A 144,179-nucleotide genomic window follows, 5' to 3' on the forward strand; every position below is an offset into this window, starting at 1 on the left:
AAAAAAAAAAAAACCAGAAAGAAAGAAAGAAAAGAAAAAGAAAATCCAGAAAATGTTGAAGAGATGCTTGGGATTGAATATACAGTCTTTAAAGTCAGATGGACCCTGGGTGTATGTGAGTCTCTTTAGTTCTAAATCCCTGAGCAATTTAATCAAGCTCAGTCCTATTGTCTGTAAACCAGAAATAAAAATATTTCTCTCTAGGGGTCATTGTGAGAATTCAATGAAAATGTGGAAGGTGCTTTGCACAGTGTCTAGCACAGCGTAAATATTCAATAACTATATAGGAACCAATTTGGTTCACTTAGAATATTATACTAATTTAATTTTAATTTCAGCTTTGGTAGTATTATAGCTATAACCATGATGTATCAAGATTTTAGCAGAGTTCTGACAAACATCATCCTTATGCCACAAGCAACCATCCTTATGCTTGTGATGATGATGGGAATTCTAGCTGGTGATTAATCGTCTCGGGGAGGAAGAGTGGGGAATGAACCAAGACCAAGTACAGAGGGGCTTTGTGTATATCTGTGATGTGTTATTATTTAAATAATCCCGAGGAGATTGGCAACGTGTTTACGTGGAGAATGCTCACTTCCCACCAGTGACTTGTTTTTCTTTCAACAATGACTTTTCCCTTGGAAATTCTTTAACAGCCTGCCAGCCGCCTAAATTGCTCTCAGTTGAAACCGCTCCCCGAACAGCACTGAATCTTTTGTGATGGATCATTACAGATTGAACAATGTTTTAAAATTGGAAATGAGGGTGGTTCAGTGCATAACATCACAGAGCCAGCAGTAGAACTGGGATTGGAAGCTAAAAGCGGCACGAAGTGCGACATTTTACAGCACATCTTGTTGGTTCCTTGCGGGAAAATTCTGTTTCCAAGACTCATACTAAGAGCCACAGACACAAGAGTGAAAGCCCTAGCCCTGATTTGCCAATGCTAGCTGAGATGTAGAACGTTACCTTCTCCAAATCACTGCGGGAGAAGTCTTTACTTGAATGCAACCAAGATTTTCCAGAAACCCCTTTTTAAAATTTGACTCTGACATTGTAAAATGGTTATTTTTAAAGTAAAATCAGTTTTTAGTGAGTATTTGTGTTGCCAAACATGTCAGATTGATTATTGGTTTTAGTTTCTTCTTCTTTTTAATGTATAAAATACAGGTTAAGTAGATCTAAGTTATGTGAAATACGACACTCACTAGCTGTTACAAAATCCAGGTATTATTTTATTACAGAGTGAAAAGATAAGTTAAAAATCTAGTCAATTGCTGGTCTGATTTGATATGCTGAGATAATCCTTTTCTTTTTTTTTCAACAGGCCTGATATTAGGGGAAATGAGCTTTGTACAATGCTTTTGGGGTAGAGTGTAGTTACTGTGTAGATAACAGTAACAGCTCACCATTGCTGCGTAACAAGCAACCCCAAAACTCAGTGGCTTAAAAAACATAAACATTTATTCTTATTCATGAGTTTGCAAGTCAGCTGGATGGTTCTCCTGATCTGAGCCAAGCTTTGCTGACTTTGGCCGGACTCCTTCAAGCTTCTTTGCTTGGTGGGCAGGTGGGATGGGGCAGGCCAACTGGTCTAGGATGAGCTTACTTGATGGTGGTTGCCTGGCTGCTGGCTGGGGCACTGGGATATAAGGGTGTCCCGAGTATTTCAGCCAGCAGGTTGTCCTGGCCTTATTATCACAGGTAGGTAAGGGTATGAGAAAGAGGAAGGGGATGAGCAAGACCTCCTGAGAGCTAAGCTTGGTGCCAGCACACCGATTCTACCTCTTTCTGGTGGCCACCGGGTCTCTGAAAAGAGCACAGATACAAAGAGAGAACAATTGCGCCCACTTTTGCAATCAATTGCACCACAGGAACTGTGCCTTGAGGGAGAATATTTTGACTTATTCTTCTTTATTGTTGGGAAAATCTTTTCTAAGTAGCCTGCTAATTTCTCTTCTGGTTACATACCACAGCATATGAAGAGTTTTCTGGGATTTCATCACTCATAGGGTGTTGAATCCCCTCACCTCTAAACATGGTTTTAGTAAAACTGAACTTACAAGTGGAAAATGTCATAAAAATCTCCTGGAAGTGGATTGATTGCTTCCCAGCAAACACATGCTCTATTGTCTTAACCCCCAACTCTGAAACTGTTTAGTCTTTGACCACTGCTCAAAATCAGGTATGATGGGGAAGAGTACCTACTGAAATGCTTTCATCTACTAAAACTTGAGGTTGAACGAATTTTACTAATCCATTCTCATGAGATTTTAAAGTGAAATGAGAGGAAGCCAAGGTATTTGTACGTGTGGACACACAGACATTGGGAAAGAGAGTGGAGGGTGTGTGCACACGAACACATGTGTGCTGAAGGTGGGGTGAGATCAGGAATCACCTCCAGGGTCAAGAGAAACCTGACACAACAGGACTGCAGGAGACTGCCGAGGACAAATACAACTTGCTTTGCGTTTTTGCTCATCATTCTGGTCCCTGTCCTCAGAGTTAAGAGGGCAGATTTTGAAGTTACACAGCTTTGTGTTAAAGCCCAGACTGGGGATAAGATCCCAAACTTTCTGAACCTTAGTTTTCCTTTTTTTTTTTAATAGAGATGTCACCATGTTGGCCTGGCTGGTCTCGAACTCCTGACCTCAGGTGATCCACCCATCTCGGCCTCCCAAAGTGCTGGGATTACAGGTGTGAGCCACCGTGCCCAGCCTGAACCTTAGTTTTCTTATCTCTAAAATGAAGCTGAAACGTTTGTCCCATTGGTGTGGGAGTGAGTGAGCTCTTGTACACAAAGCACTTAGCATGGTCCCTGGCACAACGTGCGTACTTAGCAAGTGAAAATTATCAGAAGATTTTCAACCTTTTAAGGATTTAATTTCTTCCATGATCTAGACTAGGCAGAACTGGGAAATGGCAAAGGCAGTAAAGAGCAATGGAGCAAAAGCTGGAGAGAGACCTCTCCGTCATCCCCTGCTGCAGCCATCCCCTCCCTTGCCGTGTAGATGGGGGTACCTTGGCATGATCCTGAATGCAGCGGGTCTCGTGTTCTGTTCATGCTGTGACTGGCAAAGGGTGGGTTGTGGGATTGCTAGATAAGATACCTCACTCTGATCCCATCTCTGGTCTTTGGATTGGCCCCTCAGAAAGAGGTGGAGAACAGGAATTAGATGTCTCTGCTTGGGGAGATTTCAGACCTAATCTCCTGGTGTTTTTCAGGACAATTTTGGGAAACAGAGATGGATTTATATCTAATGTTGTCCACAAGCTTTGCCTGGTAGATCAGAGCAAACAGTGCTACCAGCATGGTGAGTTTTGCCCACAGGTGTGTGGGACATTTGTCCCAGGGCGATGTCCCTCGGTGTTGTGCTAGTCTGCCCTTGCCTCTCGGCTTGTGGGGAGCCCCTGGCAGAACTCCATTCCTCTGTTTCAGAAGGTGATTCCTAGTTACAGGGAACACTCCCTGGGAGGGGCCACATTTGGTGCAACAGACACAATTATTGTAGGTAAAGGACTGAATAGCTGCCTGTATTAATTTTTTCTCACACTGCTATAAAGAACTACCTGAAACTGGGTAATTTATGAAGAAAAGAGGTTTAATTGACTCACAGTCCCACAGGCTGTACAAGAAGCATGAGTAGGAGGCCTCAGAAAACTTACAGTCATGGTGGAAGGCAAAGGGGAAGCAAGCATGTCTTGACGTGGCAGCAGGAGAGGAGAGCAGAAGGGGAATGCTACACATTTTTAAACCATTAGGTCTTGTGAGAACTCACTCATTATCATGGGAACAGCAAGGGGGAAATCTTCCCGCACAGTCCCCCGCCACCCCCTGCAACATTGGGAATTACAATTCAACATGAGATTTGGGTGGGGACACAGAGCCAAGCTGTATCACTGCTCCAGAATCGCCAGCAAGCTGTGGGGCACAGCTCAACAATTACTGAAAAAGCTCCGCCCCAAGGTTCAGCTGCAAACATTTATGATCCTGTTTGGCAATGTCGCTGGAGCCGCTTCTGGAGGTAACAGCCCCAGGACTCACTGAGGGATCTGCTTGATGTCTACCCAGTGCCACACCCTGGCATCCGTGCCATCCAAGTGAACTTTACTTCCCACAGTGCACTCCCCACTCAGGTCTGGAGCAGTTTCACTGTAGCTGGAAACTGGCACCAGAACTGGTCTAACAGGGGCTGATGATATGCCCTTTGGCAGACATCAGCAGGGTGGACCAGCAGACCAGATGCCAGCATTGTTGTGAGAACAGCCTCCCTCACCTCTGCCCCACCCGGAACCTTCCACATAGCTGTCCTGGTGGCATTGACCCTGCCGCTGAGCTGGCGCAATGAGAGTTGTGAGCGCATGGCAGATTGGGGGTTATTTTTAAACGTCCTTGCTGGGAGGCTGCGGTGACCTTAAAGTAGGTTGTCTCTCTTTTTCTGGCATTTCAGTTTTATTGTAAAAGCATTTGTTTGTAGAAACAGAGGATTCTAAGTGGCAAAAGCACACACATCATGCAAATGACAGTTGTTTGCTATTTCCCCTCTCAGCCAAGGGAAACAGAGGGACCAGCTGTGACACACTCAGGGGTGGAACAGCCAGTCACCCGGTCCTGAGAAGGACTGTCCTCAGGAAGCATTCTCCTCCTCGGACCCAGGGGTCCCAGGGGGACCAGGAGATCCCTGAAGACAGGAAGGGTCCATTCCAGTCCCTGCCGGGAAAAGGTGTGGATTCTGCTGCTGGAGTGGCACCATTCACTCTCCCCCAGAGATTCCCTTGCTTGCTGTGTTGCCAGAGAGAGCTGGTGGTGTTTCCTGCCCTGCCCTGGCTCAAACAAATCCACTTTGCTCTGTCCCATCCAGATGGAGAAGAGTATCATCAAGAGTCCAGTGCTACTCAGAGAGCCAAGGATGATGGATGCCTGAAGGTCTGTAAGGGTTCTCAGCAGTTGGATCTCTGAAGAAGAAGAAGAATCATAAAAATATCATAATATCATAATATCCTAACATATTAATTATACGATATATGGTTTCAATGTATTAAATGAAATAATAAATAAGAGTACATTAATACGATACTATTATTAATATATCATTTCAATGAGCAGTTCTGCAAAAATTTATTACACTCCCATTATGCCAACATTATGTATGCCTGAGATTAGGGGCCGATAAAACAGCAGTGCAGTGATGGGGGTGGGTAGGACTAACCAGGGTGGCCTGCGAAAAACGCCAAAGAAATTTCCTATCACCAGCACTGGCTGGAGGTAATGGGCTAGTGAAAGGAGGAGAAACCCTGTAAATAAAGTAGCTAGCACATGGAGAACCCTCTGAAAGAGTCAGCCTTGGAGACAGACTTGATGTTTTGGCTCCAGCTGGAAAATCTCTGCTTTAAGTCCCCACTTCGTGAGGTGCAGTGGCTCACACCTGTAATCCTAGCCCTTTGAAGAACCAAGGTGGGAGAATTACTTGAGCCCAGGAGTTCGAGACCAGCTTGGGCAACATAGCAAGACCTCCAACTCTACAAAAAAATATATTTTTTAATTAGCTGTGTGCAGTGGGGTACACTTGTAGTCCCAGCTACTCGGGAGGCTGAGGCAGGAGAATCACTTGAGCCTGGGAAGTTGAGGCTGCAGTGAGCTATGATCGTGCCATTGCACTCCAGCCTGGGCAATAGAGTGAGACTCTGTCTCACACACACACACACACACAAAAAAAAAAAAAAAAAAAAAAAAAAAAGAAGAAGACTCCTGTTTGAGAGCCTGCTTGATTCTCCCAGAGATGTGTGTCCACAGCATGTGCCTGGTCCCATGCCAGCACCTGGCACACTGCCACCTAGTTACCTATTTACTCACCAATCTCTCCCACTAGGCCCAGGCAGCATCCTGGCCACCCCTCTGTGTCCCTGGTGTATGTCATAGTGTTGGTCATGTCGTTTTTAATCAATAAATGAGTGAGTGACTAAATGAAACACCTTAGAGAAGGCTGGGTTGCTTTTCTACTCTGTTTACTAAGAAACTGAGTTCTTCTAGTTTGATTAGAGTGAAAACCCAGATCACAGCTTCCTGTGCTTCAGACCTACTGCCAGGCTAGAATTTTATTTTTTCAGGGGCAAAATAAGGAACGTAGGGGTTTAAATGACTTGTAACATGATGATGACAGCTGTACCCTGAAATCCACAGATCAGAAAAACTCAGTCTCATTACGTGACTGCAAACAGCCCAAATACCCGCATCCAGTCCTGAGTTTCCTACAAGCTTTTATGCAGCTTTTTTTGTTCTTTCCAACTTCACAGAGGAAGAGGTGACTCTATCAATATGATGTTTATGAACGTTCATGAAACGAGAGCCCCCTCCCAATTCTTCAGCATTTGAGTTGGAAAAAATAATAATAATCTGCACAGATGACACACTATGGAGAGTTAGTGTTAGTGAGACTTGGTGGCAAAGTCCCTGGGAACATGACGGAGAATTTGCTAGGACAGCTGGCTCCCACTACCATGCTCTTGCGAGCAAGAACCTCTCCTACTGCTTTCCTATTATCAGCCTTTTTTCAGACCCAGAGGTCCTGGATCTGCTTTCTGGAGCCACAACCATAAGGAGGTAATAAAAGCCGAAATGGAAAGCCGATATTTACAGATATAAAGTGGCATCCTTCCTTATTCTGCTGGAATCAAAATGAGCCAGGCACCTGTACAGATACCTACTCTGTCATTAAAACATGAGCCAAAGTGTCCTGGAAATGATCCTTTTCTTTCTTGCAGAGATTTGTTAAATGAAATATCATTCCAGTGACATAATTCACTCAACTCTTATTATTTGAAGATTTCCTGAGCATTATACTAGATACGACGAGGTCATACTATGAATATAGCTATCCAACATGAAATGCTATGCTCTTCCTTCTCCATAAAGAAAACAGAGTAAATGAGACTTTAAAAAATTATTTATATCCATCTACCTATATACGGCTGCTTCCCTTAAAGAGACAAAATGTAAAGATTCTCTGGGGACATCAGTTAAACTTGTGAGGAGCGTGATGAGCTGTGTATACTTCTGATCGGGTCTGGGCAAACTAATGGAAGCCTTATAATAACGTCTATTTCTTCTTGCTTTTTTGACTCTCATGATGAAGGACAAAAGATTTAAATACCAATTTTTACCTTTTTTCACTCCATTATTTTGGGTTTGCTATTATATATAGAAATTGCTCAGAAGTATTTTTCCTCCACTTTTCTAATATTTAGCTGTATTATTTCTGTTTCATGGTATATGGCTTTGAGCAGCCAAAGTTAAATACAGAGGTGCTATCAGGAGAACATGGAGACACAGTTCAGTATGTTGAGTCCCTGGGTCGGGTTCAGCCTTCCTAAGCCACATAGCCACTCAGAGCCTCTGACTCCTCCATGCAAAGTGGAGGTGATAATGCCTTCCTTATAGATTTGCCCTGAGCTGCAGATGCAGTACCTGGCATGCACCAGAGGATGAGCAAATGGCAGCTATCACTGTCAGCGTCCTGATGATCGTCGTATACCTCTCTATTCTGGTGTCCTTTCAACAACTTCTAAGATTTCTCCACTAAGAATGACCTTGTCTGTTTGGGGTTCTGTGTGAGCCTAATCACTCCTCCTCCTTGCCTCTAGATTTCAAGCTAATTGAGAACTGGACACAGATCCCAGAGGAAATTAACATACAACATTCACTTAATTGCTGTTTTGGTGATATTGCAGAATGCCATAGGCACCTGCTGCTGTGGTGCCTTCTCTCTGTCTGCTCTTCCCCTTGCAATCCAGACCTAGGGAGCTGCATGTTGAAGAGTGGGGTTGGCATGCACTCACCCAAACATGGGGGACTTCGGCCTGTCTCACACCCCAAGGAGCCTGAGTGACTAAAATTCAGACAACCAGGACATGGGGCCAAGTATGAGCAGATACATTTAAACATTACAGTTGATCATGAGGGAAACAGAACAAAGAACGTCAGGTTCTCACCCTTCTCTCCTGAGGATGAGAAAATGGGGAGTGGAAAGGGTAACAAACAAACAAGAGTACAAAGGTTTATTCCCCAATTCTTCCCGTCTGAGACAAGGACTATTAGACATTTCCACGTTATGGAGCAGGGCAGGACTATGAGGGAAAAGAGAAAGGTCGCTTTATTGACTATTGATTGGCTTGAGACATTTGTCTCTTCACTTACTTTAGGATGTGGTTCCAAAAGCAGTGAATTCATAAAATTCAGTTCAACACACCTGTATTGAATACTAATTCACTGTAAGACACCATGGCAGAGTTCACTGTATTGAATAGTTACTGTATAGAAGACATTGTGGCAAAACTTTATTGAAATATGGAAATGATGATGCTATGCCATGGTAATCATCATCAGACTTCCCAAAGCTTTAATACAATCCTACATTCCTTAACAGTGGGAATATATTCTGAGAAATACATTGTTAAATGATGTTATCGTTGTGCAAACATGGTAGAATGTACTCACACAAACTTAGATGCCATAGCTTACTACACACCTAGGCCCCATGGTACAGCCCATTGTTCCTAGGCTGCACACCTGTATACAGCATGTTAGTGTACTGAATAGTGTAGGCAATTGTAATGCAATTGTATTTGTGTATCTAAACGTATCTACACATAGAAAAGGTGCATTAATGAATACAGCATAAAACATTTAAAAATGGTACACTGTGGCCGGGTGCAGTGGCTCACACCTGTAATCCCAGCACTGTGGGAGGCTGAGGCAGGTGGATCATGAGGTCAAGAGATCGAGACCATCCTGGCCAACACGGTGAAACCCCGTCTCTACTAAAAATACAAAAATTAGCTGGGTGTGGTGGCTTGCACCTGTAGTCCCAGCTCCTAGGGAGGCTGAGGCAGGAGAATTGCTTGAACCGGGGAGACGGAGGTTGCAGTGAACATAAATCACGCCGCTGCACTCCAGCCTGGCGCCTGGCGACACGGCAAGACTCTGGCTCAAATAAATAAATAAATAAATAAATAAAAATGGTACACTTGTATAGGGCACATATCATGAATGAAGTTTGAAGGACTGGAAGTTGCTCTAGGCAAATCAGTGAATGGGTGATGAGTGAATGTGAAGGCTTAGGACATTACTGTACACTTTTATATGACTGGCGGCCCTATAGGTTTGTACTGGCATCATAACAAACACTATTGAGAGTCATCACACTCTCCTTCTGAGTAATGCATTGCACAAAGACACTACAATGGCAATGCAATAGGAATTTTTAAACTCCATTATAATCTTATATGCAGTTTAGTGTTGACTGAAATGTTGTTACTTGGCACTTCACTGTATTCTAAAGTGCTCTGTGGGGTTCCCATTTCACTAATGTAACATGAGCCCAGTACAGTCCATCCTGTTGTCTGATTACAACAAAAAACTCTGGATGGAAAAAATACAAAAATATAATACCTGAGGCATCTGTTTCTGGAAAGTAAATAAAAGCAGGTGGACTATGGAAGGGAGTCAAAACTTGGAGACGACAACCCACAAGGTGAGTTTCTCTCTCTCCCCTTCAGGGCCTTGTCTTAAGGGTGGCCTCTGGTCATTGAGGAATGTGGCAGGGGGTGGCCATGTAGGTAGCTAAAACTCCCATACAAATTACATCTTTCTGCTCAGAAGAATCAGGAAACAATATCTTTTGAGGGGTGGGGAATGAGGGGAAAATAGCATGAAGAGAGCCAGAAAAACAGGGTTCCCTGATCCTGTATATAACCTTCATCAGCCTCAGCATTACCCCTGAGTGATATTCACAAAAGGTGGACAGAGCTTGTGGTTCCAAATCTAACCGAGCGGATTGCCTACAAAACCAACAACATGAACATTCTCCATAGCATTATACTAGGACTCACTGTCTGCACAACATAACTTATTCACAATGTCCAGGATACAACCCCAAATCACCTGACATACACAAGAAAATGTGACCAATTCTCAAGGGAAAGGGCAACTAACATGTCAACCCCAGATGAACCAGGTGTTGTGATTATTAGAAGATGTTTAAGCATCTGTGAAAACTATACACCATGAGGTAAAGAAAAATAAACTTAAAATGAATGAAAATATAGGCATTCTCATAATAGAAATAACAAAAAAGAAACAAGGGGAAATATTATAATTGAAAAATACAATATATAAAATTAAAATTCACTATGTAGGCTCAATAGTTGACTCGAGATGATGGAATACAGTCAAGAAAATCTTATCCAATATGAAAAAGACGGAAAATACCGAAAATAAATGTGCAGAGATCCAGGGTTCTGTGGGACAATATCAAAAGACCTAACAGACATTTTACTGAAGCCCAAGAAACAGAGAAAAGAATGACAGGGACAAAAAAATGTATACTTGAAAAAACAGGCCGGGCATGGTGGCTCATGCCTGTAATCCCAGCACTTTGGGAGGCCGAAGTGAGTGGATCACTGGAGCTCAGGAGTTTGAGACCAGCCTGGTCAACATGGTGAAACCTTGTCTCTACTAAAAAAAAAAAAAATACAAAAAAGTAGCCAGGTGTGGTGGCAGATGCCTATAATCCCAGCTATTGGGGAGGCTGAGGCAGGAGAATCACTTGAACCCAGGAGGCAAAGATTGCAGTGAGCCAAGATCACGCCACTGCACTCCAGCCTGGAAAACAGAATGAGACCCTTTCTCAAAAAAAAAAAAAAAAAAAAAAAAAGAAAGAAAGAAAAAAAAGAAAGAAAGAAAAGAAAAAGAAAAAAACGATGGCCATAAATTTCCCAAATTTGGTGAAACATCAACTATGTCCCTGTAGGAGAATCCCAACTCAAGAAAAAGCAACAACAAAAAGCAAACAATTGCATAGAGTTAGATTGACAAGGATTACATGCTGTAGGAAGTCTCTCCATCAGCATGAATTTAGTAAATGTTTATGATGAATGGATGTCTCCTATGTGCATCCGCGGGCGGAGCCCACCTAGTGCTGACGTTGGCAGCAGAACCCAAAGTAGATCGAGGCGGCGGGCTGCACCGTCCGGTTGTTGCGTTGCGTTTCCTTCCTCTTTCACCCCGCGCTCCCGGCGGCAGCCACAGCGGCGGCCAGTTCTCTTCCTCCCGCGCACCCGCCTCCCTCGGCCGGTCAGTGGGTGGCCGGCGCCCGGCTCGTGCTCAGCCTCCGCGTTTGCCGCGCCCAGGCCCAGCGGCCGTAGCTAGCGCCAGGCCTGAGAACGTCTGCGCTCCGGCGGCGCGGGCACCTAGGAGCGGAGCCTCACAGCGGCTCAGAGGACGCAGGCGCGCGAGGTAGTCCGAGGGGTGGCCGGGGCGGGTGGTGGCGCCGCGAAGATGGTCGCCAAGCAGAGGATCCGTATGGCCAACGAGAAGCACGGCAAGAACATTGTCCAGCGCGGCAACGTCGCCAAGACCTCGAGAAACGCCCCCGAAGAGAAGGCGTCTGTAGGACCCTGGTTATTGGCTCTCTTCATTTTTGTTGTTTGTGGCTCTGCAATTTTCCAGATTATTCAAAGTATCAGGATGGGCATGTGAAGTGACTGACCTTAAGGTTTCCATTCTCCTGTGAATTTTAACTTGAACTCATTCCTGATGTTTGATACCCTGGTTGAAAACAATTCAGCAAAGCATCCTGCCTCAGAGTGACTTTCCTATCATGCTTCATGTGTCATTCCAAGGTTTCTTCATGAGTCATTCCGAGTTTTCTAGTCCATACCACGGTGCCTTGCAAAAAACACCACATGAATAAAGCAATAAAATTTGATTGAGATACAGTAGTGGACCCTACTTATTCAGTCAATAAAGAGTAAGTTTTTTTAAATGTGGTTATTAAAACAGAATGGACAATTAGGCTAAGTCTGCATACACAGGGTCTAGATTTTGTTAACCCTAATGTATAAATGCAGTTAGCTTAAATTACAGTTTGAAGTCTTGTGGTTTTTGTATAGCTAGGCACTTTATTACTCTCTTGAACTGAAAGCACACTCCCTTATAGGGTCATGTAACTGTCCTGTAATAAGGTGCTTATAAATGGAACAACTTCACAGCCTAGTTTTACCACAACCTTTAGCATCTAAATATTTTTAAAAGCTTCTAAATAAAAAAAAAAAAAAAATGAGGAGGGGGAAGGGGGAGGATGAGGAGGGGGAAGGAGGGGCACAGATCTGTTTCCTGGAGTCATCTTTGGCCCCTCTGGGCTGAGCACAATGGTAACATCTGTGAACCTGAGTTGCTGACAATGGCCCCAACCAGTACTGAGGAAAGGACACGGCCAGGGTGGAACAGCCAGGGTGGAATGGCAAATGCACAGAGTACAGACAGGCACAGGGCCCTTGTCCCCGAGGGACCTGAGAGTGCTGCTAATAAGGACTCAGGCTTTAACAGAAGCCCTAGGGTGGAGCTGGCTACCGGGGACATTGGGAGGCCTGGGGTGCTCCTAGGGGGTGGGGAGCAGGCCTCCCCATGCTCTAGAATCCTGGGGACTACAGGTTGGGAGGCCCAGGGAAGACAAGAAGAGGCTGAAGTGGGACCATGCGGTGGAAGCAGCCACTGCCCAAGGCTGGGCCTAGACTCCCTCCCAGAGCTGAACCCTCGAGCTGTGGTGAGGCTGGCCCTGGGAGGGTGTGACCCCTGGGAAATCCCTCTGCTTCCCCACCTACTGCAGAGGGCAGGGGTCCTCAGGGAAAGCACAGGAACCAGACTTTTGGAGACTTGGATCTTCAGCACACCTCAGGGTCCTTGGCTGGCTTTGGCCTTCCGGGCCTCAATTTCCCCATCAGCAAATGGAGATGAATCCCAGCTTGGCTGCCTCCTGGGATCTGAGGAGAAAATAAGTCATGTGAGGTAACTTCCAGGCTCCCTGCAATGGGCAGGGTGGGGTGTATCAGATTATAAAGTGGGGGTGTCCTCCTCACCCCCAGGCTAGGCCTACACCCCCTCTCCTTCATCAAGTGGCTTATCTGTGTCTGTCCTTTGGGGTGAGGACACTGTAGACCGTGAGAAATGGGGAGTTGGGGGTCAAAGGCCAAGGGTCAGGGAGGCAGAGTGTGGGGAGAGTGAGGGACCCTCAGAGGGGAAGGAAGTTCACAAAACCACATCTTGTGTGGAAATGGAGTCTGGAGGCCCAGCCCTGGGGCTTGGTCTGGGGTTCCTTAAGAAAGAGCTGAGGGTCCAAGGGAGGAGGGACACCCTGGCCTTCTGGCCTTTTCTGGATGGCCCTGCCTTGCTGATTCCAGGACAGGAGAGCAATGTTCTGGAAGGGTGCTGGGAGGCTGCTCAGGAAACTCTTTGCTGCTTCTGTCTCTAGCTATTGTCAGTATAGATGGTGACATCTGGAAAAAAAAATCCACTGTTTTTTATTTATTTTATTATTATATATATATATATATCATTGTATTTTAGGTTTTGGGGTACATGTGAAGAACATGCAAGATTGTTGCATAGGTGCATACATGGCAGTGTGATTTGCTGCCTTCCTCCCCTTCACCTATATCTGGCATTTCTCCCCATGCTATCCCTCCCCAACTCCCCACCCCCCACTGTCCCTCCCCTATTTCCCCCCAACAGACCCCAGTGTGTGATGCTACCCTCCCTGTGTCCATGTGTTCTCATTGTTCAACACCCGCCTATGAGTGAGAACATGTGGTGTTTGATTTTCTGTCCTTGTGTCAGTTTGCTGAGAATGATGGTTTCCAGGTTCATCCATGTCCCTACAAAGGACATGAACTCATCGTTTTTGATGGCTGCATAATATTCCATGGTGTATATGTGCCACATTTTCCCTGTCCAGTCTATCATCGATGGGCATTTGGGTTGGTTCCAGGTCTTTGCTATTGTAAACAGTGCTGCAATGAACATTCGTGTGCATGTGTCCTTATAGTAGAACGATTTATAATCCTTTGGATATATACCCAGTAATGGGATTGCTGGGTCAAATGGAATTTCTATTTCTAGGTCCTTGAGGAATCACCACACTGTCTTCCACAATGGTTGAATTAATTTACACTCCCACCAACAGTGTAAAAGTGTTCCTATTTCTCCATATCCTCTCCAGCATCTGTCGTCTCCAGATTTTTTAATGATCGCCATTCTAACTGGCGTGAGATGGTATCTCAATGTAGTTTTGATTTGCATTTCTCTAATCACCAGTGATGATAAGCATTTTGTCATATGTTTGTTGGCCTCATGTATGTCTTCTTTTGTAAAGTGTCTGTTCATATCCTTTGCCCACTTTTGAATGGGTTTGTTTGTTTTTTTTCTTGTAAATCTGTTTTAGTTCTTTGTAAATTCTGGATATCAGCCCTTTGTCAGATGGGTAAACTGCAAAAATTTTTTCCCATTCTGTTGGTTGCCGATTCACTCTAATGACTGTTTCTTTTGCTGCGCAGAAGCTGTGGAGTTTGATTAGGTCCCATTTGTCTATTTTGGTTTTTTTTTTTTTTTTTTTTGAGACGGAGTTTCGCTCTTGATACCCAGGCTGGAGTGCAATGGCGCGATCTCGGCTCACCGCAACCTCCGCCTCCTGGGTTCAGGCAATTCTCCTGCCTCAGCCTCCTGAGTAGCTGGGATTACAGGCACGTGCCACCGTGCCCAGCTAATTTTTTGTATTAGTAGAGACGGAGTTTCACCATGTTGACCAGGATGGTCTCGATCTCTTGACCTCGTGATCCACCCGCCTCGGCCTCCCAAAGTGCTGGGATTACAGGCTTGAGCCACCGCGCCCGGCCTATTTTGGTTTTTGTTGCCAATGCTTTTGGTGTTTTGGTCATGAAGTCCTTGCCTACGCCTATGTCCTGAATGGTTTTGCCTGGATTTTCTTCTAGGGTTTTTATGGTGTTAGGTCTTATGTTTAAATCTTTAATCCATCTGGAGTTAATTTTAGTGTCAGGTGTCAGGAAGGGGTCCAGTTTCTGCTTTCTGCACATAGCTAGCCAGTTTTCCCAACACCACTTATTAAACAGGGAATCCTTTCCCCACTGTTTGTTTTTGTCAGGTTTGTCAAAGATTGATGGTTGTAGATATGTTGTGTTGCCTCCAAGGCTTCTGTTCTGTTCCATTGGTCTATATCTCTGTTTTGGTACCAGTAGCATGCTGTTTTGACTACTGTAGCCTTGTAGTATAGTTTGAAGTCCGGTAGTGTGATGCCTCCTGCTTTGTTCTTTTTGCTTACAATTGACTTGGCTATGCTGGCTCTCTTTTGGTTCCATATGAAGTTTAAGGTGTTTTTTTCCAGTTCTGTGAAGAAGGTCTTAGGTAGCTTGATGGGGATAGTGTTGAATCTGTAAACTACTTTGGGCAGTATGGCCATTTTCATGATATTAATTCTTTCTAACCATGAACATGGAATGTTTCTCCATCTGCTTGTGTCCTCTCTTGTTTTGTTGAGCAGCGGTTTGTAGTTCACGTGGTGGGTGGAGTGATGGCTCTTGGGAGCGGCTGCCATTCTACATCCCCTCCTCTGAGCTCTGAGTATGGGACTCAGAGCCAGGGGCTGGAAGACAAGGTGTTTCTGCCAAGCTGGGACCTCCAATCAGAGAAAAGGAAGGAAGGTACAGGGTGAGCCAGGAGGCAAGTGAAGTTTGGCCTAAGTCTGGGCCAGAAACTCAGAGGATGTTTCTCCTCCACTGGGAGCCGTAATTTCTTTTCAAAATAGATATTGTCCCACTATCCCCCTCCTTGGCCCTTCAAGTGGGCTGAAGCTCTTGGAAAATGACATAGAAAGTCCCCAGATCTTGCCTTCTCACTCCAGAGGCTAGTGGTCACAGACAGCTGGGAATGGCAGCCACAGAGGGTCCCCTCTGGGAGAAAGAGCTTCGCCCCAGCCTCAGGGCCCTGGGCCATCACTGCAGTGACCATGGAAGGTGAGGAAGAAGCTGGCTAGAGGAGGGGGCTCCTACGTACTTTTTATTTAAGCCAGTATTCTCTGTTCTTGCTTGTAATCAAACTTCAGTTTATAAGAAAAAAAAAAAAAAAAAAGCCTTTCCGGGGGTGACGACCTATCCACGAGAACATGCCTCTCGCAAAGGATCTCCTTCATCCCTCTCCAGAAGAGGAGAAGAGGAAACACAAGAAGAAACGCTTAGTGCAGAGCCCCAGTTCCTACCTCATGGATGTGAAATGCCCAGGATGCTATAAAATCACCACGGTCTGCAGCCATGCACAAACGGTAGTTTTGGGTGTTGGCTGCTCCACTGTCCTCTGCCAGCCTGCAGGAGGAAAAGCAAGGCTTACAGAAGGATGTTCTTTCAGGAGGAAGCAGCACTAAAAGCACTCTGAATCAAGATGAGTGGGAAACCATCTCAATAAACACATTTTGGGGAAAAAAAAAATGATTCCCAGGGAAGACCGCGGAAGGCGAGGTGCTTGGCTCGCCATGTAGGGGCGCGTTCCCAGCCGCAGACCCCACCGCCCTCCCTCTCCCCGGGCCGCATGGCGGTGGCGGTGCCCCCGGGTCGGGCCTCGGGCTGGGCGTGGAGGCAGGTGGCTCGGGACGCGCTTTTGGCTCGGGCCTTCCATTCATGCACCGAACTGCGGGGACAGTTCCATCTCGTAGGTGGTCTCCTAGCAGGAGGAGCGAGAGAGCCCAGCAGCCACACGGTGGTCTTCGACCCGGCTAGGGGCCAGGCCGTACGATTGGGAGCCCAGGGAACCCCCCCCGCGCAGTCACCACGACGCGGCCCCCGTGGGCGGGCGTTGGCTCTGCGTGGTGGGCGGCTGGGACGGGTCGCGCCGCCTGGCACGGGTCGCGCCGCCTGGCAACAGTGACCGCGCTGGACACAGAGCGCGGTGTGTGGGAGGCGTGGACAGCGACCCCTGGCGACTGCCCCCTCGCCTGCCTCAGTAGTCACACCTGAACCCGCCTCTCCGACCGAGAGCTGCGGGTGGCTGGCCCGGAGGGCGGTATCCGCACCCAGCGACGCTATGGAAGCATCTACACGTTAAGGCTGGACCCCAACGCCCGCAGCTATTGCTACAAGGAAGAAGGCTGCCACACAGCCTCACGCTCAGGTCACTGTGCGGCCCTGCTCCAAATTCCTGGGCCCCATCCAGGTCATCAGCTGTTGCTCTTTGGAGGTTGGAACTTAGCTGAATCAGAAGTAGCTGGGCATTGGAGTCATGGGAAAGTCAAGGAGGAACCACATGCTTGCAAGGCTGGTGAGCAGTGGGCAGGGGTCCCAGAAGGGCCCCAAGGACTACGGCACCACTCATGTTCTGTGGTGGGGCCCTTTGCTGTGCTGTTTGGTGGAGAAACTCTGACCAGAGCTAGAGACACCATCTGCAATGATCTCTACATCTATGATACCGCAAGTCTCCTCCTATGTGGTTCCACTTCCCCTGTGCAGACCGCCGGCTGAAACGCGTGGGCCATCGCACCTGCCTTTGGAATGATCATCTTTACCTGGTTGGGGGTTTTGGTGAGGATGGCAGGACGGCCAGTCCACAGGTTTGCATCCTGGACCTCTTTATCTAAATAGTGCCAAGACACGCCACTAAGCTTCGTTTTGTTTTGTTGCAAACCTATAAAACATTATCAACAGAGCTATCTGCTTCACTTCAAAGCTTATTAAATTTCAATCTGACAGTCAAAAAAAAAAAAAAATTTTTTTCTTTAAGTGTGGTGACTGGCTTCAGCCTTTCCTGTGCTCCGAGAAAACGAGTTGCCAGTTTCTTGGTGAAATGCACAGGGTTTTAGACTGGCTTGAGGAGGTGGTGCCTGAGTCACATAGGAGACGAATAATTGGTTGGACCAGATGTGCCATTCACATAGTGTGCAAAGAGGCTGGCCACCCCACTCTAATATGTTATCATGCAGACAGGTTATCTATCTGGCTGGGGCCATGTTGCCTGCTGCTTTACTGTACACGTGACAACAAAGAAAAGGGAGGACGGAGCCTCCATGTTAAGCATGCCTGGCTTCCAAGTAGCCCCTGTCTATTGGCACAGCTGCTGGCACTCACCTGTGCAATCTTCCAGCTTGCTTATCTATATCTGCAGCTCCATTTTTTAGGCTGCTCTTTTTTAGGAAGGACATAATTTGGGGACTGCTTTTTATTAAAAGAAAAATTCTACCGAGGACTCTCTTACCTTCACTATCTGCCTAAATAGTTTCTTTTTAGCTCCTGTATCATAAGGGCGACTTGAACCCAAGCACTACGATACCACAACAGTCGGTCTAATAACCAAGAGGGCTCCAAAGTGACTAGTGGGTGGGGGGTAGAGACAGCGTGGGTCCCCTGTATAAAAGGATTCATGTCCTTGGTGGGGGTGGAGCAGGATGATGCAAAATTTTATCACATTACTCAGAATTGTGTGCAATTTAAAACGCAGACTTTTTTTATTTCTGAAATTTCGTACTCAATATTTTCAGATTACAGTGCTGAAAGCACGGAAAGTGAAGCTGTGGATGACGGGACCGCTGTATTGAGTGTCTGAGTGTTGTCGAACTTGAGGGCTTGACACTTCAAATTTAGAAAGTGCTTTACTGATAGTACCTAACTTGATCCTATACTGTCTATGAGGCTTCATGGTAGGTATTTTATCTCCATGGACTCTGTAGGGTTTTTTTTTTTTCCCCCACATCTTGTAAGTTGCAAAGCCAGGACTCAAAGACCTCCCTGGAGGATCCAGGGCACTCTTCCCCTGACCACAGGCCCTCTTGCCTTTCCAGTGGAGGAGCTCCGATTCATGAAGGCTGTGATTTCCCTGTGAATAATGAGCTTCTAAACAATGGACAGTGGTTTGTTTGGGTTGTTTTCATTCCATCTACTGGAATCAGCCAGGTAGTATTGAAGCCCAGAAGCCTCGCTACTGTGTGCTATCAATCTGTTCAATGATTATTCGAGGAGCAGGTGATTTCCATTAGATTGCCTATTAAATGGGAATGTTTGTTTTTCAAACTGGAAACTCTCAGCAAACAGAGAAGCAGAGCTGCCTGTCTGCCACCCCTCCTCACCCAGGAGCCACTGTCCCCAGGCCCACCTTGGGTGGGAAGGGTAACAATGCAGTTATCTGGGTGTTGTGTGGTTAAGCCGGGGCACTAGACTCTGAACATGGCCACTGCCAACTGTTACCTTACTCCAGCGGTGAGAATGATATGAGATGGGTCAGGGAGGGAAAATGACCACCAGTGTGTGACAGAGAGGTTTAGAGGAAGACTCCAGAAACCAAAATTGCTTCCCAAAGCTTATTTTCTAGCTGGAGAAGGGGTTAGAGAGAACTCACAAAGCCAAGAAAGAAAGTCCTTCTAATGTTAGAAGGATCGTCCTTCTAATGTTAGAAGGATGATCCTTCTAACATCACCATAGTCTTTCTGGGGAAAATGAGTTAATTTCCTTCTGCCTTTCTGTGTTTTGTTTTGTATGGGCACATTAAATGGGGAAAATGGCTAAGACTCTCCCACCTATGTCTTGATTTCTGTTACATCTTAATAATCTATGATTGAGATCATCTTGCAACATGGCCTTTGCTGCAAGAAAAGCCCATGCTCATGAAGACATTTTGAGGGGAGATGCAATAAACGAGTTTATTTTGTAGTTCTTTCACTAAGTTTACTAATCCAAGGATGGTGATCCAGGACAAGGATGAACATTGCAAATCTAAATCCTCTCTGGATTTTCACACATTACCTGTGTTACACGTAACAACCCTGCCTAGTCATACTAATGAGATTCACATGCACAGACCCAAGCATATGTCTTTCCAGCTTCATTCAGGTGAGCACCAAGGTAATTGCCAGGAAAGTCATCAAGGGCTCTCCCGTATCTCATTGTTAATCAGGACTGCATTTCTTTCTCCCCACTCTGATGAGTGACTGCAAAGATGTGATTTCTGAAGGGTTTATTTGGCATACCCCAGGGCAAAAAAAAAAAAAACCTTTTCCTTAAAAAAGGGGTGGAAAGTGGCTGGGGTGGTGGTGGGGGGGTGGGGGGGGGTGTTCCCTAAGAGCAAAAGTTAGACAATGTTGCCCCCTAGTGGCAAAATTTCCCAAGCACAATCTTTGCTTTGGAGAAACTGCAATGACACTGGCTTGTCAAGGACTGGACACAGGGTGCTCCATACACAGCACATGCCTGGAGAGGAAGGAGTCATTTGCTCAGAGATGGCCATTCTATAGAATTTTGCTATCTTGACAAGCAGATAAAATCTTGTCACCAAATTGCTATGCTTTCTTCTTTCACTCTCTCCACGCCACAAAGGATTTGATCTTTACCTTATCTGTAGTACTCTCTTTTCTCCCATCAGTCCAATGCTTGTTAGAAATAAGATTAGAAGATATTTTACAACACACAGGATTTGGCAAATTAACGGTTTTGCCAAGTAAGCTTGCCATTAGTCCTTATGGCTGCTTGCCATCATAGGATTGTCTTTTTTTCTCCAAAATACTATGCGTTTGGATGAATTGGGGTAACTCTGCTTTTGCAGTTTGAAGAACAAATTCTTCTGCCTGGGTCTCAGTTTTCTCCTTTTTAAAAAAGAATGAACAGGACTAAGTGCTAAACAGATTTAATGCCCAATGATTCTCGAACCCCAACACTTATCTATATGGTTTTTGCATTTTATATTCCAAAGACCCATACTTCAAGGACATGCTGAAAAAAGAAGTGTATTAATGCAAACAGCTCCACATCAAGGGCATTGCATAAAAAGGCGGTTTTTAGACAAATGCAATTAAAATCACAATACTGATGAAGAAAGTCTGAAATACCAATAAAGAGAGCAACATTACCCTTTGATGGGTGAAAGAAAAAAGCTGAGTGAATAAGTAAAGCTCTGCATTTGGTTATATAATTATAACCAAATAGAGCACCTTTTGCTGGGGCATGGTGCGACTTATAAACGCTGCTGCTGTGTATCAATCTTATAGCGTTTAAAGACTTTTTCTACGATAAAATCTTGCTGATATAGAACTACTGGTGGAAGCACAAATTCATTTTCAATTTAAGGTGCTCAATTAAACCTTGGTGATGACATATTTGAACAAAGACCTGTCACTTTTTATAATTGACTTATCCATTTTCTTCTTCTTTTTTTTTTTGAGACAGGATCTTGCTTTGTCATGCAAGGTGGAGTGCAGAGGTGCAATCTCAGTTCACTGGAACCTCCGGCCCCTGGGCTAAAGTGATCTTCCTACCTTGGCCTCCTGAGTAGCTAGGATCACAGGCACACACCACCTTGCCCGGCTATTTTTTTTTTTTTTGTAATTTTAATAAAGACAGGGTTTCACCATGTTGCCCAGTCTAGTCTCAAACTCCTGAGCTCAATCGATCTGCTCGTCTTGGCCTCCCAAAGTATTGGGAATACAGGCGCAAGCCACCACACCTAGCCTGGCTTATCCATTTTCAATGAATGAGCATTTCAAAAGTTTGTTCTAACATGTTAAACATGGCCCTACTTTCTTAAATTCTGATAAGGCATGCAAGAGTAATTGTCTTCATTTAACAAGTATGAATTTGATATGAAGACTAAGAGAATTTTTATACATTTTGAAGCAAATGAAAATGAAAGAAAATTCACTATTAAAGTAACCAAGAGTTAATTTATCTACCAGTTTCAATGAATTCATGCTGAGAATTTGTTTAATTGAACTCACTTTTTTAGCATATAAAACAATCTCCTGGACTTGACCTGTTTCTGCAAAGCACAGAATGACTTTATTTGGGACATTAAGCCTTAGGTGCACATCAAGTGCCAATGTAGGTAACACAGGTCTCAAAAGATCACCCAGTTCTTCAGAACATTCCAGCTGTCCAAAGGAAAAATAGATTCTTTAGTGATCCATGAACTGTTTCAGAAATGAGCAGTTGACACTATGTCCACTATAAATAATAACCAGTATAAGATGTACTTCATTAGTTTTACAGAATATATTATAAATATTCAGGAGTTGTGATTGGTAGACTCTTAATCTTATAGTCACAGCAATGTCTCAGTAGAACTCCACAAATCCTACTTAAAGATAAAAAGCCCACTAAGATTGCATTTGGATACATACTATCAACTACCTTGTTGGGAATTTAAGTACTTTAAAGCAGAATCTTGTACTTCTTGTACTTCTAACTACTAAGAATATTCAGATAGTAGACTCACATCACATGGCCCCAATTTTTCAAAATCAAAAAGCAACTTTTAATGTAATGTTATCAAATGAAAATTTGATACTGAAGAAGCCAGATGAGGTTTACCATAAGGATAGTTATTAAACTCAGAGTATAACCTATAACTCTGAAAGATCCAAGTTCCACTATCTTCTTGACTAGGATTTAAGCTTATAGGGCAGGAAGGACACTCTTAAGAATTTTTAGGTAGTGGACAAACAGATACCCTCTTCTGTGTTATTCAATCTGCCTCACTCATTCAGCTGCCCAATTTGGAAATTCATTTCCTAAGAGTTCTGGTTTACATACTCAAGTTGATTTTCTACTCTGGAGACTAGCTCTTATATAAATGATATTTAGCACTGAAAATAAAAAATTGAACTGAACATGCTAACTAATGAATAGTTGATTAATGTCTCTTTTATTAATACCAAAAATGGTCCCTTCTGACTGTTCACAGAAAAGGTTAATGACACCTAAAAAGTTTTCACCCTGTTACATAGGTCAAATCAGTTACCTTGGCTGTTCTCACCCTCCCTTTCCTTTTTTAAAAGTATTATGTATTTATTTAATATGGTCTCGCTGTGTTGTCTAGGCTGGTCTCAAATTCCTGGCATCAAGTGATCCTTTTGCCTCAGCCTCCTAAATTTAGTAGTGGGATTACATGTGTGAGCCACCAAACTCAGCCCTGCCTTATGCTAATCAATTAGGATGGACTTCAAATCCTCGATAGCATGGCTATTCTTCAGCAGAGACTCCTGTCCAAGCACCCCAAATCTGATGTGCTATTCTCTAGTATCTTACAAAATTGCCAAATGCTGGGTCAAGAAACAAGTACTTAGAATTAATAATATAAAAACTGTACTAACATATAATAATGATGAAAGAATAATAACACTAAATGTTATTCACTATTCAGAGTGCTTTAAACAATACTATTTCAGTTCTTGACAATGGCAATTCCACACTACAACTTTGAGGAGAAAGGCCCCTTTTTTTTTATGGTAGTGTGAAAAGAATCAACACTCATGGACAGCTGAAACTTATCTTACAAACTAGCAGCGTTCTTTGTCTTTCTCTGTCACTATTCCACATAAGAAATGAGGCGCTCAGGAAAACATACTACCATTACATGCTCTGTGTAAAGAGAAATATTGAATAAGTACTGAGTGAATATAAAAGGCATCGAGACGACCTACCATAAAGGAAGCTAGTTAACATTTAGAATAGGTTCATAGTTAAATAAACTTCAAGAAACCAAATTAAATATTTTTTCCATGTAACAATAACATTCCGTGAAATCACTGGGAGATGATATCTCATTGCTAATTAGATAGTTGTGCTGCCTTATTAAGATCCAATTTGTTTTTTGTAAGATTAAGTCTCCCTCTATTGCCCAGGCTGGAGTTCAATGGTGTAATCTCAGCTCACTGCAACCTTCACCTCCCGGGATCTAGTGATTCTCCTGCCTCAGCCTCCTGAGTAGCGGGATTACAGGCACTCACCATGATGTCTGGCTCATTTTTGTATTTTTGGTAAAGATGAGGTTTCACCACGTTGGCCAGGTGAGTCTCGAATTCCTGACCTTAAAAGTGTTGCCCCCACCTTGGACCCCAAAGTGCTAGGATTACAGGCGTGAACCACCACACGCAGCCAGATCCAACATTTTATATAACATTTTCCTTGCCTACTCAAACATGTTTACCAGCAGCAAATATGGTAAGTTTGATGATACTTTCGAAATTCTAAAAGAAAACATGAGACTTGTATGGGTAGAGCTACTGTGCATCTCTAATGTGGAATATGGTAGGTAAGAGTATATTCCTATGTCCAAATGAGTCACATATATTGACAAATATGATGGATACTGAGGCAAGTATCTCACAGTGAGCTTTCCAAAAGCAGAAGGACAGCAATTCACTTCCAGGTTGTTTTAAACACCAAGAAAGAATCCTGGATTGCATTTAAAAACCCAAACAAAAGAAAGATATCCAACCTCGATATCCATTAAATACATATGTACTTTCAAAAGGAAATAAGTGAACCAATCTTATGCAATGTATATTTTTGTTCTGTTTCTACAAGCAGTAATGGAGACATTTCTGGTGCAGACTAAATGATTTTAACTTGCTAACATCATATTTAATGCAATTAAAACAAGATTATGTCAACATAATTTAATGTACCTTATCTTCTTTTAACCATTTCTCCAAAAAATGTTTACGCCTATGGCAAAGCATAGGCCTACAAAGCTCTAAGGATTCATATTTGTTGAGCTGTCCCTGGTCCAAAAGTATTCCAAAGTACTTAAGTAGAGGAGAAGTTTGATGTCGCTAGGCTGGAACATTCTGGAACTGACAGATAGCATCTGAAGTATGACGAATTCCCTTTAAGAAGGAGAAATGTTAAACTCTTCAAAAGTGATCCAAACCTCACTCTAATCACCCTGTAGAGATCAATCTGTTAGGTCAGTCTTAATGGAATGAGTCCATCTATTCACATCAAGCTATCACGTTTCAAATCTTCACCATCTGGGGTAAATATTTAGTCACTGTCTTTCATACCCCTTGTTCAATGTTACAAGATTATTCAGAATAAAAAATATATCAACTCAATTACAATGTCAATGTGTAAGAGAATAATTATAATCATAAAATAGTTATAGCTAGGTATTATCCTAAGTTCATATTAAATTAAGTTTTCAGTGTTTTCCTAGTGTTCACCATTTTGGCCAGCTTGGTCTCAAACTCCTGAACTAAGATGATCTGCCCGCCTCGGGCTTCCAAAGTGTTGGGATTACAGGTGTAAGCCACCATGCCTGGCCAAGTGGACATTTTAAATAAACAACAATGACAAAATTATGATGTTAAAATATTATCATATTGGTATTAAGAGTCTCTGCTTCTACAACTGGTTCTTTGCAGCAAAATACATGTTACTCTATTAGATGAAGTGTTTTAGATAAAACTCTTCATGGACAACTTATAAAAGACACAAAAATTTCTTTGTAATACAAATTCTGAGAACATAAATTTAAATTTCTACATTTCCACAGTCTATATTTTTAAATCAGATGCAGTCTTGTTATGTTGCCCAGGATGTTCTCGCACTCCTGGGCTCAAGAAATTTTGCTGCCTGAAACTCTTAAGTAGCTGGGACTACAGGTGTACACCATCACACCCAGCTACATTTCTAAAATGTTCAATATTATATGAGTCTCACTACAGAACCAATAATATAAGCAAAGAAACAAATCTTTCCTAAAAACTATATACTGAAATAATAAGTGTCCGAGAAAAAAAGCTATATGCTATGGGCTGAACTTTATTGCAACTAAAAAATACCAGAAAGATTCTAGGAATACTGCAAATGATTTGATCCACTGAAGATAATACAGGCATAAATATTATTAAAGTCACACTATCATGATTTAAAAGTCAAAGTATTAATATTTATCCAAATATACTTTAATGAAATTTTATATTTCCTCTTGGGGAAAGCATTTCTTATTGTAATTTTCCTGTCACAACGTATTTTCCAGTTTATTTTTTTTAACCCCCACTGGGTGACAGTACTTATCAACCTTTTGTTAGTTACCAAAGTTAATGTTTTTTAATCCACTAGCCATATATCTATGTTTTTCACTGACCAATTTTTCATTACCAACATAAAACAATGACAGGTAACCACCGCTAAATTTTAATAGTAAATACCATGCAAAACCAGATTCAAACTGAAAAAATTAATTTTACAAGAGACCACTTTACCTTGGCAGCTACAGTCAAGCCTTCATTTTCTGATTAAAATGAAGCAACATATAGGTCATAGTCAAGGCTTTAGAGCAAAAACACACAATGAAAATGAGCAAGCTGATTTCTTTAAAAAAATTTTTAACTGCTATTTCCTATCCAGCTTCCCCCTCCAAAAAACAAAAACACAATATGGGGAAAGGTAGCTATGTGTATATTAAATAATGTTTCTTGATATAATTAAAATATGACCTCTGTTCTAAACATAGATTTTATTTCCCTATTTCTGCTTCCACTTGTATAAATGTATAAAATATTCAATGAAAATTGACCTTCAGCTCCATAAAAAATAGTGACAGCCAATATATTGGCAGAGCCTGACAATAATTTCCCCTCATGAATTATCTGTCCGAAAGTTGAACTTAAAATTCAATTAATAAATGATATAACTGTGTTACCTAAACTGGAAGACACGTGATGACCTAAAACAAGGTAGAAATATCCAATGTCTCTTGTCCATGATCTATCTCTGGTTAAAAGACTAATCTGTGTCACTTCAAAATGGCAGTCTTGATTCCTCAGCAGGAAAACCACTGAAGAAGGTCCAATTGCTTTTCTTTCCCCTAAAACAGTACAGGGAATCCCCTGCAATATTTGAAATGTGTGAAAGCTAAATGTACAAAAGTCAAATAAAAAAGGTGTATGTTCTCATTGACAATACTCATCCCAGAAAGATTAAAACATTAACAATTATAAAATCCCATAATTTTCACTCTATAGGTCCTACCTTATTCAGGTCCACATAAACTAGCAAGCTCCTAAAAACATTCATAGACACTCAGACACCCAAGGAGAGAGACTTCTGGAAAAACAGAGTCCTGGTAGTTGTACCTCTATTTCCCTAAGTACTATCTAAATACCTTTCTTCCTATGGGCTCCTACTTCCAGATTTCAGTTCTGCAGGACTCCACAGAAGTCTCCAGTCTTCCAAACTTTTGTCTATGAAAGCACAGATTCCTGAAAAGAATGACCTCAAATGAACAAGAGTAGAAACTCTCTATAACCCTGCTCCTGAAAAACAAGCTAACTGCAGTTTCCATCACCTGCCCCAGCATAGACACAGTATCAATTACTGAACTGAACTCCATGATGGATTTGCCAGCCAATCATGCCCCTGACCCAGCCTATGTGGATATGGGAAAAACAACAGTGAATTGGGAAAAGAGGCAGAGGTGAGGAGACACCTGCCCTGGGCCACAAATCTACGTAGTTCAATCTCCAGCCCCTCTGTACTCAAGAAACTCTAAGCCACCCCTCTGTAACTCAGGATGGAAGTAGATGATACCACATTTCTATTTGCTGTAGACACTTTTCCCAGTGTCTCAAAATGTTTTAGCACCTTTCAATATGAATCTTCAAATTTGTCAGTTCTTGTTAAACAACATCAAGAAAAGAAAAGCAGGAATATGTGTAGATCTCCCTTGAACCTTCCCTTTCATTGTGACTTTGTAGATAATTCCCAACATCTTCTGTTCTTCATCTTTATAATTTATCTTTATGAAACATCATAAATCCCAACATTCTGATCTCTTACTGAAGAGTCCACACTTCTATCCAATCCAGTGTTGTTTCTCTTCAAACTTGGCCTTCCTCTGCTCATTCCATTCTCATCCGCTTCCACGGGGGTCACCAGCTTATTTCATTCTCATTCTATCCACTGGGTGCAGCAGACTCTCTCCCCCTTTGTATTATTAAAACACAAGCAAATGGGATTTTAAAAAAATGAATGAAATATACTGGGTGTTAAAATGAATTCAAATATCATTTCTGCCAATTCCTATGTCTAAAAATTGGAAGTATTCAAATCTCTTTGAGTCTCAAGTTTTCCATCTAGAGTATCAATTGACCAGAATGTTCAACATAGGTAAAATACTAGAGGGTATTTTAATTAGTTCTAAGAGTCCTAAAATTCTGTAATTCTATGTGTTTTAGATTCTGTCTATAGGAAAATTGAGAATACATAGCCAGCAGAATTTCATAAAATAATAGAACAAAATAAACACCAAGAAAAGCAGAGAAGAAAGTTTTAAAAAATCAAAACAAGATTATAGAAATGTCCTGGAATAAGAAACAAGACTAAAAAACCCGAATATTACGAAGGAGGCAGAAATACTAGCCTAAAGGGATAACCAAACTGGGAAGACAGATAATTTCTCTCTAAGACTTGTCCAAATTGACCTTTATAAAACTTACAGTCCTACGGCCAAAGCTAAATAAGATCTGCTCTAAAGCCTTTGATGGTAAAAATACACAATAACCTTAAACGAGAGTTTTAAGATATTTAATCTGATTAAGACATATACCTTGGTCGAAGTGCTGCACAGATCTCTATCCAACTATACTGAGGAGCAAGAGAAGGAATTTGGAAGCGAGGCAGGCAGATGGTCAAACTGTGGGCCAGCTACTTTGTTAACTATGGGATCATGAGCCAATTAATCAACCACTCTAATCCATAGTTGCCTATTTAATAAATAGTAGGATATAGGAATACAGATGTTGTGATGGCTTTATGAGATGATAAATGCATAGCACATAACAGGGTTCTAGCCCAGAATACAATACTCAACAGATATTAGTTTCTTCCATTTATATTTCCTTAATTAACATAATTTTTTAAATCTGTGAAATCCTACCTGTCTGCAGATTCATTATAACTCCTGGCCTCTATTAAAGACAAAGATAAAATGCATTTTAAATCAATAATAAATGTATTGAATATTAAAAGCATACACCAAGAAATGAGTAAAAGACCAAACAGATTTTATGTCTGCAGATTGATTTCTGTGGTTACAGCTACTAATAGTCAAGTGCATTCCAAAAATATTATATTGAAAACTCCTGAAATAAACAAGTCATAAGTTTTAATGTGCCAATCTGAGAAGTGCAATGAAACCTTGAGCTATCCCCCTCTATCCAGCCCAGGATGTGAACCGTCCTGCAGTGCATCCACACTGCATATGCTACCCACCCACTAGTCATCAACTGGGTCCCCTCCTGCACCCAGCCATCAACATCATTAAGGCCTGAAGATCTAGGATCACTCAAAGCTGGTGATCTTCTTTTCTGACTTAGAGTCAGGGGGTGAATAGTGGCCTAACACTGCATTACAAGGACTACGTTACTCACCTCACTTCACCTCATTACATAGGCATTGTATCACTTCACGTCATCACAAGAAAAATGGTGAGAACTATACAATATATTTTAAGATACCACATTCAAATAATTTGTATTACGGCATATTATTATAATTTTATATTTTATTATTATTGCTGTTAATTTTTTTACTGTACCTAATTCAAAAATTAAACTTTATCATAGACACGTATATATAGGAAAAAACAGTGTGTGATTCAGTACTATTTGTGGTTTCAGGCATTCACTGGGGGTCTTGGAATGTATCTCCCACAGTTCAGGGGGAGCTACTGCACTTATTCTGTTGAACACAACACAGCCTCTATAGCTCTTCAGTTAAAACTGTTCAGTTTAGGATAAAACAACCTGTCACCAGAAGCCAGCAAAACACAGGAATCAGGCCAGAAACAGGGATCCTTGCAAAGACTTTCCAGCCGCCAGTGGAGAACAGCTCAAAGAGATCAATGTGTAACTCTGGCTAATACTCTTTGGGGAAGGTGCTGCGTGATCTACTTAGTTGTAGCTATGTGCTCTGCCCTATGTTTAACAAGGCCCAAATTAACCTGCCATTTTACCTCCCACAGAAAGAACCACTGAAGGGTCACTCCTTCAATAGCTTATTCACTCAGAACCACACCTCACATTCAGAAAGAAGCTTAAGAAACACTGGGGAGGTGTGGCAGGCTGCCAGGCGGTATTACTTGATGTGAAAAATATATAGAAAAAAACTATCAATGCCCTCTTGCTACCAGAATGTGTCAATGCTTGCCCCTCTTCCCAGTAGGAGAAAAATAATCTTTTCAACTCATATAAATCAAAACAGTGTGACTCTCTTGCCATCCCTCATGACAAAGAATCTAGTTGTAAGTGAGTCATGTCATCATAATACACACTGTTGTCAAACTCATGCCTGAAAGGAAGAGGATCAGTGAGGACCATAAGTATTTACCTATAGCATTCACTGTCTGGTCTTATTTCCAGCTGAAGGTTAAGTGTGAAAGACTTTGTGATTCCAGTTTTATAAAGTACAACCTTTTGAGCTTGTCCCCTTCCATTGCTAGAGAGTCTATCTGGAACCACCTCATAGAGCAAGATGCTCCAGTTTGTGCTGGGTGGTACTGCACGGTGTCATTTTCCTCAACCCTTTTCATTATGTGGCAAATATCTGTACAAAGCATGTTTCCTAAGTATGTAAAGCATATGTCATCAGATCTTACAATGATAAAAAACAAAAGCAAAAGCAAGGACAAAGAACATCTTAAATGGCTACATTCAATTACAATGGAACTTTAATTTTTTAACTTCAAAAAGATATCCATTGTATTATTCCAACTATATGACTCTTCTGAAAAAACTAAAACTATGCAGACAGAGTAAAGATCGGTGGTTGCCAGGAGTTGTTACAGAGACAGGGAGAGATGAACAGGCATAGTATAGAGAATTTTTAGGGCAGTGAAACTGTTCTGTTGATAATATTACAATAACAGATACATGTCATTATACATTTGTTCAAATTCACAGAATGTACCGCATCAAGAGTGAAGCCTGATGTAAACTATGCACTTTGAGTGATTATAATGTGTCAATGTGGGTCCGTCAGTTGTAACAAATGTACCACTCTGGTGGAAAACACTAATAATGGGGGAGGCTACATGTGTGGGAGGCATGTAACACATGAGAAATCTCTGTACCTCCCTCTCAATTTTGCTGTGAACCTAAAACTGCTCTAAGAAATAAAGTTATTGATTTATAAAAGATATTCATGGCTGGGCATGGTGGCTCACACCTGTAATCCCAGCACTTTGGGAGGCCAAGGTGGGTGGATCACCTGAGGTCAGGAGTTTGAGACCAGCCCGACCAACATGGTGAAACCTTGTGTCTACTAAAAATACAAAAATTATCTGGGCGTGGTGACAGGTGCCTGTAATCCCAGCTACTCGAGAGGCTGAAGCAGGAGAATCATTTGAACTCAGGAGGTGAAGGTTGCAGTGAGCTGAGATTGTGCCACTGCACTCCAGCCTGGGCAACAGAGTAAGATTCTGTTTCAAAATAATAATAATAATAATAAAGAAAGAAAGAAAAAATATATTTACTGTCTATGCGTCCCAGGATCTCCAGAACAAAAATTAAAATATAAGGTATTCACCGAACCCGTTATTGTGATATAGTTACGCAATACACGGTGACCCTAAAAATTAGAGATTATTGAAGATCGAAAGTAACAGCATGTGGGCATTTTTTCTCAAATTGAAGTATATAAAACATATAAAACAAATTAATTGCATGCTTAGCCAAGAAAATATTCATTAAAATGATTGAATATTTTATCTTACTTAATGATTCTAAACAGGGATTTAGCACAATATGAAAACTATTCATGTAATCAAAATAAAAGACAATCTTTATTCTAATTTTAACTCAGAAATTATTATGCTTATTTAATTCGACAATTTTACTGAAAGGTTAATGAGATAAGAAGGACAGATAATAATTACCTAATGGTGCTTTGGTAACTTACATACAAATAGCTGTTAGTCACTAAATGTCAAAAAAGTAACCAGCATTGCAACTTAACATGGATCATATGACAGAAACTAGTACCAAATTACCTTATCTTATAATATTATTTGTTATTAAAATGAAATTTTTAAACAACACCAAAAATTAAGTTGGGGCTGTAACTGTTGTGCAGGAAAAAATTCATATAGCAGGCAAGAGACTGCCAGCCTTGAAAAGGCCTGCATGCAAAGCTGGCCCTTGGCTGGCATTTAGGAAATGACAATTGGCAGGGTTTCCACCATTCCCATAGAAGAGTGGCTCACCGTGTCTAAAGTGTTTATAGAATGTGTGGTTACTCTGAACAGTTGCTTTCCTTCTGGGAGTCTGGAACTGGGTACATGTGAGGGAGAGCCACCTCCATTAAAAAACTTGGGTACTTAGTCTCCAATGAGACTCTGATACTGGTAGATATCACTGCTCATGTGTTGTGAAGACATGAGGCTGGGGGAATTAAGCAGATCCCTAGAACTCCATAGGAGAGAACTCCTGGAGGCTTGTGCCTGGTTTCCTCCAGATTTGACCACATGCACCTTTCCCCTCTACTAATTTTGCTCGTACCCTTTCATTGTAATAAACTAGGGATCTGAATATGATTATCTGCTGAGTCCTGTGAACCACCAAACCTGCAGGGGGAGTCCTGGGAACCCTGGACACAAATTATATGAGATTTTTATTAAGTTGATATGATATACATGACTGTAATCCTATGGTTATTTCACAGAATAACTTTCCCTAATCTGTTTTTCTTTTTTCTTTTTCTTTATGTTTGACTTGGAGATTTTTGTATTTCTGTATCTATCTAATTGAATAAAGTCATAAAAGGAATAAATAAAACAGTGATGTCAGAAAATAATGTGAAATAAGCAGCAATCATATTTTAACCAGAATAGAAAATAGAGAATGTTGATTGACGATATGTTCTACAATATAAATGTTTCTAGAAAAAAAAAAATGAAAAGGTGGTCAATTTTCTGCAACTCAACTGGACTTAATTCCATTTTATAATAGTTGTGCAGGCACAGTTATTATTTTATAATAATTGTGTAAGAATCTGTAACACAACTTGTGCTTCTCATGAAGAAATTGTTTTTCCGTCTTCTGTGCTCAGTAGCTATCTTCAAAAAATAATCTGCTATTTGTATGGGTGCATGCTGGTTCAGTTTTACAGTTCTTATTGCCATTTATTTATGGTACCACAAAGGGATTGCTGAGTTCCTGGTTCTAAAGATGGTTACTTTCTTAGTGACACAAATCAATATGTAATACAGTTCACCCTCAAACAGCAAGGGTTTGAACTGCAGGGGTTCACTTATTGCAGATTTTCTTCTGCCTCTGCAACCCAGAGACAGCAAGGGCTACCTCTCCTCTTCATCCTCAGCCTAATCAACCTGAGGATGATGAAGATGAAGACCTTTGTCAGGATCTACTTATGCTTTATGAAAAGTCAACATATTTTTTCTGATAATTTTCTTTCTAACGGCTTCATTTCTCTAGCTTACTTTATTGTAAGGACACAGTATATAACAATGCAGCCTAACAAAATAGCTGATCAACTGTTTATGTTATCAGGAAGGCTTCCGGCCAATGATGGGCTATCAGTAGCTAAATTGGGGGAATCAAAAGTTATACTCAGATTTTCAACTGCACAGGGATCAGAGTCCCTAACCCCCACATTATTCATGGTCAACTGTAATTACTTGTTTTACTAAATACAATCTATTATAAATTACTTATTTACTAAATACAAACAATTTATTATAAAAACAAAATAGAAGAGCCATTTGTATAACGAGTCCAATTTGTTATTATGTGACTGTAGAGGAAACATACAACATTCTAATATAAAAATCTTTTTCTTATTTATGAAAAAAATATTAGATAGGATTTTAGGGATTGTAATTAAGTGAATGATATTTTTCAGACAATAATGTTTGAGATTATAAATTAGCTACAACTACCTTCTTAAATATATCATAATTCCAAGTTAATGAAGTTAAATTTAAAAAATTAATTTACATGTATGTATATACATATATTCACATGCAATTTACACATATTTTTAAACTGGTCTTTTTAGATAAAAACTACTTTAATCTTACATCTTATCTTTTTATTTTTATTAAGAATAGGACCACCAAGAAAAATGAAAAATTCACTATCAGAAGTCTTACCTGGGTTGTGATTTGCAAGTATCTCCTTTTTACATTCCTTAATTTTCTGTAGAATTCTATGTATAGAAAAGTAATAAATCAAATTGTGATTTTAATAGATAAATAAAACATATTTACCGAACAAATTCCATTTTAGGCAATATCACAGCTAATATCAGAATTTTAATATCCCACACACTATAAATATTTAAAACAATTATTAAGATTCTAATTAAAAAAAATAAAGGTGAAGTACTCATAAATGGAGGAAGCATAGCTCAGTAAATCAACTATAGTCAGCTGGACATAGTGCAAAGTGTCTTGCACTCAGGATAAGTCCTTGCCCTGTAATTAAGAGGTATTTTGGGCCGGGCGCGGTGGCTCACGCCTGTAATCCCAGCACTTTGGGAGGCCGAGGCGGGTGGATCACGAGGTCAAGAGATCGAGACCATCCTGGTCAACATGGTGAAACCCTGTCTCTACTAAAAATACAAAAAATTAGCTGGGCATGGTGGCGCATGCCTGTAATCCCAGCTGCTCAGGAGACTGAGGCAGGAGAATTGCCTGAACCCAGGAGACGGAGGTTGCGGTGAGCCGAGATGGCACCATTGCACTCCAGCCTGGGTAACAAGAGCTCCATGATTTCTTCTAAAAAATAAGGATTTTGCTACCTTACTTCACTAGGTTGTTAGGAAGATGTAATGAGATTACATGTTTAAAAGTTCAGAGAAACAGTAAAGCACTGGAATAATTTATTCTTGAACTTTATTGCTCAAACTATTTTAGAATCCCAAATAAAGCTTGATGTGTGTTTTTCCATAGGGTTGAATATTCAAACGTTTCAGTTTTTGGAAAATGTTATTAAGTGCTAATTTTGGTTATTATATAACCAAATGGAGAGCTTTACTTATTCACCCATATAGAGCACCTTTTGCTGGGGCATGATATTAGAAACCAAGATCTGGGCCAGGTGAGTGGCTCACTCCTAAAATCCCAGCACTTTTGGAGGCTGAGGCAGGAGGATCACTTGAGCCTAGGAGTTTGAAACCAGTCTGGGTGACATAGCAAGCCCCCATCTCTACAAAAAATACATGATTAGCTGGGGAAAGTGCCATGCACTTGGTTCCCAGCTACCCAGAAGGCTGAGGTGGGAGGATCATGAGCCCAGGAGGTCAAGTTTGCAGTGAGCTATGTTTACAACACTGCACTCCAACCTGGACAACAGAGCAAGACTCTCTTTAAAAAATAAATTGAAGATAGAAGAAATCAAGATCTGAGCTTAGGTGTATTTTCTTCTAGGAAATAGTTACATTTATGTATGTATATATGCTGACTTATGTACACATATGTGCATATACGTGTGGAAAAATAAACATAAAAGAACAGCTAGGAAAACACTGAAAACTGTAAAGGTGGACTAGTCCTACCATATGTTGAAGTATATATTACAAAGCTTCTGTAATTTTTTTTTTTTTGGAGACCCAGTTTCACTCTGTTGCCAGGCCAGAATGCAGTGGCACGATCTCGGCTCACTGCAACGTCCACATCCCAGGTTCAAGTGATTCTCCTGCCTCAGCTTCCTGAGCAGTTGGGATTACAGGTGCATGCACCATGCCCAGCTAATTTTTGTATTTCTAGTAGAGACGGGGTTTCACCATGTTGGCAGGGATAGTCTCAATCTCTTGACCTTGTGATCCGCCCACCTTGGCCTCTCAAAGTGCTGGAATTACAGGCATGAGCCACTGTGCCTGGCCCAAAGCCTCTATAATTAAAACAGTGCATTACTAGTACATGAATCAAAGTCCAAAAATCGATCCAATATCAGTAAGACAATAAGCAGAGTTTAAAGGATAAGAAATAACCTTTAAAATGCTATAAAACGTCTTTTACTTTTTACTTTGAAATTAATCTGTCATATCTTTTTTAGGTTTGCAATGAGAATTCCCTCTTCAAAAGTCTTTCTCGCTACCTGACATGTGGAAAGGATCCAGAATTGCGGGGCAGCATGCTACTGGAAAGCAATCCTTATAGGATACCCCTAATTGACCAGGTAACATTGGCAATGTGTTTATGGCCATCAGTAAAAATTACACATTTTTAACAATGGGTGCAATCTTTTCTGATAAACTTCTGTCTGATAAACTTTTCTCTCATCATATGCTCAAATGGATTTTTTAATGTGGTTATTTTTCATGTCTGATAAACTTTCCCTCATCATGTACTCAAATGGATCATATTTAACTATGAGAGAAAGCAATACAAGGTAGAAGAAAATTAAAATTTATATACATTCAGTTTACATTCATTATGTACAATTAAATGTAAATTTGTCAGTATAAATATGTGTTTATATTACATACATTAAGGAAAATAAAATACATCCCAAAAGATATGACTTAATTATATAAAACTCTCTTGGATGCAAACTCATTGTTTTTGATGGCTGCATAATATTCCATGGTGTATATGTGCCACATTTTTCCTGTTTGCGTCCTTTGTATGGACATGGATGAACCTGGAAACCATCATTCTCAGCAAACTGACACAAGAACACAAAATCAAACATCGCATGTTCTCACTTATAGACGGGTGTTGAACAATAGGAACACATGGACACAAGGAGGGGAGCATCACACACTGGGGTCTGTTGGGGGGGAGTGGGGGGACAGCGGGGGGTGGGGAGTTGGGGAGGGATAGCATGGGGAGAAATGCCACATATAGGTGAAGGCGAGGAAGGCAGCAAATCACACTGCCACGTATGCACCTATGCAACAATCTTGCATGTTTTTCACATGTACCCCAAAACCTAAAATGCAATAAAAAAAAAACTCTCTTGGTTCACCATAGTTTACAAGGAAAATAACAAATTAAACATTAAGGATTGCTATTATTACACCTTAGAAGTGGCTAAATTGATTGGAAACTTTCAAGACAATGATAAGTCAGCAAAGGATAAGGATTGCTAAGGGAAAGTACAAAAGAGCATGTGGGTCAGTGTTATATCTTACTAATAAGTATAGAACTACAAATGAGATGTGGTTTTATAGCTAAATAAAATTGAAAACATATTTTAAAAGCTCTAAAAACTGAAGAGTTGTTATAATGATTCTTAAAATTCTCCTGAGATAAGTATAAATAAAACATTTTGGAAAAGAATAGGTTGAAGGCTATTAATATTTCATTCCTTTTCTAGGAAGCATTTCTAAGGAACATTCCCAAGTAGTTACAAAGCTTCCTGGGGGAAGGTTTGGGGTAGGGGAAGGAGGGGGGCAGAAGTCATTGCAGAATCTAGGAAAGCATGCAAATAGACAAAATCAGAAGAATTACTGATACTATAATTCTACATCTGTGTAATTGAATTTTGAATTATGTGTAGCGGTTAAAGTGGTAATGATGATTGCTAACCTGGGTAATGTTTTAATCAGGGAAAAAATGAAATTATATAATTGATTTTTCAACAGAGTAAAATTATACATATTGTGTAGATTTGTGTAGAAAGACCTCTGTGTGTAAATTTAAATGTCTTTTTCCTACTTCATTCTTTTCTTTGCCTATTTCAAGTTGTCTAATGAGGGGCCAACTTACTCTTATTTAAAAATCAACCTGATTCTCAGTACTTATGTCCCATATATGCTCTGTAGGTTGTACAAACAGCTTTGTCTGAGACTCAGGACCCTAAAGAAGTGTCAGTAACTGTCAAGGCTTTCAAGACTGCAGACCTTCCTAATGAACTCATTGAACTGCTGGAGAAAATTGTCCTTGATAACTCTGTATTCAGTGAACACAGGTATGCTTTCAGAGGGATCCATTGGCTATTTATATTCAGCCTTCAATTATGTCCATCAGTTTTGGGAAGGAGCAAAAAGATCAGAGAAAGTTGCCTCAATTCTCCCTCTTCTAATATACCCCCTCCTCTCACCCTACCTCTTGAGACTAAAACCCCTGTATTAGTCACAGTAGTTATTTTTTATGTCCAATAAACTTTTAAAATATTGCATTTTAAATATTCCTTTTTTTCTTAAAGGAATCTGCAAAACCTCCTTATCCTTACTGCAATTAAGGCTGACCGTACATGTGATATGGAGTATATTAACCACTTGGATAATTATGATGCCCCAGATATTGCCAATGTTGCCATCAGCCATGAGCTGTTTGAAGAAGCATTTGCCATTTTCCAGAAATTTGATGTCACTACTTCAGCAGTTCAGGTAAATCTTCAGATTACCTAAATCAAATTACTATATGTAATGTCTTCTATTCATTCAGTATATACACTGTCCTGTGAGGGTGGGCCTAATTGGTTGTGATGGCAATAGAAGAGCAATAAAAATGCTAACAGCTTCAATGTAATTGCTCTGGGTAAGATTGATTTTACTCTAACCCTAATTTCAAACTTGAGTACTTAGGTCTTAATTGAACATACTGGAAACTTGGATCGGGCATATGAGTTTGCTGAATATTGCAATGAACCTGTGGTCTGGAGTCAGCTTGCAAAAGCCCAGTTGCAGAAAGGAATGGTGAAAAAAGCCATTGATTCTTATATCAAAGCAGATGATCCTTCCTCCTACATGGAAGTTGTTCAGGCTGCAAATACTAGTGGTATGACTTCTTACCTTATGTAATGACACCTCATAAAATGATTAAGCTAAGTGTTAAGATACCCATTCTGAATTGTAGAAGAGTTGGATACTGCATGGTTTCTTGTGAAAACTTTTAGTCTTCCATCTCAGTCCAGATAAAAAGAGGCTGTGCTTTGTGAATTTGTAAGTTCACAAAACTTATAAGTAGGGAAGATGAATTTCCTGTTTTTGAAGTCTCATAAAATCCTGATAGTGCTCTAATCTTATAACCTTAAGGAAAAAGAGAATTCATTTATTCATTTGGTCTGTGATAATACAGAGGTGAAATATTGCAGTTTACATTTGTCATTCTCCATAATGTTTCCTTGAAAAGGAAATTAATAGCAATTTTCATTTAGCTGTGTGAAAAGATAAACTAGGATGTTAGTGTTTGGATATATTTTTTCTTTTTCTATACTTAGGAAACTGGGAAGAACTGGTGAAATACTTGCAGATGGCCCGTAAGAAGGCTCAAGAGTCCTGCATGGAGACAGAATTGATATTCGCGCTGGCTAAAACAAACTACCTTGCAGAGTTAGAAGAATTTATCAATGGACCAAATAATGCTCATATCCATCAAGTGGGTTTCCTTTTCAGATTTAAGAAAAAATATTTGACCTACTTGATTAGCTTGGTAGGGTCAAAATATCATAACTGAAGAATTCCAAGGAAAAATCTATAGGAAAACAGATTATTTCTCAGTGAGAAGGTGTGAATTTGCAAAGAGGATTAAGCTCACACTAATGTCTTATTGAACGTGGATTTCCTTTTTTTTTTTTCCAGGTCGGTGATTGTTGTTATGATGAAAAAATGTATGGTGCTGCTAAGCTGTTGTACAATAATGTTTCCAATTTTGGATGTTTGGCATCTACCCTGGTTCACCTGGGTGAGTATCAGGCATCTGTTGATGGAGCTAGAAAAGCTAACAGCACTCAAACATGGAAAGAGGTAATCTAAACCCAAGTTTGAGGGAAGAATTAAATAAATGCTCTTTAAACATTAGTTTAAATAAGTAGCCATGTTTACATTTGAGTTCACAGAAAGGAAATGTTTATTCTAGGTCTGCTTTGCCTGTGTAGATGGGAAAGAATTCCATCTTGCTCAGATGTGTGGATTTCATATTGCTGTACGTGCAGATGAATTAGAAGAACTTATCAACTACTATCAGGTAATTAACAAGAGACTTCTATTTGACCCAGATCTTTTACCACAGATATTTTTATCTTTAACTGCACATTTCTCTTGTTCAAGATCGTGGATATTTTGAAGAGCTGATTACCATGTTGGAAGCAGCATTGGGACTTGAGAGAGCTCACATGGGAATGTTTACTGAACTAGCTATTCTATACTCTAAATTTAAGCCTCAGAAAATGAGGGAGCACCTGGAGCTGTTCTGGTCTAGAGTGAATATTCCCAAGGTAACCAGTCATTATAACACAGTAAAGCAACTGTGTAGTTAAAACTAATACTTCAAAATATCTTATCCTTTTTGAGGCTGTTAGCTAGACTCATATCTAAGGCAATTAAGTCTTTCTTATTATGCAGGTGCTAAGAGCTGCAGAACAAGCTCATCTTTGGGCAGAACTGGTGTTTTTGTATGACAAGTATGAAGAATATGATAATGCCATAATTACCATGATGAATCATCCAACTGATGCCTGGAAAGAAGGGCAATTCAAAGATATCATTACCAAGGCGTGTACTTTCTTCAGAAGATAAAGGATTCAGAAGGAGAAAGCTCAGTAGGAAGTAACTGACTTATGTATGAATTTTTCCATTGTAGGTTGCCAATGTGGAACTATACTACAGAGCAATACAGTTCTACTTAGAATTCAAGCCTCTGTTGTTAAATGATTTGCTGATGGTGCTGTCTCCACGGTTGGATCACACTCATGCAGTCAATTACTTCAGCAAGGTAAAGTAATAATTTTAAACCAAAGCTTCATAGCAAGGATTTAGGACACATTTGGATAACTTTTGTCCCTGGGACTTCAATAACGTGCTACATTTGTAACAAACTCTTTATTTTAAAGGTTGAACAGCTACCACTGGTGAAACCGTACTTGTGTTCAGTTCAGAACCATAACAACAAATCTGTGAATGAATCACTCAACAACCTCTTTATTACAGAAGAAGATTATCAGGTAAAACCTTTTGATTCTTGCACATATTCTCAAGACTCATAAAGTTATATTTTCCCATTTTTAAAAAAGCCATTGTCATTTAGGATTGTAAACAGTAGGTGCTTGCATACCCTAGGATCTAAATTTAGTAAGGTTTCAGGATTGATAAATCTTACTTCTTCATATTAAGTACCAAGTTTTCAGAATTTTGTTCAGGTCTTGCATAAGATACTGCTTTTGAAAAATGGTATGATTATCTCTAACATCTAGATGATAGGTAGAGTCAAAATTGATCACTTAACTAGTTCATAAAACTTATTTGGTAATAACTGTATTTATTCACTTCTTTTCTTGCTTAATGTTTTATTAGTGTATGAACTTTCTCTTTTGAAGGATTTCATATAAGCAAAAGTCAAGTAGAGTTAAGGTTAAGCTGCTTACTCTTTTTTCTCTCAATTTTCTTTGAGGCTCAGTGCATGCAGATCTGTACTGCTGCCATGCTGAGTTTTATCAGAAGTTTCTCTAGAGCATAAATTCTTGCCCTCCAGGTCAGGCATGGTGGCTCACACCTGTAATCCCAACACTTTGGGAGGCTGAGGCAGGTGGATCATGAGGTCAGGACTTCAAGACCAGCCTGACTACCACAGTCAAACCTTGTCTTTATTAAAAATACAGAAAATCAGCCAGGCAAGGTGGTGCGTGCCTGTAGTCCCAGCTACTTGGGAGGCTGAGGCAGGAGAATTGCTTGAACCTGGGAGTCAGAGATTGCAGTAAGCTGAGCTCACTCCACTGCACTCCAGCCTGAGAGTGAGACTCTGTCTCAAAAAAAAAAAAAAAAAAAAAAAAATCTTGCCCTCCAAATTAGAAATATTGTCAATTTCATAGCCATTGTTAGTCCTTGATACTGAAAATCTTGGAGAAAATAGTATCTTTAGGAAATCTTTACCTTTGAGGACTTTATTGTTATAAAATTAGAATTAACTTACCTTTTGATGCTTGAATCTAAGTGTCATATTACATGTTACCATCTAAGGGGCTCATTGATTGAGAACAGAATATAATGTTGAACAAAATCCTGATCTGGCATTTGGATGGCTTTTTTATTTTTAAGGCTCTGCGAACATCAATAGATGCTTATGACAACTTTGACAGTATCTCGCTTGCTCAGTGTTTGGAAAAACATGAACTCATTGAGTTGAGGAGAATTGCTGCTTACCTCTTCAAAGGCAACAATCGCTGGAAACAGTATAGAACTGTGTAAGGTTGATACAGTTGTGGGGCGGGGGCTGTTAAACCAGGCCGAAAATGGTGTTACAAGAGATTATGTTCTATAAATAAAAGTATTGGTTTTGTGAATATGAGAGCTTTTAAGGGCTGTCTTATGTTAAGGCCAAACTTGTTTGGGGGAAAAAAAGCCTTTAGCTTATCTGTTCTTTCAAAATTTTAATTTGAATGATTTAACTAGGAGGCTTTTTCCCCCTTGCAAAACCAGACTTACATTGCAAAGTTTCTACTGTTTTTCTTGGTTTACTAATTGAGTATGTTGGGTCTAATGTTTTTGACTTTCACTATTTTCTTTGAATAGGATGCAATGCAGTATGCTTCTGAATCTAAAGATACTGAGTTGGCTGAAGAACTCCTGCAGTGGTTTTCACAGGAGAAAAAAAGAGCGTGCTTTGGAGCTTGCCTGTTTACCTGCTATGATCTTTTAAGGCCAGATGTCGTCCTAGAAACTGCATGGAGGAACAATATCATGGATTTTGCCATGCCCTATTTTATCCAGGTCATGAAGGACTACTTGACAGAGGTAATCAGTCTTCTAAGTATATTTAGAACTAGTTTTCTTGAAGATATGTAAAATTCTACATGCACGTTGATTAAAAAAATTTTTTTTCCTCTAGTAGAAATAAGTCATTTAGTAGATTATAAAATATTCCTGTTTTTTGAATTTTTTTTTAATAGCTGACAGAAGACACTGATTGGAAGGGGACCTCAAATGTAGCTGTTTACTCTTAGTGTACTTATGAGGATGAAAATAATTTGCATTTTGGGTTTTTTTAAAAGAACTATTTGACACATTTTATTTCAAAATAGCATCTTTTTCAAAATCAGTTCTTGTAACTCAAATATTCATAACTAGTATTATAGATTCCCATTTATTTGGTTGGTTCCTGACTTTAATGGTGTCTATACCTGTTTCCCCGTGGGAAGCTGGATGTATATTCTTACGCCCTGTTAATCTTCACAATTTTTTTTTAATAGTTTAACGCTTGATTTAAAAATATCATAGAAGGTGAACACATTAAATAGCTGGGGATGTAATGGCCTTATAAAATTTGCTGTTCATCTTAGTGTCCCTTTTTGATGTTAGAATATTTTTTACTCACCCTATCTTCAGCCGTAACTAGCTTTCTTAAAATGGTTTTAGAGGATCCTTTTCATCAAGCAAAAAGCATGCTTAAAATCAGAGTCTCACATCTGATCCCTTCAGCCTGCCTAAGAGGGGAAAAAGGCACTACCAACAACCCCTACTATACTGAATTTTTCCTCAGGATACCATCTAATTAGATACCACTGTGTCTGTTTAAAGTTTTTAAAGAATTAACATTTTCTGTATCCTGTGTAAAAGAAAAAACATGTTGCCTTATCTTAGCCATAGATGAGAATAGCTTCTTAAACATAATGCCAACTTGTGAGACCTGTCTCTGAGCTGCTGTTCACCTAAGTGCTGTAAATTTTACCAGCGATTAAGCTGCTTTCTTTCATACTGTTAGCATAAATTTTTCTGCAGTAAGCTTTGAAGTTACAGACAATTCTAAATTTTGCTTCCAATATGCACTTTATTTTCACTTCTCTCATACCTTTTTAGTGGTTAGATGTTTCTTCCCTAAAACTTTGTTGCTGATTCTACCTTTTTATGCTCAATATGGAATTTGATGTTTTTTCTAAGCTGCACCTTCTGAATTCCTTTGCATGTTGATGCAACAAAGGGAAATGTGAAAGTTGATTCTTTTCCATCTTTAAGTCAGGAGGACTAAGTCTAAGGAATTTGCGTGATTTATTTCCTTCCTTTTCTACGCTGCTGCTGCTGCTTTTTTCCCCCAATAAATTTTCACTAAAGCCTCTGCAAGTCCCTTGAAACATAACTTTAATAGAGCTGTAGGACATTAGTAGATGTTTGCTACTAATCAGCTAATAGGCTTTAGGAAGGACAGGAGGCTAATCAGTAGTTGGTTCACAGTCTCTCTTAAGTATATTATTAAAAACTGAGTATGGTGAGTTTCCATGTTAATTCGAAAGTAACAGGAAATTTCTCTCCCCTGTCAGGGTATCTGGACCATAATAGGACTATCATAATACTTAAAGTAAGTTTAAACAGCCTCTGGTTTGACTTTGTGAGCTTGCCTGACAGTTGTTGAATTTATATATGTATTTATAGGCCCTCAAAGGCTTTTTGGGATTTTTTTGTTGTTGTTTTTTTTTTTTTTTTTGGTATTGAAGGAATGTGATCCAGTTTCTGATCTCTTGATTCTTACTAATTTTTTGCTGAAAGTAGACAAAAGAGATACTAGCTGCTTCTGAAGAGACTTTCCTCACACGTTTCTCCAGCTCTTATGGTACTAGTCTATTTTTAAGGAGAATCGAAACCTTTTTAATCATGAGAGTCAAGCTTGCTATAATTGTTGCTAAGCAACGTGAATTATTTCTAACAAAGTATTAACTTCTACTTCCTGTATTAAGGCATACTTCTGAACTACCTAAAATTTGCTCTCCTGTTTATCGGTTGGCTTGTACAAGGAGGTCAAATTCAGGCGCCTTCTGGTTGCTGCTTCCTTCATTGGCTTGTCTCCATCCCAATATAAATGAAACAAACTTACATCTGTTACCAAATTATGGTTAGACAAGGGTGGGAAGGTAAAGGAGAGTTTAAACAAATTTAAAAGAATTTGGGTGGGGGACAATGCCTTGGGATTCTGTTGAACCAAACCGGAGTCACCACTGGAACTTAGGGCAAACCTGAGTAAAATGAACTGTGTGTGAGACCCTTCAGCAGCTAGTAAGCGAGGCAGTTAGAAAGTGTGTGTGTGAAAAATAGGTAACTGAACTGTAGTGTTAGGCATTGCTTTAAATGAAGCATGTACAACAGTCATTGCAATTAAATCATACTATTTTTGAAATTCTTATACCATTGCTGGGGGCTGTGTGTGTTTCTTGAGAGCCTGTATAGCAAGTGTCTTCAGATCTCACTTCTTGCTTCAGTAATTTTGCCTTTTTTTCTTGCACACATACACCAAATTAACGACTGCATGTTACTTTTCCTCTGCAGCATATTTCAGTCTTTGTGGAAAAGCCTTTTACATTTTAGTGAATTTTCAGTAGTGCACATGGAACTTAATTCATTGACATGCTTACCTGTAATTTTTCTTTTTAAATCCAAGGATCAGAAACTTTTGTTACAGCTCTTTTTTTGTTTGGAAGAAAGAAAGAAAGAAAAAAAAGAATGAAGAAGAGGAAGAAAAAGGAAGAGAAAGAGAGAGAGAGAATGGGAGTATTGCTTTCTTGCCCAGGCTAGAATGCAGTTTAGTAATGGGTATTGAAAACCTCTTTTATACCAATAATTATACTTAATGATGTAGACAGGAAGGAATAAGGGAAGAAGATAACAAACAAACAGCCAACCAATATTTAATTTAAAGCTATGAAATGCTATGCGATTACTGAGGAGTGATTTACTTCCACTTATGTAGTCACTTTTGGAATAGGTGTGAGGTGGTAATGTATGTTTTGTGTATTTGAAGTGGAGAGTTCTATAAATGTTTATTAAGTTTACTTGTTCCAGGTCTGAGTTCAAATCCTGGATGTCCTTGTTAATTTTCTGTCTCGTTGATCTATAAAATCGTTAGCTCTTCTTGTTACATTGATCCTTTTGCCATTATGTAATGTTCTTCTTTGCCTCTTTTGATCTTTGTTGCCTTAAAGTCTACTTTATCAGAGGCGAGAATTATATCTCCTGCTTTTTGTTTATTTGTTTATTTTTACTCTCTGTTTGGTTGGTAAATCTTCCTCCTTCTCTTTGTTTTGAGTCTTTGTGTATTGTTGCATGTGAGATGGGTCTGGATGCAGCATACCGATGGGTTTTGGCTTTTTATCCAATTAGAATATATATAAATTTAATACTGGCATTTGATGCTAGCTGACTGTTTTGCCCATTAGTTGGTGTACATTTTTCATTGTGTTAATGCTCTTTGCTTTTTGATATATTTTTGGAAAGGCTGATATTGGTTGTTCCTTTATATGTATAGTGCTTCTTTCAGAAGCTCTTGTAAAGCAGGCCTGGTGGTGGTGAAGTCTCTGAGTACTTGTTTGTTCGCAAAAGATTTAATTTTTCCTTCGCTCATAAAGCTTAGTTTGGCTGGATAGGAAATTCTGGGTTGAAAGTTCTTTTCTTTAAGGATGTTAAATATTGGTCCCCACTCTTTTCTGGCTTGTAGGGTTTCTGCTGAGAGATCTGCTGTAAGTCTGATAGGTTTCCCTTTATAGGTAACTTGACCTTTCTCTCTGGCTGCCCTTAGTATTTTCTCCTTCATTTCAACCCTAATAAATCTGGCAATTATGTGCCTTGGGGTTGGTCTTCTTGAAGAATATCTTTGTGGTGTTCTCTGTATGACCTGGAGTTGAATATTACCCTGCCTTGCCAGGTTGGGAAAGTTTTCCTGAATGGTATCCTGAAGAGTATTTTCCAACTTGTATTCATTCTCTTCGTCACATTCAGGTACACCTATCAAACGTAGATTAGGTCTTTTCACATAGTCCCATATTTCCTGGAGACTTTGCTCATTCCTTTTCATCCTTTTTTCTCTAATCTTGTCTTCTCGTTTCATTTCACTGAGCTGGTCCTCGACTTCTCATATCCTTCCTTCTGCTTGATCAATTTGACTGTTTAAACTTGTGCATGCTTCGCGAAGTTCTCGTGTTGTTTTTCAGCTCCATCAATTCATTTATATTCCTCTCTAAATTGTCCATTCTCGTTAATATTTTGTCAAACCTTTTTTCAAGGTTCTTAGTTTCTTTGCATTGGGTTAGAACAAGTTCTTTTAATTCACAGAAGTTTCTTATCACCTACCTTTTGAAACCTGCTTCTGTTATTGGAACACGCTCGTTCTGCATTAAGCCTTGTTCCGTTACTGATGAGGAATTGCGATCCCCTGTAGAGGGAGAGGCATTCTGAGTATTCTCTGCCTTTTTAGGCTGGTTTCTTCCCTTCATTATATATTTATCCCTCTGTCATCTTTGTAATTACTGACTTTCTAACTAGGTCTCTGAGTGGATGTCCAACTTGTTGATTCCCAGCGCTGAAATTTGAGCAATCCACTGCGCCAGCCAAAACAGCGGTGTTAAGATTGATGGTGCTTTTCTGCCTGGAAATCTCTGGACTTTGCACCAAGAACTGCTGAGCTAAGGCACCAGCAAAACCGCTGCACTGGCCACAAGAGTCGCTCTGGCAACCCATGGGGCTCCTCCGCTGGGAATCTCTTGGTCCATGAGCAACAAATATTCGTCTGAAAGTGTGGCGTCCTCTCGTTCTCTGTGCTTTCACTGGGAGCTACGAGCCCGAGCTGCTAGTGATCAGCCATCTCGGATCTCTCTCTTGTTACAGCTCTTAACAAAAGCTTGTGTTCTTAAAAGCAATCTCTGCTTTTTTTTTGAGCAATCTAAATTGGATCAGTGGAAACAAAAATTGAATGTCCCTGTGCCAGAGGCTGTCCCATTATATAGAAGAATCAAAATTTTTTGCTTAGCTTGATGCTATTCCTTCAGAATTTTCCCCCTATGCCCAAACTTCATATGTCTATGTTGGGGCACTGTGATACTAATAGCTCTTCTAAGTCTTCCATGCATTTCTCTAATAGAACTTCTGTGTTCAATATCTGATTCAGACCTTGACTTTTAAACACATGTTCACTTCAGATTCTTTTCCTTGAAAGTCTGGAAATGTTTTAGGCAGTGGTGGCTTTTTGGTTGTTTTATTTTTCTTCTTTTTCTTTGAAGTTACTAATGTACAGGCATCTATGTATTTTTCTATACAACTTCTGTAGCTCATTCTTGAATACTGGTTAGTTAGCAAAACCCCATCTGACCCTGGATGGCACAGAGCTGTGCTTTAAGTTTTATAACTAGTAATTTTTGTTGAAAGTTTGGATGCCAAAAAATGGGTATTTATGTTGTATGGTACTTACACTACATAATAGTCTTCAATTTGATATTAGGATAATTTGTAGCAGATCATTTAGACTACAAAATAGGATAATAGTGTACAAAGGTAAACTAATCCATCTTCCTAGGCTAGAAAAACCACATTTCATCTGAAGGAGCCTACACCCTACTTAGGCTTACTTTTCTCAAACTTTTAGTTCCTTAACAAATTATGATGTATTAGACTCATATTTATGGTATTTAATATGAAACAATTAAATATAAAACAGTGCCCTAACCATAATGGCCTATATGAAGACTGAAAGATACTTTTTTAAAAGTTTTGAATAGAAATGAGGTGCTGACTTAATCTTTTTAAGACCTGGTTTTTACAAACTTTTCCACTGAAGTCCTCAACTTTTTTTTTTTTTAGTGATTTTTCACTATTTGCCTTTTTGAAGAACATGCAGGGAACATTCATAAAGCGTTCCCCTCTTCTCATCCAGCACATTTATGACCTTGAAAACCACCAGTAATAGATAACAATGAGATTTGAAATTTAGTTTTACTTAGTTATAATGATAGACCAAATAAAAGGGTTTGGTTGAGAGACCAGCTTTTAAATATTCAAAGACAAATATAGTGTAAAAGACAATGGATTTTGAATATTGAAGGACATTTCCTTAATCCCAGGGTTGTAATATCACTTCTAATTCATTACGGAATTACAGAATCAAATCATGTTAGCCCTAGAAGAAACTTTGCAGACCATTTTGTTCAACCTTCTCATTATATAGAGAAGGAAATTTGAGGCCCAGTGCAATGGTTTACCAAGGTCACACAATGGTTAGTGGAAGGATCTAGGCATTCTGACTCCTTTCTTTCACTAATACATTTGGACTGCTCCACAGAATTACTTCTGTCTGATACTATCCACTTTGATTTAGAGCAGCTAGCATATAATGGCCATTTACTTGTTTGGCTTAATTAAAAGCAAACATTTTGGGGACAAAATCAGGCTTTCCTGGTTAGTTCTTAGATAATAGAGCCCACATAGTGTTAAAACTGCAGCCTTTCTTTATACAAAAAGATTGAATATGGAGCCACTTGAATCTTAAATTTCAGTCTGCAGCTATAACCAGTATCAACAGAAGCTGTACACAATTGGCAAAAGAAAAAAAAAAAAAGCTTATTCTGCACAAGTACTTGTCCAGTCACTAGGCTCATTCCACTTTTTTGAATACCATTTCCTTTGGGGAGGGAAGTATTGCCAGACTATGAGTTCATTATTATCTCTGATCAGTTTTAAACTTCATTTGACAAGTGGTTCCTTCTCATTTTCTCCCTCCTTCAGGCTGCATCCTAGCATGCCCAGATTTAGTCTGGCATGAGTTTTTATGGCATTTATAAATCCCTCCTGACTGAGGGTTTATAATGACAGTGCTGAAAATCACCTTGACTGAAGTATGAACATTGCCATTGAATTTGAGGGGGACTGAGAATGTTCTTTTTAGTTTGTTTTATTTTGACAGAATTTAACTAGCTAACACTTTTCCACTTTCTGCCATAAACCTAAGTTAATAATACTTTTAGGGTGCTAATTAACATGATGTGTTTTTCTCCAGGTGGATAAATTAGATGCTTCAGAATCACTGAGAAAAGAAGAGCAAGCTACAGAGACACAACCCATTGTTTATGGTAATTTCTCTGTAACCTCAAAAAATTCATTAGATGAGTATTTAATTCTTTAGAGACTGTACCTCAGGATAGAATACAACAAGCTTAAGTGCAAAAGGCTTGCTAAGAAGTACTGCTCTCTACTGTCTTATTTTTTTTTCTGAGAACAGTTGTAAAGCAGGTGTTGATATTATTTACTAAAATAATCTTAAATACAAGAAAACCCAAAAACAGTCATTTAAGATCATAACCATCATTTATGATCATAACAAGATCATATCATCTGGTCCCTCATTCATTACCTACTCATAAACTACTGAAAAGGAAATATTGATGAATTGCATTTTGGAAAGAGCAAAAGGTAACAGAAAATCCCAAGTCTATCTTTAGTATACTTTACATAAAGAATACATCCTTATTTTAAATTCTAACTGGGGCAGAGAGCTGGGTAGAGTTTCCATTTGAGAACTTTCCAGAGAAAGAGGGTCTTCAAATTCTCAAGTGAACATTTAAGATAATTTCATGTCTACTTAAACCTATATGTCTGAATTACTGCCCCTTTCCATTATATAGTTGACGAACAGATTCATTTGAACAAACACTTTGAACGGTATAGGTAGAAGCACAATAACCAGGTGAGGGAATATAAAAATATGATCATTATCTCTCAGGCTACTGACACAAATAATAATATATATATATTTATTATGGTTTTATCCCCTTTTTACTGTAGACAAAAGGTGCCTTAGGAATTTAGAGGACACAATAGTTTTGGTAAAAGTAAAGTGGGTTCTTAGAGATGGGAGCAAGATGCTTGACATATTTGAGATAGGAAACAATTCAAGTCCTTAAAGGTGAAAAAGAGATAGGAAACACAGTGGGAACAAGAAAGGGTGGGTGTAATACTTGGGAGTTAACTGCTGAATTTGTCTTGCCTTCAGGGTATTTTCATGGGTAGTTAAAAATTGGGTTGGAATTTCAAGTAGATGTCAGTATCAAGATTAGGGATGACTTTTTAAAAACTGGTTTCCAAAATAATTTGTTTGCTACAGACGGCTTTGGTTGTTATCCACAAAAAGGAAAGACATGAAGTCCCCTGTGTTAACAGAATCTTAATCTAGGTTTACACTGTAGTAGGAGGTTAAGAATACTTAGATGTTACTTGGTTTTGCTCTCTAAGCCAGGTTCTCTATAGGTCATGTTTTCTGCATATGGTCAACAACTGCTTAAATTTCATAAGAAAGAGGGTCAATGTATTACTTGATAGAGGGTGTATGTTCTAATGTATTTCATACCTAAAGAATATCTGGAGAGATCCAAGATGGCCGGTTAGGAGGAGCTCAGGATTGCAGGTCCGAGTGAAAGTGCAGAGGGTGAGTGGACGCTGCATTTCCAGACGGATTTTTACTGCCCACAGACCAGGAGATTCACAGGCGGAGGAGCCCCACAGGTCACCAGCGTAGCTGTTTTGGTTGGCATGGCTGTTTTGCCTGTGCCCCAGCACAGTGGTTCCCAGTGTAGAGTAAACGAGACTGTGTCCCCTCTTAGCCAGCAAGGGGAGCTGAAACAGGGAGCCAGGAGATTCCCGGGCAAAAAAGCGCCACGAATCTCAGAGCCTCAGTTTCAGCTGGCACAGTGGGTCGCCGCACAGGAAATCACACAGATCCTGGCGCCTATTCAACAGGCGACCAAGTCACCTGGTAGAGAGCTGACTGTTCAACTAAAAAACAAAAGGCTCTGAGGCAGGGAGCCAGGTGATCAGGCCTGGCTTGTCCCACCCTCACAAAAACAAAAACAAAACCAAAAAAACAGCAATTGGAAATGCCCTGGATTGAGACTTTCATGGCAAGCACAACTGAATCTGGGATGGTCCAGCTCTGTGGGGGAGGGGCGTCCACCATTAGGGAGGCAGCCTGCAGTTGCCGAGGCAACCTGCCATCGCCAAGGCAACCCGCCATTACAGAGAGAATCCGTCACTACAGAGGTGGGCCAACATAGCAGAAGCAGTTCTAATTAAACCCATATAGACAGGACTGCAGGGAAGTTCACACGGCAGCTGGGCAGAGCCCACAGCAACTCAGCGAAGCCTCTGCAGGCTGAGAGTGACTAGGCTGCCTCCTTGTGGGCAGGGAAAACCGCAGCAGCACAGCGGAAACTCATAAAGCCCTAACTCCCTGGGACAGAACACCTGGGGAAAAAAAAAGGGGGTTTATGAGTTCTGCTGCTGCAGACTTAAACTTACCAAAATCAGAAAGTCAACAACTACAAAGTCGACAGGTACATAAATCCACAAAGATGGGAAGAAACGAGCGCAAAAAGGATGAAAACACCCGAAACCAGAACACCTCTCCTCCTACAAGGGATCACAAATCCTCACCAGCAAGGGAACAAGACTGGATGGAGGATGAGTGTGATGAAATGACAGAATCAGCCTTCAGAAAGTGGATAATAAGAAACTTCCGTGAGCTAAAAGAACATGTTCTAACCCAATGAAAAGAAACTAAGAACCTTGAAAAAAGATTTGACGAAATGCTAATGAGAATGGACAACTTAGAGAGGAATATAAGTGAATTGATGGAGCTGAAAAACACAACACGGGAACTTCGTGAAGCATGCACAAGTTTCAACAGTCAAATTGACCAAGCAGAAGAAAGGATATCAGAGGTCGAAGATCAACTCAATGAAATAAAATGAGAAGGCAAGATTAGAGAAAACAAGGTAAAAAGGAATGAACAAAGTCAACAAGAAATATGGGACTATGTGAAAAGACCTAATCAACGTTTGATAGGTGTACCCGAATGTGACGAAGAGAATGAATCCAAGCTGGAAAATATTCTTCAGGATATAATCCAGGAAAACTTCCCCAACCTAGCAAGGCAGGCCAATATTCAAGTCCAGGTAATACAGAGAACACCACAAAGATATTCCTCAAGAAGAGCAACCCCAAGGCACATAATCGTCAGATTCACCAGGGTTGAAATGAAGGAGAAAATGCTAAGGGCAGCCAGAGAGAAAGGTCGGGTTATCCACAAAGGGAAGCCCATCAGACTCACAGCAGATCTCTCAGCAGAAACCCTACAAGCCAGAAGAGAGTGGGGGCTGATATTCAACATCCTTAAAGAAAAGAACTTTCAACCCAGAATTTCATATCCAGCCAAACTAAGCTTCATAAGTGAAGGAAAAATAAATCCTTTGCAAACAAGCAAGTACTCAGAGATTTCATCACCACCATACCTGCTTTAAAAGAGCTCCTGAAAGAGGCACTACACATAGAAAAGAACAACCAGTATCAGCCACTCCAAAAACATACCAAATGGTAAAGAGCATCAACACAATGAAGAATCTGCATCAACCAATGGGCAAAACAGCCAGCTAGCATCAAAATGGCAGTATCAAATTCACATATAACAATATTAACCCTAAACGTAAATGGACTAAATGCCCCAATCAAAAGACACAGACTGGCAAATTGGATAAAAAGCCAAAACCCATCAGTGTGCTGTATCCAGGAAACCCATCTCACATGCAAGGATACACAAAGGCTCAAAATAAAAGGATGGAGGAAGATTTACCAAGCAAATGGAGAGCAAAAAAAAGCAGGAGTTGCAATTCTCACCTCTGATAAAATAGACTTTAAAGCAACAAAGATCAAAAGAGACAAAGAAGGACATTACATAATGGTAAAAGGATCAATGCAGCAAGAAGAGCTAACGATCCTAAATATATATGCACCTAATACAGGAGCACCCAGATACATAAGGCAAGTTCTTAATGACTTACAAAGAGACTTAGACTCTCAGACAATAATAGTGGGAGACTTTAATACAGCATTGTCAATATTAGACAGATCAATGAGACAGAAAATTAATAAGGATATCCAGGACTTGAACTCAGACCTGGAACAAGCAAACCTAATAGACATTTACAGAACTCTCCAGCCCAAATCCACAGAATATACATTCTTCTCAGCACCACATCACACCTACTCTAAAATTGACCACATAATTGGAAGTAAATCACTCCTCAGCAAATGCAAAAGAACAGAAAACATAACAGTCTCTCAGACCACAGTGCAATCAAGTTAGAACTCAGAATTCAGAAACCAACCCAGAACTGCACAGCTTCATGGAAACTGAACAACTTTCTCTCTTGAATGTTGACTGGATAAACAATGAAATGAAGGCAGAAATAAAGATGTTCTTCGAAACCAATGAGAATGAAGACACCACATACCAGAATCTCTGGGACACATTTAAGGCAGTCTCTAGAGGAAAATATATAGCAATAGGTGCCCACATGAGAAGGAAGGAGAGATCTAAAATTGACACCCTATCATCAAAACTGAAAGAGCTAGAGGAGCAAGATCAAAAAAAAAAAACTCAAAACCTAGCAGAAGACAAGAAATAACTAAGATCAGAGCAGAACTGAAGGAGATAGAGACACAAAAAACCCTTCAAAATATCAATAAATCCAAGAGATGGTTTTTTGAAAAGATCAACAAAATAGACCACTAGCCAGATTAATAAAAAAGAAAAGAGAGAATAACCAAATAGATGCAATAAAAAATGATAAAGGAGATATCACCACAGATGCCACAGAAATCCAAACCATCATCAGAGATTATTACAAACAACTCTATGCACATACACTAGAAAACCTGGAAGAAATGGATAAATTCCTGGACAGTTACCTCCTCCCAAGCCTAAAACAGGAAGAAGTCAAAGCTCTGAATAGACCAATAACAAGGTCTGAAGTCGAGGCAGCAATTAAGAGCCTACCACCCAAAAAAAGCCCAGGTCCAGATGGGTTCACAGCTGAATTCTACCAGACATACAAAGAGGAACTGGTACCATTCCTTCTGAAACTATTCCAAATAATCCAAAAAGAGGGAATCCTTCCCAAATCATTTTATGAGACCAACATCATCCTGATACCAAAACACGGCAGAGACTCAACAAGAAAAAAAACTACAGGCCAATATCCATGATGAACATAGATGCAAAAATCTTCAATAAAATACTGGCAAGCCGATTACAATGGAATATCAAAAAGCTTATCCACCATGATCAAGTAGGATTCATCCCGGGGATGCAAGGCTGGTTCAATATACGCAAGTCTATAAATGTAATTCACCACATAAACAGAACCAAAGACAAAAACCACATGATTATCTCAATTGATGCAGAGAAGGCCTTTGCAAAATTCAACAGCCCTTTATGCTTAAAACCCTCAATAAACTAGGTATTGACAGAACGTATCTCAAAATAATAAAAGCTATTTATGACAAACCAACAGCCAATATCATACTGAATAGGCAAAAACTGGAAGCATTCCCTTTGAAATCTGGCACTAGACAAGGATGCCCTCTCTCACCACTCCTATTCAATATAGTACTGGAAGTTCTAGCCAGAGCAATCAGGCAAGAAAAAGAAATAAAGGGTATTCAAATAGGAAAGGAGGAAGTCAAATTGTCTCTATTTGCAGATGACATGATTGTATATTTACAATACCCCATCATCTCAGCCCAAAAGCTCCTGAAACTGATAAGCAACTTCAGCAAAGTCTCAGGATACAAAATCAATGTGCAAAAATCGCAAGCATTCCTATACACCAATAACAGACTTAAAGAGAGCCAAATCAAGAATGAACTGCCATTCACAATTGCTACAAAGAGAATAAAATACCTAGGAATACAACTAACAAGGAACGTAAAGGACCTCTTCAAGGAGAACTACAAACCACTGCTCAACGAAATGAGAGGACACAAACAGATGGAGAAACATTCCATGTTCATGGTTAGGAAGAATCAATATCGTGAAAATGGCCATACTGCCCAAAGTAATTTACAGATTCAACGCTATCCCCATCAAGCTAACAATGACCTTCTTCACAGAACTGGAGAAAACCACCTTAAACTTCATATGGAACCAAAAGAGAGCCCACATAGCCAAGTCAATTCTAAGCAAAAAGAACAAAGCAGGAGGCATCACACTACCGGACATCAAACTATACTACAAGGCTACAGTAATCAAAACAGCATGGTACTGGTACCAAAACAGAGATATAGACCAATGGAACAGAACAGAGGCCTTGGAAGCAACACAACATATCTACAACCATCTGATCTTCGACAAACCTTACAAAAACAAGCAATGGGGAAAGAATTCCCTGTTTAATAAGTGGTGTTGGGAAAACTGGCTAGCCATATGCAGAAAGCAGAAACTGGACCCCTTCCTGGCACCTTACACTAAAATTAACTCCAGATGGATTAAAGACTTAAACAGAAGACCTAACACCATAAAAACCCTAGAAGAAAACCTAGGCAAAACCATTCAGGACATCGGCTTAGGCAAGGACTTCATGACCAAAACACCAAAAGCATTGGCAACAAAAACCAAAATAGACAAATGGGACCTAATCAAACTCCACAGCTTCTGCACAGCAAAAGAAACAGTCATTAGAGTGAATCGGCACCCAACAGAATGTGAAAAAATTTTTGCAGGCTACTCATCTGACAAAGGGCTGATATCCAGAATTTACAACGAACTAAAACAGATTTACCAGAAAAAAACAAACAAGCCCATTCAAAAGTGGGCGAAGGATATGAACAGATACTTTACAAAAGAAGACATACATGAGGCCAACAAGCATATGAAAAAATGCTCATCATCACTGATCATTAGAGAAATGCAAATCAAAACTACATTGAGATACCATCTCACGCCAGTTAGAACGGCAATCATTAAAAAATCTGGAGACAACAGATGCTGGAGAGGATGTGGAGAAATAGGAACACTTTTACACTGTTGGTGGGAGTGTAAATTAGTTCAACCATTGTGGAATACAGTGTGGCGATTCCTCAAGGACCTAGAAATGGAAATTCCATTTGACCCAGCAATCGCATTACTGGGTATATATCCAAAGGATTATAAATCGTTCTACTATAAGGATACATGCACATGGATGTTCATTGCTGCACAGTTTATGATAGCAAAGACCTGGAACCAACCCAAATGCCCATCGATGATAGACTGGACAGGGAAAATGTGGCACATATACACCATGGAATATTATGCAGCCATCAAAAACGATGAGTTCACGTCCTTTGTAGGGACATGGATGAACCTGGAAACCATCATTGTCAGCAAACTGACACAAGAACACAAAATCAAACACCACATTTTCTCACTCATAGGCGGGTGTTGAACAATGGGAACACATGGACACAGGGAGGGCAGCACTATATACTGGGGTCTGCTGCGGGGGAGTGGGGAGGACAGCAGCGGGTGGGGAGTTGGGGAGAGATAGCATGGAGAGAAATGCCTGATATAGGTGAAGGGGAGGAAGGCAGCAAATCACACTGCCACGTATGCACCTATGCAACAACCTTGCATGTTTTTCACATGTACCCCAAAACCTAAAATGCAATTAAAAAAAAAAAGGCTGTAATGTTGTCAGTAAGATATATCACAGTCGTAATATGCGATGACAGTGCTCCTTTGTTACTGATGCAGCAGCTCATGCCTTCGGACATGAGAAGTCATCTGAAGTGTAGCTCTTACACTGTCAATTGTAGAAAATAATCTGACTTAAGCATCTGAATCACTGCGAACAGTGATATGGCTTGTTCCCAAAATATAAAGTGATAGAACTGCTTTAGGTAAAGTTAACCTATGTATTTGAACTTGGTCTTACATCTCTTTCTCAGTAAGGAAACATAATAATTTTCAGTAACACTCATACTGCTTGTCATTCTACATTACAGCAATGCATCTGGCAGCAAAATAATTAACTATGAAAAATAACTCTTAAAACAAAGGTTTACAATGATATTTTCTCTTGGAGAGATGCTTTCAGCACAAGAGATTTTGCTTCATGAAGACCAAGTGTCTTTTTCTTATTCCTTCATACTCAACTTAGTGTTTTCAGAGTTAAAAATTTTGCTTCCTCTGTCAGAGTTAACAGATTTGTGCCAGAGTAAAAAAGCTATACAACATTTCTCTAATAAGATGCAGGGATAGCACAGAAATTAGGAAAAATAATTTATATTTCCTTTTATCTTTTTCTGATTTAAAGATCCGGCATACCCCAGATTCACCTTGCAAATATGAGAATGACCAACTGGTTTTTTGAGAGCTGGGGCTTAAAGGAAATTTCTAAGCATTTCAATAGATGAAGGAATGGGAAGTCTTGTAATTAATGCTAATTTATGGCCTCACTCCTATGAAATTATACATTACATGCACATTAGTTATGATTAGCATTCCTTGAATGAATAGCAAAGAAAATCATAATGATTTGTTACTTATTATACAATGCTGTCACACAATCTTTTGTAAAGATTGGGCTTTACTTGCCCTATGGATAATAAAAGGATGCTAAATTCTAGTATGATGACTCCTTTCATTAGATAGTTCATGAAATAAGCAGGCAGTTAATGATTTAGCTTCAACTCTGATTTTTTTTTTTAAATAATACAATGTGGCAATTTAACTTGTGACTTTGAAAAGAAACCTATCTTTTCTTTAAGTGGAAAATAGAAGGTCATCATCTTTTTATTATTACATATATACTACTTTTGGTCCAAAGACACAACATAAGCTCTCATTCAATCTTGCAATAACTTGAGATTCATGGAGGTAAAAATTTGAAATTTTGTATATGTTTGTATTACAAATATACTTTTGCTCATATGCAATAACATATTAATATTACACTTTAACGTTATCCATAATTGTCTATAAATTCAGATTGGCAAGAAATGTCATATATGCATCTGTACCCACACACATACATTGTATATATCTATACATCTATATATATATACATCTATATACACATATATATATACATCTATATATATACATAAGCAAGATGAGTAAGTAAATTTATTCAGTTAGTTAATGACACATGTTAAGGATAAAAAATATACAAGAAAAGGGCTGAGCTGTTTGGGTCAGTTCATTTCAGATAGTACAGCCAGGGAAGAACTCACTGAAAAAAAATTTTTGAGTAAAAACCTTAAAGATGTGAAAGAGTGGGTCATGTTAATATCTGGGCAAAGAACATTCCAAGAAGAAGTAACAGCAAATGCAAAGGCCCAGAGGCAGGAATTTGTCTGGAGTATTTAAAGCATAACCTGACTTACTTATAGATGCTAGCTATTAGACTTTTGTTGAATGCATAGTTTGAAAATATTTTCTCCCGTTCTATAGATTGTTTACTCTATTGATAGTTTCTTCCACTGTGCAGAATCTCTTAAGTTTAATTAGATCCCATTTGTCAGTTTTTGCTTTTTATGCAATTCCTTTCAGTTTATTTGTCATGAAATGCCAGTTCGTATGTCCAGAATGATATTGCCTAGGTAATAAATGGTTGATGAAATAATCTTTACAACAAACCCCAGTGATATGAGTTTATCTATATAACAAATCTATACATATACTCCAAACCTAAAATAAAAATTTAAAGCAGAAGAATAACATGAAGGCCAGTGTGATAGACTCAGAAAATTGAAGGTAAGATCTGAAAACAAATGGAAGACCAGACCATGTAGCCTTAGAGGTTACAATAAAGTCTTTGGCTTTTATTCTGAGTGAGGCAGGAAGTTGTTAAGAAAGGGTTCTTAGCTAGGTGTGGTGATGTATGCTTGTAGTATCAAGCTAAGGGAAGCTGAGGTGAGAAGATCACTTGCGCTGAGGAGTTTGAGGCTGCAGTGAGCTATAATCACAGTGCTGCACTCCAACTGCATGCCAGCCTGTGTGACAGTGAGATCCTGTCTCTTAAAATGGGGGTCATGGCTTATTAAGAAGTTTTTTTCTTTCTCTAATTAGGAAGTGATATTCAATCAAGGTTAAAACCAAAGGTTTTATTATGAGAATTTAAACAAAAAACTCACAGAATCCTCTATATCTGTCTTAGAGTAAAAGCAAAAGGCGAAAGTGAACATTGAACAGGTTAGTAAAAATGAAAGACCTTTCACCACAGCAATGTGCTGCACACTTTGGGGAAAACGACAGGCACTCTCCTTAAGGATCGTCACATATTACTAGAATTATTTGAATATAAGTGATATAGCAAGAACATTACCATAAGAATATATGCAATATTGGTTTAAAAAACTCTAAATCTGACTTTGAATATAGAATTAAACTTTATTAATAAAGTCATAAACATTATTCTTTAAATTTCCAGTCATGTAATTTTAGGACGTTTTCTTAATGATTGCTTTAGCCTTACAGCAAATCTGTCTTTGCTTGAGAGTAAATTCAAGGTACTTTTAAATATTAAAATGTGGACAGGGAATCTAGTCTTTAGCACTGAAAAACCAGCATGTTAAATCAGGAACACACTATGTCATTATTTTTGAACTCTGCACTTGTATTGAAATACTATAGACCCAAGGGAGAGAAGATAGCAAGCTTTTCTATCTTGAAAATATGGAATTTTTCTAAATTTTTGGTGTCTCTTGGAGATAGTAAGAGAGGAATGATAATAATAAAGGGGCGTGTGTGTGTCTGTCTGTCTGTTTGTCTGTGTGAATGTGTAAAGTCATTTGGGCATTAGATGATCTCTGCACTTGTTGTGTGTCCATATATTCCATGGGCTACATTGCAACCAACTTCACAAAGAAATATTTCAGGATTCTTCAGAAAAATAAGAATTAGTAGACTCACTTTTAAAATATCACATTAACAGTTTTTCTTGACAACATTCTAGCTTAGTGGCACCCAAGTCAGCCTGAATCAATGGTTTATGAAGGTGGTTGCTCACTTTCCTGAAGGTCTGCCCTTGATCTGGACTTTATTTTAAAGTGTTTACATTTTCAAGCATTTTGAATGAGTAACTTACATTCCAGAAACAAATAATAAGAGAAGCCTGTTTCTTTAGCCTTTGTAAGACATATAATATGATAAAGGATACTTGCATTATCTCTTCTCTTATGTTGGAGGGTTTTGCTGTAAGTTAAGTCTAAGCTGAAAGTGACAAGAAGACTTTATCTCTTGCGTCTTATTGAACACTAGATAAGAAATCTCTTTAGTTGTACAGGTATATAGCAGTTTCTTGCATTGTACCCTAAAAGAAAAGAGATCTGAGGTAAACACCCTCTTACAATCAGCCTTAAAAAAATCTGAAAAACCACTTACTTTTCCCTAAATAATTTTGAGGTCTTCCTAGTGATATCTGGAGAATATGGAAGCTTTCATGGTGTCAAAACCAATTAAATAGTTTCTGAAAGAGTGGAATTACTGTCATTTAATCCCCTCCCTACCTGTTTTTGGCTATTTTATCTTTTTTCCCTATTATCCTTTTTATGACTTATCCCTGACCTGTAAAATAATTTTTCTTCTGCTTCTTCAGACATTAGTATTTCCTACAGTGAAAACTTGGGTTTAATTACTCATCTTTTAGTATGATTTTCACTGGAAGCCAGCGAATCTAAAAGATTCTAGCAGGGTTTTAATTATTTCCTGTATTGTTTAAATTTGTTTTTCATTGTATCTCATTTTATTTTGTTTTTGGAGATACTATGGAGATAATAATCACTTTCACCTTCATTATTTTACTTTTTAGCTTCTTTTCTTTTCCTGGGAAGTAAAAGAACAGCATGTTATAAAAAAGCTCCCTCTAAACTAGCTTTTTGTATACAACCTTTAAATAATTAAAACTTCAAAGTCTTTTTATAGAAGTTATCATTACACAAGAAAGTATGATGTCTACATGTTCTTAAGCAAATGAAACTATGCTGTCTGATTATTCTATTCTGGGCAGTATTTATTATTTAAAGTTACTGGAAAGTTGAAATTAAACCTATACTGAACTGATAAGCTGCAAACCCAGACTACATCAGTTTAGTCTTGCATGGAAGTTTCTTTCCCACAAGTACAGTTTACAGTCATGCTTCCCATGACTTTCAGAGAGGCTCATTTAAGAAACAGCCAAATATAAAACATGTCTTCATTTAAAAATAAAGCTTCTGCAAGGGTGTCACTGTTAGTTGATTAGAACTTGTAACATAAAGAAATTTAAGTAAAGCAAATTCCTCTTAGGACCCACATAATTGATATTAATTCAGCAAATGTTAATTGAATGTTTACTATTTGCCTGCCCTTGTTCTAGGCACTTGTTATATGACACTGAAGACTCCATGTGAAGTTATTTTTCTTATGGTGCTTTCATTCATTTGAGTATGATTTCTTCTAGTAAACAATGATTACTATGATTCGGTCTTTGTCTCAGTTTCTATGGAGCTCAGATTGAAGTTTGGGTAGAGTATACCTCACTCAGGAAGCTCCCCATAAAAATATACAAATAAAAAATAATTTTTCTCTACTTTAGAAAGCATCACTAAAAACACAAGTATGAAACTGAAAGGTGAAATGATAAAAGCTTTTTCCCTGAGATCAGAAATTATAGTAAGTTATCTGCTGCTACTGCTGTGTTTAACTTTATGTTTTGTCAGTGCAATAAGGCAAGAAGCATGTATAAATGATTAAAAGCAGGATTCTAAATAGATTAGAAAAGAAGAAACAAATTTTCATTATTGGCAGACATAGGCAGCTATGTGGGGAATCCAAAAAAATCTTTGGAAAAGCTGTCAAAAATAATTATAGTTAGCAAGTTTGCTGATTAAGTAATACAATTATGTTCCTATATACTAACAAAAAAGAGAAAAAAGATTTATAAAAAATGTTAGAATTTAGAATATCATTTACAATATTAACACAAACATTACAGACTTCAGGATAAATGTAATTAAGATATGCAAAACTTCTATGCTGAAAGTCATAAAGGAGAAATAACAGAAATGAGGTATATACCATATTCATGGATTTAAATACTCATTATTTATAATCTGTAAAATATTTTCAATTTTTGTATAAATTTTCTGTAATCTCAATGAAAATCTCAACAGGGTTTTATGTGTGTGTGTGTGTGTGTGTGTGTGTGTGTGTGTGTGTGTAACGGCAAGCTGATTTGTACTACCAGATATCAAAATGTATTATAAAGCTACAAAGTTACAGTGATTAAGATGTTCTGGTGTTGGAATAAAGATAGGAAAAATAGGCCAATTGAATAGAATAGAGTGCTAGAAACAGGTTCAGATATATGTAGTTACCCAAATTAGTAAAAAAGATCCTTTCTTTTTAGCAAATGAGGCTAGATCAATTGGATAACCACATAGGGAAAAAAATGTGTCCTCTTCCTAATGCATACAATAAAGTCAATTCCAATGGAGACTTAAGTGTGAAAGATAAAGAAATAGAGTTTCTATAAGATTACATGAGAATAATTTTTTGACCTCGGATTGAACCAATCTTTCTTAAATCAGATATAAAAGACTAATGCATAGTCAGGTATGGTGGTAGGTGCCTGTAATCCCAGATATTTGGGAGGCTTAGGCAGGAGAATAACTTCAGCCCAGGAGGCAGAGGTTGCAGTGAGCCAAGATGGCACCCCTGCACTCTAGCCTGGTGAACAGAGTGAGACTCCATCTCAAAGAACAAACAGATAACAACAAAAACAAACAAACAAACAAAAGACTAATACAAATTGAATTATATTAAAATTATAAATTTTGTTTGTTAATATGTACTATTGAGATAAAACACAATTCACACAATGGGTAAAAAATAATATATACAAACACATACACACCATATGTATATAACAGCTACACAGCAACGAGAAAAATAAAAATAGTCTATGTGAAACAAAATTTTTTTATCCCAAGGACTTGTACAAGCACCACACTTTAGAGGATGGAAAACAGTCTGTGGGAGGTTAAACATATGGTCTCCAATTTGTTCTTTCCATAGAAGTAGGGTCTATGGCCTTAAATATATTGTGGCAGTAACTGTGTTGACCCACTGAGTGTGGTGAAATAATGCTATGAGATTTCTGAGGCCAGGTTGTGAGAGGCCATGGAAATCTTCCTCATTTGAAGAGGCTCCCTGTTGGTATGCTCCATACTAGAATCAAGTCTTCATGCTGTGAGAGGCCAAACTACATGGCAAGCCCAAGCGTAGGTGCTCCAATCAACTGCCAGGTGAGCCCAGACTTGGACTGATCTCAGCCCAGGACCTAGACATACAAGTGAGGAAGGAGTCTCCAGATGATTCCAGCCTTCAGCCCCAAATGCTCGGTGGCAGAAACACACTCTCATGGCTGAGCTCTGTCTAGTTTCTTGGACCACAAAACTGGTATAAGAAACTGACTGTTGCTTAACACCCTGGGGTGGCCTGTTATGCATCAGTAGTAACTAGAACATGGCCAAATATCAATAAGATAATCAACATTTGAAATCATGAGATATATAAACATTAAAACCAATTAGATGTAAATTTTTGTCTAAGTTATTTATTACTTGATAGCAAGTCATCCCAAAGTTAACAAATTAATATAACAATGATTCTTTATTATTCATGACTCTGTGACTTGACTGGGCCATGGTTCTTCTGCTTCAGGTGACATTGACTATTGCTAAGACAGCTGGAACTTCCAAAATGACCTCACCCATGTGGCCAGCAAGTGTGCTCATGGTTGGCTGGAAGCATAGCTGGGACTATGACCAGAAGTTCTGGTTCTCCTCCCTATCACCTCTCCACGTGGATTACTGGGCTCCTCTCAGTGTAGAAGCTGATTTCCAACAAAGAGCATTCCAAAATTAAGAGTTCCCAGTGTTCATAAGTGGTTGTAAAGTCTTCTCCTGCATTACACTCGCTAAGCACCCACTGGCCAAATCTAATCACATGGCCAAGACCTGAGTCAGTGGGGGTGGGGATACACATGGCAAAATACCAGGAGGCATGCTTCATTAGGGATCAATAGTATAACAAGTAAATACAACTTCATGCACTCACTATTAGAGCTAAACCAAAAATAGGAGAAACTACCAGATCTGAACAAGGATGTGGAACTCTAGAATTCTTATTTATACTATAAGGAGGGGAAATTTTTGCTATACAATCACTTTGAATAACCATTTTACAGTATTCAGTAAAGGTAAATGAATGCATATTTTATGATCCTGCAACAAAACCCTACACATCTGTGTACCAAAATAGATGTATAAAAATGTTCATAGCAGACTAATCAAAATATCAAAATTGGAAACGAACAAAATGCTCACCAAAACAGAACAGAGAAATAAAACTATGGTGTTTTCATAGAAGAAAAATACTATTCACCAGTAAAAATAAATGAACTGTTTCCACATACAAAATATGAATAAATCCCACAAGTAACATGTTTACAAAAAGAGGCCTTAAAGAAAAAGAGTTTATTTTTTTAAATGCATTTACCTAAATGTTTCAAAACAGGCAAAAATAATCTCTGGTAATTAAGGAATAATGGCTACTGTTTAGGAGGGGGATTGTGGATTATGACTCGGTGCAGGCATAAGAGAGAATGTTAAGGTGTTTTCCTGGTGTGTGTTTTTTTTAAATTCATTGAGATTTACACTTATGATTTATGCATATTTATGTATGTGTAAATCCTTCAACTAAGTTTACCTTAAAATACTGAGCTACTGGTTTCAAATACATAGATTACCAGATCCTTGCTTAAAAGTCATTTTGAAAGATTCCAATAGGTGTGTTGTGGTATCTCATTGTTGTGTTAATTTGCAATTCCCTAATAACACATGATGTTGAGCACCTTTTCATGTGTTTATGACTGTTTGCCACCAATCTGTCTTCTTTGGGGAGGTGTCTGTTCAGATCTTTTTCCCATTGCACTTACTTTTTAGCTACCTTTTCTTGGACATTTTTCTCTTTTGATGAAAGTTGTGTTTGTTTAGATTGACCTTCATGTTTCCAAGAATCTTTGCTCACTTTCAGTTTTCAAATTCAGACAGTTTTTCTGGGTGTAATTTTTTTTTCTGGAGTACATCTTTCATTTCATGATATGCCCTCATGACATTTTCAGTTTGTCTGAAGACTATTTATTTCTCTCTTTCTTCAGTGAGAGATTAACTGAATACACATCTCTAGATTTACAGCAGTTCTTTTTGGCACTTGGAAGATGTTATTCTCGTATTTTCTAGCTTATCATTTTTAATAGCCATTTTTATAGGTAATTTGGAGTTTAATTTTGAGGGGAGGGATTTTATAGCTCTGCTAAGATTTGTCTGAAAGGGGAGATGTTTGCACATTTGTTTTGCTTGGAATTTGTTTGGTTTTGAAGCTGAGGATTCATTTATTTCATATGATTTGGAAAACTCTCAGTCATTATGTCTTGAAATATTGCTTGACTCATATTTCTCAGTTGTTCTGTATTAAAGGTCCTGTAAACCATATTCTTGACCTTCTTATATTGTATTTCATGTGTCTTAACCTCTCCTCCATGTTTTCCATCTTTATCTATTCTGTGCATTCCAGTTAATTTCTTGTACATGTTGTTCAACTTCTTGTTTCTATTTTCAACTGTGTCTAATTAAGAAGTCCACTGTTTACTGAGTTTTAAATTTCAGTGGTGATATATTTGACATTGAGATTTAATTTTGTTTCTTCATAAACTTTTGCTGATTTTAAATTGCATTTTCTTTTTCATATTTTCAATTCTAGGTTTTATTTCATAAATATGTCTTCCTTGAAGTTCAAAGAAAAAATGTAAACCTCTCACATTGTAACTCTATTGCACTTTCTGTGTATTAAACTTCTCTCTGTTCATTATTGTTAAATCAATTTATGCCCAACAAAATAGGAGCTACATTATTAAGTTTAATGAAGAGTTAAATTTAAATTTAAATAGTGTGTTTGTCTCAAAATTAATAACTCAAATAGGAATAAAAGCAAGATTCTCCCTGAGACTACTCATTTTTTTTTTCTACAAGCATTTGTAGAGATTTACTGTGTGCCTGGCAGTGCGCTGCATGAGAATATGAAGTAACCAAGCTCCTTGTCCTTAAAGAGTTTATAGTTTACAAAGGAAGTTGTAAAAGGCAATAACAAACCAGGAGAATACAGATCTGGCTGTCTTGTTGATTGACTAGCTAACAATCCCAGATGTATATTCTTTGCAATATTTTATATAGACAAATAAAGGGCTAAGAGAACAGAAACCTACATTTTTAACCTTGCTCAGCAGTGGCAAGCATAATGAAAGTGGCTCATCTCACACCCAGTACAAAGCACATTTCAAAGTATGTCGAGCCTAGCAAAGATATGGAGCAAAAACTCCACTCATCATCTGGGTAGTGAGGAAGTCCTGTTTAAATGTTTTTTCCTGAAACGAGTGTATATGAAATATACCTTTACTTCAAGCACATAAAAATTGTCAAAAAGGAAACACATTTGATTCCATTCCAATAGATACAGCATTTTAAAATAGTATTTATTCAAGATAAAATTGTTAGAACATTTGAAGGGGAAGGGAATTTTCTTAACCTGCTAGAGGATACGCATAATAAACAATAGCAAACGTTACACATGATGGTGAAATAGAAACAACCCTTTAACGTCAAGAACAAAATAGAAAGCTCTCTGCTTTCGCCTCATTGATTCAACCTTGTAGCTGAGGTGTTTTAATGCCTACAAAGGCATTACAAACACAGACAGGAGCATAAGGTTTGGAAAGCAATTTCATACCAAGGTTTTAACCCCAGAGGAAACTCATACACTGTGACATATAAAAGAATATTCTTTGCAGTGCAGTTTATCATATTGAGCAAATGGAATCAACTTTACTGTCCTGTTGAAAGAAACGTATTAATACCACACTGTTGCTAAAAAAAATACTAGAAATACAAATATAAACAGATAAAACTTCAAAACCTACCACTGCGTGAATACCACAAATTGCAAGAGAATATATATGCATACACACACGTATATCTGCCAATATGTATCTCTATAGAATGAGGCCATATGTGTTGTAGACATTTCAAATTATAAGATAATGGTTCACAGTAATTATGAATAATACATATTTACCTAAGAAACAAAACAAGTCAGTAGTTACCTCTGAGAATGGAGAAGTGGGGTAGTATCTGTGTATTTATGAAGATTATTTCTTTAATTTAGAGAAATATATAAAGTAATATGGTAAATTTGGTTACACAAGTGTGTGTTATTATTTCTGTACTTTTTAGTACATTTTAAGTATTTTGTAAGTAAAAAATAATTTAAAAAAATGAATTTCTATATCTCGCCACATGATGGAGCCATAATTCCATTAATATAACTATAATGCCTTACCTATCAGAAAAAATATTTATGACATTCCATTGATTTATAAAGAAGACAATGAAAAGTCTACAGTTCCCTAATCATGGGTACTAATGTGGGCCTGCCCCCGCCTTGGGGAGAGGGAGAAAGAGAGAGACAGAGAGGTAGGCAAGGCAGAGTTTTTCTTAGAAAACTCCTAGCTGGGCCTGGCATGGTGGCTCACGCCTGTAATCCCAGCACTTTGGGAGGCCAAGGCGGGTGGATCACGAGGTCAGAAGATCAAGACCATCCTGGCCAACATGGTGAAACCTGGTCTCCACTAAAAATGCAAAAATTAGCCGGGCGTGGTGGCCTGTGCCTGTAATCCCAGCTACTTAAGAGGTTGAGGCAGGAGAGTTGCTTGAACCCGGGAGGCAGAGGTTGAAGTGAGCCGAGATTGCACCACTGCACTCCAGCCTGGGTGAGAGGAAGACTCCATTGCAAAACAAAAACAAAACTGTCTCCTTAGAATTGTAAAGAAACCCAGGTTGCAATAAGGTAGAATCCCAGTAACAATGAAGTTAAAGCTTATTTTATTTATTTTATTTTATTTTATTTTATTTTATTTTATTTTATTTTATTTTTTATTTATTTATTTTTTTTTGAGACGGAGTTTCGCTTGTTACCCAGGCTGGAGTGCAATGGCACGATCTCGGCTCACCGCAACCTTTGCCTCCTAGGTTCAGGCAATTCTCCTACCTCAGCCTCCCGAGTAGCTGGGATTACAGGCACGCGCCACCATGCCCAGCTAATTTTTTGTATTTTTAGTAGAGACGGGGTTTCACCATGTTGACCGGGATGGTCTCGATCTCTTGACCTCGTGATCCACCCGCCTCGGCCTCCCAAAGTGCTGGGATTACAGGCTTGAGCCACCGCGCCTGGCCTATTTATTTATTTTTGAGACAGAGTCTTGTGTCGCCCAGGCTGGAGTGCAGCAGTGTGGTCTCAGCTCACTGCAACATCTGCCGCCAGGGTTCAAGCAATTCTCCTGCCTCAGTCTTCTGAGTAGCTGGGATTACAGGCGTGTGCCACTAAGTCCCGCTAATTTTTGTTTTTTTTTAGTAGATATGGGATTTCAGCATTTTGGCCAGGCTGGTTCTGAACTCCTGACCTTGTGGTCTGCCCTCCTCGGCCTCCCAAAGTGCCGGGATTACAGTCATGAGCCACTGCGCCTGGCCAAAGCTTATTAATTTAAATCTACTGAATTTAAATTCAGATTATTTAGATAGAAAGTTGTCCTTTGCATTAGTATAGATGGTTTGCTAGACGCTTCTTTCCTGATAACAGAAATAGGGCGATGTGGTTAACTTGGCTATAGATGGCTGCAACTAGCTTTTGGATAACAGCTCCTTTATCTAGAAAATGGGCAAAACGACCCATACCCACAAACTATTGTTTTGAAATGAATTTCTCTTTACTTTGTCATCAATAAACGATGAGATGAAAGGTTGATTAACCTCCCTGTCACCTCTCCCTTTGAAGGAATAGACTATTGTCGTATATGCCGTGAGAATCTCATCCCATTCAATATGACGCTGTCACCAACCACTTACAAAATGGCCACTTCCTATTACCTCTGAAACTCTCATATACAAAAATGCTTAAATAAAAACAGGGTTTTACTCTATTAACTATGTTTTTGGGTAACCAATTAATAATATTTCATTTTTTATAAGAACCTGCTTTGTGCTTGGTGGATGAAAGAGTGAAATATATTGTTTAAAACATATGTTTACAATTTTTATCAAAGTTAAGATTCAGAAGAACATACTTTTTTCTCTTGAATTGCTAATAGGTATGAAGTGGCAATATAGCGTTACTTCATGTCAAGATATTAATTTTTTATAAATTTTGCATTTCACAGCTATAGTAATGATATTAAGAAAAAAAAAAGCGAGAAATGTTGCTTGCAGATATATTCCTTGAACCAACAAAGTGGCCTTATCTAAAAAATATGCACAACATTTTTTCCCAAGTTGGCATGTGATAAAGTTTCAATAACATTTAGATAACAGTATTTAAGACATGCTAATAACACCATTAGTCTGGTGCAGGACTTACCAGGTTGAGCTGCAGATTCTAAGGCTAGAATGGAATGTTTGTTTGTTTGATTAGGTGGTTAGTGGTTTTATGAAAAAAATGAATTTGAAATTGGAAGTTAGAGTGGTATAGTTAGAAAAGGTGAGAATACAAATGCAATAGGTTAATAATCTAATATCGATGGTAGAGAAAGAGGAGTTCACTGTGAAATAGAATCAGATAGGCTTTATGGGCAGGAATTAATAAAACAAGCCACTGTCTAGAAGGATGAAATCTAAAAATGATTTGAGTTGTGGTCTTGTAAATGTGGTTGTATAAGTCATCATGGTTAACACTGAATCACAGTACTGCTTGAAACTGTAAGATGACAGCTTTAGGATAAAGGCGAAAATAATGTTAATGCAGTGTATATTCCAGTCGTGGGGATTTCGGATGTAGAAGGTCTGTAGGAAAGGCTTAAAGATATGGCCAAAACTCATAGGGATTTACCTGCTAATGTCTCACAGATAAAAGCTTCTCCAGATAAAAGCTCAGGACGTTTAGTGGTAAGAAGGGCTGAGATGAGGGAAGGGATTGGGCCACTCCTCCTCACCTTTCTGAGAATTATTTTCAGTTCAACTGCTTGTGGAAACTTTGAGCTGGAGATGATCTTGCAATCTAACCACTATATGAGGAAACTTCCAGACAATGATATCACTTGACTTACTTCAAGCAGGGCTGAAACCTAAAAACTCAAGAGTCTCATATAGACAGAGGAGATTCTTTGAAGTGGCTGAGAGTTGCTGGCGTAATTTGAATCTCAGGGCACTGGGGTGTGGGCTTGCATTGGTGAGTACACACGGGGTGACCTGCCCATCCAGGAACCTCTGAGAATCAGGGGGCAAAGATCAAAGAAAAAGAAAAATGTCAGGACTTGGGAGAGGGTGTATTACTGAAGGTTAGAATATAACATTTGTTTTGCATGGCATGGGGGTTGTACGGTTTCCTGGGGCCGGCACAACAAAGGACCGCAAACTGAGCTGCTGAAACAACACAAATTTATTGACTCACTGTTCTGGAAGCCGGAAGTGTAAGATCCAGCAGTCGGCAGGGCTGTGCTTCCTCTGCAGATGCTGCAGAAGGATCTGTTGCAGGCTCTTCCCCGGCTTCCGCGATTCCTTGGGAGCAGAACTCCAGTCTCCATGCGGCGTTCCCCTTTGTGCCTGCTCCTTCACCTGGCCTTCTTTTTACAGGGACACAGCGGTGCCGGATTAGGGGCCCACCCTACTCCAGTGACGTCATCTTGACCGATTACATCTAAGGAGCCTCTTTCTAAGGGCCCATTTGGAGGTGCTGGGGGTTAGGACTTCAACATAGGACATTTGGTGGGGGGAACAAATTCAACCCAGAATAGGGGTGGCGGAAGCTTTATTAATAATGGCAGATTTTCTGAATGGCCCAGCCCCTCTGGTTATGGTAAAGGGCTTCACCCACACCTGAGCTGGGGCTTTCGGTCTCCATTCCTACTGCTTTTCTCATCCTATACTCTTTTCCTGGAAGCAACCATTCCGAAGACATAAACTGCCACCTCTACGTGGACGACTGGCTAACATAAGTGACCAGGCCATAGCCCTTTCCTGAAATTGAGACCTTCTTAACCCACTGCCTGTCGACTAATCACCAGGTATCACCCAGATACAGAAATCTCGATGGAAGCCAAGCCTGGCCGCTTCTTCCTCAACCCCCACGTAAGGACGGTCCCGCCCCAGGTAAAGGCGCCTCCCCTGGTCCCCAGCTAAGCTTAGCTCCTGCGCAATAATCCTGGGTGCTTCCCTCACTCTCTCCCTCCACATCCCGAGTCCCCGAGCTTCACCGATCGCTCGCCTTTCGTCTTTAGAATGCCATCTCTTCCTCTTCATTCCTCTAGTTTAGGCAAAAGTGCGTTTTCTCTACATGGACAGTCTTACCTTTGTTCTTTTCCAACCCATCTTCAACACGGAGACAAGAGAATTCCTTCTGAAAGTTAAACCCAATGCCTTCACTCTCCTATTTTAATCCTAGGACTTGCAGAATATGTTCCTGTCTCCAGCTTCAGCTTTCCTCCTCGCTTTTGGAGTTCCTGAGTTTTAGAGACATTTGTTGAGAAACTGCTGCATACCTGGCACTAGTCTAGCATGTGTAGGGTAAAAGGAAGGAGTGAATGACACATTCACACACTGTATGTAATTTTTACCATTGAGAATGCTTATGAAGTTTTATGTCCCAAGTCCCTAAGATCGTCTTGTAAAATTGTGCTTCACTAAAAACGAAAAGCAATGGGGACTGAACTATCTGATCAGGAAGAACTTAAACCTTGGGTAAAATGGACTGATGGAACATACCCATTTCTGCTCCCCATGGAGGGACCTCTTTACCTTATTTCTGTGAGTACCCCAGCAAAACAGGCCTGTTTATATTTTCCTGCATACAGTTATTCCTCCCTTGTCTTCCTGACCTTGGAATGCCCTGACCTTAAGGTAGAAATAAGGACAAAGCAGTCATTGGAATGTAATCTTTAAGAAGCATGCAGCCTGCCTTAAGCAACACACACAGGCAGATAGGGCAATGGCTGTGAGAAACGAAGTGAAAATAAGCAAGAAACGAAAAACGTTTAGGCAACTTAAATATCTTCAGAGCTTGCTGACTTGGTGACCTAGTGGGGCACTAAAATTAAGAAGGGAACTGTCTGAAATGAAGAATGTAACTCTGGCTAAAATATCAAAGACAAAGTGCTCTACCACCAAAATGATAATCATAGTAACATGCTTCTTTTAGTTGTTATACTTAATGACACCATTCTACTTAATAATGGCCGATGAGGGCTTTTTCAGAAAATAGAAATTCTACCTTAATGATGCTTCCCTGATGATATTTAAAATCTAAACAAAAACAAGCAAGAGAAAAAACTGTTTGTTCCTCAACAAACTGATAATCTACACCAGGCGATGTTATCACAATATACCTCTCCAAAGCTTCCCGAAACATATTCTGTCACATGGGATGTTTGGTAAGTTGCATATAATTTAGACATATCAAATTTCATATTAGAAATATGTTTGTAAAAGTGGGGTGTAAAATAAATTTTCACTAATATGCATGATGTTGCTATAAACATTCATGTACATGTGTTTATGTGGACTTACATTTTCATTTCTCTTGAACATACACCTGGGAGTGGAGTGGAGGGTGGTGGGGTAACTGAATAGGTAATGTTTTGAAGAACTGCTATACTCTTTTACAAAGAGGTTGCACAATTTTACATTCTTGCCAACAAAGTATGAAGAATCCAGTTTTTCCACATTTTCCCAACACTTGCTATTACCTGTCTTTTTAAATATAGTCATTGAGTGGATATATAGTGTTTTCTCCTGGTTTTGTTTGCTATTCTTCAGTGGCTAAAATTTCCAACTGATGGACGGGTAAACAAATGTGGTATATCCACACAATGAAATAGTATTTGGTAATTGAAAGGAATTAAGTACTCATACATGCTGCAATATGAATGAAACTCAAAGACACTGTGCTAAGGTAAAGAAGCTGTTAGTACAATGTCAGTTGGGTTCAAACAGCATGTGATCTTTTTGAAAAAAGCCCATTTACATGAAATGCTCAAATCTTTAGAGGAAGAAAGCAGATTAGTTGTTGCTGAGGGCTGGAGTCAGGGAGAATGAGGAGTGACTGCCAATTGGTACCTTTCTTTCAGGGACAATAAAAATGTTCTGAAATCAGATTATGGTGATGGTTGCAAAACTTTGTAAATACATTAAAACCCATTAAATTGTACATTTAAATTAGTGAACTTTATGGTACGTAAATTGTATCTCAATAAAGTTGTTAAAAAATAACTATAGTTTGTGACCAAATCTGTGTTTTGTTGCTAAAGTAAATAAACCTGTTTTAAACTTCATCAAATATTCTTTAATATGCCACTTTGAAAAGTATATGTTTGGAAATATTTTCTTAGCATTAATTTTCTTAAATTAGAGTTTTTATCAGCTTTAAAATGCTACCTACTTTAGTTAATAGCTTGTCTGTTTTTGTTTGAAACTGAGACCTTAATTTTAAACTTAAATTACTTAAATGCTAACTAACCTGTTCAAATATATACTTTTGGTCTCAATTAAAAATTATTTCAAATTGAGATCTTCTGGATCAAATGACAGTTTAGGACAGAATGTCCTCAGAAAACAGCTTTTCTACCACGTAGTCCAGTGATTTATTTGTTAAAGAGAAGAAAACTTGAACAGAATGGAGAACAAAACTTTAAATTTACACTCCATATTGGTAAGACACAGTCTCAAATTAACCCAAACGTGAGTTCATTAACGTGTGATCTTACTTTGAAGATTAATCTGAAATCTTCTCCAAACCAATTGACATGCGTTTGTCTTACTTGGTCCTGAAAAAATAAAAAGAACTGTGGCAGACACAGAAGTATTTACTATTAAATTTTCACCTTAGAGATCCTTAATAGCAAGACTTCGTACATAATGTGGTATTGGATTGGGGAGCTGAGACTGGAAATCAAATTCTCTGATAGGCTGGCATTGTCATTGCCCACCATCTGCCTTCAGGTGAGACTTGAGATTACTTGTAGAAACAAAGCAGACCCCTGAAATGGAAACTAATGGTTCACTCTGGGCAGCTCAGGGAAAAGAATTCCTTCCTGGAATCAAAAGGTATTTTAAGAACAAAAAAGCTTTAACCTCATGCTAGTTTGACCAATTAATCATTTTAGGTATTTAAGTCCAACTTTGTTAACACTTAAGATTCCTGTCCCGGCCATGTGGTCTTTGAGAAGTGACTTTCAGAACCCTCAGTTTCTGCTCAGAACAGGACCATTTCCCTTTCTCTGATGAAATCTTATCTGCCTTCCCGGGATACTTAGCTCCAAAGCTGGTGACAGCGGTCTCAGAGATACGCTTTTAATTCACGATTCCACCACACTTTTTTTCAATAAGGAGTGGCCGATTTTAAAGCTTGTAATTTAATAAGTCTAAACTAATAAAATAACTAGAAATACAAGACGGACTTCTCTACTAGGTGCATTGTTCCCTTCTAATCCTTTCTCGTTCTAAGGCCCAGCATGTATAGAGGTCTTTGTGAGGCTTCAGAAATTGCTGAAGATCCATCCCTTCAAAGCAAAACCGATTTTGCAAAACTCTCATCCTGCCCCTCTCCTCTCGCCACACGATCAGGCCATGTACTGAGTCATACAAACAGGTAATCCGCCAAGCTGTCCTCCACGCAGCTAAGTGGCTCTAACACAAACTCTCCCTGCAAGGGAGGCGGGGGGAATGCGAGCTAAAAGCACCGTTTATCTTTTGCGCACTCGCTGAAAATCTACCCATTATACAGTGCAGACCTGGATGAGGGCTGCTGGTGCTCTTTTGATGTGGGAGAATTTGCTTTGTCCCAGAACAGTAGTCAATGGCCCAGCTTTTCTTCTCCCTTGACAGAATGTGGCCATTTAGTTGCTGCGCATTCCAGCACTTTGATAGATCGCTGAGCTGAACTTGGCCTGCGCTGAGCTGAGGAGATCAAGACTTGGACACATTCTTTGTTCTGTCCCCTGGTGTCAGCGACTTGGAGTAGTCAGCCTGTCGACTCAGGGGCCTTTCAATGGGAGGACAGATCCTCGAGTTCACAGATAGAGCAACAAAGGTTTGCTTATGGGGTAGTGGCCTCCCCTGAAAAATAGCTTTTTTGTGTCAGGATATTGATCATACGCTCATGTCATCATTTCAGAGTTTACTGTGGCAGTCTTCGCTCAGACAGAGCATGAAGCTTTTTATCTGTGAATGTGAGTATCGCTTTGAAGCCCAAGCAGGGAATACGTTCTAAGTTTAGTGATAGAGAAGTTCAAATAGTTGAACAAGAAGTGAGAGAGGATGGAGAAAGATATAGGGCTAAGCGGGGGGAGGGGGGAATTAATCTAATCATCCTTTAGTTAAAGAAACAGATCTTTGTTCCTTACCTTACTCAAAAATCTCAGGTATTTAGGGTCATGTAAGTGCGGTTTCATCTTATTCTTCATCTGGGTACCGATTTGCAATAAAGAAAATATTTCAAGGCATTAAACTTAATTAGATTATTTTTATGCTTATAGACTGGTAGAATTAGAGGACCTGGAACAAATGGAGAGATGGTCTTGTCAATACCTGTTTTGTGGAAGATACATCTCCAAACTTGCATTTACATTTTATTTCCATTTTCTTCATTCAGAAAGGCCATGAAACAGATTTTCCTGGAGTTCTATTTTATCAAAATTAAATTTCCTTGAGTTTATTTTTGTTTAGATGTAAAAATAATCTCAGAGAGAAGTGCTTTCACTTCTGATTTACTTTAGTTTGTTATAAAAACAAAACCCCCAAGCAACAATAGATCTTCCATACACGTGGGGAAAACGACTATTGATATTGTTAAAAGCCTCAGGTAGAATTCTAAGTGAAGGTACTTACGAAATCTATGCATTAAGTGGTGGTGGATGAAACTTAGAAAAAGAAAAAAGAGATAGGCTACGTGCCCTTTCATGGCACTACATAACCTTTAAGTCAAAAATCAAATAAAACCTCTTGGACAGAAAACCTGCTAAGATACCATGTGATTTTTGCCACTAAGTATGGTTAAATATTTAGTAATTTTTACCCATGGAAAATTATGACCAAACTTGTTTATATTATATGTTTCATGATTATTGAAGAAGATAAAGCTTGTATTATGGGCACTACATATATTAAAGATAATATGAATGAAGCATGTTCTTAGCTATTTGCTAAAGCATAATTTTAGTAGAGACTCATATTTATCTCGCTTTATAATTTTAATCAATGTAGCTTATTTTGCGAGAATCAGGTGAGAAGCAGGACATGACTTTACTTGAGTTAACACTTACATTTCTTTCTGTTCTGATTATCCCCCTCCTTTGTGTAATAGATTATGGGCTGTCAGGTATGAGTGAGCTACCCTCTCTCAGCTGAAACCCACACCAACTACAAATATTTATTTACATATATATTTATTTTACTTCCTTAAACTGGTTATTTCTCTCTATACAGATTTTGTTGTCTATTTACCCCTCTTACAAATCTTATTGAATATGTGTAAAAAGCTTAATTACTCTTTTGAATAATCTAGTTACACAGACTAATGAATAAACCTTTTTAAAGAGCACTCTGCTTTTAAAAGGAAAAATGCTCTGTCAGTCTTAAGGCATTATATTATGGACAGCTCTTAAAACTATGAGAAAACGTTGTACTTTACCCATATCAATGTGTTTTAGTATGAATTCAAAATTGTATTCATAATAGCATTAACTGTAGTAGAATTAGGGGTAGTGGTTCAGCTGCAGGTAACAAAGAACCAGAAGCAAAACTGCTTGTTATTTATTTAGCACGTGTTCCAGCAGTAGGCCGTGTCAAAGTTTTTCAGCTGTTTGTTCCATTACTCAAAGTATCTTGATTTTTGGTGTTTATAATTAACACTTATTTTCTTTTTGTAATGAAAAAAGTACAAGGAAAGAACCAGTATAATTCCATCGCCCGGATTCAGTGATTCCAAGATTTTGTCCATGTATTCTTTTGCCTTTTCTCATTCTCTGTTTTTTGAAAAATTATCTAAAAAAGCAGGCCTGTCGGGTGTGGTGGCTCACACCTGTAATCTCAACACTTTCATAAGCTGAGGCAGGAGGATCCTTTGAGCCTAGGAGTTCAAGACCAGCCTGGGCAACATAGTGAGATTCCGTCCCTGTAAGCAAGCAAGCAAACAAAGAAACAAACAGCAAACGCCAGTCGTGGCAGTGTGCATCTGTAGTCCCAGCTACTCAGAAGGCTGAAATGGGAGGATCACATAAGCCTGGAAAGCCAAGGCTGTCGTGAACCCTGCTGGTGCCACTGCACTCCAGCCTGAGCAACAGAGTGAGACCCTGTCTACAGACAAAACAAAACACAAAGCAGACTAACATTTCATATGCATCACCAAAAATTACAGACATTTTCTTATACTGAAAAAAATCACAATAATTCATTTGTTCTCATTCAAATTTTCTGAAAGTGAATACGTAGCAGAGAGCACAAATATCTGCCTTTCTCACTCATGCAGGTTTACAGGAGTTACATCTTCTGGTTTAAGGGATCTCCTTTTACAGGTTCTTCTGAACCAAGCCTGCATGTAGGAATTTGTTAAAAACCTGAAAGGTGCTAACAAGTAGCAAAAGGTATTTATGATGATGGTGGACTTACCAGTTCATAATAAATAGGCACTGAATCTATTTTTCATTTGTTTGGTTTTTTTTTTTTTTTGAGATAAAGCCTCACTCTGTCACCCAGTCTGGTGCAGTGGCATGATCTCTACACCAGAGATCAACTTCTGCTGCCTGGGTTCAAGCGATTCTCCTGCCTTAGCCTCCTGAGTGGCTGTCATTACAGGCACCTGCCACGGCACCCAGCTAATTTTTATATTTTTAGTAGAGGCGGTGTTTCACCATGTTGGCCAGGCTGATCTCGAACTCCTGACCTCGTGATCCACCCACGTTGACCTCCCAAAGTGCCGGGATTACAGATGTGAGCCACTGTGCCTGGCCTGTATTTTTATTTTGAAGTAAAAACCATTCTATTATAGATTCTTCCTGGGTTTATTTCAGTTTTACTCTCACACCCAACGAAAAATCGAAGGTAAGAAAAACTTAGAAGATGGTTTCTCTTGAATGGCAGCATCCAAGTTTTGCTTATTCTGACTCAGAAATCTTGGGATCAGCTTTGGGTCCTCCCTTTCCCTTGTCCACCTCTCTAAAATGTTATCAAGTCCATCAATCAGACCTTCAAATGCTTCTCTTATTTGTTCCATACTTTTTATTTCCTTCTCCCGTACTCTAGTTAAGGAACTCACTACCTCTGTTCTAAACCACAACAGTCGCCTGATTGGAGGGCCTGAGCTCTCTCTAGTTTTAACCCACCCTACCAACAATTTCCAGATAGTCTTTATTTTTCTTTTGTTTTTGTAATAACAATGGGCTGATTTTTATTGATGAAATGATTTGTGAAGGCATTGTGCTCTTATAAGCTTTCACATGCTCTACCTCACCAGTCTAATAGTCACAATGCTGTACAATAGATCTCTTGAACTTATTCCTCCTATTTAACTAAAAATTTTTATCCTTTGGCCAACATCTCCCCATCCCACTCTCCAACCATCCCAGGCCCTGGGAACCACCATGCTACTCTCTACTTTTATGAGATCAGGTTCTTATATGACACATGTAAGTGAGATCATGTGGTAATTGTGTTTCTGTGCCTGACTTATTTCACTTAACATAATTTCCTTTAGGTTTATCCATGCTATCACCAATGACAAGTTTTTCCTTTTTTATGGCTGTGTGGCATTTGATTGTGTGTATGTGCCGTATTTTCTTTATCCATTCATCCACTGATGGGCGTTTAGGTTGATTCTACGTCTTTGGTACTATGACTAATGCTGCAATAAATGATGGGAGGGCAGATATCTCTTTCATAACTGATCTTACTTCCTTTGGTTATATGCTTCATAGTGAAATTTCTGGATCAATGGCAATGCTATATTTTTTTTAGTTTTTCCAGAAACTCCCACACTGCTTTCCATAATGGCTGTATTCATTTAGGTTTCCACCAACTGTGTGCAAAGGTTCCCTTTCTTGCACATCCTTGGCAACACTTGCTATCTTTTGTCTTTTTGGCAATAACGATTCTACCAGGTGTAAGGTGATATCTCACTGGGGTTTTGATTCGCATTTTCCTCAGTGATGCTGACTATGGTTTTATATGCCTGTTGGCCATTTTTATGTTTTCTTTTGTGAAATGTCTGCTTAGGTCCTTTGCCCATATTTTTGCTTTTATTTTTCATTGGCATCTAATAATTATACTTTGCCTGTTTTCTTAATCAGGTCATTTGTCTTCTTACTGTTGAATGGTTTGAGTTTGTTATATAATTTGCATATCAACCCCTTATCAGATATATAATTTGCATGTCAGCCTCTTATCAGATATATAATTTGCAAATATTTTCTCCCGCTCTCTACATTTTCTCTTCACTCTGTTGCTTCTTTTTTTTTTGCTGTGCAGTTTTTCATTTTGATGTAATTCTGTTTGTCTATTTTTGCTTTTGCTGCCTGCATTTTTGGGGTCGTATCCAAAAAGTTATTGACCAAAGCAACATTATGGAGCTTTCCTCCTATTTTTTTTCTAGTAGCATCATAGTTGGGGGCCTTACATTTTAGTATTTAATCCATTTTGAGTTGACATTTGTATATGGTATGGAATAAGGATTTAATTTCGGTCTTCTGCATATGGACATCCAGTTTTTCCAACACCATTTATCGAAGAGACTGTCCTTTCTGCATTGTGTGTTCTTGGTGTTTTTGTTAAAAGGTAAAATTTTTATCATTCCATTTTACTTATAAGAAAATTTTAACTATAATTTCTTATAAGTAAAGAAATTTTAATTCATACCTAAGATTTCCAAGCTATTAATGATTTATCATTCTGATCTAGCTCTCCCTGGCTCCCAAATCTATACACTTGGTCAAAACACTAAAAGTGAAAATTAAAATGATGGCTCAGAAAGGGCAAAATTTTCTCAAACTCTTGGGATGTGCCTCTGTGGTTTCCCAGTGTTTTTTGAAGTATTGAGATCACTGAACTACATAAATAGCTTCTTAAGTCCTTGCAAATAAGAACAAAGTAAGTTATCAACATGTTCCCTCCAAATCCAATAAGCACCATACTGTGTAAAAATTTATTGCAACACGATTGAAACATCATATGGTCCATACAACTGTAACAAAAGTATTTGGACAAATTGGATAGAATCTCTAAGAGTCCCCATGTCACGATCTGTTTCTATACTGTGCAGAGACATCAAGGGGAGATCATGAGAACTAAGAGTAAGGGGAAGGGTTCATGTATTTGCACTCTAGCTTGGCCACCAATTGGGACCAACAGTTAGGACAAGAATAAGCCACATGTCCTTGTCTGTAAAAAAAAAAAATAATAATACCAAACTTCATTGAGAGGCTCAAATGGAAAAATACAAATAAGAGTGCAAAATCTATTATATAATGCACTATACAAATGCAATGACTTTTTAAAAGTTGTATTTCAGTGTATATAGTTCAGTGGGTTTTAGTATATTCAGAGTTGTACGTCTATCTCTATAGCCTAATTTCAGAATATTTCATGATCGCAAAAAACAACGCTGTGCCTATGTACTCATTAGCAATTACTCCACACCTTATCCCTCAGTCCAGACCTAGGCAACCACTAATCTACTTTCTGTGTCTATGGATTTGCCTATGTTGAACAGTTCAAGTAAATGGAATTATATGCTATGTGGTCTTTGTGTCTGGCTTCTCTCATCTTGTGTAATTTTTCAAGGTTCATCCACGTTGTGCCATGTATTCGTATTACTTCACTTTTCATGGCCAAATAATATTCCATTGAATGGATCTGCCACATTTGTGTATCCATTCATCAGTTGATGAATAATCGTGTTATTTCTACTTTGAGGCCAATATGAATAATGCAGCTGAGTGTGTACACATTTTCATGTGGAAATGTTTTCATTTGTCTTGTGTATGTACCTAAGAATTGCTGAGTCATATGGTGATTACATGTTTAACATTTTGATAAACTACCAAACTATTTTCCAAAATGACTGTATCATCTTATATTCCCACTGGCAACATATGAGGATTTCAATTATTTCCCCACAACCCACCATTACTTGTCATTGTCTGTCTTTTTTTTATTATAGTCATTTTATTGAGTATGAAGTGGCATCTCATTTGATTTTGATTTGCATTTCCCTAATATCTAAAGATATTGAGCATTTCTTCATATACATATTGGGCATTTGTTTATCTTTCTTTCAGAAAGGTCTATTCAAATAATTTATTTAAATTTTTTCAAAATGTAGTTTGTTTTTTAAAATCAGTTTTAGGTTCACAGAAAATTAAGTAGAAAGTACAGGGAATTGTTATACACCCCCTTTTCCCACCTCCCCCTCACCACACACAGTTTCCCCATTAATAATATTTTAATTAGTGTGGTCCTTTCGGTACTATTGATGAGATAATGTTGATACATTATTATTAAAGTTCAAAGTCTACATCAGGGTTCATACTTTGTGTTGTATATTCTATGAGTTTTTACAAGTGTATAAGGACATGTACCGACCCTATCAGTAACACACAGGATAGTTTCACTGCACAAAATCCTCTATGCCTACCAATTCCCTGTCCCTTTTCTCTTTGAAATCCCTCGGTACGACTAATCTTCTTGATATCTCCATAGTCCTGGCTTTTCCAGAATGACAGATACTTGGATGTAGGAATGACATACAGTATGTAGCCTTTCCAGAGTGCTTTTTTGTAACTTAAGAATATGAATATACTATTCCTCTGTGTCTTCTCATGGCTTAATAGCCAATTTCTTTTAATCACCGAGTAGTATTGTATTGTCTGAATATATTACCATTTGTTTATTCACCTCAGAAGGACATCTTGGTTCCTTGCAAGCCTTGCAATTAAGAATAAAGCTGCTGTAAACATTTGTATGCAAGTTTTTGTGTGGGCATACATTTTCTACTCATTCAGGTCAATAGCAAGGTAGCATAATTTCTGGATTAAGTGGTAAGAGTATGTTTAGTTTTGGGGAAAAAAATACAACTGCTAAGCTGTCTTCTAAGGTGGCTGTATTATTTTGCATTTCCACTGGAAATGAATGAGAATTCCCGTTCCTCCACATCCTCACTAGGATTTGGTGTTGTCAATGTTTGCAATTTTAGTCTAATAGGTAAATAGTAGTACATCAATGTTGTTTTAATTTACACTGCCCCAAGGATATATAATTAGTATCTTATTGTATTAATCTGTTCTCACACTGCTTATAAAGATATACCCCAGACTGAGTAACTTATAAAGGAAAGAATTGACTCACAGTGCAACATGGCTGGGGAGGCCTCAGGAAACGTATAGTCATGGTGGAAGAGGAAGCAAACATGTCCTTCTTCACATGGTGGCATCAAGGAGAATTGGGGAGAAGTCCCTCATAAAACCATTAGATCTCATGAGAACTCACTCACTATCATGAAAACAGCATAAGGGTAACCACGCCCATGATTCCGTTATCTCCCACCTAGTCCCTCCCACTACAAATGGAGATTATGGGGGGAGGGACAATTCAATATGAGATTTGGGTGGGGACACAGTCAAACTATGCCACTTATCATATGCCTGTTTGTCATCTGTATATCTTCTTTGTCAAGCTATCTGTCTAGATCTTTTGCCCACTTTTAAAAATTGGGTTATGTGTTATCTCATTGTTGAGTCTGTATGTTTCAGATACCAGTCCTTTATCAAAGATGTGTTTTACAAAAATGTTCTACAAGTCTGTGACTTGTCATTTTGTTCTACTAAGTGTCTTTTGTATAGCGGGAGTCCTTAAGTTGATTGAAACCTGATTTAATGATTCCTTCTTTCATGGATTGTGCTTTCGGTGTGGTATCTAAAAACATTACCAAACCCAAGGTCACCTAGATTCTCTCCTATGTTATTTTCAAGAGGCACATTTTACATCTAGGTCTATGATGCATTTTGAATCAAATTTTGTGAAAAGTGTAAAGTTTATGCCTAGATTGCTTTTTTCTTTTTTGCATGTGGATGTGTAGGTCTTCCAGCACCATTTGTTATAAAGTCTGTCCTTTCTCCATTGCATTGTCTTTGGTTTTCCTCAAAAGTCAGCTGACTACATCTGTGTGGATCTATTTCTGTGCTCTCTCTCCTGTTCCACTATCTATTTGTTTATACTTTTCCAATACCACGTTGTCCTGGTTGCTGTAGCTTTATTGTAAGTCTTCAGTTGGTCAGTCCTTAACTTTGCTCTTTTCCTTCAGTGTTGTGTTGAATATGCTGGGTAGTTTGTGTTTCCAAATAAACTTTAAAACCAATTTGTCAGTATTTGCAAAACAAATATCTGAGATTTTGATTGTGATTGTGTTCAATTAAAAGTAAACGTGGAAAGAATGGACATCTTAACAATATTGTCTTCCTATCCATGAACATGAAATCTCTTGATTTATTTGGATCTTTGATTTTTATTATCAGAGGTTTGTATTTTTTCTTATATAGATCTTATATATGTATTTTTAAAGATTTATACCCAAGTTTCATTTTTCTGGTGCTAATGTAAATGGCATATGTGGCAGGAAAATGGGTTTTCGCTGGTGTAATTTGGGAGAAGGGTCTTTGCAGATAGAATTAAAGATCTTGAGACAAGCTTATCCTGGATTATCCTGGTGGGTTTTACATCCTATGGTAAGTGTCCTTATAAGAAGACATGAAGCTTCCCAGGGAGAAGGCCAAGTGAAGTTGCAGGCAGAGATTGAAATTATACCGGAGTCTGCAGAAAGCATGGCCATGATGCAATTTCTGGAAAATAATTGTAACCTTTCATTCTTCAGCCAATATTCTAAAGTCCGTATGTGACCTACATGCAAGGGTTTGCTCAAGGCAATAGCACATTTATAAAAATATTTTCTCAATATGAAACTACTAGGAGCCCTTTGTTGGTTCAAAATGAACTCTCCTCTTTCCAATCTAGTTGTGAACATGTCCCATTTTAGACACACGTGCAAACACACCAGGTTTGAGAACTTGAGATATCTAGCCAAACATAAGCTCTTATTTCTTCACTTCCCCTAAAGTAGTAATCCTTAAAGTAGCAATAGGCATTAATGGTTTAGATGGCTTTCAGTGATCTTAGGCTTTAATTCAGTTAACTCTGAATGGGGAGCTCTGCATCCCGACTCAGAGTCATTGATGTCTACAGGAATGTGCATAAGCTCTCCGGACCTTCCCGCACTGTGGTCCCAGAAGAACTGCTCATCATCCCTGATCTGGCAACCAAAGGAGGAGTTTGAGTTCCTTAAATTTACCTTCTCTGCATTCACGGCTGGGCCCAAGGAAAACTCAGTGGTGAGGCAGACATGCATATCTAGGTTAAGATGAGCAGAAAGCCCCAGAAGCACATCTATTTTCCAGATGGAATCTTTCCTATGATATTTCCCCGCACCGTGTTGGCTCTTTGTTAAGTATGTTCGATATTAAAAAGCACTGTCGTCTCTCTGTTTCCAGTAGTCTATTGTTTATTTAAAATGGGAGGAAACAGGAAAACCTGCTGTGAGATATTCAGCATGGGCTTCCCTTATTAAAATTTTGGAGGAACCAGATTATTCAGGTTGGGGCCAAATGAGAATCTTGTTGCCCAATTAAGGGATCACGGTAGAAATCTGCACCCTCATCTACTTTTTCCAAACATGAGCTCACCTAATTGTTGATCTTGATTCAATGCATCAGGGAAATGTGGATTTCTATACACAGCATCATGCTTGCTTTGTGGGTTATGCTTTTGCGTGGAACAGAAAGTGAGATCATGCAGAAGACAGTAGGAAAGTCACGCGGACTTAGAACTGCTTTTCTATTCAACAGAACCAGAAGACCTTTGCCAGAATTTCTTAAGGATTAAAATACGACTACAAAATTGTAGTGTTTGTGGATTTAAATGAGCATTTGTGAAACTGAATGTATCATAAATCTCATTCTTTGCAGGCTTCCCCGAAGTGGAGAAGCAGAAGCTATGTTGGTGATTCTGGCACGTTCTAGCTCATGACCCAAGGCCATCAAATTAGAAAGCCACTTCACAAAAGCAGAACTCATGCAGCAGCTTTGTCGCATCTTGCTTTCTTTTGCCTTTTCTTTTTCTAAGTTTTATGTCACAGATTCGAAAACACATAATTAATGAATTCACAATGTGGAGAATTAATTACAGAGTCCTCAATAATTTAAGAGTGGGCAGACCAAGTGGTATGTGTGTTTGTTTTGTTGATTTGGTTGGTTTGGTGTGCTTCATCCAAACTGATGCTCTCTATTATTTCTGTTCTTCGGGGTGACAGCACAGTAAGTTGTTTTTCCAGAGCTGAGTGTCTCAGTGTTGTGACAGACAATGGAGGCAGTCATGTGCGGCCTCACCAAGCGACCTTGACTAATGGGAGCCTTTCCTGTGTGGAGGCTGCTGAGAGGCTCATGGGACATAAGCCAGAGGCCCTGTGAGAGCCATGTGTCTTTTCGCAGCAAAGAAAATGATCATTTCCAGTGGCTGATGTCACTTGGGATGTGGGAGAATGGCCTAAGAAAGTTACATTTCTTTGCCATGTCTACCTGGAGTCCAGCAGGTAGCTGGATTTGGGATACTAGTTTAACTATGCTAAGAGGTTCTTTTTCTTTGTTTTTCTCATGTTAGTTTTGTTTTTTTCCTTTTTCACATACACAGGAGATAGAAATACCCACAGATGTTTTGTGTAATTGAACGGCAGTGTTAATCAGTCCCACGGTCCATTCCAAGCCTTTGTTTCACTCTGTTCCTCGTTTTTCCTTTAGTGCCTTGTTCAGTCACCTACTGGGATATCGTGGGCTCTCGGTTCTTCTTCCTGACTGGCAGCCACTCATAGATTCCTTTCTGGTTCCTCTGTGTCTCCCATTGCAGAGCCATGGCATATCTTGGGGCTCTAGCCTCGAACTCCTTCTCTTCTTGGCCTGTACCCACCGTCCTGTGATTTCCTTTTATCTTATGGATTTTAAGCTGCTCTATAAGCTGCTCATTCCTAAATGTGCCTTGTCAGCCCAGGCTTCTCCCTGGACTCCAGCCTGTGTATCTAACTGCCTTCTTAACATCTCTATTTGTGTATCCAAGGGGCAGCCATTCGTGTCTTCCACAATCTCTTCTGTTTTTGTAAGTGGCCGCTGAGACCTCTAGTTGCTCAAGCTACAGCTTTCCCTGGGTACCCTTTCCTCTCACCCCTCAACTTGAATTCATCAGCAAATCCCATGAATTCTTCCTTCAAAATATATGTTTAACAGTTTGCATATTTCTCACCACCTGTGACTTCCACATGATCCCCCACTTTCATCTGGATGTATGCAGTGACCTTCTAACTGCCAGCGTGATCCTACTAAGATGGAGTAAATTATGCCATATGTCCGCTCCAACGCCTGCAGTCATTTCGCTCAGTGTGCGAGGGGAGGCCCCCTGCATGGCAGCACTTTCTCCTATGTCCTCACCTCACGGACTGTCCACGCTCCGTCTCATGTCCTGCCTGGGTTCCTGCTCACTGGCTTCACCTCAGGGTTGCTTTTTCCAGCATCACATGGCTCATACCCTTTTCAGAGACACCTTTTCAGACATCCTAAATAAAACATCAGCTGCCACACCACACACTGTCTTCCCCCTCACTCTAATTTAATGTTTATCACTTGTATCTACTTATATTTTTACATATTTATTTATTTATTTGATATTGTCTGTCTTTCCCATCACTAGAAGCTTTATGGGGCTGGGAATTGCTACTTTTTGCTCACTGTAGCCTCCTGGGAGCCTGGAAGTCCTCAATGATTGCTGGTTGAATGTGTTAGAAGCACGAACACTGGGGGAAAATCGTATAAAATAACAGGAGCGTAAAAACATGCATGTTCACACATGAAATGTTGCGCGATGCATCCAGGTGGCCAGGGATGTTTGTTTGCTTTGTTTCTGTTTTGAGGGAGGAGAGATGTTTTAAGTCAATACAGTTTCGACACCGCCGAGGGGCCTCCTATGCAAGCCCACTCATGTGAAGTCTATGTTCAGGAGTGTGTGGGGGCTACTGGCCCCTCCCTAACCCTCCTGGTGGAGGTCCTGGCATGTTCTTCTTCTACGACCAGCTAGGGTGGGAATTGCAGTTTTCGTGTCCAGGAGATCAACCTGAACAAGTTTAAAACATTAATTGTTGGCTAAACGTGGAAGTACGTATGACCATATCATTAAATTCTCAAGTCAAATCATAACTTCTACTGGGTCCAGCATTAAAAACATAGAATTGATGAAAAGTATTTCCTTTGCATTTTCCCAGAAATTCACTTTTATTTTGGAGATTTGGAGATTTTTTGGGCTCATGTTATATCCAAATTAGTCATAATAATTTAGATTAATTTGATTAGACAAGATGAATTATCTTCACAATTATCTCAAAGAAGAAATAACATAATAAAATTATTTTAATAAATGTATAATAAAATACCTAACATAATATTAATATAATAAACTATAATGTAATTTATAATATAATAATATACAATAATACATATATGGAATATATATATTTTTTTTTTTTGCAGAGACAAGTAAACATTTATTTTTGTACCTTTCCTCCTATGTGTATTTCAAGTCTTTCTCACAAGGCCCCAGGAATCACCAGATTCAATTATGTCTCTGGGCTTGTCCACTGCTGCAGGAGTCTTAGGGAGCCTTGTACAAATGCTAGAGTTACTCAATTACCAACATTAAACCCAAGGATAAGAGATGCAGCAAAGCAGGACTCCTTCCTCCGTGGAATGTGCTAATTTCAGACGAGGCAGCAGCCAATGTAGAAAATGCTGGAATTTTTCCCTGGAACTGGATTGTGATGAGAGGTGCTTGCCATGAACATAAGCTACTGTTTTTTTCTTTTCTTTTTTCTTTTGAGACAATTTCGCTCGTTGCCTAGGCTAGAGTGCAATGGCGTGATCTTGGCTCACCGCAACCTCTGCCTCCCAGATTCAAGCGATTCTCCTGCCTCAGCCTCCTGAGTAGCTGGGATTACAGGTATGGGCCACCATGCTCCGCTAATTTTTGTATTTTCAGTAGAGTCAGGTTTTCGCCATGTTGGTCAGGCTGGTCTCGAACTCCCGACCTTAGGTGATCCACCCTCTTCAGCCTCCCAAAGTACTGGGATTACAGGCATGAGCCACTGCGCCTGGCCAGCTACTGTCTTTTCTTTGACCCCTCCTTTCCAGTTTTGAAAGATAAAGCAGGAAATAATATTCTCTGAGGATACTTGATACCAATTCTCCAAATCCAAAAACACATGCTTCCACTTTGTTGATAAAAATTTATTGCAGTTTGGCACCTGGTTCTAGTTCAGCTGGCGGATGAGCTGATTGATGCGTTCACCCCGATAGCCAGGTGTGCCCATCTCCTTGAGAAAGCCCACTCTATTTTTGGTAGCATGACGGGCCACTGAGAGGTGGAAAGGGTGCAAGAACCATGAGATCTCCTGGAAATGCTTCCCCAGGAAGGCAATTTCGTGAATGAGGTCTTCCAAGCAAATGACACCAAACTTCCCCAGGTGCTCCTCAATCACAGTGTTGTCTGTCAGAGGGATGGTCTTATTCTTGACCCTGGCTTGTCCACGTTTCAAAATGAGTTCCCGGACAGACTTCAGATTTGGAAATCCCCAGGTCACATAAGGTTCCACTATGCGCAGCATTTTTAGGTTCTGGGGAGTGACTTTTACAGAGACACCACTAAAAATTTTCTTTAGGCGAAGTCTTGCAATGGTTCTCTGCACCAGTAAACTCACACCATCAATCCTTTCAATGCGTATGACAAAGGCCAAAGAATGTTTATCTGGCAATTCCAAGGCGTGAGGCTTCACTTCTAGTCGTCTGACACACACCTTGTCACGCGTCTGCCGCCAGGAATCATGTAGGAATGATTCCAATCGCTTAAACCTGGGCCCTTTTCCTTTCCTCTGCTCCTTCTTTGCCAAAAGTGCCTGCTTTGCCTGAGTGACTTTGAGGGCTTGATAAGCCTTCCTCTTTTTCAGGAGATTTTCTGGAACCAAAGGGATTTTTCTTTGCTCTTGCTCCACCATCTTTACGGTGTAACAGCTACTCGGAAAATATTTTTATGGACCTATGAAACATCCTTTTTTCTTAACTTGCAGGTGAATAAAATATATGCCATGATGCCATTGCATGTGTGTTCCTATATTTAGTTCTATACAAAGATTGACTCACCTTCACAATAGAACAGGTGCTTTTTTGTGAAACTTTCAAAACAGGTAGTTATGTATCCTCATTCAGTCCCAAAAAAGAAATGCATCTAGGTCAAGGATGTGGCAGGAAGGTGCTGCCTCTTTCCACCCCTCCTTCTTTTCTCACTTTTTTCGCCTCACCATTTCTCCTAGCTCTCTTCTTACCTACACACCTGTGAAAATATCAATTTCTCTAATGATAAGCCACAAGTCATTATAACCCCTCATAACTGACTGGGAAGAATGGGAATACAGTTCACACTGGAAAGGCAAGAGGGCTTCCTGATGCTTTCCTTTCCTGTATTAGCTGAAGATGATCAAAATACCCGTTTATTGCCCCTTTCAGCTAAATGGAAGATTATCATTATTATTCAGAAATTTCAGCCAGGAAGAGACTCCCTAACAAGAGAACGGGGAATGTAAATGTCAGAATGTCAAAGTGTGAGGATGATAGAAACTGTATGTTGAATTTAATTAACTGTTGACCACGACTAGACTTCATCAATCTAGACTTGTTTGCTGGATCAGCTGCCTTTTCATTCAGCTATTCTTGGTTTTATAACATTTGTGTTATGGGAAATTAGAGCAATTTCTACAATGCTTTTGATTCCCCCCCCATAAACAAAGTGCAGTTTTCTGAGGAGACAAGGCTTTCTTGTTGGCATCTACTGTTGGCCGCCTTTTCCCGGACCCTTAGCCTGCATCAAGAATCTCTTGGCTTTCTCATCACAACAGCCATTTGTTTCTGTCTCTCTGCTTGTTCCATTGTGTATTGTCCAATATCCTATATGTTCCTTTCAGAGTTTGGGGGCGGGGGCTGGCGGAGGGGATGCCAGCACGCCATACTGAAGACCTTTGGAGAGTCAACTTAGATTAAATGAATATATTAAACTAAACCGGATTTAAGCGGTCTTGAATGGGAAATTGTTTCTCTTTGTAATCAACACTTGAGTTGTAATTGATAAGAGACATCTTTAAGGAATGCTTTTTTTTTTTTTTTAAATTCTAACAGCAGAACTATGTGTTTCCTTCATGTATAGGACTCTCTTTGAAGCTTGCAACTGCTCTGAGACTGCAGAGGTCAGTGTGGAGGTACAAAGCACACAGACAAACCTTTGAGGCAGAGAAACTCAACTTTGTAAGAACCAATCTTGATTAAAAAAAAATCTGAGTTTCTATTCTGGTTATTTTGTTTCTTCTTTGTTTCTGTCTTTGATTAGGCTGATTTTGACTGTTCAAGGGGATCTGAGAGAAGTTCCGGCTTTGGTAAAGGCACAGAGAGAGATATTGTCCTGGTATTAACCTCTCCAATCAAAGTCCAAGATTCTATCAAATCCAGAACCAGAGATTTTGCAGAACTGGTGGGAATATTTATGTGTCTGTTTCTGTGGATGGGCATGTATTACTTTTATAGCCTTAGCCCTGACTTTGTAGTGCATTTTTTATGTTACACCACCCAGTTTATTCCCTAGTTCCTTTCCATCAAGAAATATAAGCTCATGAATTGTTTTTTCACTGAAGCCTTTATGCCACTTATCAATGTTCTGAAAAAGGAAACTGTCATTTACTTAATATATGTTATGTAGAAGCCACAAACTGTGCTACATGTAATTTCCTTTAATCTTCATAGCAAACCAACGAGTGAACTGTGATAGTCACCATTTAAAAATGAGAACATGATGATGTTAGAGGTTTAAGAATATTCCACAGTATCTCACAAATAATATGTAGCAGAGAGGGACTTTAAACAAGGTCTGCCTTCAAAGTGTACTCTCTTGCCATATACCCCATTCATGATAATTTTAATAATGCTTTAATGTTCTGCATATTATACCCTTATTCTTTTTGTGAAAAGACAGCTCATTGCATATTAACCAGTTTGACATATTGTGTTCAATGTATTCATTGAACACCTTCTAGATGCAAGGCACTATAAGAGAAGCATTATTCTGGTCCTTAGGAAGACACCAGAATGTGACTGGAGGTTAAGTCAAACATAGGTGGTAAAGTTGCATGATAATGCATTGTTAATTCTTTTTTTCCATGTAATTTAATTATCTTTAAAGTTTTAATCAAAGTAGTATTGGTACATATTAAAAACTAAATGTAAAACAAAGCAACAGTGTTTCTTCCACCTTTCCCGTGTCCCATTCCTTGCATCCAATCACTTTCCGCTTTATAGCTGCTTTATTTTTATGTTTTAAGTAATATGCTTGACTGGGCTTGCTGGTTCATGCCTGTAATCCCAGCAATTTGGGAGGCAGAGGAGGGAGGTTTGCTTTAGGCCAGGAGTGCAAGACCAGCCTGGGAAACATAGTGAGACTCTGACTTTACAAAAGACAGAGTTAGCTGGGCAGGATGATGTGTCTCTGTGGTCCCAGCTACTCCAGAGGCTGAAGCAGGAGGAATGCTTGAGCCCAGGTCGTTGAGTCTGCAGTGAGCAACAGAGCAAGACCCTGTCTCTAAAACAATAATGATAATAAACATTTAAAAAGAATAGTAGACTTAAATTACTATTTTTAATTACTCATGTATAGATTGTAAGTTTCCCTATATTCTTCATTCTCTTAGCCACCATCCCAAACACACGTATAATACACCTATGCATAGAGTCCATGACTGGAGTAAAAATGTCCTCAATGCCTTTTAGTCAATTGAATGGTGGTTTTACAAGGCCTGCCCATGGACAAATCAGTGCACACACCCCAATTCTGAGCCAATATAAACCCCAGACTCATCCTCACACATGGCTACCCATTTTAGGTTCCCTGTCACACAGAGGACTAAGAACTTTGGGTCCCCTCTTGTTCAGAGCTTTTCTGTCATTCATTAAAAATCTTCTTTGCCTTGCTTACTCTTGGTGTCTGGTACCTTATTCCTCTTGGTCATGGGACAAGAACCTGGAATCTGCCAAACAGTGAATATGAAAACAGCTGTAACACTCTCCTGCTGGCTGAGCTACAGGAGCGAAAAAACTGCTGGGTGTGACATGCCCCCATTCACCAAGCTCTGGGTAGTGGGACCAAATGAGCTGTGATGCACTCCCATTAGCAGACTGTGGGTGGCAAGAATGAGAGAGAGGTGTAACACTTCCTAGGGGCTCAGACCTTGAGACTCCCTGAGCAAAAGCTCTAACAACTCTTGGGGCTCTCCGGTTGGTAGCACTTCTGTTTTCAGGTGCTGCTGCGTCCCCCTTGTTCAGATGCCAGAACTCAAGGTGGAAGCTGGTGTGGCATGCCCGTGCCCACTGTGGGCTGGGCATAGAGCAGCAGCAGGTATGGGATCCAGGCCCATAGCAGGCACCAAGCTTGCCTGCTGGGCCGCATGGGCAGAGTGAGCCCAGAGGCCCAGGTGAAGCCAGGGCAGAGGCGCCTCTGGCTATGGAGATTTCCGGCTGGGGAAGCGGCAGGGAAAGGATCCTCTGTCTTAATGACATGTGCATCATTATAGCATCATGTAGAATAGTTTTACTGTCCTGGAGTCCTCCATGCTTTGCCTATTCATTACTTTCTCTTCGTTTTTCACTCCTAGATGAAGTTAGGTCTAAACTTCCTCCACTGTTCAGTCTGTTGTTCCTTGTTAATTGGATTTTAGTGTTTCATGGTTTTGGTGATGTCTCATCTGGTGATATCTCTGCTCCCATTTGCTTTTTCTGCCAGTGGAAACAAATTAGAAGTCAGTGTCTGTCCAGGAAATGGATTTCTTGGTGAGGGGCACATGAGGACTTTTTGGGGTGATGGAAATATTCTCTATCTTGTTTGGGATTGTAGATACACAGGTGTAAATGTTTGTAAAAACACATCAAACTTTAAATGGGTGCATTTTTAATGTAAATAAAACATCAGTAAAGTTAATTTAAAGATAGAACATTTGCTTGGAAGATGAAAGCAACACCTTACTCCTACATAAAAAAGAGAGCTAAGTTTTGGTTCTGCTTTGTCCTACACTAATGATATCTTGAGGAACCTTTATGAAGCAGAATGATCATTTCTTTGTTAAGATTTAAAAACTAAGGCCCAGACAGATTAAGTATGGTCAAGGTGAATCAGAACCGGAGTGGTTAAGCGACTTACTGGCTGGATGTATAAAAGAAAGAAAGAAAAACAGAACTCAGGCCTCTTGCTTTGGTAAATTCAGAATTCAAGCAGGGGAGAATGCTTATAGCCCAGGAAATTGTGACTAAAACACACATAACTTTGAATCTTAACAAATAACACAGCTATTCATATTAGAAAAGTGTTAAGAAGCTGAAAATAAATTCTATGACTCAAAAATTGTGGTTTTATTATCTGACCACCATGATAAAAATTCATAAAAATTAACATGAAGTTTTACACTAAATTATTTTAAAAATTCAAAAGAAACAAACAAAACCAAATATCTGTTGGGTCAAGAAAAGGAAATAAAAATTAAAGTTATAGACTATTTTGAAATGATGTGAGAAACAGCATCTTACAACAAGATATGAAATTTAGACAAGCCATCCTTAGGAAAAGTCATACTGTTAAATGCTTTGCTTTATATATGAAAAAAACATAAGACTGAAATATTCACTCAGAAAGTCTGATAAGAAAACCTGAAATAAAACTAAGAATATTAAATGGAAGAATATAATAAATGGGAAAAAAGTAAGTTAGAAAAAAAAAACCCTAATAAAATATGTTAGGAAATGCAAGAATGCTTTGCTTTCCTTTTCATAAAGGAAGAACTTCAGAAACAAAATAGGTAAACTGATAGAACACTCAAGGTAGACAAATGAAAATTCAATGGCAACTATACATAATTATCTAGATACAAATTAATTTCATAAATGTACATATTATTACTCTATACTAAAACAATGAAGTTTTTTTTTGAAATGGCCATTTTTAAGAAACCAATAAAAAAAACTGAAGAAAGTTTCTGAAGATTTCTCTCTACTAAAATTTCCAAGGTCAGGATCTAGAAATGCAGTTCCCCAGATTTAATAAGCACATCATTCTCACGTATATACTATATATATGTATATATATAAAATATATATAATTTAGTGTGGAGAATGATTAATTTTAAAAACTTAAGAATCAAATAAAATTATCTAAAACATGAATAAGTATGTGCCATATGAGATCTAAAATCTAAATGAAGATAACGCTTTCTAAAAAAGGTATGGAGATATTTAACTTTTCATCAACATTATGTAAGAAACTATATAATTCCAACCACTCACAATATTTATTTTTACTTATTTGTGGTTTTTGTCAGGCACTGAATTAAGCAATATAATGGACTAGATAATATTAGTCCCATTTTACAGATCAAGAGACTGAGTGTCATATGGTTTAAATAACTTCCATCACGGTCACATCACTAATGAATTTCAGAACTTGAATAGAAATCTTTTGAGTACAAAGTCATACTCTACTCCACTTTACTATATTGCCTACTTATATAAGAGTTTTCTAAAAACTAATTAAGATGTCAGAAATTAAATATAACAATAAGTTAGAAAAGTTAGCCACTATAACCAAATAGTTTATATTAGGAATGGCATGTTAGTGTACAATACCCATTGTTAATTTCAAAATAAAGATGTACCAGAAAATAGGACAAAGAGGAAACTCTTAATTAAATCTGTCTCAAAAAAGCATACGCACAGATAACAGTGAGATATCATTAGAATATATATTTACAAATGTACCACATGACCTATCAACAGTGTTGTTGAAATTTTGGTCAATGCAATAAGTAAGACATGAAACAGAAAAAGGAGACGTAAGTTATTGCTCAATAGACAACTTTGCATTACTTAAATTTGTGTAAATAATAAATGTAGGAGAATCAATTAGAAAAGAAATTAGAAATAAATGAGTATTCAATAAAGTAAATGAATGCTAATAGAGAAATAAAATGTTCTCATATATTATCCATAATGTTTGATGACACAGGGATGAGAAAATACTTGAAATATGATACTAACTAAAAACTAGAGGAAAAAAAAATCAAATAAAATTCAAATCACTGCTAGGAATCTTCCTAGAGAAAAACATACTAGGAAACTTAAAAGTGAATTTTAACAATAAGGAAATGTGCCATGATCTTTTGAGGGAGTACTGAACTGTGTAACAGGTGCACATTCTTCCCCAATTAATTTTTGGTTATAATAAAATTATTGGCCATGGAATGAAAGAAATAAGGTTTGGTAAGGATGCCGAGTGAGGGTTTAATACAAGTTACAAAAGATCATTTAGAAACAAATGAGAATGAATGCAGAGAATAAAGAAGAATAAGAATGTGGGTAGTTTGACCATAGCGGATAGACAATGATATTTCCTTGTAAACATTGTGGTTCTATTGCTAGCTTTGACAGATGGAAGAATTGAAGAAAGCATCACTTGCTTCTCTTTCTAGTGTGTTTGTCTATGTGTGCATACGTGTGTGTGTGTGTGTGTGTGTGTGATAAAGAGAAACTATCAAACCAATGGGGTAATGGATTTTTTGATTAATGGTATTGGGAAGATCTTCTCATTATCTAGAGTATTTGGAGAAACTCTATATTGTATATTTGTTCATATCTTATATCATATGCCAAAACAAAATATGCAAAGTAAAACACTAGATCATAATGTATTGAAAATAATTGAGATTGCAGAGAAAATTATCAACAGCACATTTAGTATTCTTAATTCAAAAGGTCAAAATCGTTAGAGCTAAGAAAATAATTTGCAATGTAAATGCCAGATAAAGTATTAATTATTGTAATATCATGATAGGTTTTTATAAATGACAAAAAGTTTCTAAACAAAAGCACCAATAAAAATGAACTAAGGTCAATTCACAAATTACCTACAAATGGCAGATCAACACAAAATCTAATAATATGCAACTGATTTGTAATAAACAGAATGCAAACTATATGCATGAAATGTTTTAATATAGGAAATAAGAAACAAAATATAACGAAGTTATGGTCACTGGAGTATGGAGTTAACATCATTGATAATTTGATAAAAGCTTTCCAGAGAAACACATTGGCAGTGTGTGTTAAAATATTTTAATGTTGGCCAGGCACAGTGGCTCATGCCTATAATCCCAGCACTTTGGGAGGCCAAGGTGGTTGTATCACCAGGTCAGGAGATGAAGACCATCCTTGCTAACATGGTGAAACCCCATCTCTATTAAAAATGCAAAAAGTTATCTTGGCACGGTGGCACATGCCTGTAGTCTTAGGGACTCAGGAGGTTGAGGCAGGAGAATCGCTTGAATCCGGGAGGTGAAGGTTGCAGTGAGCCGAGATCGTGCCACTGCACTCCAGCCTGGGTGACAGAGCGAGACTCCATCTCAAAAAAAAAATAAAGTTTGTTATTTGGGGTAGTTTCCACTGTTTGCAATTACAAACAATGTTTCTCATAAACATTTCTTAAGTTTGGCACCCTTATTTTCTTGAAAATTTCTAGAAGTAGATTTGCATTCAAAATGTCAACATATTTTTAAAGCATATGATAGTTAATACAAAATTCTCCCTACCACCAAATTGTGTTACTTTTCTTGCAGCATGAGAGTTCTGTTTTGGCTAGGCACAATGGCTCACTCCTGTAATCTCAGCACTTTGGGAGGCTGAGGTGTGTAGATTACCTGAGGTCAGGAGTTCGAGACCAGCCTGACCAACATGATGAAACCCGGTCTCTACTGAAAATACAAAAAATTAGCCTGGCATGGTGGCACATGCCTGTAGTCTTAGGGACTCAGGAGGTTGAGGCAGGAGAATCACTTGAACCCAGGAGGTGGAAGTTGCAGTGAGCCGAGTTAGCACCACTGCACTCCAGCCTCGGTGACAGAGCAAGCCTCCATCTTAAAAAAAAAATTTAATGTCTTTAGTTTTCAGCCCAATAATGTCATGTCCTAGAATTCAAGGTAATAATGGGAGATTTGGTCTAGAATCCAAGTTCAAGAATGGCAATGTCAATGAAAGATATAATAGTATTAACATTTGGAAGTATACAAGTTTTTTCAAAGGCATGAACAATTAACTGGCAGTATTTCCAAAAGATGATTTATTATACAACATTAAGAACCACTTGATAAATTAGGAAAATGCTCATGATATAATATAGAAAGCACTCAGATAAAACTTTTGTGCATTATACATATGGCAATTTTCTGTACGCAACAGAAATATATAGACTTTATACAGTTATGATATATGTATAGATAATTGGCATGTTATCAAATACAGTTTCTACTATTTTCTCTTCACTTATTACATGCATAATTATCTACTCCATCAGTTGTGAATATTATCAGTTTGATGGTTAAACAATATATCATAAACTGCCTACATGCTTATATAGGTATGAATAAATAGAGAAAAATCAAAGAATTACTATTCCAAATGTAATAGTTGCTATCTCTGGATACTAATATGTTGACTTTAATTATTTAATCAGTTTAATGATTTTTTTATTTTCTCCAAGCTTAATCCAATTTAGTTAAATTTCATTTTAAATGACATCCAAATTAAGGGAGTGTAAGTGTGTATAGTTAGCTTTGATAACATTCACAAAATGTGAAAAATCAGATTTCATCTGCAGTAGATTTGGTAAACAAAACAAATCAAGACAAAACAAGAAACAAGAAAACAAAGACATAATGTTAAGAGGGAGAAAATCTGGAAATACGATCTCAGAAAGGTAATAAATTCAGGCAGTGAGACTTTCACTTCTAGTTGCAACGTTGTTTATCTGATTTTGTTGAATTATTTCTCAAGACCTTGGTGGATTAAACAGAATCAGTGAGTTGCCTGGGTCATGGCAGGTCAGTAGTGAGTCAGGAGCACATCTCCAGGAGTCTGCTACTGAAACTGGACTGGTGAAGGGAAAGGAGAGTTTGCTTCTAAAAACGGGGTGTGGGGCAAATAAAAAGATGCTGCAGCTATCAGCTGCTTTGCAGTATCCTAGCTGGGTATTGATTAGGCTGATTAGGAGGATTCAGAAGAGTTTGAAGAAAACATTTTACTGCAGATGAACAAATATATTGTCAGTTTTGTCTAAATGGATGTCAATTGTGATGTAGGCAATACGCTATAAAGTTCTAAGAAAGGTCTGTGTTTCTTGAAAGTCAAATAATAAAATAAGTCTGGTGAGTAATTATTTATTCTTTGAATTTTGTGTTTAAGTCAGCTCTTGGAAACCACCTTTATGAGTTTCTGCTATGCTCTTTATCCTGAGAGAATGTGAAAGAAGCCAGTAGCAGCAGCATTGATGCGTGAAACCTGGGGAGGGGACAGTGCATGGGTTGTGTGTGAGGCACACAGCATGATTCACAAATAATTAAAATGAAAAGGTATATATTCTGGCCGGGCTCGGTGGCTTATACCTGTAATCCCTGAACTTTGGGAGGCCAAGGCGGGTGGGTCACCTGAGGCCAGGAGTTTGAGACCAGCCTGGCCAATATGGAGAAACCCTGTCTGTACTAGAAATACAAAAATTAGCCGGGCATGATGGTAGGCACCTGTAATCCGAGCTACTTGGGAGGCTGAGACAGGAGAATTACTTGAACCTGGCAGGTGGAGGTTGCAGTGAGCTGAGACTGTGCCACTGCACTCCAGACTGGGCGACAGAGACAGACTCTGTCTCAAAATAAAAAATAAATACATGAAAACTAAAAAATAAAAAAAGGTGTATATTCTATATTTGTATAGATTAGGTAAATTCTGCTCAATTCTCTTCATGAAAAGGGCACAAATTCCCTTTGGTTTAGTTTATCTCTAAGGCTCAAATATTTTAGCAATTAAATATTACAATTTGAAATACAGCATAATTTGCTTTCTGCAACTTAAAAGTTTTCTTTTATGTCGCAACAATCATTTGCAAATGTAAGGGGGAACTTCCCATAAACTTTACTTTCTTTTTTTTTAATTAATAATTTTTTTTGTTAAACACAAATACATGCAAAATTATAAAGAAAAACATTACATAATAATCAAATAAATAAAAGATTATAAAGAAAATATAAGCAAACACCATTGTTATCACTGGGATCCCTACCTAGCAAGATCTGGTCATAACTTGTAGATTTCTTCCTTAATAGAAACTCAATATCACATTTTATTCTTATTTGTGGCCTACAGATGCCACAGTTTTTTGAGGGAAATGCAATTTTATGTTTTAAAGACGATGGATTTTGAATGTATACTTTCTCTGCAAAGTACAAAGAACAGAATAGTATGAGACATTAACCAACAATATTTCAGATAAATTATGTGTGTCATTTATAATATAGATTTGAAAGAATTAATGTTTGAATTTTTCAAGTTAATTTCACCCAGTTCTTGTTTGTTATTCTGATAATCTAGAAAGATTGTGCTTTCTAGATGCACTTTCCATTAACACCAGAGTACTACCAGCTCATTAAAGAAAGAAATAACGAGTCTTATCAGTACCTTGGTTCATAGTTACGGGCCAAGTAAGAGACTTAGTTTTGGATCCTCATTCCCTTCTTTTCTTTTTTACTTTTTTTTTTTTTTTTTTTTAAGGAAAAAAGGAAAAAAAAAAAATGAAGGAGAGGAAGGAAAAGGAAGAAGCAGAAGCAGTCCCGGCCCCGGGGCCCCACGTCACAGGACACCATCCGAAACCAGGTGAGAAAGCAACTTCAAGCCGAAGCCACCGTCAGCAGGAGTCCTGAGTCCCCAGGTACCAACGTGGTATGTCAGCCCAGAGAGGAAGGCTCTGCCCACCTGGCCGTGCCTGGCATCTACTTCACCTGTCCGCTCACCGGGCAACCCTGAGGAAGGACCAGCGGGATGCCTGCATCAAGGAGGCCATTCTCTCACGCTTCTCCACAGACCCAGTGGCCGCCTCCATCATGAAGATCCACACGTTCAACAAAGACCAGGACCGGTGAAGCTGGGCTTGGACACCATCGCTAAGTACCTGGACAACATCCACCTGCACCCCGAGGAGGAGAAGTACTGGAAGATCACGCTGCAGAACAAAGTGTTCCGGGAGCGCATTACCTGGAAGGGACCCACGAGTTTTTTGAGGCCATTGGGTTGCAAAAAGTGTTGCTTCCCATCCCAGATCAGGAGGACCCCGAGGAGTTCTGCGTGCTGAGCGAGGCCACCCTGGCCCAGTCCCAGAGCCTGGAGAGGCACAAGGAGCAGCTGCTGGCCGCAGAGCCCGTGCGTGCCAAGCTGGACCGGCAGCGCCAGGTCTTCCAGCCCTCGCCCCTGGCCTCGCAGTTCGACTCGCCTGGGGACTTATTCAAGCTCACGGCCGAGGAGATCAAACGGGAGCAGAGGCTCAGGTCTGACGCGGTGGAGCGGCTGAGTGTGCTGCGGACCGAGGCCATGCGGGAGAAGGAGGAGCAGCGGGGGCTGCGGAAGTACACCTACACGCCGCTGAGCGTGCGCCTCCCCGATGGCTGCCTCCTGCGGGGGACCCTCTACGCCCGAGCGCGTGCGCCTCCCCGATGGCTGCCTCCTGCGGGGGACCCTCTACGCCCGAGCGCGTGCGCCTCCCTGATGGCTGCCTCCTGCAGGGGACCCTCTACGCCGCTGCGCGTGCGCACCCCAAATGGCTGCCTCCTGCGGGGCACCCTCTACGCCTGAGAGCGGCTGGGGGCAGTGTACGGGTTCGTCCCAGAGGCCCTGCAGCACGACTGGCTGCCTTTTGAGCTGCTGGCCTTGGGAGGGCAGAAGCTGTTAGAGGATGAGAACCTGGCCTTGAATGAGTGCGGGCTGGTGCCCTCTGCCCTCCTGACCTTCTCGTGGGATATGGCCGTGCTGGAGGACATCAAGGCCGCAGGGGCCGAGCCGGACTCCATCCTGACACCTGAGCTCCTGTCAGCTATCGAGAAGCTCTCGTGAAATAAAAGCAGGGTTGGCCTCAGCCCTGTGGGTCTGTCTCATGCTCTCCCTGTCCCTGTCCGTAACGCCCCAGGGCCTCCAAGCCACCTCTGGAAAGACTTGCTCTTCCCCATGGGCAAAGGAAAGGTGTCAGCAGCTGTGGAGCCATGAAACCGGGCCCCGTGGCAGAGCCCCCAGCTCCCAAGGGAGAGGCCTGGGGACACCACCAAATCGAAGCCCTCCCTAGCTGCGGTAACTGTGTCATGAAGCCCCTGGGCAGACATACGAGCGTCTCCCTGGACAGGAGAGCAGGCCCATGGCAGAAGTCCTGTTCCCATGTGCCGTGGGTGGCAGCAGCTGCACCTGACACTGGGGCTGGTCTGTGGATGTGGGTGACAACAGCAGGAGGGGACACTGGCCTTCCAGCACAGACTTGCAGTTACTAAATTATGAACCCAAATAAACAGGGTGTTTGAAAAAAAAACAACTTTACTTTCTATGTGGTGCACAGTATTAGTGTGTTGTTGTAGTGTATTTGAAATTTATAGCTTGTGGTGAGTTGTATTCACATATGTTCTTTCTATATTCCTCTTCTTTTATTCTTGTGTGTCTGCACACACCTATGTATGCATATATTCATAGTTCTCTATTAATATTTTTTGTATCCTTCTATGGAAATACAGTATCTCAAAATATTAATAACCCATTCTGAAGAATTTGCAAGGAAGGGATGCTAGAATCCTTTTAAATAAAAATACAATACTGCTTAACGTATCAGGGCAAATATTTCAAAACATTCTTGGGGAAATGGTGAATTAGTGCCTGAATACCATAACATATTAAGTACAAGTCAATAAAGTTTGTTTAAAAAAGGTTATCTCCACCAAATTTAAATGTAATTCTCAGATAAGATAACAACCCCAGTAGATACCAAGACTGTGGTGGGTTAAGGTAATTGCCTGAGGAATCACTGAGTTGAATGATTTTATAACAGGGGTTGGAGGACCCTGGAAAGAATGCATATTAGTAGAGTTAGATGGCTTCAAAACTAGTTTAAAATGAATCTGTCTAGACAGGAGTCGATGTTAGTGTCTGGGAAGAGTATTTATAGACACCCCTTTAGTATCTATACAGCATTTTCCAATATGGAATATTTATTATTGTCCAAAAAGAGGAAAATAAGTTAGCACTGAGTTCACACTTTTAGAATATCCAAATTAGGATGGGTACAAGCAGACATTTTCAAATTAGTTTCAAGGAATTATATTTTAATATGTTTTTAAAAGAAATTAGATACTTTGGTGAAAAGGAAATATAAGGTAAAGCAAGAGTTAAATTTTAAGGTGGAAAAAAATTAAGGTGCTTTTACAATGAAGTGCCTCTGTGAATGTATAAAACTTAGATGAACTGTAAAGATCAAAAACTTGGTGATAAAATGATGACATTAGAGAAAATGAAAAATTGTATGAAAGTAGAAATGTCTGGAAACTGTTGAACTCATTCAGGCAGGAGGAAAGATAATGAAAGCGGATAATGGACTGTAATTAAGTGCTCAGACCTCCTGCAAACCCGTGTGAAAGTCAAGTTACTTTCGTTCAAAATAGAAACCCAAAGCTTTGGCAAGAAGTACCAAGAACCTTTTTCAAAGAATAAACATGCTGAAAGATTTCTTTAAAATACACACACACACACACACACACACACACACACACACACACACTTCTCGCCCGTTTAAGGAGACCATTTATTATGCTACTTACAACCAAAGTGAAATCTGGTATCATTATCCTTGCTTGTGATTTAATGGTGTAGAATGTTGACACAGAGAAATCTTTGATGGAAACATCAAAAGAAATTGCTTTGTAATTCTGCAGAGATTATTCCTGACTGCTTAGACAAATCTTCAACGAGATAGCCATGTGTTTGCAGAGCAAGTAACTTCTCTGTGCTGTGATTTGGGTGATGCAAAGAGTAACCGCCCCAAAATATTGCAGATAAGTCAGCCATGGTGCCTATGGTAACCAGTGATAATTGCCCTTCCTGTGAGGATGCATTTCATGGGAATGTCACAGTAATCTGTAGCTCTCTTCTGTGACTGGGGAGATGAGACTAAGCAGGTGAAATTTAATTAATTTTCTAGGGGTATCATTTGGTGTCATGAGAAAACAGATATATTTATCTTCATATATCTAGTACTTGACACAGAACAAGGCATGGAGTAGGTATTTAGAATCTACCTCTTCAATTTGAATTTATACTGCTAGTGATTCTCTACACTGTTTATAATTTTAGTTAAGTTTGAAGAAAGTGTAATTTGTCTCTCAGGATAAACCTTATATGCGATTTAATTTTTTGAAAAAAATTTCCAAGGAATTTTTTCCAGCTTTTTTACTGTGTTAAAAATACACATAACACCTGCAATCCCAGCAGTTTGGGAGGCTGAGGTGGGCACATCACGAGGTCAAGAGATTGAGAACATCCTGACCAACATGGTGAAACCCCGTCTCTATTAAAAATACAAAAATTAGCTGGGCGTGGTGGCAGGCGCCTGTAGTCCCAGCTACTCGGGAGGCTGAGGCAGGAGAATCACTTGAACCCAGGAGGTGGAGGTTGCAGTGAGCTGAGATTGCGCCACTGCACTCCAGCCTGGTGATAGAGTGAGACTCCATCTCAAAAACAAAACAAAACAAACACATAAGATTTACCATCTTAACCATTTTTAAGTGCACAGTTCAGTGCCATTAAATATATTAATAATATTGTGCAATCAACACCACCATCCATATTCGTAGCTCTTTTTATCTTGTAAAACTGAAACTCTATAATCATTAAATAATAATGCTCCATGTCCCTTCTCCTCAGTCCCCAGAAACCACATTCTACTTTCTGTCTTTATGATTTTGACTACTCTGAGTGCCTCATGTAAGTAAAATCCTTACAATATTTGTCGTTTTGTGAATAGCGTTATTTCACTTAGCGCAATGTCCTCTGGATTCATCCATATTGTAGCTTCTGTCAGAACTTCCTTCCTTTCTGAGTCTGAATAAGACTCCGATATCTGTATAGACCAGGTTTTGTTTATCCTTTCATTTGTCAGTGTGCTGCTTCCACGTTTTAGTTATTGTGTATAATGCTGCTATAAACGTGGATGTATAAATATCTATCTGATACCCCATTTTCAATCCTTCTGTCAGAAGCAGAATTGTTGAATTGTTTGATAATTCTGTTTTTAATTATTTGAGGAACTCTCATACTGTGTTTCATCATGGTTGTATCCTTTTACATTCCCAGAAACTGTGCGCAAGAGTTCCAATTTCTCCACATCCTCCCCAACACTTGCTATCTTCTGGGTGTGTGTGTGTTTTTTAGATAGCAGTCATCCTAATGCGTGCAAAGTGGTGTCTCGCCATGGTTTTGATTTGCATTTTCTTAATGATTAGTGATGATTGGTGTTGTTGAGCATCTTTTCATGTGTATATTGACCATTTGTAGATCTTCACTGGAGAAATGTTTACTCAAGCCCTTGCCTATTTTTGAATCAAGCTTGTTGTTGTTGAGTTTTAGGAGTTCTCTATGTATTCTACATAGTAATACCTTCTCAAATGCATGATTTGTAAATATTTTCTCCCATTTTGTAGAGTGCATTTTTAGTCTGTTGATAGTGTTTTTCAGTGCACACAATTTTTACATTTTTATGCAGTCTTATTTGTCTATTTCTTTTGTCACCTGCGCCTTTGGTGTTATATCAAGAAATCTTTGCTGAAGCCACTGCCATGCAGCCTTTGCCTCATGCTTTCTACTAAGAGTTTTACAGTCTTTGGTCTTACATTTAGGCTTTTGATCCATTTTGAGTTAATTTTTATACATGGTATTAGGTATGGGTCCAACGTCATTCTTTTGCACCTGGATGTCCAGTTTTTGCAGTACCATTTGTTGAAAATACTGCCCTTTCCCCATTGAATAGCCTTGAGACCCTTACCCAAATCACTTTACCATATATGAGGTGGTTTATTTTTGTGCTTTCTATTGTATTCCTTTGGTCTATAAGGTTTGTTTTTGTGCCAGTACTACATTATTTTGGTTACTGTAGCTTTGAAGTAAATGTTGACATCAGAAAATGTGGGTCCTCCAGTTTTGTTCTTTTTCAGGATTGTTTTGGGTAGCCAAGGTCCCTTGAGATTCCATATCAATTTGAGGACTCTTGATAGACATTGCATTGAGTCTGTAGATTGCTTTGGGTAGTGCTGACATCTTAAACAATATTAAGTAACCTAGTCCATTTCCACGGAAACACATTTATTTATCTTACTCAATTTCTTTCAGCAATGTTTTTTAGTTTTTGTTGTACACATCTTTCACCTGCTTGGTTAAATTAATTCCTCAGTATTTTATTCTTTTTGAAGATATTTTAAAAGAAATTGTTTTTGTAATTTAATTTTCAGCTGTTCATTTTTACAGTACAAAAATGCAATTTTTTTTTTTTTTTTTTTTTTTTTGAGATGGAGTTTTGTTCTGTCGCCAGGCTGCAGTGTAGTGGCATGAGTTTGGCTCACTGCAATCTCTGCCTCCCAAGTTCAAGTGATTCTTCTGCCTCAGCCTCTGGAGTAGCTGGGACTACAAGCACGTGCCACCATACCCAGCTAATTTTTATATTTTCAGTAGAGATGGGGTTTCACCATGTTGGCCAGGATGGTCTTGATCTCCTGACCTTGTGATCCACCCTCCTCAGCCTCCCAAAGCGCTGGGATCATAGGCATGAGACACTGTGCCCAGCCAAAAAATGCAATTTTTTCTTTCTGTAGAATTAGTGATAATGTCCCCACTTTCCCTTCTGAATTTAGTAATTTGTCTTCCTTTTTTCTTAGTTCATCTAGCCAAATTGTTAATTTCATTTATTTTTTCAAAAATCTTTTGTTTCATTGATATTTTTCTATTCTCTGTTTTATTTATCTCTGCTCTGATATTCATTATTTCCTTCCTTCTGGTAGCTTTGGGTTTAGTTTGTTCTTTTGCTAGTTCTTTAAGTTTTAAAGTTGGATTGCTGATTTGAGATCTTTCTTGTTTTTTAATGCAAGCATTTAGAGCTATAAATTTCACCTTAACACGGCTTTCACTGTGTCCCATGAGTTTTGGTATGCTTTGTTTTTATTTTTGTCTCTAAGCATTTTCTAATTTCCCTTATGATTTCTTCTTTGATTGACTGATTCTTGAAGACTGCATTGTTTAATTTTCACAAGTTCATGAATTTTCCAGTTTTATCAGTTTTATTTTATTTTATTTTTTGAGACAGAGTCTCACTCTGTCTCCCAGGCTGGAATACAGTGGCGAAATCTCAGCTCACTGTCACCTCCACCTCCTGGATTCCAGCAATTCTCCTGCCTCGGCCTCTCAAGTAGCTGAGATTACAGGTGTGCATCACCATGCCTGGCTAATTTTGTATTTTTAGTAGAGATGGGGTTTTGCCATGTTGGCCAGGCTGGTCTTGAACTCCTGACCTCAAGTGATCCGCCCTCCTCAGCCTCCCAAAGTGCTAGTATTACAGGCATGAGCCACCGTGCTTGGCTCAGTTTTATTCCTGTTACTGATTTCTACTTAATCCTGTTGTGGTCAAGAAAGACATTTTGTACGGTATTTACCTGTTTCAATGTATTGAGACTTAATTTGTGGCCTACTTTATGGTCTGTCCTGGAAGATGTTCCATGTGCACTTGAGAAAAACGTGCATGCTGTTTTTATTGGGTAGCGTGATGTGTACATGTCTGCCATATCTAGTTGTTCTTTTGTGTGTGTTGTTTAACGAATATGCTTTGTAGAAAAATTTATCCTTGTGTAGACTCCAAAGTTAGATTAAATCATTTTTAGATGTGTGATCTTGAGTGGATTACTTGACTCCTCCATGTCTTGGTTTCCTAGTTGTACAAAAAAGATACGATAATAATATTTACTTCACAGGGTTGTTGTAAACCTTAAATATGTTACTGGATGTAAAACAGATACACGACTGACATGTAATTAATGCTCAATAAAGGATAGGTCTAATTACTTTATTACTGAGAAATTGATGTCAGGATATAGAAAAGACTTAAGAAGTGCACACATGCCAATGTATTACCTTTATATCCTTGCAATTTATCACTTCCCACAGATTTGTGTTGGTACCCTGTCTGCAAATGACCTTATTCTCATGGCCATAGTGATCCACTGTTACCCACTGACTTACTCATGGCAATAGCTAATACCTTTATTCCCTGCTGTAAAAAAGTCTTTCAATCCAGAATATTTTCAGATTTCTTCTCATCTCCTTTAACACTTAGTGAGGCATGCTTTATGATCTATGCCTTCTTTTCATTTAGCTAGCTACTTCTATGATCTTCCCCGAGAAAGAAGACCACATTCATATAGAGAAACTTATAATAGTCCCCACCGTACACAATTTGTATCTAAAATCGATACATGTAATGTTTGACCTAAATCTGTGGGGCTAGAAATGTTCAGTTATCTGGTTAATAACACAATTTACATTTGGATCACTTTAGTAATGAATCTATACAACTAGGATTGAAAATGATACTCTACCACAACTAGCACCATGACCTCTAGACCGATGTTTTGTTTTGTCTGGATCTACACCAACTACATGTAGTTGACGCTTAGTAATTTGCACACTTTATTTGGTGTTGGTAAACATGTGTGACTCTAACTCTGCCCTGGACGATGAGTTTAAGCAAGTCCAATTACAGCTTCTACAGATGACACCTGATTGATCCAGAAGACCCTAGAACTCACATCTGGACTGCAGCATGGAAACCGGGTACCCGAGAACACACACCCATCACTACCGTTCCCAGCTTCGTTATCCAACTCCTCTTCCAGTTGTGCATAAATTCCTTACAAAGCCTCTCTTTCTTATGCTCACACTGGTTAGCTTTGGGTTTTGCTATTCACACAATAGCTTTGTGGAATTTATTTTTTAAATATACTTGTATGCTCCAGTTTAAGAAACAGATCAAAGCTGTGGGAGGAAAGGGAAGTAGAAAGTTAAAGTGAGGAAATTGTCTAATTTTATAGAGGTTCATTCATAGATTTCTAAGTGTTAGCCATAACTTTTTATACATCTTCCTATATTTTTGAAATGATGCAATTTTCATGGACATATGAACTATTATATAAAATACAGTAAATATCTAGACTATCATATAAATATTGTTGGATAAAATTTTATTGGATAAAACAAAGAAAACCATGAACTCCAATTCAGCATTGGAAAAATAACATTGCAAGGCAAAATAAGATTGCAAAGCATTATAAATGTGTTTAGGTTTAAAATTAAAAGTTAGTTTACCTTAACATATGCTTTTCCATGGAAAAAATACCATATTCAGAGGACCTCTGACACATAAAATGAGGTAAAGAAATGCACATTCATTATTCATAAAATATTACCTGTTTTTTTATCACTTTAAATTATTTTTTTGCCATAAAACTTTCAGTTCACCATAGAATAAGTGTTTTTTGATATTCAGGAAGATTTTTTCCCTTGAACACAAAGTGTAAATTCTCACAATGCCATATGGTGGAGCTGGTGGACAAAGTTTGACTCTTAAAGGTTTTATTATTTTGCTGGTTGCTATGAGTGAGATTTTATTTTTTATAATGCTTATTACTATGTTAAGTCTGATAAATTTCCCATGAAATTTACTATTTGCTTTAGTATTTCGATTTAAAATTCTTGTACCCAGTCTTACTAGCTTCTTAGTTCTTAAGGAGTTGCAAAAATAAATAATAGCCATAATGATTTTTCAATGAGAGATAATATTTTTCAAAGGTGAATTATGGGACGTACTGTCCACATTGCAACCTCAGTTGCTATACAGATACAGTCAAGTGTCCCTTGATGATGGGAGTAACTTCTGAGAAATGAATTGTTAAGTGATCTTGTTATCGTGGGAACATCATAAAGTGTACTCACACACAGACCTGGATGGTATAGCTTACTGCATGCCTAGGCTATACGGTACAGCCTATTGCTCCTAGGTTACAAGCCTGTACAGCACATTACTGTATACTGTATACAAATTACTGAATACTGTAGGAAGCCGTAGCACAATGGTAAGTATTTGTGTATCTAAACATATCTGATCATAGTAAAGGTACAGTAAAAAGATGCATAAAAGATTAAAAATGGTACACCTGTACAGGGCACTTACAATGAATAGAGCTTGCAGGACTGGGAATTGCTCTGGGTGAATCAGGTCGTGAGTGGTAAGAGAATGTGAAGGCCTAGAACATTACTGGACACTACTGTAGATTTTAGAAACACTGTACCCTGAAACTACGCTAAACTTACAATATTTTTCTTTCTTGAATAATAAATTAATCATAGCTTACTGTAACTTTTTACTTTATGAACTTTGAATTTTTTTGTTTTTTCTCTTTTTTGCTAACAGCTTAAAACACAAATGTACAGCTCTAAAGATATTTTCTTTCTTTATACCCTTATTTTATAAGCTTTTTTTCTATTTTAAAAATGTTTTCTTTTAAAATTTTTACCTTTAAAAAGTTTCATTAGAATGTAAGAATCAAACACACACATTTGCCTAAACCTTCACAGGGTTAGGATCATCAATATCACCATCTTCCACCTCCATGCCTTGACCCACTGGGAGGTCTTCATGGATAAGCACACATATCTCCTATAACAACAATGCCTTATTCTGGAAACCTCTTGAAGAACCCAAAACTGCTTTACAGTGAACTCTTTTTTAAATAAGTAGAAGGAGTACACTCTAAAATAATGATTAAAAGTACAGCGTAGTAAATAGATAAGCCAATCACATAGCCATTTACTATCGCTATCATGTATTATGTTCTGCACGTAATTGTGCTCTATCTTATGTTACTGGTGTCCCAGCAGCTTTGTTCACACCACATTATCATGCACACGTGGGTGATGTGTGTTGCAGTACAGCGCTATGACTTCTCCATTGTCACTAGGTGATAGAAATGTTTTATCTTCATTATGATCTTAGGGGACCTGCATTGTTGACTGAAATATTGCTTTGAGGTGCATGACTGTATTTGTAAAAGAGAGGCATTTTTAGGTCATAGTAGCATATCATATGCTTTAAGTGAATATATTTACTCAGGGTTTATACACTCAGAGAATATTCCTCACATATATATTTCAAAAATAGTATTACTCTAAAATCAACGTTTATAATTTGTAATCAAGAAATATTTGTTCAGTTGGTGTATGGAACAAAGCTCATGCTTTACTCAGCTTCTTAAATTATAATTTATATTACATTGATACAGAGTTATAAGAAAATAATGAAATGACTGTAATGGGTAGAACTATATCGTATTTTATTGTATGAAAATAAAAACAATAAAACAATTTTATTTCATACATAGCACTTATAATTTAGGTTTAAAAACATAAAATAACACAATTAATTAAGGCTGAAAATTAAAATATTTTTGAAAACCAGAATAGCAGAGCTATCACAGGAAAATACACGTTTAGGATCCAAAAAAATTTAAAGAATATGATGTGGAGTATGAAAATGAGTTTATACTGGACATAAAGACAGAAGGCACAGACACTAGATTAACAGCTGTCTGCAGACTTCTAATGTAAAATAAAAAGTAAAAAAAAAAATCTTTATTTAAAAAATGTTAATTGATAATATCATTGGCCAATATATTGAAAGTCAAAAGCAGTAAAATGTGTTTAAATTCATTTAAAAGACAGTAGGCCAGAGCATATTGGAGTTTTTCCAAAACATCTAAAAATATAAATTAGATACATATTTCCCTTGTATATGTAAAATATATGGTTTTAGAAAGGGTCACATCCAATTAAATATCATCAGTCAATTATAAACTAATTCAGGCTATAAAGTGTAGTTCAACATATTGTACTTGGGTATTAAATAGAGACTGTATGTCTCCAATAGGAATTAGCTCACTTTGAATTTTCTGGGCATGTCATGTGTTAGGAATAAAGGGCACCAGGTAGCTTAATTGCAAACCGATAAAAGTTAGAGAGAAAATTACACTTTCTAAAAAGTTTGCTGAGACCATGCTACCAGGAATGTTAGAATGAGTGCAGTAAGAGATAAGAGGAAACATTTGTAAAGTGTCAACTACACATTGAAAACACAAGATTTATGTAAGGTTTGCAAAAACCTTGGGCTGTACATATTTTATTTAATCTTCTTGCAGATGGAAAAACTGAGTCTTAAAGATATTAAAAATGTGCCCAAGATCCCATTTTGGGTCATGTGAAAGAGCTGGACTTCAAGTTCTTATCTGTCTGACTCAAATTCTATTCTCTTATCCACACCACATGCAGGTACATTTAATTTTAAGCCCTGAGTAACTAAGACTGTGAATGCCATTAACAATAAGAGAAACAGATTTGGGAAGAAAGAGGATGGGTTTCATTTGCAACATGTACAATTTAAGCAATACAATTTATTTTTGAGCTGAAAAACAATTTAAAGAACATGTAGGCCATTATACTGCACAAATGTTTACTGAGCATAATCAAAAATGTTTAATGAGCATAAATTACCTAGCAGTTACATTGAGGCTTAAAGAATAAGCTCATAGTCAAGGGATGAAGAGAGGCATGTAAAACACAATTACAATACAAAATGAAGAGTGTTTTAATCAATTCATAAAAACATAGTACATGAGAATAAAAGAAGATTTCGATAATTCTGACTCGGGATGGGTTCAAATACCTGACACTTAAAACATAATCTTGAATGTATGTGTTTGCCTGTTTGCACTGTTATAAAGAAATACCTGAGACTGGGTGACTTATAAAGAAAAGAGGTTCATTTTGACTCATGGTTCTGCAGGCTATATCGGAAGCATGGCAGCAGCATCTGCTTCCGGTGGGGGCTCAGGAAGCTTCTAATCATGGCGCAAGGTAAAGGGGGAGGCAGTGCACCACATGGTGAGAGAGGGAGCAAGAGAGAGGGGAGAGGTTCTCAGGCTCCTTTAAACAACCAGCTCTTGTATCAACTAACAGAGTAAGAGCTCACTCATTACCACGGTAGGGTGCCAAGCCATTCATGGGGAATCTGCCCCGTGACTCAAACACCTCCCACCTTCACTACTAGGGATCACATTTCAAGATTAGATTTAAAGGAAGCAGATCTCCAAGCCATATCAACATGAAAGAAGGCAGGAGTCACAGAAGAGATCACATTTCAGCTGGGTCTAAAAAGTAACATGAGTTCGGCATGCTCTTAAGGTAGCAGGTGAGAAGAAGAAAATCCTAAAGAAATCATTCTGGAGGGGTGCTGTGGCTGACGCCTGTGATCCCAGCACTTTGGGAGGCCAATGTGGGAGGATCACCTGAGTCCGGAGTTAGAGACCAGCCTGACTAACATGGTGAAACCCCATTTCTCCTAAAAGTACAAGAAATTAGCAGGCATGGTGGTGCTAGCCTGTAATCCCAGCTACTCTGAACTGGAAGGCTGAGGCAGGAGAATCACTTGAACCCGGGAGGCGGAGGTTTCAGTGAGCCAAGATGGCGCCATTGCACTCCAGTTTAGGCAACAAGAGTGAAACTCCGTCTCAAAACAAAAACAAAGACAAAAACAAACAAAAAGAAGAAATCATTCTTAATGCAGTAGTTTTGTGACACTGTTGCCAAAAGAAGTTAAATGGTTCGCCTAAAGTCAAACAACTACTTAGTACAAAATTCAAGACACAGATAAACTCTCTAGACTGAGAGTTGGCCAGTTATAGCCCAGGGGTGAACTAGAGCTCACTGTTTGTTCTGGAAATAAATAAGATTTGATTGGAACACAGCCATCCTCATTTACTTACGTATTTATTTATGGCAATGTCTACACTGCAATACCAGAGTTGATAATTTTTGGCAAAGACTACATATCCTGAAAAGCCTAAAACTTCGATCTGACCTTTAAATAAAAAGTCTGTCAGCCCCAACTGTAGGATTTCTCTTCAGTTTTCTCTTCAGTATCCTACATTGAAACAATATTGGTAGAAATATGTGAATACTTATAAAAGAGATGCACACTAAAGTTTCATTTAGAAAGTAACGATCATAATGGTAACATTTGGTATCCTAAGACTGAATAAGCCTCATAGTATCACAAAGTATAGGAGAACAGCTGGCACTGGACTTAAAGGCATTTCCACATATGGGAAGCATAGACCACGTGAGAAGGCCAAGAAAAAATAGCAGGAGAAGAGGAGAACCAGGATACTATGCGAGACAAAACAGGAGACCATTCAAAGGCTGTTGGAGAGGTGATTTCAAGCTGAAGAAAGGTTCAAGGGAGCAAGAGCTAAAAAAAGACTATTGGATTTGAGATAAGCGGCTCACTAGAAACTCCTTTAGTTTATGGGGATAGGGTCACACATTCCGATGACACTTGCCTTCAACTAAAAAACAAAAATGGCAATATTATCATGGCACAACACTTCACAATTTATTATTTCAATGCAATTTCCATTCTGTTGCACCGCATGATTTATAAGTAAGAGACTGAACTTTTTTTTGTAATTTGCATATGACTAATGATTCCTTTAAAAAGGGGAGGGGGTCTTGGGAAAGGCAGTTAAAAAAAACTAAAAGTGTCAACAGTAGAAAAACGGATCACCTGGAGAGTAAATTGCCAGAATGGCTGTGGATTTCTCAATAGCAGTGCAGATAGCTGAAAGGCAATCGAGTGAAACCTTTGAAAGGCTGAGGAAATTTAGACTTTTATACACAGCCAACCATAAATCAAGAATGAGTACAATAGGAGAGGGTGGCAAGCAGGGGCGGGGAGGAGAGGGGCAGAAGGCGGTGGGGAAAGGAGCTTCTGGGTAGATGGAGGTGGAAAAGGGGGTGGCGTGAGTGGGGAAAAGGAGGTGGGGAGAAGACTTGGGGGGAAAGTTTTTCATTAGACGGAGGAGAAAAATAGGGTAGCGAGCCAGAGGGGGGAAAAAAGGTGGCAAGAGGGGTAGCGGAAAAGACGGTGAGAAAAAAGTTTTTGGGTAGTTGGAGGGGGAAAAGAGGGTGGTAAGAGAGTGGGGGGAGATGAAAAAAAGAAGGGGCAAGATTGAAAAAAGAGAGTGGGAAAAAGATGGAGGAAGAGGGTGGGAAAAAAGGTTTTGGGAGACGGAGAAGGAAAAGAGGGTGGAGAGAGGAAGGAGAGAAAATAGGGGAGCGGGGAAGAGAGTGGAGAGTGAGAGGAGGGAATAGACCGTGGGAAAAAGATAGTGGGGTAAAGACCGTAGGGAAAAATGTTTTTGGGTAGATGGAGGGGAAAAGAGGGTGGCAGCAGGAAAAGAGGGGAAAAGAGGGTGGCGAGAGGGAGCAGGGAGAAGATGGAGGGGAAAAATGCATTTGGATAGGAGGAGGTGGAAAGGAGGGTGGGGAAAGGGAGCAGGGGCGAGGCAGGAAGAGGGTGGCAGCTGGAGGGATGAAAAGAGGGGGAAGAAGACAGTGGGAAAAACATTTTTGGGTAGATAGAGGGAGAAAGGATGGGGAGAGGAAGTGGCGAGGGGGAGGGAGGAATGAGGGTGGCCAGTGGGAGTGGGGAGAAGGTCTGGGGCAAAGAGGCAAGGTCTGTGACAAGAGGGAGTAAGGGGATGGCAGTGAGGAAAAAAGGTGGGAAAACTACGGTGGGGAAAAATGTTTTTGGGTAGATCAAGGGTAAAAATAGGGTGGGAAGAGGGAGTGGGGAAGGAGGGTGTCAGGGTGGGGGGAGTCAAAATATAATAAAGACATTTTCAGATATGTGAATTCTCAGAAAATTGGCCTGCCAAGTACAGTCTCTTAGGGAACTCTGGAATATGTTTTACCCTAAGCTGAAAAGTGATCCCAGAGAGAGAGAAAGGCACAGGCCCAGGGAAACAGAATCGAAGTCAGAACAGAAGTAAAGGAAATTCTCCTGGCAAAGTTCAAAAGAAACTTCGAGTGACTGTTGGCAGAACCAGACCTTTAGAACAAAAACCAATAACAACAGTCTTACAAATCTGCAATTCAACAATTACCGAGGGCGTAATATCATCAATGGGCTGGATGTAAAATGTTTTTACATAGTAATACATTTTTACTTATTCAATTATCTAAAGAATTCCTAGGATGATGTTACTATCCTAATTTTGTTGATTTTTTCTTCTGTGCTCTCACAGTTATCTTAACATTATAGGAATTAGGATTAAGGACTCTGGTTGTATTTTTATATTATATTTCTATCATGGATTTCTTAACATCATATAATGAGAAAATTAAGTAAGATAATTACTTAATATTAATTTGAAAATAAAACCCTATGCTTTTTCGTGTGTTGTTTCAGTAATTATCACTTATGGGCTTTTTTTTTTTTTTTTTGAGTTTACTTGTATTTTTTAAATGTTCCTGTGATATAAGTGATTTGAAGAGAGAACTTTCTGTTAGAAAATGGCAGCGGGGATGTCATAAGATGGTTCTCTGAACTCTGAAGCCTCTTCAGACCGTGAAGCTGGAGCTGCATTAGAGAGCGGGAACAGTGAGGATGTAAAGAATCCAATCATGCCTCAGGTACCACTGTCTACTCTTCCAGTATTTTAAAGGTTAGAATTATCACGCTGATTCTCCCCCCAGATTTTTTCATGTTGACATCTCCTATGAGAACACCAAATTTAAACTGAAAAACAATGCAGTTTGTACTGCATAAGTAGGCATCTTTGATTGGCTTTAATTTAATAATCACTTAACTCAGAAGTATGCATGCTCCACATCTCCAGACACTAGAGAGCCAATTGGTACAGTGCTAAAGTTAATTAACATATCTATGCCAAACTTGAGTATTTTAAAGTCGAGTCCTATGCACTCTATGTGAAGGAAATGTTTTCAAAATGTGATAACCTCTAAGCAGAAGTCATCAGATGTGCTGTACTTCCCTAAGCAAAACCTGTAAGAAAGCAGGTTCTCAGCCCCAGAATGGAAATTTAAATGCAACAGCTACCAGAATTCTCTGCTAGTTTGCCAAGGATGTAGCAGTGATAATGCTTCTTTCCTCAGGCTTAAATTCTTCTCAAACTAATCTATCTCTGCCTTTTTCAGAAACAATTTTTCTTTAAATTTTTTTTTTAGTTACAATAAATCAAAGTATTGTATTAATCAGTGGGCATGAAAGTTCTATACCACACTGAGAAGGTGGCATGGATTTTTTTCATCTATGTATTTCATTAATCTGTACCTATACATTCCTTCTCTGACTAGATGGTGACCATCTTGCATTTTCAAAATAACTACAGAGAGCTTTTTTGGCATTAGGATAAGGTTATTGGCTCGTTAAAAATACTCCCTGGGCTCCATCATAGCTCTGCAGTGAAAAGTAGGAGTAGCTGAATTCTTGAGTCTCTTCCTATTCTGGAATTCAATTAAGCAACATATGAGAGATAGGATATGGGAACTAACACTATCTTAATGTCACAAAACAATTCCAAGAAAGTTGAATTTTTTTACAAAAGCATTTGACATCAGGTATTTTGGTCAGGTCACAGAATCAAATCAACTTTTTTTTTTTTTTTTGCTTTCCATTTTCTAATTTTTTTTTTCCTTTTAAAAAAGGTGTTGATACCAAAGAAACTATCAACTGTCCCTGTGAAAACAAAACACAAAAATTAAATGAATTCATGTTAGCTTGCTATTGTTTGAGTCATACTTTGACTATCAGTCCTAGGTCACACCCACTTTGGAAGTCTAGGCAGACATTTTAAAAAGGGGAGATTTTTGCTACATTAAGTAAGACTAAAGATATTCATCTCTGTTCACTAACTGTCTAGACGTGGGAAATATCTGGGAAATACACCAGAATTTTCATATAAATTTCCTTCCATGCTTCTCTTGGGTTATTCTCAGGAAACTGCTCTATTGCTGGTCTCCGTGGTAAAAATCCTTATACTCACAACTCTTTTTTTTATGTGCCAATCAGCTCCTTCCTTTTATCTTCCTAAGTGCTAAAGGGAAAGAATCACCTTTTCTCAAACTAATGATCTGTGCAAATGCTTTCTTTTTTCCATGAACTTTTGCATATAATCTGAGTAACAGTGTATTACTCTATTCTCATACTGCTCTGAAGAAATACCTAAGACTAGGTAATTTATAAAGGAATGAGGTTTAATTGATTAAACCTTTCTCTCAGCTCCACATTGCTGGGAAGGCCTCAGGAAACTTACCCAATCATGGTGGAAGGAGAAGCAAACATGTCCTTCTTCACAAGGCAGCAGGAGGGAGAAGTGCCAAGCAAAGGGGTAAAAGCCCTCTTATAAAACCATCAGCTCCAAGAGAACAGCATGAGGGTAACTGCTCCCATGATTCTATCGCCTTTCACCTGGTCTCTCCTATAACATGTGGGGATTATGGGAACTACAGTTCAAGATGAGATTTGGGTGGGAACACAGTCAAACCATATCATGCAGGATCATCACTAATTAGTGTTGTTTTCTAATGTAAATATCCTTAGCTATAGCTCCTTCAGAATACACTAGTTCAAGCAAGAAAATGTGTTTTCTGTCCCTAAAATTTTGATTTTGCTCTCTGGAAAGAGGTTTCCAGTCTGAAATGGTGGCCTCCCACCCTCAGCCAATCTAAATCAAAACCATCCTTCTTGTTGATTTGATTCAGACTTGTCCATGAAGGTTTCCTGAGACTCTTCAGAAGTCATAGCAGTCACTGTAAAATTAATTGTCCCTGACAATTTGTTATGCTGTATTATTAGGTTTTTAAGATGTGGCTGTATCTTGTTTTATCAAATAGTTTGTAAGAAGACAAAAATTGAACTGCATATAACTTTGTGTGTTCCTCAGGTCGTGGCCTGAAGTTGTTCCATACATAGAACTCTTGCTGTGTTGTGCCACTAGACAGGTATATTCTCCTTCAGTGCAGATTGCTGGCTCCTCGTGTGGAAATTCAATACAACAATACTGCAGGGAACCCATTGGAAGGGAGAAATACCTTAAAATCTGCATAGGATCCTTGCTTGCCACAGCTAATGGCACAGCCTAAATATGTTTCATTTTTAAGGTTGCCAAGGCAGGATTATACTTTGAAGACATCATGATGCTTTGTCATCTTGCTTGTGAGTGATTGAATAATGCTTTATCAAGAGGTTGTGAGTGAAAGTATCTGAGATCGTCTGGTGAAATAGTTTCCAATACAAAATTGAAAAAAGGGATCTAATATTTGTTGATGCTGATGCAGTTCAGACTACTTGAAATATTAAGACTTCTTTCTTTTCACTAAAATTACATCAATTAAGGCTGACAACAATTATTATTTTATCCTCACAGGAAACCATAAAGAGTTAGCTAGGTAACTAGACTTGCATCTACTATTGATTAATAAAAAGGTAGACATGTATTATTAGTAAAAGTAAGACTTTTGGCAGAAAATATCCTTAAAAATAGAGCTACCAATATGGATAAGAATACGTCAAAAACTGTAGGTGTTGAAAAAGTTGTCAATTATACATCAAATCCAGCTCCATTTAGGTGGGGCAGAGTTGGATATAAGAAATCTGAAACCACCAACTAAAAATTAATTTTGGGGGTGCATAGAGGTGAACATGGCAGAACTCACACCTTATAGTTACAAATGCTTTGGTTTTTAAATTTGTTTTTCTATAGACTTTCAGAAATTAACCAATGACCTAGTGAAGATGACAGAGGAGTGTTTGGCATCTTGTTAGGTGTTTAAATTACTTAAGAATGGGGTAAAAGTAGTTGTGTTGAAAGAAAATTACCAAGAACAAACTTTCATCCATGGGCTTAAAGAATAATTCATGTTAAACTATTTCTCAACATAATGAATTATAACATTTGTCTTCATAAAAATGTTTCCTTATTCTGCAGAAAAGTTAACAATTCAAAAAATCTCAAGGAAATAATTAGTGGGGAATAAATATATCACTGATGGATTGGGACAGTGGTGTTTGGTCAGGTACAGGCTTGGTATTGAGAGTAGATTTCTTTGTGAAAGTGATGGATTTCAGAAAATAGTCAATTTAAAAAATCTCACTCTTTTCAACTAATTTAACTTCAAAATGGAGACAGTGAACCATTATGCAATTCTGTTCAGTAAAATTGCTTAATTGCCATTGTCTTCCAGAGAATCCATGCTACAGCTGATAGGGTAGAAATTCATACTGAATTCTAAATATAATGCTTGGGAAGTTAGTTAGATTCATCACATGAAGTGAATAACTGCAAACATGAAAATTATTTTTTCTATTAGCACATCATGGGTTTTAATGACTTTTGGAAGGTTTCATAATGTAATTCAGTCCTATTAGAATAGAATATTGGATATAGGTTTAGAAAAGAGAAAAAAATATTTTCTCTCTTTAGAAATTTACACCTCTACATATGCACACAGAAAATACAGATACAAGAGTGAAAACCAAATTAATGTTTCTATTTTACAGTAAACTTAGGAGAAAATATATTTGCATGACACTCTGCTGAAGTGAAACAAGAATGAGTAAATAAAAAAAGTTGAAATGTCATTTCATTTTCAAACTACAATCTGTATTTATTTCCTTAGGGAGTATTTCTCTGTTGAGTCTAAGATTAAGTTGAAAATGATTATCAGAACAAAGTCTGAATCACCATTAAGCATAAATATATGGAAAGGGAACTGCAAGGCCATTTGATATTTATATCTTTTTAAAAGATTGCATTAACTGTTATTTATAGAAGAAACATTATTTTAATAAAATAATGTTAAACAGTTGTGTTACTGGCATGATATTTTAAAGAGTAGTTTTGCTGGCTGGAGGATAGTTTAATATTTCTCTTGAATAAGCCTAGTTTTTATTTTATTTTATTTTATTTTACTTTATTTTATTTTTAGCATCTTTCAACCAAAATATCAGATTGGAGTTTTTAAAGGCTCTTTTATTTAGAATTCATTCTTTGTGATTCGGATTCTCCGGTTAACACCTAACTCCCCATGTTGGTGATGAAGGTGGTAATGGAAGACGTTCTGGGAAGGGAGGAGCTGGTCCATTTAAATGATATGAAAGTGGGGAAGCAAAGTGCTAGGTAAGGGAAAGCGTGGTCCCTGCATTTTTGTTGCATTTCCCAAGACCACCCTGGCCTGCCACACCTCCATCATGTGCCTATAACCCGTGCCCCTCCGTGCCTGCCCCAGCCCTAGCAGGCAGAAACACAGGCTGCTGGATGTGGAGAGGAGCAGATAGGCAGAGGAGCACGAGGGCGGCTGGACCTCGAGAGGAACACAGCGACACAGCAACAGGTACCGGAAAGGAACACAGTGACAGGTACTGGAACGCTGGCAGGCCACTGACTGGCAGAAGCGGAACCACGTGGAGTTTGCCTGGGGCAGTCAGAGGAGAGGCTGGGCTCCTAAGCAGCCTACTCCAGGGGAAAACCTTCCCACTCCATTCGGTTCTGGCTTCTGCCATCTGCTACTTCCACTCAATAAAACTTTGCACTCATTCTCCAAGCCCACGCACAATAAGGCATGGACACAGGGAGGGGTGTATCACACACTGGGGTCTGTGGGGGGGAAATAGGGGAGGGACAGCACGGGGTGGGGATTTGGGGAGGGATAACATGGGGAGAAATGCCAGATATAGGTGATGGGGAGGAAGGCAGCAAACCACATTGCCATGTATGTACCTATGCAACAATCTTGCATGTTCTTCACATATACCCCAGAACCTAAAACGCAATTAAAAAAAAATATATATATATATATATATATATAAAAGAAAGAAAGAAGGGAGGGAGAAAAGAAGGGAGAAAGGAAGAAAGAAAGAAAAGAAAGGAAGGAAAGGAAGGAAGAAGGAAGGAAAGAAAGAAAGGAATTTTGAAATCAAATAAATATCTGCTACCCCCCCCCCCCCCAGAGAAAAAGGCAAGAACCTCAGGATACAGAAAACTCTGTCCTTGTGATAAGGCAGGGGTCCAGTTGAGCTGACTCACACAAGCCGCCTATAGATGGCAAAACTAAAAGCACACTGCAACACCTGCTCACTGGGGCTTCAGCTGTAAACATGCACTCCTAGACACTGCCTTGGGGTTGGAACCCACAGCCTGCCCTTCTGTATGCTCCCCTAAAGGTTTGAGCAGTGGGTGCTGAAGAAAGGAGCCACACTCCCATCGAATGCCCTGCAAGGGGGACAAGGGAACTTTTCTTATTTCAGAAGCAGTAATAGAATTAAATGAAATCTACAGACAGGTCCTAAATTTTATTTTAGCCCTAACTGCAGTATTCTACTACACCTAAGTCTTTTTGCTAGAAATGCTAACCACTGCTAAAAAAAAGAATGAGTGAATTGAATCTTTTTTGTAATTCTCCTCAAACCTGGTTAAACTTGATAAGCAGTGGGAATAGTTTACATTTGTGTAAAGATAATATGGGACTTTACTAGTACATACAATAGAGCATTCTCTGACAGGGTTGGATTTAATAGACGGGGACTAGCAGAAAATGATAAATAGGTCTAAAGAGTGATAGGTTTATGATAAATATGAAGATGGACTGATTAGTAAACAAATAAGGTCACTAGTTGGACTGTTTATATAACGGAGCCTTCCGTTAATAGAAACTTGAGATCATAAATGAATATGAAAGTATTTTTTCTTTGTTTTATTTAATTTTGCTTTCATGAAAATTTTCCTGATACATTAACAGTTCATATTTATCTTATAGTTCTATCAAGTTTAGCAACTCATCTTCTAATTTGTTTGGCCTTTGATGATGCAGCAGCGCCAAAGGTTTGGGATTTCAGTGGTCAATATACAGGGCTAAGGTTGTAAAAAGTACAGGGCAATAGACAGCAATGACAAAACTGAATGGATGCTACTAATGAATGAGTTCCAATGAGAAAACAACCGATATCCTCAACTTTACTATGGTTCTACTTAAGATTTTTCTATTTACAATGGGTTTGGCAGGGATGTAACTCCATGTAAACTGGTGAGCATCTTAACACGCCATGGGTGGGAGGTATTGCCAGGGCTGGTTGATAAAGGAAGGAATGAAGTTGAGGCTGAGTTGACCTGATAAATGAGCAGCATATTAGGTTATTCTTGCGAAGCTATAAAGAAACACCTGAAACTGGATGATTTATAATGAAAAGAGGTTTAACTGGCTCCTGGCTCTTCAGGTTGTACAGGAACATGGCACTAGCATCTGCTTGGCTTTTTGAGAGGCCTCAGGGAGCTTTTACTCCTGGCAGAAGATGAAGCAGGAACACGCAGACAGAGTGCAGAGGCAGGAGCAAGAGCCAGTGAGGGCGATGTCACATACTTAAACAACTAGATCTGCTGAGAACTCATTCACTATCACAAGGACAGCACCAAGCCAGGAGGGGTCCTCCCCGCTGACCCAAACACCTCCCACCAGGCCCCACCCCCAACACTGGGAATTACATTTCAATATGACATTTGGGTGGGGGCAGATATTCAAACTATGTTAAGCAGCTTGAATGGATTGAAAGGACTCTTAAATTCTAGAGTTTTCTGTTTTCAAGAGCAGACTGCTAACCTCATTCTGTAAAAATCCCTACCACAGTAGTGAAAAAAATGATAGCTATTCAATATTACCATGTTTTTGTCACTATTCTAAACTTAGGTTCATTTCAGCATTTCAGCATCACAACAACTCTGTTATTGATTCTATTATTATTAGCATTTCACCAAGAAGAAAAGGAGGAATGGAGAGATTATGTGATTTATGTTACAGCCCTGAGATATGGTTCAAACTCAGGAGCCCAGTTTAGGAATCTGGATTCAACAAGTACAGTCTATTAGTAAAGAAATTCATTTTCTAGTGTATAAAAATATGTGCTCTTTTTTAAAGTTTACTTTTGCTTTTAGTTTATGTATAATATACATATTTATGGAATACAGTGTGAAGTGTCAATACGTGTATGCATTGTGTAGTAATCTAATCAGAGTAATTAGCATAGCCATCACCTTATACATGTATCATTTCTTTGTGGTGACAGCATTCAATTTTCTTCTTTCCCAGTCCTTTCTAGTTTAGCTTTGTACTTATTGACCAACTTCTCCCCATCCTCCACCCACCCTGCCCTTCCAATCTCTGGTAACTAGCTCTATTCTACTTCTATAAGATCAACTTTTTTAGATTTCACATATGAGAGAGAGCATGAGGTTATCTGTCTTTTTGTGTCTGACATCTCATATTAATAATGTTCTCCAGGTTCATTCATGTTGTTGCAAATGATAGGATTTCATTCTGTTTTATGGATGAATACCATGCATTGTGTGTAGATAGCACATTTAAAAAAATCTACTTATGGCCGGGCACGGTGGCTCACACGTGTAATCCCAGCACTTTGGGAGGCCGAGGTGGGTGGATCATGAGGTTAAGAGATCAAGACCATCCTGGCCAACATGGTGAAACTCCTTTTCTACTAAAAATACAAAAATTTGCTGGGCATGGTGGTACATGCCTGTAGTCCCAGCTACTCGAGAGGCTAAGGCAGGAGAATTGCTTGAACCCGGGAGGTAGAGGTTGCAGTGAGCCGAGATTGTCCCACTACACTCCAGTCTGGCAACGGAGAGAGACTCTGCCTCAAAAAAAAAAAAAATCTGTTCATTCCTTGACGGACACTTAGGTTGATTCTATTTCTTGGCTATTGTGAATAGTGCTTCAGTAAACATGGGAGTGAAGATATCTCTTCAATGTACTGATTCCATTTCCTTTGGATATATACCCAGTAGTTGCACTAGATTATATGGTAGTTCTATTTTGATTTTTGTAAACTCCCATGCCAAAATGATGTCTACTTAACACTTTGAAGCAAATTTGAAACACACACAAACATACACACACCCCCCCACACACAGACATACCACACATCACACATATTTATTAGCAATACCACGTTTATGATTCTCTTTTCTTGTACTATCTTTACCTGACTTTGGAATAAAGAGTTAAGCAGCTTTTCTTCCTTTCCTGCTTTCTGGAAAAATTTCTTTTATTGATGCATAACAATTAAAAATATTTGTGAGGTATGTGATATTTTGCTACATGCCCAGAATTTGTAATGATCAAGTCAGGGCATTCCGGATATTTGTTACCTCAAACATTTATCAATTATTCGTTTGGGGAATGTTTACATTCTTCTCTTCTGCTATTTTGAAATATACAATAAATTACTGTTAACTACAGTGATCTTACTGTGCTGGCCAACAGAATTTATTCTAATTGTATGTTTGTACCCATTACCCAGTCTCTCCTCATTCCTTCCAGTCCCACACTTCCCAGCCTCTGATGATCATCATTCTACTCTGTACCTCCATGAGATCAAGATTTTTAGCTCCCTCAAGAGTGCTTTACTATACTTAACATAATAATCTTTAGTTCCATCCATGTTGGTGCAAATGATAGAATTTCATTTTTTATGGCTGAATAGTATTCCATTTTGTATATATGCCACATTTTCTTTGTCCATTCATCCACTAATGAACACTTAGGTTGAGTCCATATCTTGGTTATTGTGACTAATGCTGCAATCAACATGGAGGTGCAGGTATCCCTTTGATATATTGACTTCTTTTCTTTTGGACAAATACACAAGATTGCACTAATTTTTTTTTTTTTTTGAGACGGAGTTTCACTCTTGTTACCCAGGCTGGAGTGCAATGGAGCAATCTTGGCTCAGATTGCACTAATTTACATTCTCACTAACAGTGCATAAGAGTTTTCGTTTATCCACATCCTCAGTGGCATTTGTTATCTTCTGTCTTTTTGATAATAGCCATCCTAACGGGGTGAGATGATATCTCATTGTGTTTTTTATTTTTATTTCCCTGATGATTAGTGATGTTGAGAATTTTTAATACACCTATTGGCATTAAAATGTTTTATTTTAATGAATATCTATTCAGATCCTTTGCTTACTTCTTAATGGCATTATTTTTCTTTTTTGCTGTTGAATTGAGTTCCCTGTGTGTTCTGGATAGTAGTCTTTTTCAGATGAATAGTTTTCAAGTATTTTCTCTGATTCTATAGGTTGCATTTTCATTCAGTTTATTGTTTCCTTTGCTGTGCAGAAGTTTTTAGTTTAATGTAGTCTCATTTGTCTATATTTAATTTTGTTGCATGGGCTTTTGAAGTCTTGAACATAAAATCTTTGTCTGGATGAATGTCCTGAAACATTTGCCCTATTTTTTTTTCTTCTAGTAGTATTTCAGTTTGGGGCCTTACACTTAAGTCTTTAATTTATTTTGAGTTTATTTCTTATGGTGAGAGATAGGGGTCCAGTTTTATTTTTCTGCATATGGTTATTCAGTTTTCCTAGCATCATTTATTGAAGAGGGTGTCCTTTCTCCATTGCACATTCTTTGCCCCTTTGTCAAAAACCAGTTGGTTGTAAATATGTGAATTTATTTCTAGGTTCTCTATTCTGTTTCATTAGTCTCTTCCAATACCATGCTGTTTTTGTTATTATAATTTTGTAGTATATTTTGAAGTCAAATAGTGTCATGTCTCCAGCTTTTAAATTTTTCAGTCAGGATTGCTTTGGTTAGTTAAGGTCTTTCATGGTTCCATATGAATTTTAGAATTTTTTTTCTATTTTTGTAAAGAACACATTTGGTATTATGAAATGGATTGCTTTGAATCTGTAGATCACTTTGAGTAGTATGATCATTTTAGCAATAAATTAATTCTTCCAACCTATGAGCATGGGACATCTTTCCATTTGTTTGTGTTTTCCTAAATTTCTTTAATCAGTGTTTTGTAGTTTTTGTTATAAAGGTCTTTCACTTTCTTGATTCCCAGCTTTATAATGACATATAATGGCAATTATTCTTAGTGCAATTGCACTCCCCTACCCCCTTTTCTTCTCTTTCTTCTCTTTCTTGATTAAAAAAGTCAATGACTCTTTTCGGCCATCTATTTCGGTTTACCTAAGTGATATAATTTGACTTTGAGTTAGATTATTTTGATAGTGGAGTCATCATTTAAAGGATCAAAACTACCAAATATTTGTCCTTTAATTATTATTTCAGAGCCAAGCACAGAATAATATTTACTGAGGATTTGCTATGCTCTTAAAGCTATTCAATAAGTAAACAGTATATAAATTAGAATATATTCTGTCAAATACTGTCTAATTTGGTTGAAGGAGCAAAATTGGACCATAATAGAAAGCCTAAATAGTAAATAGTATAAAAATTGAAACGCATTTCAAGAATATTTGCAATTGGCAGACAGGCAATATCTAATCTCAGTCTCACTACAACCTGCTAAGGATGGTATTCCATTTTATTGATACACAGATTTTCTAAGGTGAAGTGATTTGCAAGAGGTCATCTGGTTAGAGGTGCTAGGCTTAAAACCTATGGCTTCTAAATCTAAATCCATACAATTTTTCATTTTATCATGGTACCCTTTAAATGACTTGAAAATCTATAGTTTCCCTTTACATAATCTGAAAGTCCAATAGTGGAATTCTGTAGAAAATCATGAATACATTAATGGGGTTAGAAAATGTAAAGTATGTTAATTTAGACTAATTTATTAAAAGTGACAGAAAATAAATCATAATAATAATGTTAGGCACAAAAAAAGAGGCTATTTTGGAGAATAGTCTGTTTTTGAACACATTTATCTCTGCATACAGTTTCCAGCATGGTAGGTTCCTACAGCATATCGGTAAGAAATATGAACGGGAGCATTTTTTTGTGAACTGTATATGGGTTTCTTAGAAATAAGGCCGGATGGGAGAAGTTGAGGCCAGTAGGGTGGCCAGGATAAGGTCAGTCAAGTTCAGGAACCAGCTTAATAATTCGAATAAGGTATTGATCTGAGAGGCACAAGATTCACAATGTAAAAAGCATGAGAATTTAGAAACCTGGAGGAAGATCAGGGATCTGGAAAATTTTGAAAATCAAGGATAGGAGTATCAAGGAGAAAGAGTCTGGTCATACTGTAACGGAGAGCCATCTTGCCCTATCCATGAGAAATTGTATTCAAGTAGGAATGCGTAAACAAACTGGGTCAGCCTAAGGGCTTGACTAGAGATGACAGGAAGAGAGGTATGGTGGTCTATACGCCTAATACTTAGTGCACTTTTTTAATAATTATCCTTATAACTGAACATGTCTTTTTGGAAAAAAAACCCAACACTTTATGTGTTTGATATGCTTACCTATTTCCCTTTTAGCCATAAACATAGCCATGTAATCTTAGTTTGTTTTATCAAAGTTCTCTATCACCCTGGCCTCAGTGACTGGTTCAAACATGACCCAACTGGACCAAAAAACAATCTTCCTAAAGCTTTTGCTAAAATTTCCTAGAAAAAGATAATTTCTTCTCTCTAGATTTGTTAGCTTAAGGGATATTGTAATCCTAGAACTGCCAACAGGCGACTTTGCTCCCTGCATTACTTGAGAAGTTTTATTGAAATGAAGGTGAAAGCCCACCTAAAAATGAAGCCAAAATATCTGGAAGCAGAGTCCAAAGATGGAGAAGAGAAAGATTCCAGAGGAAATCACTTGCGTTTCTGAATCCCACCATGACCAAGGCAGATTTGCTCCCTTTTTAGTTAAGGAAGCCAGTATATTCTCTACTTAGCTGAAGCTGGTTTGAGTTGAATTTCTGTCACTTGTAACTTTAGTGCTTCTTAATACAATTAGTAAATGCAGGCAGCTGCAGTAACGAGGTAGATTTCCAGGTAGAGTTTAGATTCTGCATGCTAGATCATTGTAAGCCACTGAAATTTTGTCAAAGGTGAATTACACTAGAATTAGAAACTAGAATTCAGTAAACTAGATTTTATGGAGATTAGGATGTAATCTTTTTTCTTTTTAATTTTTTTCTTTTAGTTATGCATACATATTGGTCGTACATATGTATGGGGTACATGTATTGTTTTGTTACAAGCATGCAATGTGTAATGATTAAATCAGGATAATTGGGGCACCCATCACCTGAAGCATTTATCATTTCTTTCTTAGAAAAATTTCAATCACACTCTTTTAGTTATTTTGAAATATACAATAGATTATTGTTAACTTTATAGTTACCCTATTGTGCTAATGAACACCATATCTTATTCCTTCTATCTTACTGTATTTTTGTACCCATTAACCAATTCCTTTTTATCTCCATTTTTTCTGTCCCTTCCCAGCCTCTGGTATCCATCATTCTACTTTCTATCTTCATGAGTTCAAGTTTTTTAAATAATATTTTATGTGAAATTAATGAAGAATGGAAAAATAAATCTAAAGCTTAAATAGGAAATAAAATTCTTAAAGAAATTTCTTATTATATTTATCTTATGCCTACTTGGTTGTTATAGTTATTTATTAATGTTTTCCTATTTTGTACAATACAGAAATCTGTTGATTTGAAATAAATTGGATTGAATCTATGTAGCTGTTAACACAAAAAAGAAAATGGCATTTATGATCACTTACTGGTGACAGACAGTGTAAAACTGTTTTCTAACTTTGTGTCATAATTTTTGCCACAATCCAATGGGAAAGGCATTTTCATCTTCATTTTGCAGGTAAGGAAATTAACGATGAGGTAGGGGAAGTGATTACAGACATCATACAGAGTTGGGATCTGAACCCAGTTAATTTGCTCCTTCTGTCTTGCTGCCTGTGTGTGTTCCAACCAGCTTCCTAGGTATGGATTCCAAAAAGAAATACCTCCATTGGTATAATCCCTCTTGCTTCAGTATTAATTCTAAATTATGAGAATTTATCTGTGATGAAACATTATTGGTGGTCCTTGTTAAGAAGTAAAACATACTACGGTGCAATGGCGGATATTTAACCTCTCCTTTCTGCTTGGGAAACCCTGGCTGTGTTTGGCTCCTGTCTCTTCCTGTAGACTGTGGTATCAGAGCCCACGACATGAACAGAGCCAAGTTTCCCAGGTATGTGTTACTTTATAACCACTTCAAATAAGAAGGCCATTCCAGCTGACAGCAGCCTAAAAAGAATGTGTTTCTGGTAAATTAAAAGAGGGCCACTGATCAGTGAAGGTAAACATGTGATGAAATTCTTCATTAGTACCTCATTTATAATTCTCCTCTCCTAAAGTAGCTGACACAGAGTGAGGCTGGGGGCGGTCACAGGGGCGGCTTCATCATGGCCAGGGAGAGCGCGGCCTGCCTCTGTGTCAGCCACTGCACTGATAGCAGGGTCTGCTCTTCCTCAAGATGCAGCCACACTTTTTTTTTTCTTTTAGACAGAGTTTTGTTCTTGGCGGGTTCAAGCGATTTTCCTGCCTCAGCCTCCTGAGTAGCTGGGTTTACAGGCGCCTGCCACCACACCAGGCTCATTTTTGTATTTTTAGTAGAGATGGGATTTCACCATGTTGGCCAGGATGGTCTCGATCTCTTGACCTCATGATCCACCCGCCTTGGACTCCCAAGGTGCTGGCATCACAGGTGTGAGCCACTGTGTCTGGCCGCAGCCACACATTTTAAAGTCATTGGGAGGTGAGCAGGAGCTCCTAGCCTCAGGGGTACGGTCATTCCCCACATCTCCCGGCCGGGGAGGGCTTCAAGCTGTGTGCCCAGGGGCTGCAGGACCCATACAATTGGACCGACACCTGGACGCCTGGCCTTCTCCCTCCACAGGGAAGTAAACCGTGATTTGCCCAAGGAGCCACTCAGGACAGGTCCAGCGAAGGGACTGTGGGGGCACGGAGCCCAGTCATTGCTCCACTGCAGAATGCTTGGAGGAGTCATCAGCTAGTGGGTTATCATCTCCCCTCAGACGGTTCATTCAAACTGTTTCCACTGGGGGCTTCCTCTACCAGGGCCTGGCAAGGCTCTGCTTCTTTTCTACATTCTTGCCAAACCACACGTGGGTTTCCAATAGCTCTTTAACATTTTGGTCTTTGCAAGAGCTTCTTATGTCACAAACTGGCGTGGATTCGACCCATGGAACCCTCATCTAAAGGAAGCGTCAGCTCTTCAGAAATAGACCTTGTTCTGGTTTAGACACTTGTAAATGCTACAAATAGATGTGGGGATGCCACAATTCCTTGTAAATATGGCAAAATGAAGAAAAATCATTTAAAACATTTTATTAAAAATGGGGGAGGAAAAAGGGCACTCCCTCCTGAGAGGGCTTCATGATCCTGTTTGCACTGCGTTTCAGGGGTTTTGAAGCCCGGCACCCTGGACCCACAACCCCCTGCGGGAGCCCTGCTGTGCAGCGCACATGCCTTCTCTGTTCAGAACGCAGATTTACATCAGTGGGAGCAGCGCCCATATGCGACAGGTCCAGAATAGTTTGTCCCTCTTGCCATCTGTACATAAGCCTCTGCTGGGAGTATCTCACCTTTAGGCGCTCCCTGCGCCCCAACGTGTTGACCAGTCTATGCTCTGGGAATCATAATAGGTGTTGAAATATCTATCTCAGGATTTTCTCTATTCGCAAACAGGCAGTCAAGCGGAGGTGGCACTGTGAAGCTCCCATTTATCCCGCTGGATTTTAAAAAGTAACCCTTTCCCCAGACCCAGCCTGTTTGTTATAAATCTTTTCAAGGAGCCAGCCGCATGACAGAGAATGCTGACACAAACTTAATGTTATCTCAGATTTATCACAAAGGAAAAAGATCCATTTCAGGATTAATAATAGGTGCTAATGCATTGAATTAAGGACAGATTTTGCTTTCTTAAGGATTCTTCAAAACTACTTCTCACAAATCTAAGCACAAGGAAGATTTAACACATTTCTACTCCCTCCTGCAAGGTAGAATAAATCCAAACAATCCACACATGATAAACGACTCTGTGGGATAAGGGCATGAGCACCACTGTTTCTGATTTATTCTTCTGCTTGGTAGCTTTCTCAACAGATCTGATGAGCCTCTGTTCCTTGTGGCCTGTGTTTACGCACACACAATTCCATTTGGTGATATAGAAAGCATTTTTCTTGAAATAAAGGAAAATTGCAGACTTCTAATTTCTTTGAATTTTGTGATGGTAAAATATTAACAATTCATATCATGAATTCCATTTTCTTCTTCATCATCCACAGCTCTGGTAGATATTTATTAATACATGAAAGAAAGATTTTAGAAATGAATCATTTTCCAAATGAATCATAGATAGAAGGCTCAGAACTGTTTTTGTCATTTCTGATTCCTGTAATTATTCAGTTTGCAGGACATTGCGTCCTAAAATGCAGTCCCTGGCCCATTGCTGACCTTGTGAAGCTATGGAATTCCCTTTTACCTGTAATGTGATGATTTCCCTCCATTGCCAACTATTGGATACAATGGAGTAATCTCCAAAATGAGCTATTTTCACAGTACAGGGTTCCCTGGAAGAGACTATTTTGTGTAATTCCTAAATTTGGTCATCAACTACTTTATATTAGCAGCTCATAATGTTTTAAAACTTTAGTAAATTTTGTCAACTCATTTTTACCTCGATGCTTTATTGTCACATGAAAATATGCTTAGGAAAATACATAATTTTACAGAATTAAAAGTAGGACATATTTTGTCAAAGTTTCAGCTCTCTTTTTTGATGAGATTGCATAGAAATCTTCATATTAATTCTAACATAGTGAAAATATTTCTGAGTAAAGATTATTCAATTAGCAAGAGAAATCATTTTTAATCCACTTCTTATTTTAGGATAGACTTATATATATAGGAAAGTTATGAAGGTGGTGCAGAGAGTTCCCATACACCTCACACTCAGTTGCCTCTAGTATTATTTTTATTGACATAGTGTGATTATAGCTATTTATGGGGTACCAGTTGATGTTTTCATACACATATATGTTGTGTAATAATTAAATCAGGGTATTTAGTATGATCATAACCACGTGCACTTATCTATCATTTGTTTGTTGTAACAACATTCAAAAGCTTTTCTTCTAGCTATTCTGTAATATACAATACCTTATAGTTAACCACAGTCACCCTAACTCTCTACATCCTCTCCTCTCTGCTCCCCTCCCCAGTTGCTGGAGTTTCTGGTAACCACGGTTCTACTCTCTGCTTCTCTGAGATCAACTCCTTAATTAATTAATTAATTATTATTTTTTGAGACAGAGTCTCCCTCTGTCACCCAGGCTGGAGTGCAGTGGCTCAGTCTTGGCTCACTGCAGCCTCTGCCTCCCAGGCTCAAGCCATTCTCTTGCCTCAGCCTCCCAAGTAGCTGGGATTACAGGTGTCAGCCACTGTGTCCAGCCCGACTCCTTTTGTTAGATTTTTCTTAAGTATGAGATCATGTGGATTAGATGATATTTGTCTTTCTGTGTCTGGCTTATTTCACTTAACGTGATGTTCTCTGGTTCCATCCCCCAAAAGATAGGATTTTATTCTCTTTTTTGGCTAAATAGTATTCCATTGTGTATATAGGTCACATTTTCTTTATTCAGTCATCAGTTTTCCTTGTTATTTACATTTTATATTACTATGATTCATTTGTCATAGTTAATTAATCAATATAGATGTGTTATTATTAACGAAGTCCATAGTTTATTTAGATTTCCTTTGTTTTTAGCAAATATTCTTTTTTGTGTTTCAGGATCCCACATTATATTTAGTCATCGGGTCTCTTTAGGCTACCCCATAATGTGACAGTTTCTGGGAATTAAGAACACATTCTTAAGTGTGCAGTCTTAGCTTGTCCTTTTGGATTTTGTTAGCTAGCATACATTTAGGTAGTTTTGTTTGTAGCAATAGAGTTGTTTGGGACAGAGATCAGGTAATTAATTCAGTTTCACTGTGAAATTAGCCAGATGGATTAGCTAAATACCTCTGGGAAAAACTTTAAAAAAATCTCTATCAGGAAACAATTAGAAATTTAAGCATACACTTGATGAAAAATTTCCATGTCAGAGAGAATATCACCTTGCACCTCACTACCAATTTGACTCTCCATTATGGCGATGGAGATAAGAGTGTTTATTCACTGATGCATTGATATATTTTCAAGGCAGTGTCTTACATGTCATTTTTCTGCCTTAAAAGATAAAAAGAAACACTTTGTGACCATTTTCTATTTAAACAGAGTAGTCTTAGATGTAAGATAAACAAATATACCAAGGCACTGAATACCGCACCCCACCAATGCATTTATCTGAGTGTTCAGGGCAATTCTGAGCCATCTAAATTAATATCGTTTCTTATATTTCTCAAGTAGGAGCTGCTAGAGAAATGGGACTGAAGAGTCTTGTTTAATTTTGTCCTTAAAATCTTATTTTACAATTAAGGAAAACACTGGCATGTAAGATGTTCAGGACATTTAATTTTCTAATGAGCACCAAAGATTAAAAAATTCTCACTTTAATTTATAATTTGCTTTTAATCTTAAGATAGTGCCAAGTAACCTTGGCTATTTACTAAGTTTCATTCTGTTTCTGTAGATAGTTCAGATTTATAAGCAATATTCCCAAATCAAGTATAATAATATAAAAAATTTGGGCAATCCCTTAATTTAACTGTGGGGAAATTTATTTTCAACGTTACCTTATCCCATAAAATCATGGCTTTAAGGGTTTGCTATTCCTGAACTGAGAAAACTCTTCCAGGCTATCATGGAAGTTGCATGATAAGTGAATACATCAACTGGGGAAGTGGGTGCAGGTCATTCCTGTGTATCTATTCATTCATTCATTGAGTCACTGACTACTTAACAAGTACTAACTATGTGCAGGATTCTGCACTTGGTGCTGGGAAACTAGTGATAAAATACATAATTTGTGTCTTGTGGTGACACATTCTAGCAGCGGGAGGTGAGGAGCCATGTAAGTGTGGATAAATAGAAGGGAAAATGTTAAGACATTAAAATCACAATAGTGCAGACAAGGGAACACATATGGTGTAGCCATTGTGTTCTCAGTGTGTACTTTCAACATCAGCTTATTTGGAAACTGTAACAGAAACTCCCATCAGAATTCAGGAAACAGGTCAATCTGTGCACCAACACCAAGCCAGTAAATGGCCAAGATTCCTCCCTGGAAAGAAAGTTATTCAATATCCTTTGGAGGCAAGTTTACATACATGCTCTAGGTTTACATATTACATCAGAAGATAAAACAGAAGGGTGTGGGAATATGTTTGAATTAGTAAAAGAAGAAACTCAAGGAATCATGTCGATGATATTTTTCTCAGTCTTTTTACCTCATGTTATCTGAAATAATCTAGCTTGTACAAAAACCAATTCAGGATAAACTTTTCTCTTTTTTTAAAGCAAATCCAGTATTTTTTCATGCTAATGAAATCAGCATTTCAAAGAGAATAATTAAGGAGACTGTTCAATATGATAATGGTTTAATTTTTTGTTTTTTGAGATGGAGTGTCACTCTCCCAGGCTGGTGTAGAATGGTACAGTCTCGGCCACCTCTGCCTCCCAGGTTCAAGTGATTCTCTTGCTTCAGTCCCCCAAGTAGCTGGGATTACAAGCACCTGCCACTGTGCCTGCCACCACGTCCAGCTAATTTTTTTGTATTTTCAGTATAGACGGAGTTTTACCATGTTGTCCAATCTGCCTGCCTTGGCCTCCCAAAGCGCTGGTATTACAGGCATGAGGCACTGAGCCCAGCTAGTTTAATTATTTTTGATTTTTCTAGAAGTTTGAATATTATATGTATACATATATGTATGTATTTTAAAGATATTTTAAATTTGGTGATAGTTTCTTGGTTTCTTTAAATATACTTCTATTAGAGATTAAAATCAGTATCATAGCCATAACCCTAGATTAGTTGATTGTTTTACTCAGATTCCTGATGATAAATACAGTTCATAAATGATGCACACCTAATTCCTGATGCAAACCAATATTTATAATGATCAAATTCTGAAAAATTCACTTGTTGGTTACAAAAGCTAGCTTATAATGTCTAGATGAAGGCCTAGAATTTCCTACATGATTCAGCTCCAGGGTAGTTGTAGTGTCACCAACAGACTTGGCCTTAGGATCTTTAGGGATCAACAGCTGGATCTAACTTGAGGAAAATACTTCAGCAGGTACTAGAATAACTCAATGAAGGTGACTCACTTTAGGAAGTGGTGTGGATACAGAAAGAGCCACTCAGGTACACATGCTGGCCAGTGGTCTGAGAGACTGGACTTAGCAGCAACGGCTGGATTATAAAGACAGGCATGTTAAGCCCCCAGACTGACAAAACTAGGAAATGGGCAATACTTACTGTTGGTGAGATTCTGCCTTTCTTGTGAATCTCTTTTCCTCTTTCAGTGACGTTTTCTAATGATCGGACATGCTTTCTTGCTGATCTTCTCTTCTGTACATCCCATTCCTATTAATCCTTTTAAAAGTATTAACTAAATCTAAAATATCAGATCATAATTTCTGTTACAACTTCTTAGAGAATAGCAGATCGTTTGTCTTAACCTAAAGTCCTAGGAGAAACGCATAATTTTTCATACGTATTTCCTCTTATAGTCTAAAACATATTTTTTACAGTTATCCTTTTTCTATGAAAAACTTCTTGATGATATGGCTATGTTCTGATGGCGTGATGTTCTGGCAGTGTGGAAATGCTGTTATGGTTGGTAATGCTGTGATGCTGTGGATGGTGTGATGATGTATTGTGACTGGCGGTGCAGTGGTGGCTGGGGTTGCAGTGATGGTAGGTGATGGTGGTGTGAAAATACATTCATTGCTGACGTAGTCATTCAGTGCTGTGAAAGACTATAAATGGCTGGCTATAAATGACTGCATACCAGTCCTGTCTGTAACATTCAGAGTTGTGAGGATAATAACAAATGGGTTAAAATAACTTTATTTTAAAATTATCTAATTAATTTCACAGATATTAGGCATCAAGAGGAAGATTTTTCACATGCACACAAATACAAATTAGGAAGAGAAAAGCATAGCAATAGAAAGCTGACAGCGCAGTGGAATCTCTTCTAAAGAGTTCTTTAATTGACTTGCTTTGGTTTCTGAAGATTCCAATCCTGATGTCTGAATTTACCATAGCCCACCTATATATCAAAATATTCACTGGTGACAAACAAATGCCCATTTAAAAATTATTGTATTTTTGTAAATATATTTACTGAAATGAGTGTCCAATGCAACTACTGATTCCACTGCAATAATTGGCAATTACAATCAATTAAAATATATTGGTTGTGCATAGTCTCTGATGCATTGTGTTCATTTCTTCTGTTAGATAAACCCAGAGGTTTCCAAATGAATGAAAATGACATCTACATAATAAACACACACGGACCTTTGAAATATTTATATGGAATTAAAGGTTTTTTAACAGTTCAACTTTAAAAATGGGTTATTTCTTATGGATTTTAAATTACATTTTGTACCTTACCTTACTAGGTAATTTTGTTTTATTTTTATTTCCACAGGTTTTTGGGGAACAGGTGGTATTTGGTTGCATAAGTAAGTTCTTTGGTGGTGATTTGTGAGATTTTTGTGCACCCATCACCTGAGCAGTATACACTGAATCCAATTTGTAGTCTTTCATCCCTCACCCCTCTTCCACCCTTTTCCCTGAGTCTCCAAGGACCGTTATATCATTCTTATGTCTTTGCACCCTCATAGCTTAGCTCCCACTTACGAGTGAGAACATAGAATGTTTGGTTTTCTATTCCTGAGTTACTTCACTTAGAATAATAGTCTCCAGTTCCATCCAGGTTGCTGTGAATAACATTAATTCATTCCTTTTGGTGGCTGAATAGTATTCTACTGTAAATATATTTACCACAATTTCTTTATCCACTTGTTGATTGATGGGCATTTGGACTGGTTCCATATTTTCACAATTGTAAATTGTGTTGCTGTAAACATGCATGTGCAAGTATCTTTTTTGTATAATTTCTTGTCCTCTGGGTAGATACCCACTAGTGGGCTTGCGGAATCAAATGGTAGTTCTACTTTAAGGAATCTCCACACTGTTTTCCATAGCAACTGTCCTAGTTTACATTCCCACCTGCAGTGTAAAGGTGTTCCCTGATCACCACATCCACGCCAACACCTACAATTTTATTTTTTAAATTATGGCCATTCTTGCAGGAGTAAGGTGGTACCACATTATGGTTCGGATTTGCATTTTTTAAATTTTTGTAAACTTTGAGGTTTGATGTATTCCAACTGCAGAAATATTTTAAATTCAGAAAATATATGGCTTTAAAAACTCTCTCTCTCTCTCTCTCTCTCTCTCTCTCTCTCTCTGTGTGTGTGTGTAGGGTTAAGTACACACACATACACACACACACAAATATGTATTTACTGTATCCATATTCCATCAGAAGCTATCTGTACTTCATATGAGGGCCAAATGAAAATGTGGCATATAGCTTTTGAATTTCAGACTCTTTTTGGTATAAATCTTCTGTTCCAGAACTTACATTCTAGGTAATCCCAATTGTTGTCATTAAAACAATAGCAAACGAAAAGCAAACAAAACAAAAAGCAAACACACAATCCTGAGATATTAATATAGCCATGCACACATTATTGTTCATGTCTCTTCAATTCAATAGGAGCCCAGATACAGGAGAAAGAACATTGCCAGATTTCCTTGGACCCAAGCCCTGACAGTAGTTACTGGAGCTAGTCCAACTCATCCCACACAGGCCCTGCCTCTTCCCATGTTCCCTCAGCTCCGTTTCTCCTTTCCACCTCACTGACTCCTTGTCCTTTGGCTTTTCCCTTTAGAATTTGAAATTCAAGCTGTCAGGTCTAATCATGACATCTGCCTACTGTGTATACAAAGGAAAAGGAAATGCCAGTGGGGACTGCCATTTCAGTTTACCACCATGATACCTCCTCTTGGAATCTGCAGATTTATGCACGACGGAGCAAAAAATGCAAACCACAGAGTTCATTTTATGTTATGATAAGTTCACTCTGCATGTGCACAGCATTTTCTTATAGCTTTTAAAGAGATGAAGAAATTAGTGCAGTCATTAACATGTATCTTTGCTTATCATAGATATTTAAGGGATGCTTGATACATTGCATTATTAAATAGAACTTTAAAGGGCATTGGCTGATCAAAAGGATGAACATATTCAGAATGAGCCACTTTAGCCAAAAATAGGAACTAAGATGATGAGACAGATTTTATAGTGACCTACAAATAAATTTAAGCAGACTATTAATGTATGAATGTAAATCATGTGATGTGACACTGAAATTAAATTTGAGCTATAGAAATGTAGAGTGACAATATCTTAGTAGAGTTAATGTGACTCAGGAGACATAAGAATTCAAAATGAAACATGGCAAGATACTGCTGGAAAGTTTATTAGAAACATTTTGAGAGTGGTTCTTTGTCTCATGCTTTCAGGGATGATTTCTTTCACTCAGATCAAACGTTGAGAGAATGGACCTGTAGTTTGGTAATAGACATGGCGTTTACAGTTTTGTACTGGTAACTTGTGTTTCATGGGATCATCTTTTCTGTGGCACTTTTGATAAACTGAATATTTCTATTTTATGGTGAATGTTGGTTATGTTCATGTAATTTGTTTTCTGTTAAAAAAATCGAGAGGGGAGCCTGGGTGCATTGTCTCATGCCTGTAATTCCAGCACTTTGGGAGGCCAAGGTGGGCGGATCACCTGAGGTCAGGAGTTCAAGACCAGCCTGGCCAACATGGTGAAACCCTGTCTCTACTAAAAATACAAAAATTAGCCAGGTGTGGTGACAGGTGCCTGTAATCCCAGCTATTTGGGAGGCTCAGGCAGGAGAATTGCTTGAACCCAGAAGGTGGAGGCTGCAGTGAACCGAGATCACGCCATTGCACTCCAGCCTGGATGACAGAGTGAGACTCCATCTCAAAAAAAAAAAAAAAAAAAAAAAATAGAGTGGGGGAAAACATGGATATTTCTTTCACTTAAACCTTTGAAGCTATCGTCATTACAGTCCAGAACTTATCTGAGATGAAGATTTGGTAGTCCCCTGGGGCAGTTAAACGAAGTTGTAAACTAGCCCTGATGATCTGCAGGTAAAATCTGCAGATGTACTGCAGGCAGGTGAAATCCACTGCTTTGTCATCTTTACAGGATACAAACACCAAGCAGGCAACTGGCAAGCACACGCCTGCCGCAGCAGTTTGCTCTTTAAATGCATGGAAGGCAGGGTGATTCTGAATGGTCATCTACTCACAGGCTCATGGAAAAACCAGCCATTTTCCAGGCTCTGCACTTTATCCTTTCAGTGGATATTTTATTTAATCTCAAAATAAGGTATTTAATGTCAGTTTTAGATCTGCTCTACAATTCCTTAATCTTACCCTACCGAGCCAATGTTTGGAAGAGTGAAGAGTTTCTAGTATTGGCTCCTCACTAGCTTGGGTATATTCTACTCTGGATTCTTTGTACTCTCAGTCACAGAATAAAGGCAGTCTCTAAATTCCCTCTTAATTCTGGCATTTTAGGTACAGGATTATGTGAAATCAGAGGGAAGCTGAGTGCCAGTGTCTTGTGCCTCTGTGTCAGCAGCTCCACATAGCGGCCCATATAAGCACGTGCAAACACATGTGCAAATGTCTAGAGAACATCCTATGGAAGAGGACTGCTTTCAGGAGCACAGCCATTACTCTACAGCAGGAATTGGTAACTTTTCTTTTCCTGTAAAGGGCCAGAATAGAAAATATTTTAGCTTTCAGGGCCATAAGGTCTCTGACAAAATGACTGAGTACTGCTGCCATAGCTGACAAGCAGCCATGGACCATATGCCAAAGAGTGAGCTGGTTGTGTTCCAATGAGACTTTACGGACCTAAGTATTCTCAAGAATATCTCTAAGAGGCAAAATTGCATAAGCTAGAGATAGTGGTTGAAATGTTGTGGTTCAAAGCCTGGTCTCTAGAACAAGAGTGCTATGTACTAGCTATAGGACTTCAGAAGGTTACTTCACTTTTTGTGTGTTTTACTTTGCTCAACTGCAAAATAAGCACAATACAACATCTGTGTCATAGGTTACTGTGACAACTCAATGAGTACTTTTTTTTTTTTTTTTTTTTTGAGACAGAGTCTCGCTCTGTCACCAGGCTGGAGTGCAGGGGCACAATCCCGGCTCACTGCAACTTTTGTTTTCTGGTTTCAAGTGATTCTCCTTCCTCAGCCTCCTGAGTAGCTGGGACTACAGGCACACATCACCATGCCCGACTAATTTTTTGTACTTTTAGTAGAGACGGGGTTTCACCATGTTGGCTGGCCAGGATGGTCTAGATCTCTTGACCTCGTGATCCTCCCTCCTCGGCCTCCCAAAGTGCTGGGGTTACAGGCGTGAGCCACCGCACCCGGCCTCAATGAGTAAATATTTTATTTTTTTAAATTTATTTATTTTTTTCTTTTTTTTTGAGATGGAGTTTCGCTCTTGTTACCCAGGCTGGAGTGCAATGGCGCGATCTCGGCTCACCGCAACCTCCGCCTCCTGGGTTCAGGCAATTCTCCTGCCTCAGCCTCCCGAGTAGCTGGGATTACAGACACGTGCCACTGTGCCCAGCTAATTTTTTTTTTTTTTTGTATTTTTAGTAGAGACGGGGTTTCACCATGTTGATCAGGATGGTCTCGATCTCTTGACATTGTGATCCACCCGCCTCGGCCTCCCAAAGTGCTGGGATTACAGGCGTGAGCCACCGCACCCGGCTATGAGTAAATATTTTAAAGCATGTAGAAGTGTGGCCCATACTAAGTGTTTTATTATGTTTTTTTAAAATAAATACAAAGCAAAAAAAAATGATCATTTTTTGAAGACGATAAACTCCTTATGCATGGAGAGTAGTGAATTTTAACAGTATTTAAAAAAATAGGACTTAATTTTTACCTAGATATTAAATCAGGATGACTAGCAAGGGGATTATGCAATGGTTATGATAATGAGGATTAGAAAAAGGTTGTGAGATGGGATATAAAAAGCAAAAATTCTAAAAATATAAGGGAGATAATGTCAGGTTTGTTGAATTACCTGATTTAAAAGTGAGGGAGAGACGGAAGTAGGATGACTCCTCGGTCTCCAAGTTCGAGGGATTCGTGTGTGAGAGAAGCAGAAACTTTAATATAGAGCATGGAAGTGAACTAGTCGATGTTGAATGACTAATATATTGGGCCATTCCATTAAAGCACTCCTCAGACTTACCCCTGAGCTGGGTTAGGTGTCTAGGCTTCAGTGCGTACCTCTAACATTGTATTTTCACATTTGTTATTTCAATAGTTGTCAGTTTATTGTCTTTCTCGCACAATAGAAAATGACTTCCTTAAAGTCAAAAGGAAAAAATGGATTCCTGCTGAGGTTCTTGATAAAGGGCCAGCAGAAATGTAGTGACAAGTGTCGCATGGTCGAGGGCTGGAGGGTCCTTCTGACACAACATGTCCCTAAGTAGCTGCACTTCACGTTGGTTAAATGGATGATAATGAGGGACTGATCAAGGCATGTTAATTTAGTTTAAGCTATGCTGGCTGAGGTTGTGACTTATTCTAACTTATGCGTTATACTAACCCACTTGTCTAAGAAGTCGTGGAACACCGCCTCAGCCTCTCTTCTAGGAATTAAACAAAATGTGTGGCCACAGTGACTGATTGCTACGAAGTATTTGATCAGTTAGCTCAGAGCAGGAGACTCGGACCTTCATAAGACAGGGCTCAGGAGTGGGGCTTCTGGGGAAGATATATACAACTGCAATTTTTAGAAAGGTAAGTATGGAATGTGTGTGTGTACGTGTGTGTGTGTGGTACAAAGAGACAGACAAACTAAGAAAGATGGAGATTCTCATCTATTTCTGCCTATCAATCCAAATTCCAAACATTCTAATTCCAAAGAAAACTGGAGATCTTAAAGACAATCCCATGGCATTTACTTAGAATGTATCCCAGAAAGACAGAGATGTTTTGAAAATGTATAAGAGCACTTTTAATAAAAGTGGAAGACAGATTATGAAGCTCCAGCATATAATAAAATTCTAGTTTAAAACAAAGAACCAAGAAAGTGCAAGAAAAGCAACGATTGGAGTGGCTAGGGATGACAGTTATTAGATTGAATGTCCATTCCGAGTTCCATGAAAGATTAAAAAAATACACAATAGGGGTCCAGTTTAAGCTTTCTGTATATGGCTAGCCAGTTTTCCCAACACCATTTATTAAACAGGGAATTCTTTTCCCATTGCTTGTTTTTGTCAGGTTTATCAAAGATCAGATGGTTGTAGACATGTGGCATTACTTCTGCGGCCTCTGTTCTGTTCCATTGGTCTATGTATCTGTTTTGGTACTAGTACTATGTTGTTTTGATTACTATAGCCTTGTAGTATAGTTTGATGTCAGGTAGCATATTACCTCCAGCTTTGCTCTTTTTGCTTAGGATTGTCTTGGCTATGTGGGCTCTTTTTTGGTTCTATATAAAGTTTAAGGTGGCTTTTTCCAGATCTGTGAAGAAGGTCAATGGTAGCTTGATGGGGATAGCATTGAATGTATAAATTACTTTGGGTAGTATGGCCATTATCACGATAACAATTCGTCCTAATAATTAGCACGGAATGTTTTTTTATCTGTTTGTGTCCTCTTTGATTTCCTTGAGCAGTAGTTTCTAATTCTTCTTGAAGAGGTCCTTCATGTCCCTTGTTAGTTGTATTCCTAGATATTTTATTCTCTTTGTAGCAATTATGAATGGGAGTTTGCTCATGATTTGGCTCTCTGTTTGTCTGTTATTGGTGTATAGGAATGTTTGTGATATTTGCACATTGATTTTGTATCCTGAGACTTTGCTGAAGTTGCTTAGCAGCTTAAGGAGATTCTGGACTGAGATGATGGGGTCTTCTAAGTATACAATCATATTGTCTGCAAATAGAGACAATTTGACTTTCTCTTTTGCTAATTGAATATTCTTTATTTTTTTTTTCTTGCCTGACTGCTCTGGCCAGAAATTCCAATACTATGTTAAATAGGAGTGGTGGAAGAGGGCACCCTTGTCTTGTGCCAGTTTTCAAAGGGAATGCTTCTATTTTTGCCCATTCTGTATAATTGGCTGTGGGTTTGTCATAAATAGATTTTATTATTTTGAGATAAGTTCCATCGATACCTATCTTATTAAGAGTTTTTAGCATAAAGGGCTGTTGAATTATGTCAAAGGCCTTTGCTGCATCTATTGAAATAATCATGTGTTTTTTGTCTTTGGTTCTGTTTATGTGATGGATTACATTTATAGATTTGTGTATGTTAAACCAAACTTGCATTCCAGGAATGAAGCCGTCTTGATTGTGATGGATAAGCTTTTTGATGTACTGTTGGATTTGGTTTGCCAGTATCTTATTCAGGATTTTTGTGTCAATGTTCTTCATCAATATTGGCCTGAAATTTTCCTTTTTAGTTGTATCTCTGCCAGGTTTTGATAATAGGATGATGTTGGTCTCATAAAATGAGTTAGGGAGGATTCCCTCTTTTTGTATTGTTTGGAATAGTTTCAGAAGGAATGGTATCAGCTCCTCTTTGTACCTCTGGTAGAATTCAGCTGTGATCCTGTCTGGTCCTGGACTTTTTTTGGTTAGTAGGCTATTAATTGCTGCCTCAACTTCAGATCTTGTTATTGATCTATTCAGGGGTTCAACTTCTTCCTGGTTTAGTCTTGGGAGAGTGTAAGTGTCCAGGAATTTATCAATTTCTTCTACATTTACTGGTTTATGTGCATAGAATTGTTTGTGGCAATCTCTGATGGTAGTTTGTATTTCTGTGGGATTGGCAGTGATATCCCCTTTATCATTTTTTATTGCATCTATTTGATTCTTCTCTCTTTTCTTTTTTATTAGTCTGGCTAGTGGTCTATCTATTTTGTTGATTTTTTCATAAAACCAACTCCTGGGTT

General features: G+C 38.7%; 4 protein-coding genes and 2 pseudogenes across 4 annotated transcripts; 5 read left to right on the forward strand and 1 right to left on the reverse strand.

Moving 5' to 3' along the window:
* The first annotated feature begins 11,338 nt into the window (after positions 1-11,338).
* Positions 11,339-11,760, forward strand: LOC105709761 (stress-associated endoplasmic reticulum protein 1-like). Its single transcript, XM_064373463.1, has one exon. The coding sequence runs from the start codon at positions 11,339-11,341 to the stop codon at positions 11,537-11,539; it is 201 nt and encodes a 66-aa protein (XP_064229533.1). The 3' UTR covers positions 11,540-11,760.
* Positions 11,761-16,013: 4,253 nt separating this feature from the next.
* LOC105710320 (small ribosomal subunit protein eS27-like) lies at positions 16,014-16,314 on the forward strand. The gene has a single exon (XM_012442601.2). The coding sequence runs from the start codon at positions 16,014-16,016 to the stop codon at positions 16,266-16,268; it is 255 nt and encodes an 84-aa protein (XP_012298024.1). The 3' UTR covers positions 16,269-16,314.
* Positions 16,315-16,432: 118 nt separating this feature from the next.
* Positions 16,433-17,474, forward strand: LOC105710327 (kelch domain-containing protein 9-like; annotated as a pseudogene).
* A 1,579-nt stretch (positions 17,475-19,053) lies between these two features.
* On the forward strand, positions 19,054-70,913 carry LOC105710091 (clathrin heavy chain 1-like). Its single transcript, XM_064373446.1, is given in 17 exon segments — positions 19,054-19,086; positions 35,679-35,801; positions 37,393-37,538; positions 37,776-37,959; positions 38,158-38,350; positions 38,793-38,950; positions 39,154-39,318; positions 39,431-39,534; positions 39,617-39,788; positions 39,916-40,065; positions 40,154-40,285; positions 40,404-40,514; positions 41,605-41,732; positions 41,734-41,767; positions 42,079-42,300; positions 49,313-49,385; positions 70,723-70,913. Coding segments are annotated over 17 exon segments (2,319 nt in total).
* Positions 70,914-88,602: 17,689 nt separating this feature from the next.
* Positions 88,603-89,401, reverse strand: LOC135273823 (ribosomal protein uL30-like). Its single transcript, XM_064373464.1, has one exon. It carries the CDS (start codon positions 89,384-89,386, stop codon positions 88,646-88,648), a length of 741 nt encoding a protein of 246 aa, XP_064229534.1. The 5' UTR covers positions 89,387-89,401; the 3' UTR covers positions 88,603-88,645.
* Positions 89,402-95,282: 5,881 nt separating this feature from the next.
* On the forward strand, positions 95,283-101,393 carry LOC105710095 (UBX domain-containing protein 6-like; annotated as a pseudogene).
* Positions 101,394-144,179: the final 42,786 nt, after the last annotated feature.

Source organism: Aotus nancymaae, unplaced genomic scaffold (assembly GCF_030222135.1).
Source record: "Aotus nancymaae isolate 86718 unplaced genomic scaffold, 86718_ANA_hifiasm-v0.15.2.pri h1tg000009l, whole genome shotgun sequence".
Taxonomy (NCBI): domain Eukaryota; kingdom Metazoa; phylum Chordata; class Mammalia; order Primates; family Aotidae; genus Aotus; species Aotus nancymaae.

Excerpts from the sequence above, each read along its gene's own strand:
- LOC105709761 (XM_064373463.1), top strand. The coding sequence starts at position 11,339 with ATGGTCGCCAAGCAGAGGATCCGTATGGCCAACGAGAAGCACGGCAAG.
- LOC105710320 (XM_012442601.2), top strand. The coding sequence starts at position 16,014 with ATGCCTCTCGCAAAGGATCTCCTTCATCCCTCTCCAGAAGAGGAGAAG.
- LOC135273823 (XM_064373464.1), bottom strand. The coding sequence starts at position 89,386 with ATGGTGGAGCAAGAGCAAAGAAAAATCCCTTTGGTTCCAGAAAATCTC.